The sequence below is a fragment of the Coregonus lavaretus genome, assembly GCF_964263955.1.
Source record: "Coregonus lavaretus genome assembly, chromosome: 19".
NCBI lineage: Eukaryota > Metazoa > Chordata > Actinopteri > Salmoniformes > Salmonidae > Coregonus > Coregonus lavaretus.
This window is the reverse complement of record NC_140006.1, coordinates 19,621,190-19,765,368: the sequence shown is the minus strand read 5'-3', so window position 1 is coordinate 19,765,368 and position 144,179 is coordinate 19,621,190. Positions and strand designations below refer to the sequence as shown.

The window sequence follows — 144,179 nt, the reverse complement described above, 5'->3', positions numbered from 1 at the left end:
CTCTGTGTCATACAGCCGAGACAGTGCGTCTGCCTTCACGTTCTTCGTACCCAGAATGTATGAGAGTGTGAAATCAAACCGGGTGAAGAAGAGGGCCCACCTGGCCTGATGAAGATTCAGCCTCCTCGCTGCCCGAATGTACTCCAGGTTACGGTGGTCTCTCCAGACGAGGAAAGGGTGTTTCGCCCCTTTGAGCCATTGCCTCCACACCGTCAAAGCTTGGACAACAGCCAACAGCTCCCTATCACCAACGCCGTAGTTCTGTTCCACTGAGCTGAGCTTCTTCGAAAAGAAGGCACAGGGGCGGAGCTTGGGTGGCGCGCCCGAGCATTGGGATAAGACAGCGCCTATCCCTACCTCGGACGCATCCACCTCCACTATGAACGGTAGTGATGAATCGGGGTGAGCCAGTACCGGGGCTGAGGTGAACAGACCTCGCTACTGAAGGCCAAATCATTCTCAGCAGAGCCGGGATGGCCCACCCTTCAACAAGGAGGTAATGGGAGCTGCGACCTTGCCAAAGCCCCGAATAAACCTCCGATAGTAGTTGACAAAGCCAAGGAAGCGCTGCACCTCCTTCACCGTGGTTGGAGTCGGCCAATTACGCACGGATGAAATGCGATCTCCCTCCATCTTCACACCTGTGGTAGTAATGCGGTATCCGAGGAAGGAGATTGACTGCTCGGACCAGTACCTTGCGAACCAGGGACACATGCTCGGCGCACGTAGCGGAATACACCAGGATGTCATCGATGTAGACCACCACACCGTGACCAAGCATGTCCCGAAACACCTCGTTCACAAAGGACTGGAAAACGGATGGAGCATTCATCCCCTTCCCGAATACGCACCAGGTTGTAGGCACTCCTGAGGTCTGATTTGGTGAAAAAACGGGCCCCATGCATTGACTCAATCACTGAAGGAACGAGTGGAAGAGGATAACTAAATCGTACCGTCACCTTATTCAGTAGTCGATAATCAATGCACGGGCGTAAACCGCCATCTTTCTTCTTCACAAATAAGAAACTTGAGGAAGCAGGTGAAGTGGAGGGACGTATATACCCCTGGCGCAGGGACTCGGTGACGTATGTTTCCATATCCTCCGTTTCAGCCTGCGACAGGGGATACACATGACTCCTGGGAGGTACAGCGTCTACCCGAAGGTTTATCGCACAATCCCCCTCCCGATGATGTGGTAATTTAGTTGATTGCGTCTTGGAAAACGCGAGCACCAGATCATGGTATTCGGGGGGAATGAGCACGGTGGGAGTATCGTCTGGACTTTCCACCGTGGTCGCACCTACGGAAACCTCTAGATACCTACCCGGACACTCACGCGACCACCCCGTAAGAACCCTCTGCGGCCATGAAAAATTGGGGTTGTGAAGGGCTAACCACGGAATACCTAAGACTACAGGGTAAGCAGGAGACTCAATAATAAAAAAAAGTGATCTGCTCAACATGCGTCTCCTGTGTAATCATGGTGACTGGTACAGTAACCTCCTTAACAAACCCGGACACTAATGGTCGACTATCAAGTGCTCTGAAGGGGAGTGGAATGGATAGGGGAACCAATGAAATGCCTTGACAGTGTGCAAATGCCCTGTCCATAAAGTTTCCAGCTGCGCCTGAATCGACTAGCGCCTTACACTGGGAAACTACCAGGTGATCGGGAAAGGAGATAGATTAGGTAGAGTGCGCCGCAAAGGGCTCTGAACAAGTTTGGGTGTTCGTTACCTGGATGCATGAGTACCCTGCCTACCGCCTCCAGACCCAAAGGAACGTTGATTGCGACGTGAGGTGGATTGTCCCTTCGTTCCACCAGAGTGGCACTGTCGCTGTCCTCCTGCGCTCTCTCGACCGGCGGCTCCCCCCAGCTCCATCTGCTCGGGGTCAGAGTCGTCCGGAGTGGGAACGGGCAGATTCCTACCAGGACGTCATCTGGCTGCTAGCAGATTGTCCAGCCGGGTGGCCATGTCCACCAGTTGGGAGAACGATAGCATGGTATCACGGCAGGCTAGCTCCCGTCGGACATCCTCCCTTAGGTGGCACTGGAAATGGTTGATCAGGGCCCGCTTGTTCCACCCGGACCCCGCTGCCAGCGTCCGGAACTCCAGCGCGTAGTCCTGTGCAGTCATCGTCCCCTGCCTCAGATGGACCAGTCGTTCGCCCGCCTCTTGACCCTCAGGTGGGTGATCGAAAACGGCCCGAAAGAGACGAACAAACTCCCCGTAGTCCTCCAACGCGGCACCTCCCTCGTTCCACACCGCGTTGGCCCACTCCAGGGCTCTCCCAGAAAGGCAGGAAACGAGGACGGATACCTTCTCCTGCTCCAGTGGCGCCGGCCTGATGCTGGAGAAATACAGCTCTAGTTGGAGCAGAAATCCCTTACATCGCGCTGCCGTCCCATCAAGCGCCGGTGGCCGGGATATCTGGATCCCTCCAGGGGCTGGGGTGTAGGTGGCTGGATCCAGTTGACCAGCTGGTCTCGATAGATCGGGTCCTCTCCTCTCCAGGCGTTGTACTACCTGAAGAATCCGATCCATCGCTTCCCCCAAGCTGGCCAGCATCGAGGAATGCTCCTGGACCCTTGCCACAACTCCAGGCATGCGGTCTTCTCCTGCTGACTCCATTCAGCAGGTGAGTGATTCTGTGATGAGGTATGAATGAAGGAGTCAGGCGCAGGAGGTAAAACACCGAAGTCCAGAGTTTATTCCGTTTACATAAATAAAACTCACCAGGCATCAAAACGAAACTATCACAAGGGAAATATTCCACCTTGGCAATAACAAATGGAAGAGTAGCTCATGGTAACATGACACAGCAAGCAAGTAAGTTAGCAGCTCGCCATACTTGTAAATAATTACCTTGAAATGTGCTAATTTTCCTCTTATGGTGGATAACATTTGGCTACAGTTAAACTCAAAACGTTGTCAGATATGTTCTGGTAATTACATGAGCTGGCTAGCCAACTAGATAGCTGTAAAAGGGTGGACTGGGAGACAAGGGGTTAATTTGAGTCAAGTAATTTGTGATGTTTCTATTTAATAGTTTGAACTGTGATTGCTGTTGCTAAATGCCTGTTTCTCTGATTGGTTTCAGGTGTGCCTCTACCTGCCCTTGTGAAAAAAGATTGCAATCAGAGTGCAGTATAATTGCAGTATGCTGCAAATACTGCGTCAAAAATAACACTGTTTTTTTACTGCAGTAACTTTGCACTGTTACTGCAGTTAGAGTGCAGTATAACTTCAGTTCATCTGCGGAACACTGCATTTATTCTGCAATTACTACGTCCAAAATACGACAGTCGACTGCAGTTACCGCACATTTACTGCAGTTTCAAAACTGCTATCTTTTTTTGTAAGGGTGGGGTTTAAAAGGGTTGTGTATTTCCCGTTCTGGAGAATTGAGGGAAAGACAGGGACAGCAGTTGTTTTCTCCAAATCTACATGCTGCACTTAAAGAAGCAAAGTTTAGTATCTATTGTTTGAACTAATGAAGTGTAGTGTATATTGAGTATTTATTGGAAAGGTATGTAGATTTGGTGACAGCAAAGGTACATTTTTAAAATCTATTTCTCTGTATTCAGGTCCAGGCTGTTCTGCCATCCTAGGCCCGTGCTTACTGAGGTATAGCCTACAGTGTCGCCTGAAATTGAATTTTAAGAATGCCCATCCATGTGGTAGGCCCACCGTTTGTAAAACAGGCCGTTTGTGAAGAGGTGTGAATGAAGGAGTCAGGCGCAGGAGGTAAAACACAGAGCTACTCGCTCTCACAATGAAACAATCACTCACAAAGACAAGGGGAACAGAGGGAACACTTATACACATACTAATTAGGGGAATGAGCACCAGGTGTGTGTGATTGACAAGACAAGACATGACAAGTGGAGTGATGAGAATGGGATCGGCAGTAGCTAGTAAGCCGGTGACGACGAACGCCGAAACCTGCCCGAACAAGGAGGGGAGGCAGCCTCGGCGGAAGTCGTGACACCGTTACATTGGCTTTATTAGTCATGATTCCTGTGACTAATCAATTTGGTTATTTAAGCTCTGAATATCAGCTACCCAACTTTATCAGGAGTTATCCTTAGACTATCCACCCTGCTCAACACCATGCAGTCCTTCACGGCGTAGGAGGAGGTCGTCGGGTAAGCTTGGCGTCGGGTAAGCTTGGCTTTATACATAGCTTGGGCTTTGTCGAGTAAGGCTTAAACTATGTATTTAGATTGTAGTTAGGTATTGTAGGTAGTTATCGTGGGTTGTTGTATGTAATTATTGTAGGTTAGTATTGTATTCGGCTGTGCCCGGTGTAGCACGAAGCTAGCTAGCTAACCCACCACCTGGACTAGCTGGCGAGTAGCTATTAGCAACGGTATAGTTGTTTCATGCCTGAGAGTGCCTGTAATTACGCCAGCCGGCTGCCTACAATAATTACATACAATAATTGCCTACCATTCAGCTGTTTTCTAACCTCATTGTCTGAACCGTTAACGTTAGGTAGCAAGTGGCTACTGTGCTTGAAATTTAGCTAGCTTGTTGCTACCTGGATAGCTACTAGTAAACAATAGCTGGAACGACCTAGCGAACAGACGCGAACTGGCTGAGTCAATTCAGTGGCTAGCTTTGCACTTGGCTAGCTAACAGTAGCTGCTAGGGGTAAGTCATAACCTACATTTGTGTTTTGTTTTTTACATATTGGTAGCCCGAGTCGTTCAAGGAATTCGGGACATGGGTGACTAGTTAACGTTAGTTTGGCTCTCTCTGTGTGTTCGTGCCGTGAAAGGAGGGGTTTCTTCTTTGTCTGAAAGCAATGGCTAGCTAGTTTGTTAACTATTCTAGCTAACTAACTGGCTGAATAAGTTGACGACGGACTCGCTCAAGCTGTCGGGACTAACCCACAACGTTAGACACGGACACGAACGATCTGCTTGCGTGTTGACACACTGGTGGTTTGTTGTGGCCGAGTATTGGCGCCAAACCGTGTTGTTGGAGTCCGGCATGCTAGCTGGCTGTGGCGTCTTATGACTAGGTGCCCGGACGATTTTCACGGAATAATACTGTACCTAGTTAGCTAGCTGAATAAACTAAGTTAGTCTATTCCTAGAAAACATTGAACCGCTGTAGTTTACAACAATTATAGTTTCTGAGGTGGAAGTTGGGAGAGTTATATTTGGGAGTTGTGGTGAGGGAGGCCCCGCTCTCTCCTTTCCCAGATGTTTAGTTCATTTCATTCCGAGCTCCTCTGCATTATTGTAGCCATTTGCTGCAGCCTGTCAACTATGCCTCTGCCTATCCCTGTTCTCTCCTCTCCGCACAGGCTATACAAATGCCTCACACCGCGTGGCTGCTGCCTCTCTAACCTGGTGGTCCCTGCACGCACCACCCACGTGGAGTTCCAGGTCTCAGGCAGCCTCTGGAACTGCCGTTCTGCTGCCAACAAGGCAGAGTTCATCTCAGCCTATGCTACCCTCCAGTCCCTCGACTTCTTGCCGCTGACGGAAACATGGATTACCACTGAAAACACTGCTACTCCTACTGCTCTCTCCTCGTCTGACCATGTGTTCTCGCATACCCCGAGAGCATCTGGTCAGCGGGGTGGTGGCACAGGAATCCTCATCTCTCCCAAGTGGACATTCAACATTTTTCCCCTGACCCATCTGTCTATCTCCTCATTTGAATTCCATGCTGTCACAGTCACTAGCCCATTTTAGCTTAATATCCTTGTCATCTATCGCCCTCCAGGTTCCCTTGGAGAGTTCATCAATGAGCTTGACGCCTTGATAAGTTCCTTTCCTGAGGATGGCTCACCCCTCACAGTTCTGGGGGATTTCAACCTCCCTACGTCTACATTTGACTAATTTCTCTCTGCCTCCTTCTTTCCACTCCTCTCCTCTTTTGACCTCACCCTCTCACCGTCCCCCCCTACTCACAAGGCAGGCAATACGCTTGACCTCATCTTTACTAGATGCTGTTGTTCTACTAATCTCACTGCAACTCCCCTCCATGTCTCCGACCACTACTTTGTATCCTTTTCTCTCTCGCTCTCCTCCAACACTACTCACTCTGCCCCTACACAGATGGTAATGCGCCGTCGCAACCTTCGCTCTCTCTCTCCCGCTACTCTCTCCTATTCCATCCTATCATCTCTTCCCTCTGCTCAATCCTTCTCCCTCCAATCTCCTGATTCTGCCTCCTCAACCCTCCTCTCCTCCCTTTCTGCATCCTTTGACTCTCTATGTCCCCTATCCTCCCGGCCGGCTCGGTACTCCCCTCCAGCTCCGTGGCTTGATGACTCATTGCGAGCTCACAGAACAGAGCTCCGGGCAGCTGAGCGGAAATGGAAGAAAACTAGACTCCCTGCGGACCTGGCATCTTTTCACTCCCTCCTCTCTACATTTTCTTCATCTGTTTCTGATGCTAAGGCCACTTTCTACCACTCTAAATTCCAAGCATCTGCCTCTAACCCTAGGAAGCTCTTTGCCACATTCTCCTCCCTGCTGAATCCCCCCCCCCCCCCCCCCCCTCTGTGGATGACTTCGTCAACCATTTTGAAAAGAAGGTTGACGACATCCGATCCTCGTTTGTTAAGTCAAATGACACTGCTGGTCCTGCTCACACTGCCCTACCCTATGCTTTGACTTATTTCTCCCCTCTCTCTCTAGATAAAATCTTGCGACTTGTGACGGCCGGCCGCCCAACAACCTGCCCGCTTGACCCTATCCCCTCCTCTCTTCTCCAGACCATCTCCAGTGACCTTCTCCCTTACCTCACCTCGCTGATCAACTCATCCTTGACCGCTGGCTATGTCCCTTCCATCTTCAAGAGAGCGAGAGTTGCACCCCTTCTCAAAAAACCAACACTCGATCCCTCTGATGTCAACAACTACAGACCAGTATCCCTTCTTTCTTTTCTCTCCAAAACTATTGAGCGTGCCGTCTTTAGCCAACTCTCTTGCTATCTCTCTCAGAATGACCTTCTTGATCCAAACCAGTCAGGTTTCAAGACTGGTCATTCAACTGAGACTGCTCTTCTCTGTGTCACGGAGGCTCTCCGCACTGCTAAAGCTAACTCTCTCTCCTCTGCTCTTGTCCTTCTAGACCTGTCTGCTGCCTTTGATACTGTGAACCATCAGATCCTCCTCTCCACCCTCTCCGAGCTGGGCATCTCCGGCGCGGCTCACTCTTGGATTGCGTCCTACCTGACCGGTCGCTCCTACCAAGTGGCGTGGCGAGAAGCTGTCTCCGCACCACGTGCTCTCACCACTGGTGTCCCCCAGGGCTCAATTCTAGGCCCTCTCCTATTCTCGCTATACACCAAGTCACTTGGCTCTGTCATATCCTCACATGGCCTCTCCTATCATTGCTACGCAGACGACACACAACTAATCTTCTCCTTTCCCCCTTCTGATAACCAGGTGGCGAATCGCATCTCTGCATGTCTGGCAGACATATCAGTATGGATGACGGATCACCACCTCAAGCTGAACCTTGGTAAGACGGAGCTGCTCTTCCTCCCGGGGAAGGACTGCCTGTTCCATGATCTCGCCATCACGGTTGACAACTCCGTTGTGTCCTCCTCCCAGAGTGCGAAGAGCCTTGGCGTGACCCTGGACAACACCCTGTCGTTCTCCGCTAACATCAAGGCGGTGACCCGATCCTGTAGGTTCATGCTCTACAACATTCGGAGAGTACGACCCTGCCTTACACAGGAAGCGGCACAGGTCCTAATCCAGGCACTTGTCATCTCCCGTCTGGATTACTGCAACTCGCTGTTGGCTGGGCTCCCTGCCTGTGCCATTAAACCCCTACAACTCATCCAGAATGCCGCAGCCCGTCTGGTGTTCAACCTTCCCAAGTTCTCTCACGTCACCCCGCTCCTCCGCACACTCCACTGGCTTCCAGTTGAAGCTCGCATCTGCTACAAAACCATGGTGCTTGCCTACGGAGCTGTGAGGGGAACGGCACCTCCTTACCTTCAGGCTCTGATCAGACCCTACACCCAAACGAGGGCACTACGTTCATCCACCTCTGGCCTGCTAGCTCCCCTACCTCTACAGAAGCATAGTTCCCGCTCAGCCCAGTCAAAACTGTTCGCTGCTCTGGCACCCCAATGGTGGCACAAGCTCCCTCACGACGCCAGGACAGCGGAGTCACTCACCACCTTCTGGAGACATTTGAAACCCCACCTCTTTAAGGAATACCTGGGATAGGATAAAGTAATCCTTCTATCCCCCCCTTACCCCCCCCAAAAAAAAAAAAAAAATAAATAAAAATAAAAACATTGTAAAGTGGTTATCCCACTGGCTATAAGGTGAATGCACCAATTTGTGAGTCGCTCTGGATAAGAGCGTCTGCTAAATGACGTAAATGTAATGTTTTAACAGTGGGAAATGCAGAAGTATTTTATTTTTCGCTATGATCAGCTCGTCAAAAATGTAAGGATAAACCATTGAAACCACTGATCATGACAATTTAGCCCAAGTGATGAAACTATTGGACAGCAGTTGTGAGTAGCCTGGTTGTCCATTTTACTTTGACCTGTCCTGTTTTTAGGATAGGCTATGTTTGTTAACACGTCAGCACATTTTTCATTTGATTGGGCACCATTTAGGTTAGGCTTTTTGATCAGAGAAAACTGCATGATGTAAAACGTTTCAGTGTCATTACATTGTCATACATTTTCTCTCCAGCCTGTAGGCTACAGAAAAGGCTACATACTCTTTCTAACATATGCTAAATCTGCTACATGATTTATGTTTTTTTTTTTTACTAAACATTGGTGGAGCGTTGCAGCGATGGTAACTCTCCAACAGCACCTAGGAGAGGCGCGCTGGAAATGGACAAGATACATTGTTTGCGTCCCTGCCTTTGACAAAGTGGGCACTGCTTATTACAGGATGGCATCAGCGCTCACCTAAAAAGTCCATATGCAACTGGTTGAGAGAAATTGTCATTGTTTCTGGGCAGAATTATGTGATGTTTTTTTTTTTTTTTTTTTGTCATTTAGCAGACGCTCTTATCCAGAGCGACTTACAGGAGCAATTAGGGTTAAGTGCCTTGCTCAAGGGCACATCGACAGATTTTTCACCTAGTCGGCTCGGGGATTAGAACCAGCGACCTTTCGGTTAGTGGCACAACGCTCTTACCCACTAAGCTACCTGCCGCCCTGTTGGAGGTGTGTCTTGGTCAGATCAGTTTAGAAAATGCTGTCCTCATCAATCCGCCGCCATAGTCGGCCACCTAATCCTGCCTAATGAGCGGGCTGGCACGGTCTGTATTTCTTTAAAGGTCTTTATTGGCTTTTAGTTAGCCACCAAGCTAGCAACAAACTAAAACATTGTCTAGAAAGTTTATTTTATTTTTGGTGCAACAAATAGCGGGCAATGTTGCTACTGGACCAGACTGATGCATGCAGAATAGACTTGGTTGTACTTTTTCATAATGACAAGGACAAGTTTGATGTCGGCCAACAATAGAATTTTCATGATGAGTGCCAAGGCCTGTAAGATGAAAGGGGACATTTATACTGACAAGTTGGCAGGACTTTTAAACATACTGCAATCATGACTAGGTCAGTTGGCGGAAATAAAAGTAGGGGAGAGTGGGGTAAGTTGATCCAACCTTGTTTCTAGGAAACACACACAAAATGTATAATTTGACCAATATTTAGGAAGGGTCATTTAATGGAGTCTGAAGGAAGAAACCACATGAGTGGTAAGACAAGTTGGGTCCAAATGACCAAGTCAAATGAACTTGTTAGATGTTTCCTGATTCTTGTCTCTAAACCAAAGTTTATCATTTTAAGATTGTTCTATACATCAGTTGGGGTCTCTATAAGCTTAAATAGAAGGTCCTAAACCTAGCATTGAAGTGCATCCTTGTAGCTGTGGGCTAATATAGTCAATGTTTGCCTTTGGTTAAGTTGAGCCAATGGCAATTTGAGCAAATTTAAGCATTTTCTTCCCAGGCGTAATGCAAGTCATTATTGCTGGGATATGCAGTAACCAGGCCTGGCCTATGTTAAAAGTGTTTAAAAAAATACTAGGTGTTATTGATTAAAATACAAAAGTGATTGTGTTGAATTGTTTGGGAAATAAAGAGAAGGTGGGGTAATATTTCATTCAGTAAAGAAATGTTGGGTAAGGGTAAGTTGTGCCAAGATACTTTTTTTTGGGACAAGCTATTTCTTCTAAACTGTTTACATGAATTCTGATTATTTCCAGGGATACACAGCATCCTGAAATATATAGATACCTTTGTTAGAAAGAATACAATTTCCCTTAATAAAAAGCTACATTTACCCCACTGTCCCCTACGGGCTTTGTTGTCGGCAATACATTTCAGATAAAGAAGTCTACAAAAACATCTTGGTTTGAAAGGTGTATGTGTGTAAGCTTCTCTCCTATCTAGGCCTACAAAGTTTAACTTCTGCATGTAGAAGTTTGTCCCTTTCAATATCACATGATGTCTGCAATTTGAACACAGACTTAGAAAGCCTCCCGCTGTGCACTGGTTTTAATTACTGATATTAAATGATTAAGTATGTTTGTTATTTCTACATAGGAGACGAAGTGGTGTTAGTCAGCTGGAAGAGAGTAAATATGAAAGCCTGGTCCCACATAAGGAGTCCTTCAGGCAAAATAGGAGACAAATTACTCTTCTGCAAGGCAAGAAGTGATATAATTCTTGGCTGGGAAATGTTATGAAGAGAGCTTACAATAGAGTTGGGCCCTCAAATGCAACTCAGGACCTCGAAGCCAGTTTCACTGCTTTTCTTTCATTGTTTCCCTTTAATCATGGGATGATTTAGACCTGGGACACCTGGTGGGTGCAATTAAGTATCAGGTAAAACCGAAAACCAGCAGGCTCTGGACTTCCCAGGGTAAGTGTTGAATACCCCTGTACTAGAGCATACCTCACATATGTAGACCACATACATTAGTATAAAGACTGGGGTTTCGTGTACGTACGTGTGTACATCAAAGAGCATAGGCCTGCATTTGTTAAGTTCTCCCTGTGGTATTAACAATGCTTTAACAGCCATTTTGATTTGGAAAGAAAATATGTAGAAATGCTTACGTAGAGTATTTATTGGAAACGTATTATAGTCTTTATTTGTGTGGAATTCCTCTTATTGCTATTGTGACACCTGGTGGCCACCTTTTGGGTTTACCTGCGGGGTAGCATACGGGGGTTATGGGTGAAGATGGCGGTAGAGGTGACTCAGCGCATCTGTCACTCGCAGCAGGAACCGCAAGGAAAGATGGCAGAAGCGGATGTTCTGTTTGAAACTGATGGCGCGCTGAGTGGAGATGAGTGAGAAGGAATGGATTACAGTGGTGAACAGAAAAGGAAACAATAAGTAAAGTGGTGGTGAAATCGAGTAAATCCTAGCATACAGTGGGGAAAAAAAGTATTTAGTCAGCCACCAATTGTGCAAGTTCTCCCACTTAAAAAGATGAGAGAGGCCTGTAATTTTCATCATAGGTACTCGTCAACTATGACAGACAAAATTAGAAAAAAAATCCAGAAAATCACATTGTAGGATTTTTTATGAATTTATTTGCAAATTGTGGTGGAAAATAAGTATTTGGTCAATAACAAAAGTTTCTCAATACTTTGTTATATACCCTTTGTTGGCAATGACACAGGTCAAACGTTTTCTGTAAGTCTTCACAAGGTTTTCACACACTGTTGCTGGTATTTTGGCCCATTCCTCCATGCAGATCTCCTCTAGAGCAGTGATGTTTTGGGGCTGTCGCTGGGCAACACAGACTTTCAACTCCCTCCAAAGATTTTCTATGGGGTTGAGATCTGGAGACTGGCTAGGCCACTCCAGGACCTTGAAATGCTTCTTACGAAGCCACTCCTTCGTTGCCCGGGCGGTGTGTTTGGGATCATTGTCATGCTGAAAGACCCAGCCACGTTTCATCTTCAATGCCCTTGCTGATGGAAGGAGGTTTTCACTCAAAATCTCACGATACATGGCCCCATTCATTCTTTCCTTTACACGGATCAGTCGTCCTGGTCCCTTTGCAGAAAAACAGCCCCAAAGCATGATGTTTCCACCCCAATGCTTCACAGTAGGTATGGCGTTCTTTGTATGCAACTCAGCATTCTTTGTCCTCCAAACACGACGAGTTGAGTTTTTACCAAAAAGTTATATTTTGGTTTCATCTGACCATATGACATTCTCCCAATCCTCTTCTGGATCATCCAAATGCACTCTAGCAAACTTCAGACGGGCCTGGACATGTACTGGCTTAAGCAGGGGGACACGTCTGGCACTGCAGGATTTGAGTCCCTGGCGGCGTAGTGTGTTACTGATGGTAGGCTTTGTTACTTTGGTCCCAGCTCTCTGCAGGTCATTCACTAGGTCCCCCTGTGTGGTTCTGGGATTTTTGCTCACCGTTCTTGTGATCATTTTGACCCCACGGGGTGAGATCTTGCGTGGAGCCCCAGATTGAGGGAGATTATCAGTGGTCTTGTATGTCTTCCATTTCCTAATAATTGCTCCCACAGTTGATTTCTTCAAACCAAGCTGCTTACCTATTGCAGATTCAGTCTTCCCAGCCTGATGTAGGTCTACAATTTTGTTTCTGGTGTCCTTTGACAGCTCTTTGGGCTTGGCCATAGTGGAGTTTGGAGTGTGACTGTTTGAGGTTGTGGACAGGTGTCTTTTATACTGATAACAAGTTCAAACAGGTGCCATTAATACAGGTAACGAGTGGAGGACAGAGGAGCCTCTTAAAGAAGAAGTTACAGGTCTGTGAGAGCCAGAAATCTTGCTTGTTTGTAGGTGACCAAATACTTATTTTCCACCATAATTTGCAAATCAATTCATAAAAAATCCTACAATGTGATTTTCAGGATTTTTTTTCTCAATTTGTCTGTCATAGTTGACGTGTACCTATGATGAAAATTAGAGGCCTCTCTCATCTTTTTAAGTGGGAGAACTTGCACAATTGGTGGCTGACTAAATACTTTTTTCCCCCACTGTAGTTCTGACAGTTTTTGACGTTTCTTTGAAAATCATAGATGCATTGGATGAGGTGGTGTCAGTGGGAATAACAAGTGGTCTTATTTCGGATTTACGTGTGTCCGTAGAGCAGAAGGAGTTTGTTTTGCACCTCAAAAAGATATTGGATTGTAATGTGTGTGGATCTTCGAAGCAGGGCGCCTATGAAGGGGGTAATCCCTGGGGTGGCGCTAGAAGTGAATTCAAAGGATATAACTGAAGAAATAGATGGAGTGGTTGGTGCACGCCTGTTACAGGAGGGGGTCGCAGTTCCGGAGCGATCCACTAGGTGTCCTCCTCCGACAACCTTAGGCACCTCCTCACTCACAGTCTGGATTAATCATGGTCCTATTGGTGTCACCTGTGTTTACCTGTTCACCTGTGTATTTATGCCCTCACTTCCCTGTGTTCCCTTGCTCAGTTTTCTCTGCTAGTATCTCTATGCTCAGCAGTACTAATCAGTGTCTGATCAGAGAAGTATGTACAGGTACTCGAGAAGTGTTCTCCCTGTTTCTTTATTATTTCAGTCGTAGTTACTATTTAGTATTTTGGCTGTCAGCCTGTTTTTGGAGACTTTTATCATGTTAAGTCCGTTATTTTGTATCCTGGCTTCGGGACAACCAGTAAAGATCCTTGTTTCACCATCTCTGCCTACTGTCTATCCTGCACCGCACCTGGGTCACACCTCACACCAACCCTTACACACGCCGACTGACCTGAATGGTGGATGGAGTGAGGAAGCCCACTCCATCCATTCTATTGTTCTTTGAAGAAGAGTCTCTCCCTTCTCACATATTTTTGAGTGATGTGAGATACCCTGTAAGAGCCAGCTGAGGTTAAATGCTGCAACTGTGGTGGCGAACATGCGCCCGAATTCTTAAAGTGCCCTTTTGGGGTGAAGGAGACATTGGCAAGAATAAGGGCTGTCCAGTGTGTCTCCTATCTGGAGGCGGTGAGAAGAGTGGAAGAAGGAAGTAATGTTGAAGAAACAATGGTGGTGGGATTAGAGGCACCAGTGAATGTTCCATGCCAACAGAGTGATCCTGACATGTTGCATGTTAAAGGGGCTACATCCATTTTTGGACTTATAAAATTAATGATATATACCCATTGATTCTTGAAGAATATAACTTAGAAATGCCTCATGAGCTTAGTTCAACTGTGGTAGCCCAACCCAAAATTTAAACATGTTTTACTCCAATGTTTGTAAACAAAGTAAATTAAAACAAACACTCTATAGCAGGACTGCCCAACCCTATTCCTGGAGAGCTACCGTCCTGTAGGTTTTTGCTCCAACCCTAATCTAGCACACCTGATTCTAATAATTATCAGGTTGATAAGATGAATCAGGTTAGTGACACCTGGGGTTGGAGCGAAAACCTACAGGAGGGTAGCTCTCCAGGAACAGGGTTGGGCAACCCTGCTCTATTGCCTAAAAACATGGTTAAAACTATCATGGTCAGTCCTTGCATCCATAGCGCTGCCTTTGAATTTGAGAGTGGTTACTTTTCTTCAGGACCAACCAGTGGTGTAAAGTACTTAAGTAAAAATACTTAACTACTTAAGTAGTTTTTTGGGGTATCTGTACTTTACTTTACTATTTATATTTTGGACAACTTTTACTTCACTACATTCCTAAAGAAAATTATGTACTTTTTACTCCATACGTTTTCCCTGATTCCCCAAATACTCGTTACATTTTGAATGCTTAGCAGGACAGGAAAATTGTCTAATTCACACACAAATGAAGAGAACATCCCTGGTCATCCCTACTGTGTCTGATCTGGCAGACTCACTAAACACAAATGCTTCGTTTTTAAATGATGTCTGAGTGTTGGAGCGTGCCCCTGGCTATCTGTAAATGTACAAATAAAACCAGAAAATGGTGCCATCTGGTTAATTTAATGCTTTGCTTAATATAAGGAATTTGTACTTTTGATACTTAAGTATATTTTAGCAATTACATTTACTTTTGAAATGTAAGTATATTTAAAACCAAATACTTTTAGACTTTTACTCAAGTTTCACTTTTACTTGAGTCATTTTCTATTAGGGTATCTTTACTTTTACTCAAGTATGACAATTGGGTACTTTTCCCACAACCACTCCCTCCCTTCCTCCCTTTCGGGTACATGGAGCTCATATTGTTTGGCATATGGAAATCATGTCAAGTTCTGCTGCGGTGAACGAGGGGCATTATCAACTGCAACTGCCGTTCAATAACAATTATTTCCATTTCCCAAACAACCGCCAACTTGCTGAGCAGCATGTCATGTCACTCAAAAGAAAGTTCCATGAGGAATACAAAATGTTCTTAGAAGCTGTTATATAAAATGGACATGCGGAAGTTGTGCCAAAGGAGCAGCTTAACGTGAACGATGGAAAGGTGTGTTACATGCTACACCATGGTACCACCCCAAGAAAGGGAAAATCTGAGTGGTCTTTGTTCTGCATCCTTTAAGGGAACATCACTCAATGACCAAGAAGGTCCTTATCTCAGAAACACACTGCTGGGTGTCATGATCCGCTTCCGGCAAGAACCAGTGGCTATGATGGCAGCCATAGAAGGCATGTTTCATCAAGGTAACACCAACAGACACAGACTTTCTCCGCTTTCTATGGTGGCCAGGAGATTATGTCAGTCAGAGCCTTTCTGAGTACAGGATGACCGTGCATCTGTTTGGGGCTACATCCTCATCCAGTTGTGCTAGTTATGCCCTGAAGAAGACTGCAGAGGACAACAAGAGCAGCTTCTCAGCTGAGGTAAAAAAAAAAGAGGACTAAGCACGCCCCCATTCTCATCGACGGGGCTGTAGTGGAACAGGTTGAGAGCTTCAAGTTCCTTGGTGTCCACATCACCAACAAACTATCATGGTCCAAACACACCAAGACAGTCGTGAAGAGGGCACAACAAAGCCTATTCCCCCTCAGGAGACTGAAAAGATTTGGCATGGGTCCCCAGATTCTCAAAATGTTCTACAGCTGCACCATCGAGAGCATCCTGACCGGTTGCATCACCGCCTGGTATGGCAAATGCTCGGCATCTGACCGTAAGGCGCTATAGAGGGTAGTGCGTACGACCCAGTACATCACTGGGGCCAAGCTTCCTGCCATCCAGGACCTATATACTAGGCGATGTCAGAGGAAAGCCAAAAAAAGTGTCAAAGATTCCATTCACCCAAGTCATAGACTGTTCTCTCTAAAACATTAACCTGTACCCGATCGCCAAGTCTAGGACTAAAAGGCTCCTTAACAGCTTCTACCCCCAATCCATAAGACTGCTGAACAATTAATCAAATGGCCACCCGGACTATTTACATTGACCCCCCCCCCCCCACACACACACACACACACACCACTACACGCTGTCTATTATCTATGTATAGTCACTTTACCCCTACGTACAGTACCAGTCAAAAGTTTGGCATGATGATCAGATTTGCACAACATGTCCAGAATGGCATTCATGTCTGTCCCAATAACCAGTTTGAATTCAGTTAATTCTAACAATATGCTGTTCAGAGAATCAAAATGTTTTAGGATCATATGAATTTGGAGCATACACATTAATAAAGCCCATTTTCTTTCCATTATGGATACATTTAAGGAAATGGATTCTGCCTTCTGGGTGTTCGCCTTTACCAAAGATGGTGATGTTGAGTTTCTTATTTATCATTGTTCCATTTAAGAAAATTGAATAACACTATTAAACCAAGATGGAGTCAGAACACATCAAATCAAATCAAACTTTATTTGTCACATACGCCAAATACAACAGGTGTAGACCTTACTGTGAAATGCCTACTTACAAGCCCTTAACCAACAATGCAGTTTAAGAAAATAGTTACCAAATAAACTAAAGTAAAAAATAATAAAAAGTAACACAATAAAATAACAATAACGAGGCAATATACAGAGGGTACCGGTACCGAGTCAATGTGCGGGTGTACAGGTTAGTCAAGGTAATTTGTACATGACCACTACCAGTCAAAAGTTTGGATACACCTACTCATTCAAGAGTTTTTCTTTATTTTTACTATTTTTTACATTGTAGAATAATAGTGAAGATATCAAAACTGTGAAATAACACATATGGAATCATGTAGCAACCAAAACAGTGTTAAACAAATCAAAATATATTTTATATTTGAGATTCTTCAAATAGCCACCCTTTGCCTTCATGACAGCGTTGCACACTCTTGGCAATCTCTCAACCAGCTTCATGAGCTAGTCATCTGGAATACATTTCAATTAACAGGTGTGCCATCTTAAAAGTTAATTTGTGGAATTTCTTTCCTTCTTAATGTGTTTGAGCCAATCAGTTGGGTTGTGACAAGGTAGCTCAACACCAATAATTTAAAATAGGCTACTAAAATCATTCCAATCCCAATTAAAAGACAAATACATTTTAGCGGTATTAAAGGGATGACTTTAGGTGATGCAGATGCCTGGGAGCAGGAGGGAAGGCTGTTTGTATGGCTGGCTGGCTTTATGGAGAGTAGAGATCTGTATATAATGACGACGAGATGGGAGTCTATGTCCCAAAGGCGCGAAGGCAGGTGACAAGTTTAGGTCCAAAATAAGACCATTGAAACGCATTGGTCTTATTTTGGACAGATTTTGGCGAGAGTGAAACTTCTCACGTCACCATTTCCTCTCTGTGGCGAACGCATTGACGCAGCTGCAGGGAACAGCGGGACATTTTCCAACACATTGCAGGGGTAAAGATGGCTGTAGTTGATGGTTTTGGCTGAGTAACTGCTGTTTGATTTGGCATGAAACTAGAGTTTTAATCCCGGTGCTGAGCTAGTGCGTATCAGGCAGCAAATTTTGGTATGGTTTTTTGATTTTGATTAGGTCTACTATGTCTATTTTGTTGCTATTGCACTGTGTGAGAAGCCTGTAAATAAATAAAATAAAAAATTATTCAACTGGATTTATTTGTCACATCCAGGGAACCAGGACCTCATTATGATATATTTTGCACACATAATCATTTACAGTTCTTGTAAATAATTACTGGAAGTCACAAACCATTTTTCAAATGGACATGGCATCTAATGCCATTTTTCAAATGGACATGGCATCCAATATATAAAGATAAATGTTGAAAGGGAGTAGGCACGCCGCTGGCTTGACCCTGAAAAAGCGCCTTGCCTCCGACTGGCAGCTGCAGTGTCAACGGTTGGGAGACGGGCACGTGAGCTGTGTAGGAAAACGGTACGTGACAAAGCGGCCTATCACTGGTGCCCCGTGAATGAGGCGATAGGCAAGAAAGCTGTCGCTCGACCACTCTGGAGGGTCGCTGGTCTCCCGAGTGCTCATTGCTAACTGGGTGTGTTTGTAGAATGTCTGCCATTGACTGAGGTGAATGACGCTACAGCAACAAGGTGATAATGGCTGGAGTAAATTCTGTTTGTTCTTGCTGTCCACCGAATTGCATTTTAGAGTTTTAAATTATTATTATTAATTTTTTTCGCCAGTGGATACAGTTTCTATTAGAAGTTAGAACATTTGAGAATTATTGACAGCAAGAATGGATGGAGGTTGCATGATTGGATGGAGACATGTGGTCTGGGTGGGGTTGGGGGATTGGGATGGGAGGTTGGGGATGGCCTACTTTTTAAGTTTTATTTTCCTGATTATACTACATTTATTATCACTTAAACTATCTTCCTTTTTTTTGAGTGGCAGCTTACGGGTACATGTTTTATAAACGTATAATTTGAAATTGATAAAATATATAATGAACATGTATAATTCAGAGGTGTGGCTAACCCACATTGATATTTCAGAGCCATAAACCCCCCAATTTTTTAAATAAATGTCTCAGGATTTTGATACTCTGTACTTTAGTCACCTTTAAGGTGATGACCTTAATGAGTTATGAAAGAAGAATTCACTACAAAACAGTTCTGAGATCTGGGATGTGAAAACTTTGATGCTCAATATCTCAGAACTATGCTTTGCGCAGATATAACCTTATAGTCCTAAGGTCATGAGCTGATGCCTTCCTGAAGTGTGATATTTGGAGCAGTGGCCCAGTCTTTCTCCAAACAGCAGAGCAGGAGTGGCACAATCCACTCATCCACTCTCCCCAATATGCCCAGATGATTCTGAGGTCAAGATGAGCAAAGTGACCGTGAACACAATCTTTCCCTTGACTTCACTCCCCTCTGACCTTCTCCTCCAATGGGTTTTGAGAAGGAGGCAAGGAGAGAGGACACGAGGAGTATGCAATTTAGATTCTCCCAGGAAGTGTTATGATTGCAGACAGTCTGTGTTTACCTATCTAGAGGTGAGAGCGTGCCATGCGAGTGCACAGCCGGGTAATCAATATTTGAATTAGATTGGAGGGGGTGGGCCATGGAGGTAGCATAAAATAATCAGATGTAATACTTACTTGGGCATTGCTAGGTGATGCAAACAACGTTTCCATCAGAACAGTCTACCGATTACGATTACCATGCAACACGGGACACGTGCTGCTAAAACAGGTACAGTCATTGGCCAAGTATTAATCTTGCACGCTTCTCCTATGCAATGGCCTAAGACAGAACTTTACTGTTAAAATAACTGTACTTACTGTTATAACTGTATACGTGACTGCAAGCTTTGTAGGGCTAACACCTGCAAGACTTTGGTTAGTATGCATGCACCGTGTGCATGTACTTCTGTCTTGTGGATGTGCCTTAGGTCATGAGCAAACCAATCTTGATTGCCAAACACAGCCCAATGGGCACACCACGTCATTTCAATGTGAAGAATTGGGTCATATTTGGTAGATACGTTGATCAATGAGATTTCAACCTATTTTCACCCACTCAAAAAGACAGCCAAAAGTTGTGTTATCAGTATGCTTTCAACCATCTAAAAGCACAATCAAATTCCAATGTAAAATCTATGTCTGATTTTTGGTTTAGTTGTCACCTAAATGTGCTATTACTGCACTTTCAATCAATTAAAGCACAACAAAGTTTGAATGGGAATACAATGTAAGATACTTTATTTATTTATTTTAACAACAACTTAATGTGTTAGCACTGTGCTTCATCTAATAGTGCAACCAAATGATCTCGATTGCAGTTGAGGTTACATTCAAGTACAAGTGATCAATGCCGTTTGAAATTCTGTGCAGATTATCATAGTAATTGTGAAGATTTCCACAGAACTGCGACCCTGAACATAGACGCTTTCTATGATTACATAGGAAGACATTTGTTAAAGTAACCTCTAAATGTGGCCATGGATGTGTTACTCATTTTAAGGTTGAATAAATACTGTTACATTAGTTTGTAAGATAGCCATACCATTAGCCTATTTACTGTCTTACAAAAGTAATATTGAATTGTGTTTGGTTGACAACGCAACCAAATATCAACATTTAAAAGGACTCAGGAGATGTATCTACTGCTTGATTAGTTAGATCTGAGCCACTGGCTTAATCCTATTATTTTATTTATTTAACTTTTAGGCTATTTACCATCTGGGTTTAAGGATCTCTTTTCCAAGCTTAGAAGGATAAACATTCACACGCAACACGAGTTCCGCCGAGGCTGCCCCTCCTGCTGGTTCGGGCAGGCTTCGGCGTTCGTCGTCACCGGAGTACTAGCTACTGCCGATCCCATTCTCATCACTCCACTTGTCATGTCTTGTCAATCACACACACCTGGTGCTCATTCCCCTAATTAGTATGTGTATAAGTGTTCCCTCTGTTCCCCTTGTCTTTGTGAGTGATTGTTTTGTTGTGAGAGTGTGTAGCTCGGTTGAGCTTCATTTCACTGTGTTATTGCCAAGGTGGATGTTTTCCCTTGTACAGTTTCATTTGACACTTGGGGCGTTTGATTTATGCAAACGGATTAAACTCTGGACTTCAGTATTTTACCTCCTGCGCCTGACTCCTTCTTTCACACCTCGTAACAGCCAGAAAAGGTTGAATACATTGGCCATGCTGTCAATCCAGCATGACTTCTGCCATGTTCAAAAGAACTGGAAACTCGGAACTGGGAAATCTCAGACTTCCGTGAGTTCAAGACAACCGAGAACTCTGAAAAAAGAAACGAGCTCCGACTGGGAAAATAAGTTTTGAGCGGTCATCCAACTCGAAATTCCAAGTCGGAAACCCGGGCCTCTTTCTAGAGCTCCGACCTGAAGATCACTGATGTCATGATTCAACCTTGTTTTTTCTGAGTTCCCAGTTGTCTTGAAAGCACCATATATCCAGAGAATGCCAGACTTTGATGACAACATTTACCCACAAGAAGGACCGCCGTGCCACCTTCCTGTTCAAGTGAACACAGCACAACGGTGGGTCCAAAAATGTATTGTATGCTGCTGCATAAATTATATAATATGCCAGGTTCTGACTTGGTGTACAGGGAGAATACTGTAAGAACGGCCCATGTTCTGAATTCTGTCGCTGTACATTTCAAAAGTGCTGAACAAATAGTTATATTGACTACGTCCGTCTTAACTCGCTCATTGTCTTAATCAAAATTATGGATTGCCTCTTATCCGCTTATCATTCCCTTATGCCATAGTTGGTACATCAGTAGAAACCACATTTGTTTAAGCAAGTCAACCACATCAGCTATGTTTTTTAAAAAGGCAGTAAATGAGGCTGAATGAACTGTTTCGCTGCCAGACAAGGCTCTGCTGAAAGCCAGCTGTAGCGGTGGTAAGGATTCACTACATGGTGCTGAAAAGAAAGCTCTGCTGTTGGGACAGCTTTATGTAGGCCCTAACAGTTTGTGGGCACCGTTTGTCACCATTATAGCGCAATTAATGTATTGTTTAATGTTGTGTTGTGTAGTGGCTTTGCTGGCATGCATCAACATTTTTTGGGGGGGACTTTGCCCCACCAAACTCATGCTAAAATCACCACTGCTTTAAAATACAATCAGTTTCCTAGTCACAAACATTTCTGATGACCACATGCAGTCAAGATTCCCCACATTTCCTGACACACCCACTCCATTTATCAACTCAAACCAGGAAGTGACTATGGGAGTGGCTAGACAGTGACCGGGCTGGAGCGAGCCTACAATAGAGGCACAGATAGAACAATGAGACAGATATTTCACCGGATGTAGAAATGTGTAAATGTGAAGCATCCGGTTGGCGTTTCTACTCACTACCAAATATGGTAGTGAAAGGAAGCCCAGTGGCCGGCAGTGGGAGAAGATGGAACGAGATGGATTTTGGCCGACATTCTGTTAATTTACTAATCGATTAAACATTTGATCTCAATACAGTTTTCTGTTCCCAAAACTACAATCTGTTGCAAACAGAGTGGACTAAGTTTTGTAGACTTTACCTTTTGCCAAAGTTTTAAAAAAAAGCGTTGTTTAGAAGGAGTGCAAAGGCGAATTGAGTTATTGCACACGCGGACTTCACAGAGTAGGTGTTCCCCAACAGAAATATACCTCCTTGCTTGTTCTTCCCACTATGGCTCCTTTGTTCCCATTTGAAACGACAGGCTGTGGGGTATCTTGGTTTAGTGATAAATGATCAAAATCTTTGGTAGAGATCTTCTCAAATGGACCCAGGGCTTTCCTCCCCAGACACTACCCAAATAAATCCAATTTTTAAATATGGAGACCCGGTCTCAATTGAACCCGAGAACAACCCTACCCGGTCTGATCCGTTCCGAGTGAGGTAAGCAGTAGAAAAGCTATTTTTTAGCTACATTAACTGAGGCTGTTAATGCACAGGCAGAGGGAGAGATGACAAAATGTTTCACTGAAATAGTGAAGGTGTAAACTTGCCAGTAGAAAACCTAAACAGTATATTTGACCTCTCAGCTTCCCTATCAAATCAAAAAATTTCAAGCAGAAAACCTAAGAAAATTCACAACAATGACAAATGGTTTGATGAAGAATGCAAGCACCTAAGAAAGAAATTGAGAAACATATCCAACCAAAAACATAGAGACCCAGAAAACCTGAGCCTACGCCTTCACTATGGTGAATCACTAAAACAATACAGAAATACACTACGGAAAAAGAAGGAACAGCACATCAGAAATCAGCTCAATGTAATTGAAGAATCGATAGACTCTAACCCCTTCTGGGAAAATTGGAAAACACTAAACAAACAACAACACGAAGAGTTACCTATCCAAAACGGAGATGTATGGATAAACCACTTCTCCAATCTTTTTGGCCCTATAACAAAGAACAAACATCAAAAACATATACAGTTGAAGTCGGAAGTTTACATACACCTTAGCCATACATTTAAACTCAGTTTTTCACAATTCCTGACATTTAATCCTAGTAATAATTCCTTGTCTTAGGTCAGTTAGGATCACCACTTTATTTTAAGAATGTGAAATGTCAGAATAATAGTAGAGAGAATTATTTATTTTAGCTTTTATTTATTTCATCACATTCCCAGTGGGTCAGAAGTTTACATACACTCAATTAGTATTTGGTAGCATTGCATTTCAATTGTTTAACTTGGGTCAAACGTTTTGGGTAGCCTTCCACAAGCTTCCCACAATAAGTTGGGTGAATTTTGGCCTATTCTTCCTGACAGAGCTGGTGTAACGGAGTCAGGTTTGTAGGCCTCGTTGCTCGCACACGCTTTTTCAGTTCTGCCCACAAATGTTCTATAGGATTGAGGTCAGGGCTTTGTGATGGCCACTCCAATACCTTGACTTTGTTGTCCTTAAGCCATTTTGCCACAACTTTGGAAGTATGCTTGGGGTCATTGTCCATTTGGAAGACCCATTTGCGACCAAGCTTTAACTTCCTGACTGATGTCTTGAGATGTTGCTTCAATATATCCACATAATTTTCCTTCCTCATGATGCCATCTATTTTGTGAAGTGCACCAGTCCCTCCTGCAGCAAAGCACCCCCACAGCATGATGCTGCCACCCCCGTGCTTCACGGTTGGGTTGGTGTTCTTCAGCTTGCAAGCCTTACCTTTTTTCCTCCAAACATAACGATGGTCATTATGGCCAAACAGTTCTATTTTTGTTTCATCAGACCAGAGGACATTTCTCCAAAAAGTACGATCTTTGTCCCCATGTGCAGTTGCAAACCGTAGTCTGGCTTTTTAATTGCGGTTTTTGAGCAGTGGCTTCTTCCTTGCTGAGCGGCCTTTCAGGTTATGTCAATATAGGACTCGTTTTACTGTGGATATAGATACTTTTGTACCTGTTTCCTCCAGCATCTTCACAAGGTCCTTTGCTGTTGTTCTGGGATTGATTTGCACTTTTCGCACCAAAGTACGTTCATCTCTAGGAGACAGAACGCGTCTCCTTTCTGAGCGGTATGACGGCTGCGTAGTCCCATGGTGTTTATACTTGCGTACTATTGTTTGTACAGATGAACGTGGTACCTTCAGGCGTTTGGAAATTGCTCCCAAGGATGAACCAGACTTGTGGAGGTCCACAATTGTTTTCTGAGGTCTTGGCTGATTTATTTTGATTTTCCCATGATGTCAAGCAAAGAGGCACCGAGTTTGAATGTAGTCCTTGAAATACATCCACAGGTACACCTCCAATTGACTCAAATTATGTCAATTAGCCTATCAGAAGCTTCTAAAGCCATGACATCATTTTCTGGAATTTTCCAAGCTGTTTAAAGGCACAGTCAGCTTAGTGTATGTAAACTTCTGACCCACTGGAATTGTGCTACAGTGAATTATAAGTGAAATAATCTGTCTGTAAACAATTGTTGGAAAAATTACTTGTGTCATGCACAAAGTAGATGTCCTAACCGACTTGCCAAAACTATAGTTTGTTAACAAGACATTTGTGGAGTGGCTGAAAAACGAGTTTTAATGACTCCAACCTAAGTGTATGTAAAAATCCGTCTTCAACTGTATATGATCAAATACAATCTTAGAATCAACTATTAAAGACTACCAGAACCCACTGGATTCTCCAATTACATTGAATGAACTACAGGACAAAATACAAACCCTCCAAACCCCAAAAGGCCTGTGGTGTTGATGGTATCCTAAATGAAATGATCAAATAGACCACAAATTCCAATTGGCTATACTTAAACTCTTTAACATCATCCTCAGCTCTGGCATCTTCCCCAATATTTGGAACCAAGGACTGATCACCCCAATCCACAAAAGTGGAGACAAATTTGACCCCAATAACTACCGTGGGATATGCGTCAACAGCAACCTTAGGAAAATCCTCTGCATTAACAGCAGACTTGTACATTTCCTCAGTAAAAACAATGTATTGAGCAAATGTCAAATTGGCTTTTTATCAAATTACTGTACGACAGACCACATATTCACCCTGCACACCCTAATTGACAAAGAAACAAACCAAAACATAGGCAAAGTCTTCTCATGCAAAAAGCTTCTAACTCAATTTGGCATGAGGGTCTACTATACAAATTGATGGAAAAATGGTGTTGGGGGAAAAACATACAACATTATAAAATCCATGTACACAAACTATCACGTTTCAGGAGAAGACCCAGATGCAGACAGTGTTGAAGTAACAGGAGACAAAGGGCTGTGAGACATGGGTTTGATCCTAGACACATGAAAAGTGGGATGTATACGGAGGGTACGGGGCAACAGAAGACGAACAGCAGAGGGGCTATTGATCTTGGAGATGTGGAAAGGGCCGATAAACCGAGAGGAAAGTTTGCGGGACTCCACTCGGAGGGGCAGATCTCGGGTGGACAGCCATACCTTCTGCCCGAGACAATACCACGGAGCCGGGGTCCGGTGGCGGAACGCTTGTCGGAACGCCTACTACCTGTATCCGCACCAGGTGTTAGGCGTTCCGTAGGTCCAGCTTGGAGAACATGTTGGACCCCTGGAGCGGCTCGAAGGCTGAGGAGATGAGTGGTAGCGGGTAGCGGTTCTTCACCGTGATGTCGTTGAGGCCCCGGTAGTTAATGCATGGGCGCAGGGTTTTGTCCTTCTTCTCCACAAAGAAGAACCCTTTGCCGGCGGGGGAGGCAGAAGGACGGATGAACCCGGCAGCAAGGGAGTCCTCAATGTAGGTCTCCATAGCCTTGGTCTCTGGACCCGACAGCGAGTACAGTCGTCCCCGGGGCGGAGTGATGCCTGGGAGAAGGTCGATTCCGCAGTCGGAGGGTCGGTGCGGCGGAAGCAAAGTGGCCCGGGCCTTACTGAATACCTCCCGGAGGACCTGGTACTCTGCAGGAATGGCGGAGAGGTCTGAGGCAACTTCCGAGCCCCCAGGAAGACATCCCGGGGCAGGCTGTGCTGACTTCAGGCAATGAGCGTGGCAGAACGGACTCCAGCCCATGATGGCACCAGTAGACCAGTAAATAAAGGGGTTGTGTCGCTGGAGCCAAGAGAAACCCAATACCACGGGAACCTGAGGAGACTTAATTAGCAGGAATTGGATCGTCTCGCTGTGGTTCCCTAATACTTGTAGGTTGATGGGGTGGTATTGTGGGTAATCCGGCCTATAGAGTGCCCGTCCAGCGCTCTAACGTCCATGGGAATGAAGAGGGGCTGAGTGGGGATGCCCAGCTCGGACGCCAGGGTAGCGTTCATAAAGCTCTCATCGGCCCCAGAGTCGATAAGTACCTGGAGAAATTTTGACTGGTTCCCCCACAGCAAGATGGCATGAAAGGGGGTGCGAGTAAGGGGAGAGGAAAAGTTATCTGTATGGCCCACCAGAGTACTCGCTCCTACCGGTGAGCCTGGTCTTTTAGTGGACAGGTGCATGATGAGGTACGCTATCTTAGAGCGGTCCGAGGGGAAGGAGGAGGGCTGCAGCTCGATGATGAGCGAACACTGAGTGAGAAATGCCCGACAGGTTCTCCACTCTCCAGCGAAGCATTCCGGGGGAGGTAAGCGGGGTTCTCGGAAAACCGGGGTGGCCGGGGAGGCCGTGCTGCAGCCGGGTTACTGAGGGGCTGGGAGGTTACCGTCATGGTAGGCTACCTAACAGACAACCCACGGAATTGCTCCAGCAATGTGTTAAACACTCGGTCATGGCGTTCGGCAAAGGTCTGGAACCCTTCCATGAGACCCGAAGCAACTCCTCGTGCCTTTCAATGGTGGCTGCTTGGGAGGAGATGGCGTTGCGGAGCTGGTCCAAGGCTGCTGGGTCAGTCATGGCCAGTTTGTACTATCACGTTTCAGGAGAAGACCCAGATGCAGACAGTGTTGAAGTAACAAAAGTTTATTACAAAAACAAGGGGCAGGCAAACGACAGGTCAAGGGCAGGCAGAGGTCAGTAATCCAGATCAGAGTCCAAAAGGTACAGAACGGCAGACAGTCTCAGGGTCAGGGCAGGCAGAGGTCAATACCGGGAAAACTACTCGAAAACAGGAACTTGAGAAAGAGAGGAGCAAGGAGAAAAACGCTGGTAGGCTTGACGAAACAAAACGAACTGGCAACAGACAAACAGAGAACATTGGGGATAATGGGGAAGATGGGCGACACCTGGAGGGGGGTAGAGACAATCACAAAGACAGGTGAAACAGATCAGTGTGCAGTTAAAATTGGAAAAAGACACACACACATTTCTTTCCACATGGCCGTGGGGTGAGACAGGGATGCAGCTTAAGCCCCACCCTCTTCAACATATATATCAACGAATTGGCGAGGGTACTAGAACAGTCTGCAGCACCCGGCCTCACCCTACTAGAATCTGAAGACAAATGTCTACTGTTTGCTGATGATCTGGTGCTTATGTCCCCAACCAAGGAAGGCCTACAGCAGCACCTAGATCTTCTGCACAGAACAGTAAATCTCAGTAAGACAAAAATAATGGTGTTCCAAAGGTCCAGTTGCCAGGACCACAAATACAAATTCCATCTAGACACCGTTGCCCTAGAGCACACAAAAAACTATACATACCTCGGCATAAACATCAGCGCCACAGGTAACTTCCACAAAGCTGGGAACGTTCAAGAGACAAGGCAAGAAGGGCCTTCTATGCCATCAAAAGGAACATAAAATTCGACATACCAATTAGGATCTAGCTAAAAAATACTTTAATCAGTTATAGAACCCATTGCCCTTTATGGTTGTGAGGTCTGGGATCCGCTCACCAACCAAGAATTCACAAAATGGGACAAACACCAAATTGAGACTCTGCATGTAAAACACCAAATAATGCATGCAGAGCAGAATTAGGCCAATACCCGCTAATTATCAAAATCCAGAAAAGAGCCATTAAATTCTACAGCCACATAAAAGGAAGCGATACCCAAACCTTCCATAACAAAGCCATCACCAACAGGGAGATGAACCTGGAGAAGAGTCCCCTAAGCAAGCTGGTCCTGGGGCTCTGTTCACAAACACAAACAGACCCCACAGAGCCCCAGGACAGCAACACAATTAGACCCAACCAAATCATGAGAAAACAAAAAGCTAATTACTTGACACATTGGAAAGAATCAACAAAAAAACAGAGCAAACTAGAATGCTATTTGGCCTTAAACAGAGAGTACACAGTGGCAGAATACCTGACCACTGTGACTGACCCAAACTTAAGGAAAGATTTGACTATGTACAGACTCAGTGATCATAGCCCTGCTATTGCGAAAGGCAGACCTGGCTCTCAAGAGAAGACAGGCTATGTGCACACTGCCCACAAAATGAGGTGGAAACTGAGCTGCACTTCCTAAGCTGCCAAATGTATGACAATATTACCCTCAGATTACACAGACCCACAAAGAATTAGAAAACAAACCCAATTTTGATAAAGTCCCATATCTATTGGGTGAAATACCACAGTGTGCCATCACAGCTGCAATATTTGTGACCTGTTGCCACAAGAAAAGGGCAACCAGTGAAGAACAAACACCATTGTAAATACAACCCATATTTATGTTTATTTATTTTCCCTTTTGTACTTTAACTATTTGCACATAATATGACATTTGAAATGTCTTTATTCTTTTGGAACTTTTGTGAGTGTTATGTTTACAGTTATTTTTGTTTTGTTTATTTCACTTTTGTTTGTTATCTATTTAACTTGCTTTTGCAATGTGAACATATGTTTCCCATGCCAATAAAGCCCTTAAATTGAATTGAAATTTAATTTAATTGAGATGAATGGAGGAGCTATAGCAGCAGGCGGGCGAGGGGGCAGTGAGCATGTGAGTGTGACACAGTGTTGCCATGTTCGTGGTTTTCCTGCAAATTGGGCTACTTTGAAAATGATGTCGCTGATGAAAATGTATTGGTCGCGGGTTGCAGTTTTTTGGGCGGCCGCCAAGGCATTTCTCTTTAAAAAAAAAATATATATATATATATCACTGTTACCTGCTCCTTACTGTCAGGCAAGTCTGTTGCTGAGTGAGTGAGTGGTGGGGAGAGCTGGAGGGTGTGTGTGTGTGTGTGTGTGTGTGTGTGTGTGTGTGTGTGTGTGTGTGTGTGTGTGTGTGTTGAGAGAACACTACAGTTATTGGCTGACTCAAGTGAGCGAGAGGAGACAACTTTTTGCCAGTTGTAGGTAAGCTATTTAGATTGTCATTATGGAGACACCTATTTTCAAACCTGTTTCCATAAAACATATTAATACTCTAGAACTGATGCACATCAAGAAATAATAGAGACAAAGCACTGGAAAACGATTTTGGGCGCACTAGAGCACATTACATAAATCCACTCGTGGGTGGTTTAAACTTCATTCTAATGTTGACTGATTAAAGAAAACAGTATGAAGCGAAGTGCTTTATGCATGCTCAGTTCTTGGGTCTCGGGGGCTGCCCGAGTGGAAATTTTTAATGGAAGTTATGGAACTCCCTCACGTGGTTCTTTTTATGGGGAAAAGTCCTCAATGAAACTGACATTAGGCTAAATGTGGAGAATTATACATTTCCCCTGTGGTGTAAAGTACTTAAGTAAAAAATACTTTAAAGTACTACTTAAGTCGTTTTTGGGGGGTATCTGTACTTTACTTTACATTTATATTACTTTTACTTTTACTTCACTACAATCCTAAAGAAAATAATGTACTTTTTACTCCAACATTTTCCCTGACACCCAAAAGTAGTCATTACATGTTGAATGCTTAGCAGGACAGGAAAATGATCCAATGCATGCGCTTATCAAGAGATCACGTGGTCATCCCTACTGCCTCTGATCTGGCAGACTCACTAAACACAAATGCATTTTTTGTAAATTATGTTTGAATGTTGGAGTGTGCCCCTGGCTATCCATACATTTAAAAAACAAGAAAATTGTGCTTTCTGCTTTGCTTCATATAAGGAATTTGAAATTATTTATACTTTTACTTTTGATACTTAAGTATATTTTAGCATTTACATTTACTTTTGATACTTAAGTATATTTACAACCAAATACTTTTAGACTTTTACTCAATTAGTGTTTTACTGGGTGACTTTCACTTTTACTTGAGTAACTTTCTATTAAGGATTCTATACTTTTAATCAAGTATGACAATTGGGTACTTTTTCCACCACTGCATTTGCCTCTGTTGGCCATCAAGTAGCCTATTAATGTACAGTGGGGAAAAAAAGTATTTAGTCAGCCACCAATTGTGCAAGTTTTCCCACTTAAAAAGATGAGAGAGGCCTGTAATTTTCATCATAGGTACACATCAACTATGACAGACAAAATTAGATTTTTTTTCTCCAGAAAATCATATTGTAGGATTTTTAATGAATTTATTTGCAAATTATGGTGGAAAATAAGTATTTGGTCAATAACTAAAGTTTCTCAATACTTTGTTATATACCCTTTGTTGGCAATGACACAGGTCAAACGTTTTCTGTAAGTCTTCACAAGGTTTTCACCCACTGTTGCTGGTATTTTAGCCCATTCCTCCATGCAGATCTCCTCTAGAGCAGTGATGTTTTGGGGCTGTCGCTGGGCAACACAGACTTTCAACTCCCTCCAAAGATTTTCTATGGGGTTGAGATCTGGAGACTGGCTAGGCCACTCCAGGACCTTGAAATGCTTCTTACGAAGCCACTCCTTCGTTGCCCGGGCGGTGTGTTTGGGATCATTGTCATGCTGAAAGACCCAGCCACGTTTCATCTTCAATGCCCTTGCTGATGGAAGGAGGTTTTCACTCAAAATCTCACGATACATGGCCCCATTCATTCTTTCCTTTACACGGATCAGTCGTCCTGGTCCCTTTGCAGAAAAACAGCCCCAAAGCATGATGTTTCCACCCCCATGCTTCACAGTAGGTATGGTGTTCTTTGGATGCAACTCAGCATTCTTTGTACTCCAAACACGACGAGTTGAGTTTTTACCAACAAGTTATATTTTGGTTTCATCTGACCATATGACATTCTCCCAATCCTCTTCTGGATCATCCAAATGCCCTCTAGCAAACTTCAGACGGGCCTGGACATGTACTGGCTTAAGCAGGGGGACACGTCTGGCACTGCAGGATTTGAGTCCCTGGCGGCGTAGTGTGTTACTGATGGTAGGCTTTGTTACTTTGGTCCCAGCTCTCTGCAGGTCATTCACTAGGTCCCCCTGTGTGGTTCTGGGATTTTTGCTCACCGTTCTTGTGATCATTTTGACCCCACGGGGTGAGATCTTGTGTGGAGCCCCAGATCGAGGGAGATTATCAGTGGTCTTGTATGTCTTCCATTTCCTAATAATTGCTCCCACAGTTGATTTCTTCAAACCAAGCTGCTTACCTATTGCAGATTCAGTCTTCCCAGCCTGGTGCAGGTCTACAATTTTGTTTCTGGTGTCCTTTGACAGCTCTTTGGGCTTGGCCATAGTGGAGTTTGGAGTATGACTGTTTGAGGTTGTGGACAGGTGTCTTTTATACTGATAACAAGTTCAAACAGGTGCCATTAATACAGGTAACGAGTGGAGGACAGAGGAGCCTCTTAAAGAAGAAGTTACAGGTCTGTGAGAGCCAGAAATCTTGCTTGTTTGTAGGTGACCAAATACTTATTTTCCACCATAATTTGCAAATCAATTCATTAAAAATCCTACAATGTGATTTTCAGGATTTTTTTTCTCAATTTGTCTGTCATAGTTGACGTGTACCTATGATGAAAATTACAGGCCTCTCTCATCTTTTTAAGTGGGAGAACTTGCACAATTGGTGGCTGACTAAATCCTTTTTTCCCCACTGTATATGCCATTGTAGGCTACCATTTGATACAATAAATATGTTGAAATTAAGATTTCACTGGAGTCATTCAAATCAATTTGTGCCACTTGTGTAGCCTACCTGGAGCTGGCAAACCAATTTGAATAAATAGCCTATAACTTCAGTTTATTGTTGTTGTAGCCTTGTGTTGTTCTGAACGCATTCGATTGACGGTAACAGTAGTCAGATTAGGCTACAGGTAAAACAAATGTAAAAAATAAACACTGGCTGTTGTTGACAAGCATATTAAGTTCATGTACATATTTTTTATATTTAATTCAGTGATTGAAATTATGACCCCATCCTCAGTAGCATATTCCAGCAGGCTATTGGCGAAACAAGAACTTCTTATTGCGAAATCGCCTCGCTATTCATGTTGAATAAATCAGTCTGTTAATTTGAACTAGGCAAGTTGCTAAATCGTTCAGTTTACATCTTGCCTACATCTTGTCTAGGCTACTGTAGACTATCTGAAATGAGATGTAGGCCTATCAGGGGCTATAGGCTACCTGCCTTTATCTAAGCAAACTATGGCAAAATGTTATCATAAACCCAGATTTTAGTCTGTAGCCTATGCCTATTGAAATGACAAGTTAATCTCGCAAATGGGCCTTTTATAACGGTTTGTAGTTTTAACATCTGGCACATAATAACAGCACAATTGCCAGAAAATAGCCTAACATTAGTTATTTTTTATGTTCATCCAAGTGTTTCTCGCGCAGAGATTTTGAGATCCTCTGTCCAACTTTCATCACTCAAACTCTCCTGTCGGATTTATCTATAGTTATGCACATGCGCAAAGGGGATTTATTTACAATTATAAACCTGGTTCGAGCCCTGAATGCTGATTGGCTGAAAGCCGTGGTATATCAGACCATATACCACGGGTATGACAAAACATGACTTTTTACTGTTCTAATTACGTTGGTAACCAGTTTATAATAGCTATAAGGCACCCCGGGGGTTTGTGGTATATGGCCAATATACCACAGCTAACGGCTATATCCAGGCACTCCGCGTTGCGTCGTGCTTAAGAACAGCCCTTAGCCGTGGTATATTGGCCATATACCATACCCCCTTGTGCCTTATTGCTTAATCATAGCAGTCAAGCGAGTTAAATCGACATCCATTGATGGACAATGATCTGGCGAGTTTAATAAGGGCAAATTATATTTTCTCTTGTCACATATTCAAATTGCTTTATTACGTCATGTCATAGCTTGCAATAATTATTATTTTGAGGACACCCATATTTAGCTTCTAAAGTCGTTACAAGTTTCTAGGATATTCCTTCTTAATTGGCTCGATAACGTTATGGAAAAAGGGCTTATTGTATAGATATGGCAACTCCTCTGGGCTAGTTTTCAGGCCTTTTGGGCGGGTTTTGAGGTCATTGGGCTAGAAATTTTAGCTTGAGCTGGCAACCCTGGTGGCACGGGTGCAGGCAGCAGGGAGGAGGGAGAGAGAGCAGCAACCACGCCAACTCACAATAGTTACTAACTTCTAGCTGCTAAAGCTAGGTTATTTATCATCCAATCCAATCACGTAGTACTTGTTTTGACTGCTTCAAACTGAGAAGAGAAGCTAATTACGCTAGCTAGATACACAATTACAAATTAAGTAGACTACCTGTTTGTGATTGGTCGTTGTAGCCAGAGTGCGAATTATACCGTGACAATCAGCGGACTCTACTTTTATTTGTCCCCTCTACGAGAAACGTATTGTTTTGGCAAACACACTTCAGTTTAGTGGGCTGCCTTAACTGTGAATCCTGAATCCAGAAACAAGCAGTAATAATTGTTGTGCTATTATGTAATTAATGGTGAGACAACATTTATTTTGGGGTCATTTAGCAGACACTCACAGGTTAAGTGCCTTGCTCACGGCACATAAACGTTTTTTTTCTTCTGCTTCACCCTAGTCGGCCAAGGGATTCGAACCAGTGACCTTTCGGTTACATGCCCAACACTCCGCTAGGCTACCTTCTAACTAGTTGACAAATTATACACTATGCAACTGCCATACCTGACCTGAAGCAAGTTCTGGCCTGGATCACCAATCATAAATGACATGTTAGGCCTACAGCGTGTTCACGACCAAGATAAATCAATATCATGTGTACTTAAGGATACAATATACGGACTTTGGTACAGATCCTAGTAGAGAACACGCTGTAGGCCTGACATCACTGTCATGTGAGGCCTACAGCGTGTTGTATGCAAAGCTATTGCCAATAACAGTTTTGAGGGTGTTGGTTCATTTCACAAAATAAATATTCTCATTAGATGACAAATTATACGGTTTTGATGGATTGATTTACATTTTGTAAGTAGTATTTTAAGTTTTGATGGTGTTAGTACATTTTGCAAGAGAAATGTGTTGTTTTGGCAAACCCACTTCAGTTTCATGGGCAGCTTTGCAGTTTTTCTCGATTCCTTGAACACTGTGAAGGAAACTGGGATCGACATAACCTTATATCCAGTTAGCATAGTCATTTCTCATTTTTTTCACACTAAATACAAATGCTAGTTTTTTGAAAAACAATAGACACAACTCTCTACATGAGACACAAATAGCATGTCAAACAAAACTAAATCATTTTTTTATTATAATAATATGCCATTTAGCAGACGCTTTTATCCAAAGCGACTTACAGTCATGCGTGCATAATTTTTTTTGTGTATGGGTGGTCCCGGGGATCGATCCCACTACCCTGCGTTACAAGCGCCGTGCTCTACCAGCTGGTAGTCAATAACAATTTACTCACATAATTGTTTATCTTTCTCACAATCAGTCCATAAATACATATGAAATATTTCACTGAGTTCTCTGGTTTTCCATGGGTTATACAGTAGATCGCATTGTTATTTTTTATATTGCTAGTTGTATTTTATTGGTTATTGGATGACGATATAATGTGTTGGCCTACGTCTTGTCTATTTAAGTTGCATTGCGCAGAATATCAGATCTCACAACGATTGCAGTAGTGTTTTATATCACCAGTGTATCACCAATACTCAAATTGTCATTATTTAGAGACCCCCCAAAGTTAGACTTTAGGGGAGCTCATGCCTCATTCAGGGGAGCTGAGCCCCCCCTGGCTCCTCCATAATTCGCACCCTGGTTGTAGCCTATCCTTCTCATTTAAAGGCTCAGGGCAGTAAAACACACAATTTTCCTGTGTTTTATATATATATTTCCACACTATGAGGTTAGAATAATACTGTGAAATTGTGAAAATTATCATAATGCCCTTTTAGTGTAAGAGCTGTTTGAAAAATGTCTGCCTGTTTTGGAGGGAGGGAGTATTGGCCTTCCATGGTGACATTACCATGCGGTAAATTAGTTAATAGACCAATAAGAAAGAGACTTCCAAACCTCTCTGCCAATAACAGCTCATTTTCATTTTTCCCCTCCCCACTCAAACATTCCCAGACAATCCTATCAAAACTCTTACTTGAGAAATTGCTCTTTGTTAAGAAGCTATTTTTGTTTCTTTTTGACCATTTTAATTTAAAACAATCACAGTAAGGTACTAAACTGTTACCTAGAAATTACATGATATTGACATAAAAACGGCTGCATTGGACCTTTAACTTTGAATTCCGTCATTTTCATTCCATCTTCCAATGATCTCCTTACTTGCTTACCACAGTACACACAGAGCCAGAGCCTAGTGCCGCTTTGATAACATGTGATTGGCCCAAGACAACAACAACAATAAGCTACAGGCGCCACACTCCTTGGTATTTGGTATTTATTAGGATCCCCATTAGCTGCTGTAAAAGCATCAGCTACTCTTCCTGGGGTCCACATGAAACATGACATAATACATAGTACAGAACATTATTAGTCAATAATACATACATTTAAAACGTCACACATAGCCTACATATCAGTACATACACACAATAGCTAGGTCTAATACATAGTACAATGCAAATTACAATACAAGATATATAAAATGGCTGTGTCTCTTCACAGTCCCCTTTGCGCAGCAGCATAAAATATACAATTTTCTCTCTCTACTGCAGCAGTCGCCTTCGGGTCTGTACGGGTCCTTAACATTTCTCAAATAATTTATAATGACACATACCTGAGACCCGTGACAATCAGATCAAATTTTTACCCGGATCCGAGGGTCAACTACAGAACTTTGGACCCGACCCGGTTCGGGTCCCAGGTCGGGCCCTGTGTAATCAGGTTTGGGTGGACCCATGAAGACCTCCAACCCACAGCCTATACACATCTCAAGGAACCATGGAACCTTGTCGGTTACAAAGATACACAATACAGTAAAATGTATACTATTGTATATAGGCTAGGAATAAAGTAATATGTATATTATTGTATAGGTTAAACCTGTTTTAAAGAATGGAAGTGCTCTAGGAGAATAAACTTTACTCCTGACATTGAGATAACATTTTTAAAAGGCCCTGGTAGATTCGTAATTTTTTGGGGAATGTTGCTGGGAATGGAAACATATCTGATATTGTCCAATAATGTTTTAAATCAACAAATATATCCATTACTAGACACTATCTGAGAGTGACCACTCTACGAAATATGTTGCCTTGGTTATCTCTTGTGGTTGGTAATATGCTGTTCAATCTGGACTGCACTGCATGCCATTTACTTAGGATAGATATATTCCCCCTATCTGATTGAAAGTTAAGGCTGGACCAGACCCTCCTGGAATTTTATTATGTCTTTAAATCCAAATTACACTGTTATCATTTTTCTGTAACATAAACAAGCAGGGAATTTGTTCACTCTATTTCAGGACTCAATTCTCAATTACATGTATCTGATTAGGTGTTGTGTTTTCTTGTCTGACTGTACAGTACAGGCCCTCTACCATTTATTATAACTTTATTTTCTCTCACCAGTCGACTCCCCACTGACTTTTTCTGGCAGACTATTTTCGTATTACTTTGGATTTAATGTACTAGGGATTATCACGTAGTTTTCTCCTCATGCTACCTACCCAGGGCCGGCGCCAGAACGAATCAGTTGGACGGGCCTCTGATATCCATAGGCGGGCACTTTTATTTCACGGGACCTCCTATGTGTGCACGGGCTTGCGTTATAGTAAAGACCATATGCAGCTCATGAGTTTCAGGTTTGGTGAAGCTTAAAATGTATCCTTCCATTTCTACCGATCTGTGTGAAAGTTATTTTTATATGCGCATTTTCGTGGAATAGTTTCAATTCAATAATAACGTTTTAGTTTCTCAAAATCATTGTCACGTGGTTAATCATAAACATCGGAAGTAAAATGATACAAATCTCAAAGTTAAAATTCAACTAAGGCGAGAGCACCAGCCTCTGCCATATGGACACATTGATACAACGTGATCCATTGCCAGCTAAAGAAATGAGCGCATGGATCTCAGAGATAGCCTATAGGCCAATGCAACAGTAGGCCTATAACTTACATCGTCAACTCGCTAAGTAAAATACATAGGCCTAAAGCCAACAAATAAAAACAGTAGGCAATATCTTGATGAAAATTCTGGTTCTTTACCACCACATTCATCTCTCTACTCAGCCTGTCAGCCTCCCTTTCTATCTGTCTTGACTTGAGCTATTGCTAGTGAAGTGCAACATTTGTATCAAACGATGAACTGGATCTGGCCTGAAGCTGTTGCTAGCAAACTTGCAACATTGTATCGACCAGCCTATTCCGGGCCCTCAGAGTTTCCCGTGCCAGTGAGCTCGGGACAGACAGCTGTTTTTTTAATGACATTTCCACTGGATATATGGGATCATCAGATCATGATATTTTGCTCATTCACACCGAGGCTTGGTGATTATCGTGGCCGGGAGTTTTGGAGAACAAAAATCAAATACAGAGGAACTATCATTTGTAATGGATGTTAAAAAAACAGATTTACAGTTGAAGTCGGAAGTTTACATACACTTAGGTTGGAGTCATTAAAACTTGTTTTTCAACCACTACACACATTTCTTGTCAACAAACTATAGTTTTGGCAAGTCGGTTAGGACATCTACTTTGTGCGTGACACAAGTAATTTTTCCAACAATTGTTTACCAACAGATTATTTCACTTATAATTCACTGTATCACAATTCCAGTGGGTCAGAAGTTTACATACACTAAGTTGACAGTGCCTTTAAACAGCTTGGAAAAGTCCAGAAAATCATGTCATGGCTTTAGAAGCTTCTGATAGGCTAATTGACATAATTTGAGTCAATTGGAGGTGTACCTGTGGATGTATTTCAAGGCCTACCTTCAAACTCGGTGCCTCTTTGCTTAACATCATGGCAAAATCAAAAGAAATCAGCCAAGACCTCAGAAAGAAAATTGTAGACCTCCACAAGTCTGGTTCATCCTTGGGAGCAATTTCCAAATGCCTGAAGGTACCACGTTCATCTGTACAAACAATAGTACGCAAGTATAAACACCATGGGACCACGCAGCCGTCATACCGCACAGGAAGGAGACGCGTTCTGTCTCCTAGAGATGAACGTACTTTGGTGCGAAAAATGCAAATCAATCCCAGAACAACAGCAAAGGACCTTGTGAAGATGCTGGAGGAAACCGGTACAAAAGCATCTATATCCACAGTAAAACGAGTCCTATATTGACATAACCTGAAAGGCCGCTCAGCAAGGAAGAAGCCACTGCTCAAAAACCGCAATTAAAAAGCCAGACTACGGTTTGCAACTGCACATGGGGACAAAGATCGTACTTTTTGGAGAAATGTCCTCTGGTCTGATGAAACAAAAATAGAACTGTTTGGCCATAATGAACATCGTTATGTTTGGAGGAAAAAAGGTAAGGCTTGCAAGGTGAAAAACACCATCCCAACCATAAAGCACGGGGGTGGCTGCATCATGCTGTGGGGGTGCTTTGCTGCATGAGGGACTGGTGCACTACACAAAATAGATGGTATCATGAGGAAGGAAAATTATGTGGATATATTGAAGCAACATCTCAAGACATCAGTCAGAAAGTTAAAGCTTGGGTCTTCCAAATGGACAATGACCCCAATAATACTTCCAAATGTTTGGCAAAATGGCTAAAGGACAACAAAGTCAAGGTATTGGAGTGGCCATCACAAAGCCCTGACCTCAATCATATAGAACATTTGTGGGCAGAACTGAAAAAGCGTGTGCGAGCAACGAGGCCTACAAACCTGACTCCGTTACACCAGCTCTGTCAGGAAGAATGGGCCAAAATTCACCCAACTTATTGTGGGAAGCTTGTGGAAGGCTACCCAAAATGTTTGACCCAAGTTAAACAATTTAAAGGCAATGCTACCAAATACTAATTCAGTGTATGTAAACTTCTGACCCACTGGGAATGTGATGAAAGAAATAAAAGCTGAAATAAATCATTCTCTCTACTATTATTCTGACATTTCACATTCTTAAAATAAAGTGGTGATCCTAACTGACCTAAGACAGGGAATTCTTACTAGGACTAAATATCAGGAATTGTGAAAAACTGAGTTTAAATGTATTTGGCTAAGGCCTATGTAAACTTCCGACTTCAACTGTATTTTACAATGTGTGAGGTGAAGAATCAATTACTGAGAAGTTAGGCTTATTAGTGGTGGACGTGGTGAGTTAAGACTATCAGAAATCAGACATTGCAAATTTGGGCACATCAAATCTAAATGTATTGGTCACATACACATATTTAGCAGATATTATTGCAGGTGTAGCAAAATGCTTGTGTTCCTAGCTCCAACAGTGCAGTAGTGTCTACAGTGCATTTGGAAAGTATTCAGACCCCTTCCCTGTCACGATCGTGAAACGGAGTAGACCAAGGCGCAGCGTGATGAACGAACATGTTTATTTATCTTTAGTGATAAATACGGACAATAAACAAAACAACAAACGATACGTGCAGTCCTACGGTTTAACACAACCGACACGGAACAAACCAAACGGAAACAAGATCCCACAAACACGATGGGAAAACAGACTGTTTAAATATGGTTCCCAATCAGAGACAACCAGCCACAGCTGACACTCGTTGCCTCTGATTGAGAACCACACTGGCCAACATAGAAATACAATACTAGAACACGACATAGAAACACAAACACAGAAACTACACACCCTGGCTCAAAATATAGAGTCCCCAGAGCCAGGGTGTGACAGTACCCCCCCCCCCCCAAAGGCGCGGACTGCGACCGCGCCTCAACAAAACCCAAACAGGGGAGGAATGGGTGGGCATTCCTCCTCGGAGGCGGTTCCGGCTCCGGGCTTGACCACCACCCTTCAATAATCCCCCCGTAGCGCCCCTGGTCCGGTCTGGCCCCGCTGGCTGGAGCTGGACTGGACATCGAAGGAGCGGAATGCTTAAGCTCCGTTGTGGAGCAGCTGACCGGTACCCGATCAGGCACCGGTGACCCAGGCACGGGTTGTGCCGGACTGACGACGCGCACCCCTGGCTTGGTGCGTGGAGCAGGAAAGGACCGGACCGGGCTGACGATGCGCACCCCTGGCTTGGTGCGTGGAGCAGCAACGGGCCGGACCGGGCTGACGATACGCACCCCTGGCTTGGTGCGTGGAGCAGGAACGGGCCTTACCAGGCTGACGACTAGCACCCCTGGCTTGGTGCGAGTAGCAGGAACAGGCCGGGCCGGGCTGGCGACGCGCACCGTAGGCTTGGTGCGAGTGGTAGGAACAGGCCGGGCCGGGCTGGCGACGCGCACCGTAGGTTTGGTGTGAGTGGCAGGAACAGGCCGGGCCGGGCTGGCGACGCGCACCGTAGGCTTGGTGCGAGTGGCAGGAACAGGCCGGGCCGGGCTGGCGATGCGCACCGTAGGTTTGGTGCGAGTGGCAGGAACAGGCCGGGCCGGGCTGGCGACGCGCACCGTAGGCTTGGTGCGAGTGGCAGGAACAGGCCGGGCCGGGCTGGCGACGCGCACCGTAGGTTTGGTGCGAGTGGCAGGAACAGGCCGGGCCGGGCTGGCGACGCGCACCGTAGGCTTGGTGCGAGTGGCAGGAACAAGCCGGGCCGGGCTGGCGACGCACACCGTAGGCTTGGTGCGGGGAGCAGGAACAGGCCGGGCTGGGCTGGCGACGCACACCGTAGGCTTGGTGCGGGGAGCAGGAACAGGCCTTACCAGGCTGACGACTCGCACCCCTGGCTTGGTGCGAGTAGCAGGAACAGGCCGGGCCGGGCTTGCGACGCGCACCGTAGGCTTGGTGCGAGTGGCAGGAACAGGCCGGGCCGGGCTGGCGACGCACACCGTAGGCCTGGTGCGGGGAGCAGGAACAGGCCGGGCCGGGCTGGCGATGCACACCGTAGGCCTGGTGCGGGGAGCAGGAACAGGCCGGGCTGGCGACGCGCACTGTAGGCTTGGTGCGAGGGGCAGGAACAGGCCGGGCCGGGCTGGCGACGCACACCGTAGGCTTGGTGCGAGGAGCAGGAACAGGCCGGGCCGGGCTGGCGACGCGCACCATCCACTTAGTGCGGGGAGCAGGAACGGGCCGGACCGGACTGGTGACGCACACCACTTGCTTGGTGTGAGGAGCGGGACTGGGTTTTGTCATAACCCTCCGCTCCCTCAGCTGCCTACCGAGTTCCTCTCGCCGTGCCTCAATTCTCACCTTCTCCCTTATCGCCTCCAATAGCTCCACCCTCTGCACCACTAACTCCTGCTCCCTCTGCGCCAATAGCCCCCTTAACCTGGTGGCCTCCTCACCTAACCTCCTACTACGCCCTGTAGCTGTCTCCTCCTGCCCCGTCGGCCATGCCGTATGCCCCCCCCTAAAAAATTTTTGGGGTTGCCTCTCATCCGTCCGACGACGACACTGTTGACGCCGTTGCTCCTCTCTCCGTCGCGCCTCTACCGTCTCACTCCATGGACGGCGATACATCCCGGCCTGGATTTCCTCCCAGGTCCAGGACCCCTGCCCGTCCAATATTTGTTCCCACGTCCAGGCTGCCTGCTCCTGGACACGCTGCTTGGTCCTGGTATGGTGGGATCTTCTGTCACGATCGTGAAACGGAGTAGACCAAGGCGCAGCGTGATGAACGAACATGTTTATTTATCTTTAGTGATAAATACGGACAATAAACAAAACAACAAACGATACGTGCAGTCCTACGGTTTAACACAACCTACACGGAACAAACCAAACGGAAACAAGATCCCACAAACACGATGGGAAAACAGACTGTTTAAATATGGTTCCCAATCAGAGACAACCAGCCACAGCTGACACTCGTTGCCTCTGATTGAGAACCACACTGGCCAACATAGAAATACAATACTAGAACACGACATAGAAACACAAACACATAGAAACTACACACCCTGGCTCAAAATATAGAGTCCCCAGAGCCAGGGTGTGACATTCCCTTTTTCCACATTTTGTTATGTTACAGCCTTATTCTAAAATTGATTAAATTATTATTTTTTCTCATCAATCTACAGACGATACCCCATAATGACAAAGAGAAAACAGGTTTTTAGAAATGTTTGCAAATGTATTAAAAATAAAAAACAGAAATACCTTATTTACATAAATATTTAGACCCTTTGCTATGAGACTCGAAATTGAGCTCAGGTGCATCCTGTTTCCATTGATCATCCTTGAGAGATGTTTCTACAACTTGATTGGAGTCCACCTGTGGTAAATTCAATTGATTGGACATGATTTGGAAAGGCACACACCTGTCTATATAAGGTCCCACAGATGACAGTGCATGTCAGAGCAAAAACCAAGCCATGAGGTTGAAGGAATTGCACAGATCTGGGGAAGGGTACCAAAAAATTTCTGCAAAATTGAAGGTCCCCAAGAACACAGTGGCTTCCCTCATTCTTAAATGGAAGAAGTTTGGAACCACCAAGATTCTTCCTAGAGCTGGCCGCCCAGCCAAACTGAGCAATCGGGGGAGAAGGGTCTTGTTCAGGGAGGTGACCAAGAACCCGATGGTCACTCTGACAGAGCTCTAGAGTTCCTTTGTGGAGATGGGAGAACCTTCCAGAAGCCAACCATCTCTTCAGCACTCCACCAATCAGGCCTTTATGGTAGAGTGGCCAGACGGAAGCCACTCCTCAGTAAAAGGCACATGACAGACAGCGAGTTTGCCAAAAGACACCTAAAGAGTCTCAGACCATGAGAAACAAGATTATCTGGTCTGATGAAACCAAGATTGAACTCTTTGGCCTGAATGCCAAGCGTCACTTCTAGTGGTCGTGGCACCATAGGGATGGTACAAGGAGGAAACCTTGCACCATCCCTATGGTGAAGCAAGGTGGTGGCAGCATTATGATGTGGGGATGAATTTCAGCGGCAAGGACTGGGAGACTAGTCAGGATCGAGGCAAAGATGAACGGAGCAAAGTACAGAGAGATCATTGATGAAAACCTGCTCGAGAGCACTCAGGACCTCAGACTGGGGTGAAGGTTCACCTTTCAACAGGACAACGACCCTGAGCACACAGCCAAGACAACGCAGGAGTGGCTTCGGGACAAGTCTCTGAATGTCCTTGAGTGGCCCAGCCAGAGCCCGGACTTGAACCCGATCGAACATCTGTGGAGAGACCTGAAAATAGCTGTGCAGCAACGCTCCCCATCCAACCTGACAGAGCTTGAGAGGATCTGCAGAGAAGAATACCCATGAAGACTCGAGGCTGTAATCACTGACAAAGGTACTTCAACAAAGTACTGAGTAAAGGGCCTGAATACTTATGTACATTTTAATATTTCCGTTTTTTATTTGTAATAAATTAACAAAATGTTCTCAAATCCTCTTTTTGCTTTGTCATTAAGGGGTATTGTGTGTAGATTGATGAGGGGAAAAATTATTTAATCCATTTTAGAATAAGGCTGTAACCTAACAAAATGTAGAAAAAGTAAACGGGTCTGAATACTTTCCGAAGGCACTGTACATAGGGAAGCAGCCTTCAAGGTACAGGGTTGAGTAACCGGGTGGTAGCCGGCTAGTGATGGCTATTTAACAGTCTGATGGCCTTGAGATAGAAACTGTTTTTCAGTCTCTCTGTCACAGCTTTGATGCACCTGTACTGACCTTGCCTTCTGGATGATAGCAGGGTGAATAGGCCGTGGCTTGGGTAGTTGATGTCCTTGATGATATTTTTGGCCTTCCTGTGTCATCGGGTGCTGTAGGTGTCATGGAGGGCAGGCAGTGTCAGTGACAGGATGCTCTCAATTGTGCATCTGTAAAAGTTTGTGAGGGTCTTAGGGGCCAAGCTAAATTTCTTCAGCCTCCTGAGGTTGAAGAGGTGCTGTTGCGCCTTCTTCACCACACTGTCTATGTGGGTGGACCATTTCAGATTGCCAATGATGTGTACGTTGAGGAACTTGAAGCTTTTTACCTTCTCCACTGCGGTCCACAATCAGCTCCTTCGTTTTGTTGATATTGAGGGAGAGGTTATTTTCCTGGCACCACTCCGCCAGGGCCCTCACCTCCTCCCTGTAGGCTGTCTCGTCATTGTTGGTAATCAGGCCTACTACTGTTGTGTCATCTGCAAACTTGATGATTGAGTTGGAGGTGTGCGTGGCCACACAGTCATGTGTGAACAGGGAGTACAGGAGGGGGCTGAGCACGCACCCTTGTGGGGCCCCTGTGTTGAGGATCAGCGTAGTGGAGGTGTTGTTTCCTACCTTCACCACCTGGGGGTGGCCCATCAGGAAGTCCAGTACCCAGTTGCACAGGGAGGGGTTCAGACCCAGGGCCCCGAGCTTAATAATGAGCTCGGAGGGTACTATGGTGTTGAAAGCTGAGCTATAGTCAATGAACAACATTCTTACATAGGTATTCCTCTTGTCCAGATGGGATAGGGCAGTGTGCATTGCGATTGCGATTGCATCACCTGTGGATCTATTGGGACGGTATGTAAATTGAAGTGGGTCTAGGGTGTCAGGTAAGGTGAAGGTGTTATGATCCTTAACTAGCCTCTCAAAGCACTTCATGATGACAGAAGTGAGTGCTACGGGGCGATAGTCATTTAATTCAGTTACCTTTGCTTTCTTGGGTGGACATCTTGAAGCAAGTGGGAACAGCAGACTGAGAGAGGGAGAGATTGAATATGTCCGTAAACACTCCAGCCAGCTGGTCTGCGCATGCTCTTAGGACACCTCTAGAGATGCCGTCTGGGCCAGCAGCCTTGCGAGGGTTAACACGCTTAAATGTCTTACTCGCATCGGCCACAGAGAACGAGCCCACAGTCTTTGGGAGCGGGCCGATTCGGTGGCACTGTGTTTTCGTCAAAGCGGGCGAAGAAGGTGTTTAGCTTGTCCAGGTGCAAGACGTTGGTGTCTGCGACGTGGCTGGTTGTCCCTTTGTAATCCGTGATTGTCTGTAGACCCTGCCACATACATCTCGTGTCTGAGCCGTTGAATTGCGACTCCACTTTGTCTCTGTACTGATGTTTTGCCTGTTTCATTGCCTTACAGAGGGAATAACTACACTGTTTGTATTCAACCATATTCCCAGTCACCTTGCCGTGGTTAAATGCGGTGGATCACGCTTTCAGTTTTGCGCGAATGCTGCCATCTATCCACGGTTTTTGGTTTCTGTAGGTTTTAGTAGTCACAGTGGGAACAACATCCCCTATACACTTCCTGATGAACTCAGTCACCGTGTCCGTGTATATGTTAATGTTATTCTCAGAGGCAACCTGGAACATATATCAGTCCACGTGATCAAAACAATCTTGAAACATGGATTTCGATTGGTCAGACCAGCGTTGAATAGACCATTGGCACAGGTACTTCCTGTTTGAGTTTCTGCCTATAGGAAGGGAGGAGTAGAATGGAGTCATGATCTGATTTGACTAAGGGAGAGCGCGGGAGGGCCTTGTAGCCATCCTGGAAGGGAGAGTAACAATGGTAGAGAGTTTTTGAAGCGGGAGTACTACAGGCAATATGTCGGTAGCGTTTTCCTCAAATTTGCTTTGCTAAAATCCCCAGCTACAATAAATGCGGCCTCAGGATATGTGGTTTCCAGTTTGCACAAAGTCCAATGTAGTTCCTTGAGGGCCGTTATGGTATCGGCTTGAGGGGGAATATACACGGCTGTTACTATAACCAAAGAGAATTCTCTTGGGAGGTAATACGGTCTGCATTTGATAGTGAGGTATTCTAGGTCGGGTGAACAAAATGACTTGATTTCCTGCATGTTATCACAATCACACCATGAGTAGTTAATCATGAAACAAACACCACTGCCTTTCTTCTTCCCGGAAAGTTATTTATTCCTGTCTGCGCGATGTACTGAGAACCCAGCTGGCTGTATGGACAGGGACAGTATATCCGGAGAGAGCCATGATTTTGTGAAACAGAGTATGTTACAGTCCCTGATGTCTCTCTTGAAGGAGATCCTCGCCCTGAGTTAATCTACTTTATTGTCCAGGGATTGAACATTAGCGAGTAATATACTCAGAAGCGGTGGATGGTGTGCACGCCTCCTGAGTCCGTAATCGTAACATGGTGTTTGTATGTTCACAGATGAAATTTCACATTTACGTTTCATGTTTCACACATGGTTTTTCTTACTATCCTAACAATTTATGTATGGATTTTCTTACGATCCTAACAATACATATGTTCAACCTTTTGGCAGGTATCTCGCTCCATAAAACTCTCTCACTGGAGAAAGCATCCAAGTGCACGAAACAGCGCCCATCTGTCTTACTATATGTAGCCCATGTATCTGATGCTGTCTGGCCAGAAATATTATGCCATGCCATACCTTTTTGGTCCAGACAGCGTCAGATACATTGGCTGTGTTCCAAAATGCATACTTGTGTTCTATCTAGAGCGTATAGCGAGTACAGAAGTCAACTGTCATTTTTCAAGTGCGATTCCAAACATAAGAACGCGAAAAGGCAAGTATGTACAAAGTTTACCGGAAGTTCTATAAGTGTACTTGGGAGGTCGGGAAAACAAAGCACGCATGGGAGCAAACCTTTTTGTTCCCTTCGCCGGGGAGGCTATCCCATAACACCTTGCGACACAGCGAAAATTCCTAAAACTTCTGAATTAATGTCAGACTGTCCCTGCTTGGGAGAACATTTTCCAAAGGAATAACTTTGTAAAATGTAAGTATTATGTTTATTTATTCACCAAATTATGTTAAAATGATCAACAAATTACTTTCATATGAATTTTGAATTCAAATGTTGATTCACTGCTGTTTATCTGCCCACTAGCCAAGCTAAGTTAGCTCATCGGACGCGATGATGGCTACCTAGCAGGCGATCTCGTCCTGCTGGTTATCAGCTGTTTAGGGATGAACAACTAAACTAACTAATTGTAAAATCAGCAGTGTCAATTGTGAAGACCCAGACAGTTTTTTAATCCTGAATTGGTGAACTTTGCTAGCCCGCAAATGACAAATGTAGCAAATCAGGGTTTTTTCAATTATTTGTTTTCAAGAACATATGGCAACTGATGCGTTCATTTCACTCCATGGCATTGGCTTGGCAGGACAAAATAGTCATGCCCAACTGGTTTGGAGGTAAGACATTTTAACAACATCTTATTAAAAACATAGGAAATGCAGCTACAGTAAGGGAAAAAAGTATTTGATCCCCTGCTGATTTTATACGTTTGCCCACTGACAAAGACATGATCAGTCTATAATTTTAATGGTAGGTTTATTTGAACAGTGAGAGACAGAATAACAACAACAAAATCCAGAAAAACGCATGTCAAACATGTTATGAATTGATTTTCATTTTAATGAGGGAAATAAGTATTTGACCCCTCTGCAAAACATGACTTAGTACTTGGTGGCAAAACCCTTGTTGGCAATCACAGAGGTCAGATGTTTCTTGTAGTTGGCCACCAGGTTTGCACACATCTCAGGAGGGATTTTGTTCCACTCCTCTTTGCAGATCTTCTCCAAGTCATTAAGGTTTCGAGGCTGACGTTTGTCAACTCGAACCTTCAGCTCCCTCCACAGATTTTCTATGGGATTAAGGTCTGGAGACTGGCTAGGCCACTCCAGGACCTTAATGTGCTTCTTCTTGAGCCACTCCTTTGTTGCCTTGGCTGTGTGTTTTGGGTCATTGTCATGCTGGAATACCCATCCACGACCCATTTTCAATGCCCTGGCTGAGGGAAGGAGGTTCTCACCCAAGACTTGACGGTACATGGCCCCGTCCATCGTCCCTTTGATGAGGTGAAGTTGTCTTGTCCCCTTAGCAGAAAAACACCCACAAAGCATAATGTTTCCACCTCCATGTTTGACGGTGGGGATGGTGTTGCATAGGCAGCATTCATCCTCCTCCAAACACGGCGAGTTGAGTTGATGCCAAAGAGCTCCATTTTGGTCTCATCTGACCACAACACTTTCACCCAGTTCTCCTCTGAATCATTCAGATGTTCATTGGCAAACTTCAGACGGCCCTGTATATGTGCTTTCTTGAGCAGGGGGACCTTGCGGGCGCTGCAGGATTTCAGTCCTTCATGGCGTAGTGTGTTACCAATTGTTTTCTTGGTGACTATGGTCCCAGCTGCCTTGAGATCATTGACAAGATCCTCCCGTGTAGTTCTGGGCTGATTCCTCACCGTTCTCATGATCATTGCAACTCCATGAGGTGAGATTTTGCATGGAGCCCCAGGCCGAGGGAGATTGACAGTTATTTTGTGTTTCTTCCATTTGCGAATAACTGTTGTCACCTTCTCACCAAGCTGCTTGGCGATGGTCTTGTAGCCCATTCCAGCCTTGTGTAGGTCTACAATCTTGTCCCTGACATCCTTGGAGAGCTCTTTGGTCTTGGCCATGGTGGAGAGTTTGAAATCTGATTGATTGATTGCTTCTGTGGACAGGTGTCTTTTATACAGGTAACAAACTCCCTTTAAGAGTGTGCTCCTAATCTCAGCTTGTTACCTGTATAAAAGACACCTGGGAGCCAGAAATCTTTCTGATTGAGAGGGGGTCAAATACTTATTTCCCTCATTAAAATGCAAATCAATTTATAACATTTTTGACATGCGTTTTTCTGGATTTTGTTGTTGTTATTCTGTCTCTCACTGTTCAAATAAACCTACCATTAAAATTATAGACTGATCATTTTTTTGTCAGTGGGCAAACGTACAAAATCAGCAGGGGATCAAATACTTTTTTCCCTCACTGTAGCTGTGTTCTGCTCAATCTGGGCTTGCTAGGCAGCCAAGTTATTTGTGCATTCTTACATGATCAGTCAATACATGCATTCAGTGTCTGTGTATCTAACGTTAGTTAACTTTCTTCTTGTCACTTTCCCCTCACCAGGGGCGGTGTGTTCAATAGGGCGATATGGGCGACGCACTGCCAAACGGGAAAAGGAAGGGATTTTTTTTCTAATCAATTATATCACGGCAACAGTAGTTATCAGTGTTCTAATCTGATCTGACTGCCACTAAATGTCAAATCAGGCTAAAGTCGTGCTTCAAATGGCCCCGCCCGTTTTTGGGGCGATTTCAGTCATGTTGAAAATCGCCCAGAAGTCTGTCATAGACTCCCATGTAAAATCTATTTTTTTCAAATTTCAAAGCTTTCAATACAATCTCTATGGGTGTCTGTGGGCTTGCACTTACGCGCTTTCGTCATACGTGACGTAACCATGAACGTAACTAAGAAAATAGCGGCTAGCAGCGTCTCTGTTGCGACCTGCAGTGTGGCGTTATCTTATGTTTTTAATTTGTACACTTAGTGGCGTTATTTTATGTTTTTAATTTGTACACTTAGTTTACAAACATTCTGCCAACCATGGATTTCCAGTGGTGGGTTTTGGACTGATCTTGTTGATCGTGTACATACCCGCTACGAACGGACTAAATAATGAAAACGCTGCTGGCAGCGGAATCCAATACAGCTGGGAGACTTGGCTGGATGACAGAGTCCCGGACAGAGAAGTGGAGCCGGCCGGCTTCACCCTGGTCAGAGCGGACCGCGATCTGACACAGTCACAGGGAAAATCGATCCTGGTAAGAGAGCGACTCTGTACCCCCGACATTGAACTGCTTTCTGTGTCACTGCGACCTTACTATCTGCCCCGTGAGTTCCCCCAATTGTTTGTTACCGTTGTGTACTGTTGATAATCACAAGTTTACTGGAGAACTGAGACCAAGTAGAGACTTTGGACAGGGTGGATATAGTATAATAAAGGCAGTTTATTCAGAGGTAAAGATATCTGGAATCGCGTGCACGGACTCGTTCGTCAAACTCTTAGGGAGCTATCTGAAGAGAGCCCCGAAAACATTGTGTGCAGACATTTTATACAATAAATGATGTAGGTTGAATCTAGTAGTTCTGATCTTCTGATTGGTCCTGATGAGTTGGGCGAGGTCCCCTCCACTGTTGCATTGGCTCTGAGTCGGGTTCTCTGTCTTCAAATGTTCAGCCTAAAGAGAGGGGATTTTTGTGTGTGTGTGTGTGTGTGTTTAACAGTGATGATGTGTGTGTGTGTGTGTGTTATCAGTGATGATGTGTGTGTGTGTGTGTGTGTGTGTGTGTGTGTGTGTGTGTGTGTCCTCAGAGCAAGAACTCGTGAGTTGGAAGAACTGAGAGACCTATGGCGTGGGTGTTGTCCTTGGCCACCTGCTGACAAGGCTGACAAGATAGGACTCTTTTGTCCATTGTTATAGGATAGGAACAGCATTGATTGAAAACAAACGCCCAACACAAAATGGGTCATGCACAAGATTTTAGTCAGACCAAGCTATAACATTATATATTTACTACGACAGTACATTCAACCAAAAGCTAATATAACAAAGGCATCAGAGATTATTTATAATCTGTCACAGAAACTGGAATCCATCTCCCCAGATCAGTCAATAAATGCTTCTGGTATTGACTTATATGCTGCCCCTGTCTTCATGTTGTTGCTGGACATATCTTTTTTTAAATGTGTGTAGGTCACCTAAATCATCAGAAAAATTGCCCCTCCTGAGAATTTTTTCAGGAGCCACCACTGCCCCTCACTTCGTGTTTCACCACTGCATATAAAGAAATGTTTTTGAATAATGAAATGACAATTAAAAGTAAATCAGTCAACTTGAAGCCTATGAATATGCAAAACTGTTTACAAAACCATTGCACGTTAACAAAGGTACTTTTTGAGCAGTGAGGTTAATTTCTCCTCCCTTGGCCTTATGTTTCGGCTCTGTTCTCCTCAGGTTGAAGCATATCCCACCCTATCAACCAGACAGATGTAAGAACCAGGAAAATCACCCTATCCCAGGAGTTTATTCAGCAGTGTGCAACATCATAATGTTAGAAGTAGATCCACACGTTATTCTCTATCATGCAGAATTGTCAGCTTATTGTAGCTCATTATAAAATAGACGTGGGTGATTTCTGCCCCAGGGTACTGCGCTGTGCAATTTTTATTTGATAGAAGATTTAAATGGTAAAAGTAGTGACTAAAGTATTCCACCCTGAAACTGTATAACGGTGTGAAATATATTAGAATTATAAGACTATAATCCAATAATGTGTGTGCGTAGGACAAGTTAAGATTATGACATTGTGTTACTATTCAGCAAAATAAGCAGGAGATAGTCAGACAACAAAGGAGAAGGAGAACTGTCGACAGACAACTTGTGACAACTGTTAAACCAATAATAGGAAATAGGCCTTCCAACTCAGGGAAGGGAGAAACTGTTAGGCTCGGAGAAGATTATGAAACATGTTGCAGAATATGATAACAATATATGTGTACAGTGGAAAAATACAGCCTGCCTAAAGTGGGGTGGGATTTTCGTCTGACGTGTGTGTATAACTTGAGAGGCCATAGCTCTCATGAATAAAGAACTGATTATTTGCAGAATGGGACTTTGTTTAATTCATTATTAACTAGAGCCTTACAACCTCTGGGAATTATTCAAAGCTTGAGAAGTAGTTGACTTCAACCATTGAGATAACAAAATTCTCGTGACATTATTCCTTCCCAGCAAACACCATGATCAAATATTAATTGTCTACAATTTAGACCACAATTAGTTGAATGAGGTGTTAGTAAAAGGCTGGAACAAAAACATGTGAGCTCCTGTCCTGTGTGTAAAAACCTGTGGCTGTCATGACAACATTTGCCCTCATGTACTGAACAAGCTTTTGAATGTTAATCTCCTTGATGTCCCTCACTTGGAGATACTAAAAGGTTTATTCTACTGACCCATTTACTTTATGTTCGTATTCTTATGTTTTATTATTTATTTTTGTTGTTGCATTGTCAAGAAGAAACCTGCAAGTAAGCATTTCGTTGGACCATGTGTATCCTGTATATACGACAAACTAAACTTGAAACTTGACTTATTTTGTACAATGGACTGTGTTAAGGATTAATGCACAGATACAGGAAAAACAATAAAAGGGTTAATATTTATAAAAAATGAGAAGTGTTGATGTCTCCCCAGGGTTCTGGTTTTGATACTTGGGCATCTCGGGGCTGCAGTTCACCTGTCTAATCCCCTGCAACGAGAGAAAAAGGCATTCATAATATTACATTGTGTATTCATTTAATTTAATATACAGTGCAAGTATTCAGACCCCTTGACATTTTCCAAATTTTGTTACGTTACGGCCTTATTCTAAAATGGATTAAATTGCTTTTTTCCCCTCATCAGTCTACATACAATACCCCATAATGACAAAGCAAAAACAGGTTGTTAGAAATGTTTGCAAATGTATTACAAATAAAAAACTGAATTATCACATTTACAGTCTTGAGTCTTCTTGGGTATGACGCTACAAGCTTGACACACCTGTACTTGGGGAGTTTCTCCCATTCTTCTCTGCAGATCCTCTCAAGCTCTGTCAGGTTGGATGGGGAGCGTTGCTGCACAGCTATTTTCAGGTCTCTCCAGAGATGTTCGATCGGGTTCAAGTCCGGTCTCTGGCCGGGCCACACAAGGACATTCAGAGAGTTGTCCCGAAGCTACTCCTACGTAGTCTTGGCTGTGTACTTAGGGTCATTGTCCTGTTGGAAGGTGAACCTTCTCCCCAGTCTGCGGTCCTGAGCACTCTGGAGCAGGTTTTTCATCAAGGATTTTTCTGTACTTTGCTCCGTTCATCTTTCCCTCGATCCTGACTAGTCTCCCAGTCCCTGCTGCTGAAAAACATCACCACAGCATGATGCTGCCGCCACCATGCTTCACCGTAGGGATGGTGCCATGTTTCCTCCAGATGTGACGCTTGGCATTCAGGCCAAAGAGTTCAATCTTGGTTTCATCAGACCAGAGAGTCTTGTTTCTCATGGTCTGAGAGTCTTTAGGTGCCTTTTGGCAAACTCCAAGCGGGCTGTCGTGCCTTTTACTGAGGAGTAGCTTCAGTCTGGCCACTCTACCATGAAGGCCTGATTGGTGGAGTGCTGCAGAGATGGTTGTCCTTCTGGAAGGTTCTCCCATCTCCACAGAGGAACTCTAGAGCTCTGTCAGAGTGACCATCGGGTTCTTGGTCACCTCCCTGACCAAGGCCCTGCTCCCCCGATTGCTCAGTTTGGCTGGGCGGCCAGCTCTAGGAAGAGTCTTGGTGGTTCCAAATTTATTCCATTTAAGAATGATGGAGGCCACTGTGTTCTCGGGGACCTTCAATGCTGCAGATATTTTTTGGTACTCTTCCCCAGATCTGTGCCTCAACACAATCCTGTCTCGGAGCTATGCAATTCCTTCGACCTCATGGCTTGGTTTTTGCTCTGACATGCACTGTCAACTGTGGGACCTTATATAGACCGGTTTGTGCCTTTATAAATCATGTCCAATCAATTGAATTTACCACAGGTGGACTCCAATCAAGTTGTAGAAACATCTCAAGGATGATCAATGGAAACAGGAAGCACTTGAGCTCAATTTCGAGTCTCATAGCAAAGGGTCTGAATACTGATTATGAAAAAAACACAATTTAATCTATTTTAGAATAAGGCTGTAACGTAACAAAATGTGGAAAAAGTGAAGGAGTCTGAATACTTTCCGAATGCACTGTATATTCCTGTTTGACATGAATGCATATAATTAAATTGGATATGTTCTCCTTTATAATATGCCAGTGTTTGTTTTGTATCCAATGCATTTAGCTTACATTAGGATGAAGTAGTCTAGGCCTTCTAATCTAGTTGCATCATATCGCCTATCAATTAGTTATCAATGCATAATGTGAATATAAAACCAAGCTATCTTGAACATCAGTGTCATTTAATAATATGCATGGGTGTTATAGTTGTATGATTTTATCACAATGCAAGCCTGCTCATTGGAAATAAAACACCAGCAGTCCTAATGCAACACAATATTAGCTTCACAGTGAAACACCACTATTCTGGCTATTTATCATTATTAAACAGTAAGCAAAATAGCTTATTTCGCTATATTTATTTTTTAGCTTCAGCTTTTGTACAATGCATGAAGGCTTACCTGTCATAAGACCACAATGATGTAGCAGCAGATGAAGCAATTTGCGAGAGGAGGACCCTACGTAAAACCATTATATTCGGTGTCAGCTTAATTCACTGACAGGTACTGAGAAAATTGATTATGTTAATTGTTATTTGTGTTAAATATTTCCATTCTGGGATAGTTGTTCACTGAATTGCTAGCACTAGTTGCTCACGCTGCTCATTGGTACCATGTAAACAGACGTAGCTAGCTAGCTAGGATAAAAGCTAACTTTGTTGATGCCGGCTGCGTGATGATGCAGTTTCCTGTTTAGGGTATAGGTAATGTCGAAGTACGTTTCAAATTTATCTGATTTTAAGCGCTCTGCATTCTCCCATACTAGACGATATACTCTCTCAGATGTTCTTAGAAGATCATCCTTGAAAGAACGGGAGAATCCAAGTGGCCATTTTGGAACACAGCCATGGTCTACACATACTGAGACAGAGTGGCACTGTTGCGCTTGCTTGGATACTTTATCGGAGATTGATGCGTCTTTCTGTCAGCGTGTGTCTCAGTCAAAATCAATATTTTATTTGGATGGGCAAGGAGGAACGGTAGGGTGGGCCAGGCCCCCTAAGGGCTGCCCATAACGCCAGCCCTGTACCTTCCTATTATGTCATATTCCCCAAGACAGCAGCTCAGTAGTTGGTCATGTTTCTAAATTCACATTGTCCTGTTGTCACAAGCAAGAACGTTGACAATGATGGTGATGGTCTGTCTATTTCTATTGGCATAGTGTATACAAATATGATTATATGATAAGTTAGTTCCATAGTATGGCTTTTTCCAGTATTTTGTGTTTCTGAATAAGTGATCCTTCAGTCAACATGGATTTGATAGAATTCCAAATTAACTATCGGAACTCCGTTAGAAGTGTTGACATAAGGACAAGCCTGGTACTGGTTGTCACGACTTCCACCGAAGCTGCCTCCTCTCCTTGTTCGGGCAGGCTTGGGCGTTCGTCGTCACCGGCCTTCTAGCCACTGCCGCTCCTCGTCTCATCATTCCATTTGTTTTGTCTTGTTTTTACACACACCTGGTTCATATCCCCTCATCAGTACCTGGATAAGTGTTCCCTCTGCCCCCTTGTCTTTGTGTGTGATTGTTTATTGTGGAGGATAGCTAAGTTCGGTGGAGCGCCGTGTATTTTGTATCGCCGGGGTATTTGCCTGTTTTGCGCACTAGAGTGTTTGACGCATTTCTGCGTGACTCTTTATTTGCGGAATAAAGCCTGTTATTCTGTGATTTACCCTCCTGCGCCTGACTCCTTCGACATCTCCTCATCACACGGGCACTGCCTGTATATCGCTCCTTTCTTGTGTATTTTATTTTATTCCTCTTGTGTATTTTATTTTATTCCTCTTGTGTTACTATTTTTTTATTTTAAGCTCTGCATTGTTGGGAAGGGCTCGTAAGCAAGCGTTTCACTGTAATTTCTATACTAGTTGTATTCGGTGCATGTGACATACAATTTGATTTGATTTGAAGCCATTTATCAATGGTCAGAGTCAGGGCACCAGTCACCCAGAGCTAGCAGCTATTATACAAATTCTGCTCTTGTGTACTGGACATGTTCTGGCACCATGTAACCATGTAAAGTAGTGTGCACTACTTGACATTTCTGTAACTGTGTGCCCAAAAGCCTTCACATACGACCTGACACTAATGTCAGTCAATTGGATATGTTGTTATGGCATCCTCCTTTCGTTTTACTGTCCAACTTCCCAGTGGCAACAGTTTCTCTCTTGGCTTGGCAAACTTGTTCTGTTTTGAGTGGTGTTGTCATTGTGTAAACTGCTGTTGTGTATGCTGAAACTGTAATTGTAGTCCATTGACAGCTGTATTTCCATGTGCCTGGCCACTCTGAATGTTTATACGAACACAGGCTGATGGATGGAGGAATCGAGGTGGAGAGTGTCTGACAAATGCGTTGTGTCGTGATGAGCATGACACAGAACATTGTGCTGGCAGAGTGTAGGGAGAATTATACACCCAAGGAATATGCTTTCTGGGACTGGCCTTAAACACAAGACAAGTGTCAAAAAGGATTTGAGTCACAATTATTGTGGTTTGGTCACTGTTGCAATAGCTCCCAGGGATCTTATTACCTTACTATGTTATGCAAATTATTGACACAATTGCATAAACATTTGGATTCCACAGAATTCCAGAATTGGGATCAACAAGATTTATAAGACAGACATCAGTGCCCCCCAGATTATAGATAATATAGGTTTGGTTTGCCCACCCAAACAGACCAAATAATTAAAAAGCATGACAAAATATGTCCTCGACTTCCCCCTGAAAAACAAATGTATCTACATTTCCCAGCTTGTTCATGAGATCATACAACTTCTTACTGGTTGTATACGTAAATCTCAGTGTGTGTTCCTTAAAATATGCACATTGTTGCCAAAATATACCTTAATTTAAAGACCTGACTCGGTCTCACAGTGACAGTTGGATCTCGTCCTCACTCCTGAAAAATCAGAGGATTAGAATAAAATATAAAAATCCATTAAGAGGGCTTAAAAATGAAGACAGGAAAAGTAGGCCATCCTGATTAGCCCCGCAGGGTATTTTAGAAAAAGTGGATCTTCCAGCAAGACAATCACCCCAAGCACACATCAAAATCCACAAAAAATTGTTCATTGGCAACAAAATCAATAATTTGAGCCCTACATTTTTAGAAGAAAAATACTTGTATTGGTATAAAATAATATAATTCCCCTTGTTTTTGTGTGCATACAACATACACTACATGACCAGAAGTATGTGGACACCTGCTCGTCGAACATCTCAATCCAATAATCATGTGCATTAATATGGAGTTGGTCCCCCCTTTGCTGCTATAACAGTCTCCACTCTTCTGGGAAGGCTTTCCACTAGATGTTGGAACATTGCTGTGGGGACTTAATTCCATTCAGCCACAAGAGCATTAGTGAAGTCGGGCACTGATGTTGGGCGATTATGCCTGGCTCGCAGTCGGCGTTCCAATTCATCCCAAAGGTGTTCGATGGGGTAGAGGTCAGGGCTCTGTGCAGGCCAGTCCAGTTCTTCCACACCGATCTCAACAAACCATTTCTGTATGGACCTCGCTTTGTGCACGGGGGCATTGTCATGCTGGAACAGGAAAGGGCCTTCCCCAAACTGTTGCCACAAAGTTAGAAGCACAGAATTGTCTAGATAGTAATTGTATGCTGTAGCGTTAAGATTTCCCTTCACTGGAACTAAGGGGCCTAGCCCGAACCATGAAAAACAGCCCCAGACCATTATACCTACAGTTGGCACTATGCATTGGGGCAGGTAGCGTTCTCCTGGTATCCGCCAAACCCAGATTCATCCGTCGGACTGCTAGACGGTGAAGTGTGATTCATCACTCCAGAGAATGCTTGGTGATCTTAGGCTTGTGTGCGGCTGCTCGGCCATGGAAACCCATTTCATGAAGCTCCCGACTAACAGTTATTGTGCTGACGTTGCTTCCAGAGGCAGTTTGGAACTCGGTAGTGAGTGTTGCAACCGAGGACAGATTATTTTTACGCACTACGTGCTTCAGCACTCGGCGGTCCCGTTCTGTGAGCTTGTGTGGCCTACCACTTCGTGGCTGAGACGCTCCTAGACGTTTCCACTTCAAAATAACAGCACTTACAGTTGACAGGGGCAGCTCTATCAGGGCAGAAATTTGACGAACTGACTTGTTGGAAAGGTGACATCCTATGACGGTATACAGTACATTATAACATAATTGCTTTATATAAATGTCATACATGACATCCTATAAAAAAGATTTTTAAGCCATGATGATATATCAAAACCATATGGTCTCACAAATAAGGGTCTTGATATTACCTGATATTCCCAATGGTGTTCTGTCAGAAAATAATTGTTTTCAATTGTCTCTAGTGTGTCACTTTCAGACAGATAGTGTGTTCCTTCCTTTGGCTGGCTTACCACGGTTGTGTTTTCTTCTTTTCTGCCTTATAAGAATTAAAATGGGCAATAAATTATTACAACCTTCAATGCTTACAGGGAATCAAAGCAGAGTGCGAAATATATCATATGTTGGCCTCTGTAGAGGAGACAACTGTATGGGAATGGGAAGGTAATGACTCCTACCATTGAGAGCATCTCCTGTGTGAAGGATACACATTTATCTACTGAGTGTATGCTGAAGCAATGTTCAGACCTTAAACCTCTCGATATGAATAGGAATTCCATATGAAATATCAATATGAAACATTCAAGCACTTCACATGGCTCTCTGACCAACTGAAACAATAACATATTTGTTGTTGATCTGAATATTTAGAAAAAATGAGGCAGAGTTCAACTATGTTGACTTATAGCTGAGTAACTGCAGATTAATAACCTTTGTAATTACTGTAACAAGCTAGTAATAACTTACAGTTGTGGCTGTACTTATCACTTTTGATCTCATATGTTTGCATTTAGTTAGAAATTAGCCAGGTATTATGCCACAGACTATTATAAGATACCTGGTGCATTGTAATTACATAAATCCTTTCCCTTATAATGCCTCTATAATTTAAACGTTTTGCCCAAATTAATCTGGACTCTTAGTGTTGGTGTTATAATTACTGAAATAATATTAATGAAGTTAGTTTTTTATTAATACTATTATTAGTGTGTGCTTCAACCATGCATAGCTATTGGACAAAAATAAATAAGAAATTACCTGTCATACTATATATACATTGTAGTTCACAGGAGGAATCACAGGATGAATCTATGGGCACCAAGGGTATTAGAGTTTGACTCCAGGACATTATCATTAAGTAGATCTGCTCTCCAAAATGGAGGGAAATTGAGAAAATGCAAACACATGTCAAATGGATGTCAGACCATGATCCCTGCTATGATTGACATGACACCTGAGAGACTGTCTTTCCATGCAGCCTTCCTACAGAGTTTTACAAAAAATCCCTTTGGGTATAGTTCAAGGATGAGAAAGTGACCTCACATCCCTTATATAAACCATGTTATGTGAGAAGGTTGGGCTCTCAATTCTAAGAGTATCAAGCTAAAGAGAATTGTCACATGACTCTAAGAATAGCTCAAAGACATTGGAAAGTAATTGACAAATTCAGAGGAATTACATTTCAGCATCAACAAACTTTTTTACATTAGGTTATGATAAATCTGGAGTCAACTTATTGTGTTGTGACTGGAATAATCAAGGACACATTAAATACATTAAAATCCATCATTAAATAATCCATCCACAGCTTTTATATTTAAAGGGAAACTTCATATTCATCATCTCCAGCACCACCCCAACATCAACATATATGAAAATAACGTGTTTCTATGTTTTGTAGTCAAAAAGATTGAGGAAGATAAGTGTTTCTAATGACATCATCAACCAATTAGTAGGCAGTGCCTACTCATAATTGCTTAAAATTACTTGATGCACACCGATGTCATTGGAAACACTTCAATCTTCCACAAAACATAGAAACGTGCCATTTTCAAATATGTTGATGTGGTGGTGCTGGAGATGATGAATATGAAGTTGAACAATTCTGAAATTTCCCTTTAAGCTAATATTCATGACACTTCTTTTATTTGAATGTAATTTAAAAACTAATCTTAATGAGCAAAACACAGTCTTCATAATTTGAAATATACACCTGTTACAGTTTTATATAACCAAAAACCAATCTGTGATGAAGGTTGAGCTACTGTGTCAAAACCGCAATACAAGTTGGATTTAATTGAGCCACTTACAGGCAAGGTTTCAATCGAACTTGTGGAGCTCAGGCAATTTTAAAATAAAACAAAACACATTTAGATGTAAATTATATGATTTTTCTGCAGTGCAAGTTTGATTGAAAATGGCCCAGTGTGGAAGTTGTTAAACGTTTTCTAGTAATTTTCCTTACAGAATGTCAAACAAAGGCGAGCTGGGATCCTGCCTGGGAAGAGAGTCTCTATTTCTGGAGGTACTATAGGAGAATTAGACACGCCACAGGCCCACTTTTCCCCCTGGAAATGACCCAAGAAGCAGTAATTTATGAAACATGTATTGGATGGCATGAGCGTTCCTCTCCCTTGGTAATCCCTCTGGGTAACTGAGGAGACTGTACATACACTGAAACCCACACACTGAAACCCACACACACTGGTAGACACTGAGGGAAACAGGGTACATCCTCCTCCTTCATCCTCATTGCCTCTGTGTCACCATGGCGATTTGTTTCATTATCCAGCCAAACAGACTGTTTAACAGGTGGTTTTGGTTAATTGAAAATGGCATATTTTATCATGAGAAGTATCTTCCTACTCACTATATACACTGTGCAGAATCACTCCGTTTCATATTTTTGCCTGATTAAATAGCTCTGACTTTATAAGTAGAAAATGAATGTGTTGAATATATTTAGCATACTTTTAACCTGGATGAGCCACTTCCCTTCACTAACAACTACCAATGAAGACGTGATTATATTACATACAGTGAAGTCCATTTATGATAATTTTGTGTAATCCAAATGGAACTGTCATGTAAGACCTGTGTTAGTAAAGAACCTGTCGCTATGTTTTGAGTGGAGTGTGTATTTCTGAATGTATTTCTGACTCTATGATGTGTTCTGTGTGGTGTTGGTGTATGAGGCCCTGCAGCATGGCTGAGCAGTAATTGGTAGGGTGGTCAACCCGATAAGCGTTTGAAGACTGCAGGAAAAACTGAAATGGTCTGATTTGATACGATTTAAGGAGCTGTTTGAGGCATGGTGAGGGAGATTTTACAATATGTTGGAACAATGATGTCACCGTTATTCCGCTGTAAAACCTCCCTACACAGAAATAATGGATTTTCAGTCATTTTATTTATTTATTTATCCACTGTACTATTTCCGGACAGCAGTACTGGCCTTGGCCAAAATCAGTAAGTGTACTTTTAATAAGTAACTGCACTTTCAATTGCCTATTTTTATAGGCAATATACAGTGTATCGTATACTATCATTATTTTCCATAAAATTGTTAATATTCGCATTGCCAATATCAATCAAGCCTATTATTACCTTGATTTAATAATAAGGATATGGTTTTACATCTCTGGACCTGTTTCAAAGTCAGCCAAAATGCTTTTCCTTCAGCATAGTAATTGCTCCAATTAGGAAAGTTGGACATCAACTTTAGATCTAAACACCTACTAGTTCAGTAGGAAGAATGTTGGGGTGCACTGTAAGTTAAACATTTATGCTCGTTTCTGGTTCATGTGTGGCATTATCTGTAACCATTATAATAACAGTGACCTTTCAAATCATACTTTTGGGGTCCAATTGGTCAAATTTAGACCAATGTTGATGCAAGTCAAAACCTTGAAATACACTGCTATTTAGTCATTTAAATTTTCAGATTCAGTTTTCTTGATATTTGAGTTGTTTTTGATCTATTTGTTATCCCATTAACTCGATTCATTTCAATTGCCATGCTGAGAAAAAATACTTGCTATCATCTCTAAACAACACATTTGGACCCCTAAACAACACATTCTGCATAGATTATGTGAGATTTCATCAGAAATATATTTTTCTGAATAATACAGACCAATGGATAGTTCCCCGAATAAAAACACAACATGGTTTTCCTTGTCAAATTTCACAGTGCTTTGAGGATTCCATCTGGTGCTAAGTTGTTTTGGTCCCATTTCCTGGTGCAGTGTAATTTAGAAACCAAAAACGATGGCCCTGGATGTTTGTTTTGATTGTGATGAATTGATAACCATCAACATCTCATGAATATGCATGAGGCTGCTGCTAGGTTTCATTGCGGCAATATCCCAGAAGGGCAACGTCTTAACTTCATCATCTCTTATTAGTGAGAGTTAAAAGAACCGTCTGAACTGCCTTGAGTGTTATTCTGTTGAACATCAAAGCCAATTGTTTTCAGAATATGGAATGGAGCATCTCATAATAAATGTTTTCCTGTGACACACAAACACAGGTTAAATAGAACACATGGTACACTTTCAGTAGTTAGCCTCCAGCAGCATAAAGACAGCCCCTCACCCTCACTACTATCATTACCATCACCCCTATCCATCAACATCACTGTCGCCATCACAACAATAGTTGACATTTTGCATGTGTTCTACAGCTTTTTGTCTTTGCCTGTCAATCACTTCCATTCTAAACAGCCCAACGTTAGACTAATCCCTTGTCCCCTGCCCTGCCATCCACAGGGCACTCCCCAGCACTCTCCACCCCCTGCCCTGCCATCCACAGGGCACTCCCCAGCACTCTCCACCCCCTGCCCTGCCATCCACAGGGCACTCCCCAGCAGGACATGCTTGTCTTAGTGGGAGGCTACATATACATCCACTCCTAATCCTCTCTTCCTCCTTTTATCCTGTAAATATGCCTTTCCCCTTTGCTCTTGATCTCATTAGCAGCATATATATTCTTCTATTTATATTGGCACTCTGCCGCAGTTTCACACTCATGTTGTTGAGAGTAACACTAGACCTTAGAGTCCTAACACACAAAATACGATGACAAAATATGGCATTTCACTTTCCCAACGTGCAGTGTGGCTGTTTTCTGTGCCTCTAGCTGTTCAGTTCACTGAGAATGCTTTGAAAAACATTGGTTATACCCACATGTGCTGGTTTCCCTCTTCTGCACCTCATCAAGGGTTCTCTCTTTCTCTTTCTTTCTTTCTTTCTTTCTTTCTTTCTTTCTTTCTTTCTTTCTTTCTTTCTTTCTTTCTTTCTTTCTTTCTTTCTTTCTTTCTTTCTTTCTTTCTTTCTTTCTTTCTTTCTCTCTCTTTGTGTCTGGCCTGTTAAGCTGTGCGGGGAGAGAAGCCTATACAAAGAGAATCCCTGATCAACCTCAGTACATGAATACAGTCAAACACAGGAAGACCCATACAGGGATGCCACTTTCTCTACCACAACAATAGAATTACAAATCACATTCAACAAGGCGTGAGCTATAAGGAAAAAATAAACCTCGCACCTAATAGCAAGTATTAATACTCCTTTTTCCTGGTTCTTTTTCTTGCAGTGGCTTGCAGATTGCATCTAAAACGTCAGAATGAATGTCAAATTTTTTTTTACCATTGCATAAGAATTCATTTATTTTCAAATGAATGTATTATTGTCAAGATTATTAACTAAATATTAATTGGTAGAAGATGTCTCACTTTATAACACCTGTATTTCTAATAACTATTTATTATCTCTATATTGATTACACATGCTCAGTGTTTGACGCTCTCTGTGTGTTTTACCTGTGGATGCTCAAGCATACCTTTGAATTAGCACCATACAAAATGACCATGGGGTTGCTTCTCAGCAGGCTCTTCGCTATGTGTATTAAATGTCTTGTATATTTAAATGTCTAACTGAGTGATGAATTAAGAGCATAATCTATGAAATTATTCACCAATAAAAGTTTAAATGCAATACATCAGGGGGCTGATAGGCTTATTAAATTATTTTATTTGCCATGAATCAAATGCCTCTCGCTCTATCTCCCTCTCCTCTTTCATTTACTAAATGTATTAATCTATTCTCTTTCAACCATCTGAGATGTTATCCAACCTTTGCTGTATCAGTGTAATTGCTGTCTACAGAAAGTGTCACCGTGCTGTGGTCACCTACTCCTAAAACTCCATCGATGGTCTTTATTATACTTTGTGAGTGATTCTCACGAACTTGATATTACTCTTGGTACATTTTGAAAAGACAAAGACAAAAATTGCATCTTTTGTCATGGATTAAATACCATCTGTTATTGTCCATGTTAAATTAATCATCTTAACTGTTCAGATTTAATGATTTTTTTTTACACATTTTCCAAGACCATGCACAAGAAAATCTCTTTACCGTAACACTTGTAAAGTTAGAAGAAAAACATAGCAAGGTGAAAATGTAGTAATCTTCTTAATTGCCTAAGATACTGGAGAGTCATTAAAACAATATTTCATTTTTTTTTAAATGACATCTTGGTTTTAAGTATATTTCCATTTTAATCAGATCTCATTACTGTAACGTGTGGCATGTTCATAACCTGGATTTTTTATTATTTTGTTTTAAACTATTATTATTATTATTATTTATTATTATTTTAAAAGTACACAAATATAAAGAGCAAATTACACATTTTATGCACAGCTCAAATATGTTGAATTATGTAATATTATTATAGGAATATTTTGTCATTGATGTTGCATTTCGGTAATGAGATCCATGTTACAGTAGATGAGAGACCACATTATGGAAATAAGCAAATGAGCAAACAGTACCTCATCAAGAGCCAAAAATATATAATTTTGAAACATATTAACCATCTGAAGCATTAAGCAATGCTTTAATCATCACAACAAATTAATCATTAACTCCCCACCACTGCCCAGCTCCACCACATCCCACCCTCCCTCCCAGTATTTCATGTTTTTTGTGTTCTTTAGGAGTCAAGTCTACCACCACAGCCTTAAGAAGTCCATTTCTCTTTCGTTTTTGATATCTGTGAAAATATGGAAATTAATCTAATTAAATGTAATGATAGCCACTCTCTTTTTTTATGAACAGTCCCTCCCTATTACTCATGTGTAATTACATAAACAGCTAAACTCCATTAGAATGCAATTACAATGCAATAACATGATTACAGTTTTACTAGTGTAGGCTTAAAGTGTTACAACCAGTGCCTAAAATAATCCTAATCGCTAACTAGCTAGCTGCACTAGCTAGGGCGAAGCAAACATTAGCTCTAATACAGTTTGCTACCAGTGGTGGTGTCGATCAGCATGTTGTTTATGCAATGGCATGTTTTGAATCAGATAGCCTATTCTAAAATCTTTGTCTAAATGCTATTCAAATGTGATTAGGGTCCCCTGGGAAACACCGGCCAACACTTTGGTTCCTACCCTATCATTACCCCTAGGTGGCTTTTTCATTTGTTGTAATGCCAAACAACACCAACCATAAAATTAGAATAATCAATATATTTCTATGATTACAACAGTTCACCCAAGTGTTCTGATCTATATCGCAAGTCAAATCGCAATCTTTGGTTGAAAAATCGCACTTAGATTTTTTGCCCATATCGTGCAGCCCTACTAACAACCTGGTAACTTTAACAGTATATGCAAACATTTGGTGGCACAGAAAGAAAGGAAAATGGCTATCTTCTTCAGGAGATGAGCTTCAAAAGTAAGTAGGATTCACATAGACCCAATGTAGGCTATATCTCAATCAATTAAAAAATCTATTTCTCTGGTGCTTCTAAATTGTATGTGGTGCTCCTAACTTTTCTACCAATGAAAAACAGTGCTACCGATGAACATTTTTAAAAGAGCCCTGGTTACAACACAGGTATAAAAGCGATGTTGTGCATTGTTACCAAACATTTCTGTAAGGACAAGTGAGTCATCAAAAACACTTGTCTGCAACTTTCCTCTCTATATACCTCTTTCCTTTCTTCTGTACTCCTCAAGCAGCTCTGGATTTCTCCACCCTAGTTTTTGATGCAGCCCTCTTTCCTTATCTGCCAGTCTTAATAACAAGAAGTTTAGATTAATCAAATTGTTCTGTTTATTAGACTCCTACATTATTACACAACCCCTAACGGGGTATTATACTCGAAACATTTTAAGTCTGTCAGATGTTTTGATATCTCAAAAGTAGTCTTATGGGGATAGTTCACCCAAATTGCATCATTGGTACATTGGTTTCCTTAGCCTGTAAGCAGTCATTGGACAAGGTAAGACCTCATTCTATGCTTTGGATTTGTTTAGCATTTCATAGCACAAAACCAATGCAAGGGGTATCCTCGATATAAGCATTTTCACGTTCCATGTCCAAATCATCCCAAAGTGTCAACAATTGATTGTATAGCTCAATAAAGTTACTTGAAGATGATTTGGAATTGAAAAGCGAAAAATGCTAATATCAGGGATATTCACTTACATTGGTTTTGTGCTATAAATGCTAAAAAGCTGGAGACAGTGACCAGGTAAACAAAACCCAATCATGGCTTGCAGTCTTATCCTGTTCATAGACTGCTTACAAGGTAAGGAAACCAATACGTAATTTTGTAATTTGTGAGAACTATCCCTTTAAGTCCACATCCCAGGCCATTAATTGTGTAGATACACCTATATGCAAAACCCCGAAATGAATAAAAAAAGAAAAGCACCCAATATGATCTGGAAATCATATGATGTTCATCTTTTCCTGTTGGTTTTGAGGCATACAGCTGGCTCTACGCAATCAATGGTATGGGGTGTGTATTTATCTTGTAAAAAGCATGAGCTGGCACACACCCAAAACAGTTAGTAGAGGTGCTGATTAACGATGAGTAAGCTGTAGGCTTTAAAAATAAAGATAGTCGCACACTCTATGTATAAGCTCCCAGTAATGTCTATGAGTAAACCACCAACGTTTCGGCATCATCTTGTATTCATCTTGACAATTCATCTTTGAATTTTTGAGTGTAATGCCCCTTTAACAGTTTATATCAAAGTTTGTTAGATGTTTTCAGACCTAAAAAGTAGTGTAATGTCAAGAGTCCACTTCACATGCAAACAATTAGAACATCATGCTATATGCCTCAACCCCAAATGACTGATTTTATTTATTTTTATTCGGATCCCCATTAGCTGTTGAAGAAGCAGCAGCTATTCTTCTTGGGTCCACACAAAACATAGAACAAGACAAAATACAGAACACTAATGGACAGGAACAGCAACATGAGAACACTACGACTAAAGAACAATACAACTATTTTAAATATTAATATTAATATTAATAAGAAAGATAAAATAAATAAAATTAAAATAAATAAATGAATAACACTAAGAAGTGTGTGTGTGTGTCAACAGTCCACATTGTTCCTTGTGGTGTTATTTTATGTTTTTTTAAACAGATTTTATTGCTTGCCTGAGGTGGAAGAGAATTCCATCTAGTCATTGCTCTATATAGTAATGTGCATCTCCCAGCCTCTGTTCTGGACTTGAGGACGGGACTGTGAAGAGACCCCTGATTGCTTGTCTTGTGGGGTATGTATACGTTTTTGACCTGTGTGTTAACTGGCTGAACAGACAATTTGGTACTTTCAGCATGTCAATACTTATTACAAAGACCAATAGTGATGCAGTCTATCTCTCCTCCACCCTGAACCAGGAGAGACTGACCTGCATGTTATTCAAATCAAATCAAATGTTATTTGTCACATACACGTGTTTAGCAGATGTTATAGCGGGTGTAGCGAAATGCTTGTGCTTCTAGCTCCGACAGTGCAGTAATATCTAACAAGTAATATCTAACAATTTCACAACATATACCCAATACACACAAAACTAGTAAGGAATGGGATTTAAGAATATATACATATATGGACAAGCAATGACAGAGTGGCATGGACTAAGATACAGTAGAATATTATATAATAGAATGCAGTATATACATATGAGATGAGTAGTGCAAGATATGTAAACATTATTAAAGTGACTAGTGTTCCATTTCTTAAAGTGGCCAGTGATTGACATTGGCCCTCCGTGTACATTTGAGGGCAAGACGTGCTGCTCTGTTCTGGGCCAGCTGCAGCTTTTCTAAGTCCTTTTTTGCCACACCTGACCATACAACTTGGCAATAGTCAAGATGCGACAAAACCAGAGCTTGCAGGACTTGTTTGGTTGCATGTGATGTTAAAAAAGCAGAGCATCTCTTTATCACAGACAAACCTCTCCCCATCTTTACAACAATAGAATCAATATGCTTTGAACATGACAGTGTACAATCTAATATAACACCAAGAAGTTTAGTCTTTAGTGAAAAAGATAAGCACCACAAGTCTGGAAATTATTTGGTGCTCATATTTTCCTTTCATTTTGGATTGTTTGCATACAGCTGGATCTACAAAACAGATGGTCTAGGATGGGGACATTTGTTAACAGAAGACCACTTTTGAGTTCTGTAAATAAACTTTAGATATTTAAGTGTAATGTGCCTTTAAAAAGCCTAATTATAAACGGTAGCTCAGTGTTTCCCCTATATATTTTTGCTAGCAGTGGTGGTACACGAAAGGGTCGGGGAATGGGTGGTGGTTGTTCAGATTTATTTTCTTCAGGTGTACACTCTGTCACACCTTTCTAAAAAAAAAAATTTTAATGCTTAAACCACATCAGGAGACAATTTTTGCGGTCTGGGACAAATACATAAAAATATATATTTTGTAGTGTAGTTACCCTTTAATTCAGGTGTGCATGCACTTAGCACTGTTCTTTGGTTAGCGGTGTGATGGAGTTACATTGTATCAGAAACAGTTTTTATCATTACCGTAACTGAACTTCTAATTACCGTGACAGACAACCATATGGCATGGTAATGAGAAATTGGCATTATGGTAATGAGAATCCCTTAGCAAATTTAGATAACAATGGCAGATGCCATTATGATTTAGCAGAAAAATAATACATAATCAGTTCATGCTCTTTCTAATCTATTATACTGTAAATAGTTAAATCAATAATTTTGCTCAAAGATCAAGTATTACACAGTTATAGTAATGATAATCTAAAATGGGTAAATGGGGTGTACAAGGACAATTATTCAATTTAAACATAATAAAAGAGAAAACACTAGCTTACCTTGTAGCCATATTTGATCTTGTTAGAAATGTGTTATGTTTTTTTTTTTTACATTATTTAAAAAAACACTGTACTTTGTACAGGAACTTGAAGAAATGCTACGGTAATGAGAAACACGTGCTACGGTAATGGTCATATTTTAGACACGTTTTTTGTCTAAAATATGACCAGTTTGTAATGTGAATACCCAGAAATGATAACTGTCTTTAAATATGCAACACTTTAAACAATATTTAATTGGTTTTAATTAAATATACTGAACAAAAATATAAACGCAACATGCAACAAATAAAAATATTTTACTGAGTTACAGTTCATATAAGGAAATCAGTCAACTGAAATAAATAAATTAGGCCCTAATCTATGGATTTCACATACTGGGAATACAGATATGCATCTGTTGGTCATGGATACCTTTAAAAAATGGGCTGTGCATTATCATGTTGAAACATGAGGTGATGGCAGCAGATGAATGACACAACAATAGGCCTAAGGATCTCGTCACGGTATTGCATTCAAATTGCCATCGATAAAATACAATTGTGTTCGTTGTCCATGGCTTTTGCGTGCCCATACCATAACCCTACCGCCACCATAGGGTACTCTGTTCACAACATTGACATTAGCAAACCGCTAGCCCACACGACACCATACACTTGGTCTGCGGTTATGAGGCCGGTTGGACATAGTGCCACATTTTCTAAAACGATGGTGGTAGAGAAATTAATATTAATTTCCCTGGCAAAAGCTCTGGTGGACATTCCTGCAGTCAGCATGCCAATTGCACACTCCCTCAAAACTTGAGCCATTTGTGGCATTGTGTTGTGTGACAAAACTGCGCATTTTAGAGTGGCCTTTTATTGTCCCCAGCACAAGGTGTACCTGTGTAATGATCATTCTGTTTAATTAGCTTGTTGATATGCCACACCTGTCAGGTGGATGGATTACCTTGGCAAAGGAGAAATGCTCACTAACAGGGATGTAAACAAATTTGTGCACAGAATTTGAGAGAAACACGTTTTTTGTGTGTATGGAACATTTCTGGGATCTTTTATTTCAGCTCATCAAACATGGGACAAACACTTTACATGTTGCGTTTATATTTTTGTTCAGTGTATGTTAGTTATTTTAATCAATTAAATGCATGTAAAGTCCTACAAAATTGATCGGGACATATTACAGTAATGAGATTGTGAGTAAAAAACACACAAATAAGATTTAAGCCCAAAACAAGTTAAATAGCCAGAAACTAAGCATAGTGATAATATGATAGTAAATTAGTCATGTTTTTTAGAGGCTATATAGCTGAATTCATCACAGACATGGTTTTAGTTGGTTTCATGAGAATCACCCATGTATGTGAATGATTATAGAATATTTTTAACTTCCAGAGACTAACTTTGCATTCTACATTATATACTTACTGTAGTAAAGATATTCCAGTCTCATGATTTAATAAAATGATATGGCCAACATTGTTTACACACAACATGGTCTTTCTGTAATTCTCTTTGTTTAGATCTATATTTTACTCTTTTACTCTCCTAACACTTTGTAAAACAAACGTATACTCATGTGTACACAAGTATGTGTGAATGTATTCACATATGTTCAAACTACAGACACACTGACAGATATGTAAATATTTGATGATCAATATGCCTGCCATTGATCATCAACAAATATGCTAATTCATTATTGATGATCACATGATTCAAATGAAATCAATATCAAACTGCCATATGATTTTGCTGACACCTCAATAACAATACTTCCATCTGCAAACTTGACCTTTTTTTGCTGGGTAGTCAACTCTGCACTGCACACTAACTCTGCCATGCTCTATATGACAGGCATGGCAGGAGTCAGTTGTATTATATGAGAACATTGCCCCCTGCTGATATACACCAGCAAATACTATTAAAAACAGAAGAGTAAATAACATTACAAAAAATGTCTGATTGGCTGATCAAATCCTAGGCCCTATCAAAGATCCTTGGACTTATGCTACGTTCACAACATCTCGTAATTTTGTAAATACCAGCATACCACTGGGAAAAATGTACTTAAATGCCCCTCCAATTGGTAATTACTTGTGGGAAACCCGTCTATAATCCCTGTGGTCCGAGTTTCCTACTTGCACCTCTCTGATGTCATTTGTCAACAAAAAGACAGCAAGCATCTTCAGCAGTTGTTGTTTATGGTAAGAACACAATACAAATTGTTGATACAAAATTGATTTTGTTCATCACAGGCCTTCGAATTACCTCCATATTGGATGGTATTTCCCAGTTCAAAACTTGAATGCACACAACTCATATTTCGCAACTGGTAATTACCACTTTCCACTTGGTTATCAACGCAGCATTATTCCACATTGTGGAACCTTAAGGAAATAATAAAAACCAGCAGTGATGTGGTCCTCCAAGGTTGTGATTGAATAGCGCCGGTATAGGACGAAATACCCATGTACTGGTTTCTAATATTCCATTTAGTAAACTCCAATTGGATGTCTCAAATGTCTCATGAGGCTAAATCTTCCTTGAACCAAACAATGTGCAGTACAAGATGAATGTCAATGAATGATCAACAGCATATACACCAGTAGCTTGAAGCATACTGTGTAGAGACCAATGATCTTAATAGATATATTTCTTATAGACCCAACATATACTGAACAAAAATATCTCCCTCAAAACTTAAGACATCTTTAGCATTGTGTTGTGTGACAAAACTGCACATTTTAGAGTGGCCTTTTATTGTCCCCAGCACAAGCTGCACCTGTGTAATGATCATGCTGTTTAATCCTTAAGGGTACTAAGCTAACATATGGAATTGTTTTAAGATGGTCATACCATGGATCATTTAGCTATTTGATTTTGAATTATAGGACCCCTTTAGGTATATAAAGAAAAATAGAAACGCATTGAATAACACATCCATAAATGGAAAAAAAGACAGTCAAAAAATGAATCATGTCCTATATCTAGGAGATATAAGAAAGCTCAGGAGATGTGTGTGTGTGTGTGTGTGTATAAAGGGAACACTTAAACAACACAATGTAACTCCAAGTCAATCACACTTCTGTGAAATCAAACTGTCCACTTAGGAAGCAACACTGATTGACAATACATTTCACATGCTGTTGTGCAAATGGAATAGACAACAGGTGGAAATTATAGGCAATTAGCAAGACACCCCCAATAAAGGACTGGTTTGCAGGTGGTGACCACAGACCACTTCTCAGTTCCTATGCTTCCTGGCTGATGTTTTGGTCACTTTTGAATGCTGGCGGTGCTTTCACTCTAGTGGTAGCATGAGACGGAGTCTACAACCCACACAAGTGGCTCAGGTAGTGCAGCTCATCCAGGATGGAACATCAATATGAGCTGTGGCAAGAAGGTTTGCTGTGTCTGTCAGCGTAGTGTCCAGAGCATGGAGGCGCTACCAGGAGACAGGCCAGTACATCAGGAGACGTGGAGGAGGCCGTAGGAGGGCAACAACCCAGCAGCAGGACTGCTACCTCCGCCTTTGTGCAAGGAGGAGCAGGAGGAGCACTGCCAGAGCCCTGCAAAATGACCTCCAGCCGGCCACAAATGTACATGTGTCTGCTCAAACGGTCAGAAACAGACTCCATGAGGGTGGTATGAGGGCCCGACGTCCACAGGTGGGGGTTGTGCTTACAGCCCAACACCATGCAGGACGTTTGGCATTTGCCAGAGAACACCAAGATTGGCAAATTCGCCACTGGCGCCCTGTGCTCTTCACAGATGAAAGCAGGTTCACACTGAGCACGTGACAGACGTGACAAAGTCTGGAGACGCCGTGGAGAACATTCTGCTGCCTGCAACATCCTCCAGCATGACCGGTTTGGCGGTGGGTCAGTCATGGTGTGGGGTGGCATTTCTTTGGGTGCCGCACAGCCCTCCATGTGCTCGCCAGAGGTAGCCTGACTGCCATTAGGTACCGAGATGAGATCCTCAGACCCCTTGTGAGACCATATGCTGGTGCGGTTGGCCCTGGGTTCCTCCTAATGTAAGACAATGCTAGACCTCATGTGGCTGGAGTGTGTCAGCAGTTCCTGCAAGAGGAAGGCATTGATGCTATGGACTGGCCCGCCCGTTCCCCAGACCTGAATCCAATTGAGCACATCTGGGACATCATGTCTCGCTCCATCCACCAACGCCACGTTGCACCACAGACTGTCCAGGAGTTGGCGGATGCTTTAGTCCAGGTCTGGGAGGAGATCCCTCAGGAGACCATCCGCCACCTCATCAGGAGCATGCCCAGGCGTTGTAGGGAGGTCATACAGGCACGTGGAGGCCACACACACTACTGAGCCTCATTTTGACTTGTTTTAAGGACATTACATCAAAGTTGGATCAGTCTGTAGTGTGGTTTTCCACTTTAATTTTGAGGGTGACTCCAAATCCAGACCTCCATGGGTTGATACATTTGATTTCCATTGATAATTGTTGTGTGATTTTGTTGTCAGCACATTCAACTATGTAAATAAAAAAGTATTTAATAAGATTATTTCATTCATTCAGATCTAGGATGTGTTATTTTATTGTTCCCTTTATTTTTTTGAGCAGCGTATATATATATATATATATATATTTTTTTTTACACATATTTAACCCCTTATTTTTGTTGGCACAAAACTAACTCCATACTTCTATTCATTTGTATGGGTTACCTTCAGATGAGTCCCGTGGCACTTGTGGAGAACACCATCGTGTTCGTGGGGTCATATTAGTTGGTAGGCCAAACCGTTGGGACGCTACAGACGTTTTTGTGAGAAGAACGATTTTCGGGATTTCTCATGGTCTGACAGACACTGCTGTAGCTCGGCCACCTTCCACCGCAGATGTGGAAGGTCGCCATAGGCGGATGCGGCAGATTGAGACACAGCCCATGCAATAAATCTAGCAATATCTCCTCCACCCCTACTATCCCCTCCACCCCTACTATCCGGTGGAGGGGATAGTAGGGGTGGAGGGGATATCTCTACCTTAAACTGACGGATTTTGATGGGGATTTTTTTATTATGTTACTTAAATTGATGCACGGGTGTGTCAATAGACTCTTAAGGATTAAACAGCATGATCGTTACACAGGTGCAGCTTGTGCTGGGGACAATAAAAGGCCACTCTAACACAATGCTAAAGATGTCTGAAGTTTTGAGGGAGTGTGCAATTGGCATGCTGACTGCATGAATGTCCACCAGAGCTGTTGCCAGATAATTTAATGTTAATTTCTCTACCATAAGCCACCTTCACTGTCGTTTTAGAGAATTTGGCAGTACGTCCAACTGGCCTCACAACCGCAGACCACGTGTAACCACGCCAGCCCAGGACCTCCACATCCGGCTTCTTCACCTGCGGGATGGTCTGAGACGAGCCACCCAGACAGCTGATGAAACTGTGGGATTGCACAACCGAAGGATTTTTGCACAAACTGTCAGAAACCGTCTCAGGGAAGCTCATCTGCGTGCTCGTCGTCCTCACTAGGATCTTGACCCAACTGCAGTTCGGCGTCGTAACCGACTTCCGTGTGCAAATGCTCACCTTCGATGGCCGTTGGCACGCTGGAGAAGTGTACTCTTCACGGATGAATCCTGGTTTCAACTGTACCGGGTAGATGGCAGACAGCGTGTATGGTGTCGTGTGTACGAGCGGTTTGCTGATGTCAACATTGTGAACAGAGTGCCCCATGGTGGTGGTGGGGTTATGGTAGAGCAGGCATAAGCTACGGACAATGAACGCAATTTGCATTTTATCGATGGCAATTTGAATGCACAGAGATACCTTGACGAGATCCTGAGGCCAATTGTCGTGCCATTCATCCGCCGCCATCACCTAATATTTCAGCATGATAATGCACGGCCCCATGTCGAAAGGATCTGTACACAATTCCTGGAAGCTGAACATTTCCCAGCTCTTCCATGGCCTGCATGCTCACCAGACATGTCACCCATTGAGCATGTTTGGGATGCTCTGGATCGACGTGTACGACAGCGTGTTCCAGTTCCCGCCAATATCCAGCAACTTCACACAGCCATTGAAGAGGAGCGGGACAACATTCCACAGGCCACAATCAATAGCCTGATCAACTCTATGTGAAGGAGATGTGTTGCGCTGCATGAGGCAAATGGTGGTCACACCAGATACTGACTGGTTTTCTGATCCATGCCCCTACTGTTTTTTAAAGTATCTGTGACCAACAGATGCATATCTGTATTCCCAGTCATGTGAAATCCATAGATTAGGGCCTAATGAATTTATTTCAATTGACTGATTTACTTATATGAACTGTAACTCAGTAAAATCTTAGAAATTGTTGCATGTTGCATTTATATTTTTGTTCAGTGTAGATCTTCTTCAACTGAGTACCACATACTGTTTTAGCCTTAGGCCTTGCATCACAGACAATAAGACAGGCTCGAATATAATTCCTGATGGAGATGTGTGAATACAGCTATTAAACATAATGGTCCGTGGACCACAATAAATGGGTAACATAGCCCCGAGTGAGCAGAATCAGTATTCCAGGAGCGGCCCTTTCACCAACCGACGCTGTTAATCTGTATTCAAACAGTCTGTCATGTCAGATGAAAGCATTCAATTAGTAGTCAATTCTATGCAGTATCTCCCATCATGCCAACAATTTACATTCTCTCTCATCGCACCAGAGAGATCAATGCCAGACAGACAGTTGCGTTGGTGGGGATCAGTCCTTGTGAGAATAGGGGGACCCCTACTGTGAACAAAGTGTGAAAACAAGTGTTTTATTGTAATCAAGAGTACGGTAGACTGGTAATACCCCCCAATCCCTGCTTCGTGGCTGTGACTAGACGATGTTAAAATGCCATCCTTTTCAGTCTTAACCCGAGATGAAAAAGTGAAAAATCTGGCGAAGAGATTAAACATTCCCAGATGCTTTGAATTGGAGCATCATGCTGGGGGTTTAGCAAAGACCCACAGCGTGACGCATGTCCCCTCACCAGGTGTTCTAAGTAGAGGTGAGCCTCTGATTAAATGTTTACTCTACCACCTACATGTCTCTACTGCTATACTGGATGTATTTGCTTGCGCACAATATTTTCTATCCTGTTCATTCCCATTGCTGCACAAAGGCACAGTATCATAGTACACTACATGACCAAGAGTATGTGGACATCTGCTTGTCGAACATCTCATTCTAAATTCATGGGCATCAATATGGAGTTGGTCCCCCCTTTGCTGCTATAACAGCCTCCACTCTTCTGGGAAGGCTTTCCACTAGATGTTGGAACATTGCTGCGGGGACTTGCTTCCATTCAGCCACAAGAGCATTAGTGAGGTCGGGCACTGATGTTGGGCGATTATGCCTGGCTCGCAGTCGGCGATCCAATTCATTCCAAAGGTGTTCGATGGGGTTGAGGTCAGGGCTCTGTGCAGGTCAGTCAAGTTCTTCCACACCAATCTCGACAAACCATTTTCTGTATGGACCTCACTTTGTGTACAGGGGCATTGTCATGCTGAAACAGGAAAGGGCCTTCCCCAAACTGTTTCCACAAAGTTGGAAGCACAGAATCGTCTAGAATGTCATTGTATGCTGTAGCATTAAGATTTCCCTTCACTGGAACTAAGCAGCCTGAACCATGAAAAACAGCCCCAGACTATTATTCCTCCTCCACCAAACTTTACAGTTGCCACTATGCATTGGGGCAGGTAGCATTCTCCTGGCATCCACCAAACCCAGATTAGTCCGTCGGACTGCCAGATGGTGAAGCATGATTCATCACTGCTCCAGAGTCCAATGGCGGCGAGATATATACTGAAAGGATGGCATTATGACCTTCCATGGCCTGAAGGTCAACTTCTAAATTGATGAAAGCAGCATTACCATACCCCTCAGTAAGATGATCCTTAACACCCATATCTGCTGAGCTCCAATAGATGTTTGATTGACCTCTTACCCCCGACCTTTGCAGGTTTGGTGTACAGAGAGAACAGTGTGGTAGCGGTATCAATCACTTAAGTTGGAATGTGAGTGATGTACCCGTATTTGCATTTCGTGCAGGCTATGCATTTTCTCTTCTCTGTTTATCTTCCCCGACATAGCATCAGTGGGGAGCCAACAGTTCTGATTCTGGGCATGTTGAACAGGGTCAGGAACTGACAGAGCTGAGCCGAAGCTGCCAAGGCCCTGTTGAGTGAACTTTGAGCTTTGCCTGTACCTATCTCCTCTAGAGTGGAACCCCACTGTGAACCTCCTGGCTGGAATTGCCCTGACCTTTTTGCACTTGACCCTTCGGCCTCTATGGACTACTGCACTATAGGCTACAGTGCACTTGTGCTAATTAGATCATATAGACCCAATGCATGTCTTCATTCTATCAACTCACTAATTTCGGAGGCAGTAGCATGAAACAGCAAAAGTGTTAAACCATTTAAGTACCAGAAGAAAAGTGAAGAAGACTTCAACCATAGATGTTCCAGTGTAATTGCTAAACGTGTGCCCAAAACCATATGATTTCAAATTCAAGAAATTGTTTAAGACATTTTTTAGTTTAAGAAATTGTTTATGTCAGAGAAAGTATTCAAAGAGATGGTAGTAAATTTACAATCTTTCGTATTCATTGAGAGGAGTGATGCTTCCTCATGCAGAGAAATTATGAACAATGTACAGATGGCCATAATTCTGTGATTTGCCAGACCTTTTGGGGGCAGTACCAACAGGGATACTTTAAGAAGTTACTTAAAGTATCCCTGGAATCAACACAGGGAAGTGACGTTTGACTCGTATGGTGGATGGAAAAGGAATGAAAGCCTATTGGTTTTAGTGATGTTTCATGATGTTCTCCCGACACGTAATGCTGGGGTATGTGAGATACGGGGTGAGAGTGTATGTGCAAAACCCACTACAATGTCGCAAGTGTAAGATGTAAGCAGTGGAAATAGTTGAAGGACCGAATGGAGATGAGGAAGACATTGCAGTGGATGTCCCTGCAGCATGCTGAGAATGTTGTTCAGCAGTTGAGGAATCCTGAAACACTGATCGTGAAGAAAGTGGACTTTTTGCATTTATTGCGCAGATGATAAATTATACTGGCCAAACTAACAAGAAGTCTAAGAAACTGGATATCATTGTGAAGGCAGCTAAAAGGGTTTTGGATCTCCAGGACTTCACGGCCGAAAAACATTGCAGGGAATACTCTCCGAAGAAGTTCCCCCTCTCTCAGGCCCCAGAGCCTTTGTAGGGATCTGAGTAGACATGAATAATTTTTTGTTGGCTCTTTGATTGAGGTTTTTAGGGAAATATTATGAGTATGTTTTCACCCTTGCGTTAAAGTTTCTCAGTTACCACCCCACCCAGTAAGTGATGGCAATACACCATTATATGATCTAGTCTGCTGTAAAACTCCACCGAAGAAGAAGCTGAACAAGAAAAAGAAGAAGAAGAAGACAGGAAAGTGAATTCATCCAATCAGGCGCCAGTCTTTAATGCTGAAACAAGACGACGGGCGACCTTGATGGTCGTCACTAGTTACCATCAAGGGGCCATGGTTCTGGTCTGGAAGTACAATTTTGACTGCTCATACAGTTTTGCTTCGGTACTGCAGTTTAACTGATGCCCGGCCCAGAAAGACAATTTCCATACATGGTCACATAGACAGGTTGATTGTTTAGCAACAAAACCGACGCGTGCACAACTATGGGGCAAAACAGACAAGGTTGGCTTAGATTGTTGACAACATGTACGCTATATACATTTGCACTATGAGCACTTGTTGTCTCTCAAATACATCGTTAGTTGTTGGTTAGCTAGCTAGCGAATTTTTGCCTCATAAGCATTGACATGAAATCAGTCAAAACTCCTCAAAAACCGTAATAATGCAATTTAGAAAGAAATATTTCATGATCAACCCTGTCAAACGCTTTGGATGAATCTAAAAGGATGCCAAGAGCATATTCATTGTTGTTAAGGTCTGTAAATATTTTCTCCACAAGTTGCAAAAAAGCCATATCTGCGGAATAGTTTTTACTATTGGTGCTCATATAGAATACAATGTTGATTTAAATGTTTCGACATTCTCTTATACACCATCTTTTCTAGGATTTTAGAAAAACATGGTAGTACAGATATAAAACATGGTAGTACAGATATAAAACATGGTAGTACAGATATAAAACATGGTAGTACAAATATAAAACATGGTAGTACAAATATAAAACATGGTAGTTGTCACGATCGTTATACGGAGTAGACCAATGCGCAGCGTTAGTTGCAAACATACTTAACTTTATTATCTTTAGTGATAATAAAACAACAAAACAATAAACGAAACGTGCAGTCCTACGGTTAACACGGAAACAAACCAAACGGAAACAAGATCCCACAAACACTAAGGAAAACAGACTGTTTAAATATGGCTCCCAATCAGAGACAACCAGCAACAGCTGACACTCGTTGCCTCTGATTGGGAGCCACTCTGGCCAACATAGAAATACACAAACTAGAACTCCCACACAGAACATAAACACATAGAATCTACACACCCTGGCTCAACATATAGAGTCCCCAGAGCCAGGGTGTGACAGTACCCCCCCCCCAAAGGCGCGGACTGCGACCGCGCCTCCACATAAATAAACCAGGGAAGGGCTGGGTGGGCATTCCTCCTCGGAGGCGGTTCCGGCTCCGGGCTTGACCACCACCCTCTAATAATCCCCCCGTAGCGCCCCTGGTCCGGACTGGCCCCGCTGGCTGGAGCTGGACTGGACATCGTAGGAGCGGATTGCTTCAGCTCCGGTGTGGAGCAGCTGACCAGGCACCTGACCAGGCACCGGTGACCCAGGCACGGGTTGTGCCGGACTGACGACGCACACCCCTGGCTTGGTGCGTGGAGCAGTAACGGGCCGGACCGGACTGACGATGCGCACCCCTGGCTTGGTGCGTGGAGCAGCAACGGGCCGGACCGGGCTGACGATGCGCACCCCTGGCTTGGTGCGTGGAGCAGGAACGGGCCGGACCGGGCTGACGATGCGCACCCCTGGCTTGGTGCGTGGAGCAGGAACGGGCCGGACCGGGCTGACGATGCGCACCCCTGGCTTGGTGCGTGGAGCAGGAACGGGCCGGACCGGGCTGACGATGCGCACCCCTGACTTGGTGCGTGGAGCAGGAACGGGCTGGACCGGGCTGACGACTCGCACCCCTGGCTTGGTGCGAGTGGCAGGAACAGGCCGGGCCGGGCTGGCGACGCGCACCGTAGCTTTGGTGCGAGTGGCAGGAACAGGCCGGGCCGGGCTGGCGACGCGCACCGTAGCTTTGGTGCGAGTGGCAGGAACAGGCCGGGCCGGGCTGGCGACGCGCACCGTAGGCTTGGTGCGAGTGGCAGGAACAGGCCAGGCCGGCGACGCGCACCGTAGACTTGGTGCGAGTGGCAGGAACAGGCCGGGCCGGGCTGGCGACGCGCACCGTAGGCTTGGTGCGAGGGGCAGGAACAGGCCGGGCCGGGCTGGCGACGCGCACCGTAGGCTTGGTGCGAGGAGCAGGAACAGGCCGGGCCGGGCTGGCGACGCGCACCGTAGGCTTGGTGCGAGGAGCAGGAACAGGCCGGGCCGGGCTGGCGACGCACACCGTAGGCTTGGTGCAGGGAGCAGGAACAGGCCGGGCTGGGCTGGCGACGCGCACCGTAGGCTTGGTGCGAGGGGCAGGAACAGGCCGGGCCGGGCTGGAGACGCGCACCATCCACTTAGTGCGGGGAGAAGGAACGGGCCGGACCGGACTGGTGACGCACACCACTTGCTTGGTGTGAGGAGCGGGACTGGGTTTCGTCATAACCCTCCGCTCCCTCAGCTGCCTACCGAGTTCCTCTCGCCGTGCCTCAATTCTCACCTTCTCCCTTATCGCCTCCAATAGCTCCACCCTCTGCACCACTAACTCCTGCTCCCTCTGCGCCAATAGCCCCCTTAACCTGGTGGCCTCCTCACCTAACCTCCTACTATGCCCTGTAGCTGCCTCCTGCTACCCCGTCGCCCATGCCGTATGCCCCCCCCTAAAAATGTTTTGGGGTTGCCTCTCGTCCGTCCGACGACGACATTGTTGACGCCGTTGCTCCTCTCTCCGTCGCGCCTCTACCGTCTCACTCCATGGACGGCGATCCATCCCGGCCTGGATTTCCTCCCAGGTCCAGGACCCCTGCCCGTCCAATATTTGCTCCCACGTCCAGGCTGCCTGCTCCTGGACACGCTGCTTGGTCCTGGTATGGTGGGATCTTCTGTCACGATCGTTATACGGAGTAGACCAATGCGCAGCGTTAGTTGCAAACATACTTAACTTTATTATCTTTAGTGATAATAAAACAACAAAACAATAAACGAAACGTGCAGTCCTACGGTTAACACGGAAACAAACCAAACGGAAACAAGATCCCACAAACACTAAGGAAAACAGACTGTTTAAATATGGCTCCCAATCAGAGACAACCAGCAACAGCTGACACTCGTTGCCTCTGATTGGGAGCCACTCTGGCCAACATAGAAATACACAAACTAGAACTCCCACACAGAACATAAACACATAGAATCTACACACCCTGGCTCAACATATAGAGTCCCCAGAGCCAGGGTGTGACAGTAGTACAGATACTGGGCGATAATTTGTAAAAGATCTTGGATCCCCAGATTTATAGAGGGCGATAACTTTGGCAATTTTCAAATCTTTAGGAACAATACCAGTTTGCATAGATTTGGTGAAGATATACGTTAGAGGCTCAGTGATCGAGGAAGACACTGATTTCACCAAAGAGGCACCAATCTCATCATTACCTCCATCACCTCCATTACATCAGGAGGATCAAACTGAAGCAGAGAAGGAAATGTCCCTTAATGTAAACCAAGGGAATTCTACCAGTTTTCTAAATTTTATTTCACATGAAATAACATCAGGATCACTATAGGTCTTATTTCCAACAATAAATTGAGATGGGATAGTTGTAGATGCATTTTTCTAATTCAACAGTTGATTGATGATTTTCCAAGTTGACTTTATATTATTTAAGGATTCTTGGAATGTGTTAGTAAAATATATTTTTTGGGATAGCCGAAGTAGGTGAGTAAATTTGTTATTATACTTTTTGTAATTTGCAGAATTCAGGGGAGAGGGATTTGTGAGAAACCTTTTATAGAACTTTTTTTTTTAATCTGAGGATTTTTCTTTGACCGGTTGTAAACCAAGGTTTCCATAACCCTTCTGCTGCTCGCTTACGTGGTTTAACTAAGGGAAAGCAGTGGTGAAATACAGAGTTGAAAGGTGAGAAAAGTCTGGTAAGCAGACTCCACATCAGCCTGATTATAAACAGTTTCCCATGATATATCATCAATCAACATCTTAAAGCGCTCACAATTACTTTTGTTAAATATTCTACATTTAATGCTACTAATCATTCCCATCTGTTCATTTCCAGCTGCCAAAGAGAAGTGGAACATTGGAAAGTGGTCAGAAATGTCAGTATAAAGTACACCTGTATTAAGCACATTATTCAAAGAATGTATAAAAATATTATCAATAAGGGTGACAGATGAACTGGTCACTCCTGTGGGCTTATAGATGAGGGGATACAGATAGCTGGAGCATATACTAATCAAAAAGTCAGATGTCAGTGAGTGTTTCTAACTTTTATATACAGTTCCTTGCAAAATTATTCATCCCCCTTGGCATTTTACTATTATGTTGCATTACAACCTGTAATTTAAATTGATTTTTATTGGGATTTCATGTAATGGACATACACAAAATTGTCCAAATTGGTCAAGTGAAATGAAAAAAATAACTTGTTTCAAAAAATTCTAAAAAATACATAACGGAAAAGTGTTGTGTGCATATGTATTCACGCCCTTTGCTATGAAGCCCCTAAATAAGATCTGCCGCAACCAAGTACCTTCAGAAGTCACATAATTAGTTTTAAATAAAGTCCACCTGTGTTCAATTTAAGTGTCATATGATCTGTCACATGATCTCAGTATATATACACCTGTTCTGAAAGGCCCCAGAGTCTGCAACACCACTAAGCAAGGGGCACCACCAAGCAAGCGGCACCATGAAGACCAAGGAGCTCTCCAAACAGGTCAGGGACAAAGTTGTGGAGAAGTACAGATCAGGGTTGGGTTATAAAACAATATCCGAAACTTGAACATCCCACGGAGCACCATTATTAAAAAATGGAAAGAATATGGCACCACAACAAACCTGCCAAGAGAAGGCCGCCCACCAAAACTCACAGACCAGGCAAGGAGGGCATTAATCAGAGGCAACAAAGAGACCAAAGATAACCCTGAAGGAGCTACAAAGCTCCACAGTGGAGATTGAAGTATCTGTCCATAGGACCACTTTAAGCCGTTCACTCCACAGAGCTGGGCTTTACGGAAGAGTGGCCAGAAAAAAGCCATTGCTTAAAGAAAAAAATAAGCAAACACGTTTGGTGTTCGCCAAAAGGCATGTGGGAGACTCCCCAAACAAATGGAAGAATGTACTCTGGTCAGATGAAACTAAAATTGAGCTTTTTGGCCATCAAGGAAAACGTTATGTCTGGCGCAAACCCAACACCTCTCATCACCCCGAGAACACCATCCCCACAGTGAAGCACTGTGGTGGCAGCATCATGCTGTGGGGATGTTTTTCATTGGCAGGGACTGAGAAACTGGACAGAATTGAAGGAATGATGGATGGCGCTAAATACAGGGAAATTCTTGAGGGAAACCTGTTTCAGTCTTCCAGAGATTTGAGACTGGGACAGAGGTTCACCTTCCAGCAGGACAATGACCCTAAGCATACTGCTAAAGCAACACTCGAGTGGTTTAAGGGGAAACATTTAAATGTCTTGGAATGGCCTAGTCAAAGCCCAGACCTCAATCCAATTGAGAATCTGTGGTATGACTTAAAGATTGCTGTACACCAGCGGAACCCATCCAACTTGAAGGAGCTGGAGCAGTTTTGCCTTGAAGAATGGGCAAAAATCCCAGTGGCTAGATGTGCCAAGCGTATAGAGACATACCCCAAGAGACTTGCAGCTGTAATTGCTGCAAAGGGTAGCTCTACAAAGTTGTCACGGAATCAGCCGAGGCTGCTCCTCCTCCTTGCTCGGGCAGGCTTCGGCGTTCGTCGTCCCCGGAGTACTAGCTGCTACCGATCTATGTTTCTGTGTTTGACTTGTTTTGTCTTGATTGTGTACACCTGTTTCCTATTACGTTGTATTGTATTCCCTATATAACCCTCTGTCGTTCATTGTGTGTTGTGTGTGATTGTTCTCGTCATTTTCGGCAGTTGCTATTGTGCGGGTATTCTCCTCCCTGTTTGGAGGTTGTTTGGTACTCTGGTTACTTTGTTAGTAAAAGTACGTTTCCAGTAGCTCGGTGTCCTGCGTTTGACTTCGCCTACCGCATTCACGTCGCACTTTGACAAAAGTATTGACTTTGAAGGGGTGAATAGTTATGCACGCTCAAGTTTTCTGTTTTTTTTGTCTTATTTCTTGTTTGTTTCACAATAAAAAATATTTTGCATCTTCAAAGTGGTAGGCATGTTGTGTAAATCAAATGATACAAACCCCCCAAAAGTCTATTTTAATTCCAGGTTGTAAGGCAACAAAACAGGAAAAATGCTAAGGGGGGTGAATATTTTCGCAAGCCACTGTAAATTAACAGTGCATTCAGAAAGTATTCAGAACCTTTTACTTTTTCCACATTTTGTTACGTTACAGCTTTATTCTAAAATTGATTCAATTGTTTTTTCCCATCATCAATCTACGCACAATACCCCATAATGACAAAGCAAAAACAGGCTTTTATCCGAAGTAGGTGAGTAAAAAAAACGGAAATATGACATTTACATAAGTATTCAGACCTTTTACTCAGTACTTTGTTGAAGCACCTATGGCAGCGATTACCGCCTCGAGTCTTCCTGGGTATGACGCTACAAGCTTGGCACACCTGTATTTGGGGAGTTTCTCCCATTCTTCTCTGCAGATCCTCTCAAGCTCTGTCAGGTTGGATGGGGAGTCGTCGCTGCACAGCTATTTTCAGGTCTCTCCTGAGATGTTCGACCGGGTTCAAGTCCAGGCTCTGGCTCAAGGACATTCAGAGACTTGTCCCGAAGCCACTCCTGCGTTGTCTTGGCTGTGTGCTTAGGGTCATTGTCCTGTTGGAAGGTGAACCTTCACCCAAGTCTGAGGTCCTGAGTGCTCTGGAGAAGGTTTTAATCAAGGATCTCTCTGTACTTTGCTCCGTTCATCTTTCCCTCGATCCTGACTAGTCTCCCAGTCCCTGCCACTGAAAAACATCCCCACAGCATGATGCTGTCACCACCATGCTTCACCGTAGGGATGCTGCCAGGTTTCCTCCAGATGTGACGTTTGGCATTCAGGCCAAATAATTAAATATTGGTTTCATCAGACCAGAGAATCTTGTTTCTCATGGTCTGAGAGACTTTAGGTGCCTTTCGGCAAACTCCAAGCGGCCTGTCATGTGCCTTTTACTGAGGAGTGGCTTCTGTCTGGCCACTCTACCATAAAGGCCTGATTGGTGGAGTGCTTCAGAGATGGTTGTCCTTCTGGAAGGTTCCCCCATCTCCAAAGAGGAACTCTGGAGCTCTGTCAGTGACCATTGGGTTCTTGGTCACCTCCCTGACCATGGCCCTTCTCCCCCGATTGCTCAGTTTGGCCAATCAAGTTGTAGAAACATTTTAAGGATGATCAATGGAAACAGGTTGCACCTGAGCTCAATTTCAAGTCTCATTGCAAAGGGTCTGAATACATATGTAAATAAAGTATTTACGTTTTTTATTTTTAATACGTTTGCAAAAAAATCTAAAAACCTGTTTTCACTTTGTCATTATGGGGTATTGATGAGAAAATGTTTTTTTTAAATTATTTTTAGAATAAGGCTGTAACGTTACAAAATGTGGAAAAAGTAAAGGGTTCTGAAAACCATGAGTTTAGGGTCCAGTTTGAGTTGATCTGCCAGGAGTTTCTTGGCCTTGACTTCTGTGTCATGCCAAGTTTCAGTCTTTACGTCCTCAATTCCATTGATTAAAATGTAATTGCACCTCGATTGATTTTCAAGCTAGTCTCCTTTGGAAGAGTGCTTGTCAAGTGATATTTGGAAAATTTCAAAATCCTCAGACATGGTTTTGAATGCAGTCTGGCTTGTGACATTCGCGCCCTTTAGCTCCCCCACCTCTGACTGCATAAATTCCAAACTGTGCTTAAATTCCATTACATCCTTAAACAGATCATCAACCCTTTTGTTGGTATAATCCATAAAGAGTTACAGGAAGGACTTAAAGTTATTTTCCTGCAGATCTATTCAATCTTTATATAACTATTTTTCTTGATCGAGTAGTTCATGGAGTGTAGTGCTTGATACGTATTCCTCTTCCGCATTGAGCTTTGCTGTGTTTTTCTGTCTAGTATTAGCCATGCTACAAGCTTAATGTGAGCTAAAATGAGTTTGCAAACACAACCCACACCCCGCCTCCCGAAAACAAGCTCCGCCAGGGAAATGGCAAACACAAGCAACACAGACTTGATCAAACATGCACCAGTACGATAAACAGAGAGAAGGCGGAGAACTTACTCACTGTATGGATCCTGGCTGCACTTTACTAAGTGAGAGGGAGATCACCAACTCGCAAGTTAGTGCTGTGGATACAAGCAGTATGCGGGGCAGTAAGCCAAAATACCGGTCGAAGATGCTTGGGAGAGACAGTGGTAGGAGCATTCGCGTGAACGAGTAGCGTTGCGAATGCCATTATAGCAGAGAAGAAGAAGAAGGTGCCAGCCGAGTGACTACCGACGATTTGAGAGCATGGAGGGGCCAGAGATAGCTAGACTAGTACATTGGGCTAAGGAACAGAAGCTGGGTATTGGAGAAAGGCCATCAGTGCATGTTCTGTAAACAATACAGCGGATGAAGGTGCGGCATGAGCGTGGTGAACGGATAGACGTGGTTATGGACAGCGAGGAAGAAGGAGAAGAGCTGAGTGCAGAGGGAAGATGTGTCTTGAGGAAGAATGGAGCCAAGTACTATAAACCGTACTCTGCTGTCTCTGATGGCTCAGAAATTGAAGCTGATCAAGAGTGAGGATGAATTACTTGCGGTGGCAGGTGTGGTGAAGACCTCAGAGTTCGAGCCTCACCCTGATGGTTATGCAAAGGATGATTCTGGCCCAGTAGGAGTGACATTTTTTGAGAAAGTGGATCCTTGCCTTTTGGCTGACCCATATGTAGTCTTAAGCTGTGTAAAAAAAACAGGGAACTGTTAAATTGGTGAAGGTAGCTCGAAGTGGACTTCTGATGATTTTCTGTGTTTCTTCCACCCAGAGGGAGCGGGCACTTCGTGTCACGCGCCTGGGGACAAGACCTGTGTCATGCTTTGCTCTTCGGAGCAGTGAGCCTTTGAAAGGAGTGATTACTGGGGTGGTGTTAAGTGATGGTGGCACAACTGAAATTGAAGATTCCCTGTGTCCGAGATGTAAGAAGTGTGCAGGAGGGCATGGGACAAAGGAATGTGTAGTATCGGTGGAAAAAACTGTGTGTGTCAATTGTGGGGATGCCCATGTTGCTGGGGATCAGAAGTGCCCGGTGCAAGAAAGACAGGTTGAGGTTGCCAGGGTCAGAGTAGAACAGAAGGTGTCGTATGCTGAGGCAGTGAAGAGAGTAGAGGATGATGGGTCAAGGGTGAGTAGTAGGCCTCGGCCAATACAGAGTGATACGAATTTGTGCTTCAGTAAGGTTAGCATTCATTGCCATGTTTATCAACTGCACCGCAGATATGGAACGTAAATCAAAGAAAATAGATGTTGTGGTGGCAGCTGCAGGGAAGTAGATGTTGTGGTGGCAGCTGCAGAGAAGCACTTTGGTGTACAACTCTTTCGTTCAACACACCTTCTAACTCTTCTGCAGTAAAACCTAGTACACCCATGTACTTCTCTGCCAGCTGCCACCATCTATTTTCTGTGATTTACATTCCATATCTGCGGTACAATTGATAACCATGGCAATCAGAAAAGGCTCAAAGTAGTGGTATGGGGTAGTGTTTGCTCTTAGAAAAAAAATATATTAGTGGTGTATAGGTGTAGGGTTAGTTGGTGGTGCAATTTATTCCTTTCCCCGTTACTTACTTTTTTTTTTAGCACAAAATGTAACGTGATCGACCACACACTCCTGCACAGTAGGTGGCGACATGCACAAACAAATGTGCGAACGCCATCATGATACCAAAGAAAATCTAAGCAGGTGCTTATCTGGGACGCCTTGTCAGATGTTCACCATCAGAACAAAATTATTAGCGCGTCAGATGCATTTACGACTGCACAGACGTTTAAACCATTTTGGTTAGATTTATACTATCTTGATCGTGATACTAAAAGTAACCTGATCTATAGCTTACACTGTACACCGTCTTTCGCTCAGTAGCTATCTCGAAATCGCCATTTTAACTTCTGGTTGTGCCTGGGGCGGTTGGTGCGAGACCAGTGTCAAGTAGCTGCTAACTATTAGCTAACCTCTGGGTAGCTCACTATTTTAGACGTTGACCCAGTACAACAAGCTTTCAAAATAGCATGCTAGCTGTCTAACAAGCATAGCTACATGCTTCGTAGTTCATGGTAGCTAGCCTGTTTCAAATTGCGAAGTTAGCTCGTTAAGTTTAGCCAGGTAGCTAGATAGCCAGGCTACTAGCTAGTTGGCTAACAACAAGCCAATCAGATAATCAACTGTAGCTATTAGTAGTACTGGCTAGCTACCTAGAATACTTTATTTACAACAACCAAACTGGACAAAACGTTGGATTTGGTTGGGTTTAAGTCGGGCTCAGCGGGTTCGCTGACCCCACAAAAGAAGATGAAAAAGAGGAAGGAACTCAATGCATTGATCGGACTTGGGGACAGTAAAAGGAAGAAAACCAAAAAGGGGTCCGGTCACAGGCTCCTCCGAACCGAACCTCCACTAGACTCCGAATCCGAATCAAGCTCAGATGATGATGATGAATTCAGCACAGTCGCTGCTTTTGGAAAGTAAGTGATCGATCTAGCTACTTAGCCTCAGTAAACCTGTACTGTATTCCCTGCTGACACAATGTCTATTCCAAATATGTGACTGACTGCCTCGATTCGGTCTTATGTAGCAACATTTGTTTATATGTTTACATAGCATAAAAGTAGCGACTCGGAGCTACAACGTGGTATATCATACACTGCAGTTGGGGAACAATGGGAAAGTAATTCCGCTTTGAAAGTTGATAAACTTGTAACCCCACTTATGAGAAAATGGCCCTTGAATGTTTTGGTACACCTACTAGAGAGCTCTGCTTTGACTACACCTATTCAGCATGTTCACACCCTCTTAAGCCTTAGCCCCACCCATCTCTTTAACATTAACATTTACATCATTTAGCAGACGCTCTTATCCAGAGCGACTTACAAATTGGTGCATTCAACCTATGATAGCAAGTGGGACAACCACTTTTTTTTTTGTGGGGGAGGGGGGGTAGAAGGATTGCTTTATACTATTCCAGGTATTCCTTAAAGAGGTAGGGTTTCAAGTGTCTCCGGAAGGTGGTCAGTGACTCCGCTGTCCTGGCGTCGTGGGGGAGCTTGTTCCACCATTGGGGTGCCAGAGCAGCAAATAGCTTTGAGCGGGAACTGTGCTTCTGTAGAGGTAGGGGAGCTAGCAGGCCAGAGGTGGATGAACGTAGTGCCCTCGTTTGGGTGTAGGGTCTGATCAGAGCCTGAAGATAAGGAGGTGCCGTTCCCCTCACAGCTCCGTAGGCAAGCACCATGGTCTTGTAGTAGATGCGAGCCTCAACTGGAAGCCAGTGGAGTGTGCGGAGGAGCGGGGTGACATGAGAGAACTTGGGAAGGTCGAACACCAGACGAACACTAGACGGGCTGCGGCGTTCTGGATAAGTTGTAGGGGTTTAATGGCACAGGCAGGGAGCCCAGCCAACAGCGAGTTGCAGTAATCCAGACGGGAGATGACAAGTGCCTGGATTAGGACCTGTGCCGCTTTCTGTGTAAGGTAGGGTCGTACTCTGCGAATGTTGTAGAGCATGAACCTGCAGGATCGGGTCACCGCTTTGATGTTAGCAGAGAACGACAGGGTGTTGTCCAGGGTCACGCCAAGGCTCTTTGCACTCTGGGAGGAGGACACAATGGAGTTGTCAACCGTGATGGCGAGATCATGGAGCGGGCAGTCCTTCCCAGGGAGGAAGAGCAGCTCCGTCTTGCCGAGGTTCAGCTTGAGGTGGTGATCTGACATCCACACTGACATGTCTGCCAGACATGCAGAGATGCGATTCGCCACCTGGTTATCAGAAAATGAATTGTGTGTCGTCTGCGTAGCAATGATAGGAGAGACCATGTGAGGATATGACAGAGCCAAGTGACTTGGTGTATAGAGAGAATAGGAGAGGGCCTAGAACTGAGCCCTGGGGGACACCAGTGGTGAGAGCACGTGGTGCGGAGACAGATTCTCGCCACGCCACCTGGTAGGAGCGACCTGTCAGGTAGGACGCAATCCAAGAGTGAGCAGCGCCGGAGATGCCCAACTCGGAGAGGGTGGAGAGGAGGATCTGATGGTTCACAGTATCAAAGGCAGCGGATAGGTCTAGAAGGATAAGAGCAGAGGAGAGAGAGTTAGCTTTAGCAGTGCGGAGAGCCTCCGTGACACAGAGAAGAGCAGTCTCAGTTGAATGACCAGTCTTGAAACCTGATTGGTTTGGATCAAGAAGGTCATTCTGAGAGAGATAGCAGGAGAGTTGGCTAGAGACGGCACGCTCGAGTTTTGGAGAGAAATGATAGAAGGGATACTGGTCTGTAGCTGTTGACATCGGAGGGATCGAGTGTAGGTTTTTTGAGAAGGGGTGCAACTCTCGCTCTCTTGAAGACGGAAGGGACATGGCCAGCGGTCAAGGATGAGTTGATGAGCGAGGTGAGGTAAGGGAGGTCTCCGGAAATGGTCTGGAGAAGAGAGGAGGGGATAGGGTCAAGCGGGTCGAGTCGGAAGATTTCATCTGGAGAGAGAGGGGAGAAAGAAGTCAAAGCATAGGGTAGGGCAGTGTGAGCAGGACCACCGGTGTCATTTGACTTAATAAATGAGGATCGGATGTCGTCAACCTTCATTGATGAAGTCCTCCACGAGGAGGGAGGAGGAGGAGGATTCAGCAGGGAGGAGAAGGTGGCAAAGAGCTTCCTAGGGTTAGAGGCAGAGGCTTGAAATTTAGAGTGGTATAAAGTGGCTTTAGCAGCGGAAACAGAGGAAGAGAATGTAGAGAGGAGGGAGTGAAAATACGACAGGTCTAGTTTTCCTCCATTTCCGCTCGGCTGCCTGGAGCCCTCTTCTGTGAGCTCGCAATGAGTCGTCAAGCCACGGAGCAGGAGGGGAGGACCGAGCCGGCCGGGAGGATAGGGGACATAGAGAGTCAAAAGATGCAGAAAGGGAGGAGAGGAGGGTTGAGGAGGCAGAATCAGGAGATCGGAGGGAGAAGGATTTAGCAGAGGGAAGAGATGATAGGATGGAAGAGGAGAGAGTAGCGGGAGAGAGAGAGCGAAGGTTGCGACGGCACATTACCATCTGAGTAGGGGCAGAGTGAGTAGTGTTGGAGGAGAGCGAGAGAGAAAAGGATACAAAGTAGTGGTCGGAGACTTGGAGGGGAGTTGCAGTGAGATTAGTAGAAGAACAGCATCTAGTAAAGATGAGGTCAAGCGTATTGCCTGCATTGTGAGTAGGGGTGGACGGTGAGAGGGTGAGGTCAAAAGAGGAAAGGAGTGGAAAGGAGGAGGCAGAGAGAAATGAGTCAAAGGCAGACGTAGGGAGGTTAAAGTCACCCAGAACTGTGAGGGGTGAGCCATCCTCAGGAAAGGAACTTATCAAGGCGTCAAGATCATTGATGAACTCTAACTTTAAGGATTCACATGTGAGGCCATGTGCTAAATAGATGGAGTAAGGTAGTGTAAACAACCGAAGATTTCAAGACTAAAAGTGGTGAAAGTAGTAGCCTACAATAAGGAACAACTCCTGGTAAAAATACACTATCTAGTCCAATATCCTAATCTGACTTTGGTGCAGGTCATGTTGTTCTTCACATTAACGCCATAAACACACTATCAAATAAAATCTAAGTTTATTTGTCACATGCACAGGATACAGAAGTTAAGGTGTAAACAGTACAGTGAAATTGTTATTTGCATAGTAGCAATATCAAAAATAGAAATTGTCCAGATAAAAATATTGTATCATTATTAGATTATGCTTACCCAGACACTAGGGGTGTGCCGAGTAGTCGGACAAAACTAGTATCGTAACGAATGTGGGCAATTTTCTGGATACGATTATGATCAGAGTATTTTTTGTAATTATCTATGATCGGGGAAAAACATTAAAATGGGTGCCAGCAAGCATGTTTCTCGTGTCAGTCCAGTAAACCATACTGTACTGTCTGAGTCAGTCATGTGCGTGGTCGAAATAACTCAACTGGTTAGTTTGCCTGTCTGTAAAGAGAAGGGGTGGCTGTACGTTGATCCTGCTGCTCCGATTGGATAGAGTGTAGCTGTATTTGTCCTGGCCACTCGCTTCATAATTTCACCCAATCACTTTTCCTCGCTTGTTTTCGGTCTTATCATTTAGATTGCTGCTGCCTGTTACTATGATAAATCACATTGCGAGAACATTTGCTATCAAGCTGTCAATGTGCATAATATCTAACAAGTGTGGCAAGGGTAGGGAAAAAAGATAACTCTAATGCGCATTCTGACTGAGTGACAGTAAACCTGGCTGCCCGCTGCAAATTGAGGACACACACACCCATCCACGCGCTGCTCCTAATCTGTAACCTTTTTGCAGTGAGCATGCAGGGAGGTATTTTGCCAACATCTATTTACGCATATTAAAACACTTCAGTTTTTTCCAATCACGACTACCATCTTATCCGACTATCAACTGTCAATTTACGGACATGATTATGAAAATGGCCATGTCGGCACACCCCTACCAGACACACTTGTCTAAATTGATGGGTAATGTGAAGGAAATTCTATAACCAACCCCCAGCCACATCTAGCTAAGTGGATGGTTCACTTTTGTCTAGACATGTACACATGTTCATGAAATACAATAATGGCCGTAATCACCCCCAGACACACCTGGTTAACTTGATGGGTCATGTAATCATCTGGCGAAGTGGAGTCTTTTGTTTAGACATGTAGCTAGCTAGCTAAACAATTAACCATAATCACAACCCATACTGCTAGCAATACAAACTGATTTTCATAGCTAGCCACATGAAATGCTGTAGTATGAATCTGCAGGTTGCTAAAGCTAACCAACTAGGTTTAATGTTAGCTAGCTAGCTAACATTAGGCTATAACTAGCAATGCAAATGGATTTCTGAGATACAAATAATATTACTACACAGACCATACATGTAACATTAGCTAGCGAGCAAGGAGGCTACCTAACATTCCCTAGTTAGCTAACTGTACATTTTAACTTGCAATGAAAAAAATGTTCTGATAAAATTAGAAACGTATAATATCTGAAAATGTAACTAAACTCTTAACCGTATACAAGGATGAACGCTCCACGGCAGTGTGTCTTTCAGTTTTCAGTTAGCTACAGCTTGTTTGGCCTGTTGTGTCAAGTCACTCCGGTTCACACTGACCATGTGCAGAAAGTAGTCCATCACAACTTTTCCCCGCTGATCTTTGTCGATAGCGCCTGCTAAATTCTGGGCAGCAATGTTGTTTAGCAGTAGCAACACTTTTGCAGTTCTCCATGGCTAACGTTATATCTTTCAAAAGAGCCACAGTGGCAACGATTATCTACACATACTGAGCAGCTCATGTTATAGACAGAAGCGTGCTACGTGGCAGACCAATCTGAACTAATCGCTCGGCAAGTCCAGCCCATCCATTATCTCAGCTAATCATGGCTAGCGGGAAGGTTCCCGTCTTTTTCCGTGGCTAAACCAACTAGGCTCATAATTGTCATGTTTTATTCGTATTAACAGATGGCATACAAGTTTGTTATTAAAACACATGAAAGTTAACATGTTCCTTAAGGCATTTTTGCCTAAAAACACATTTAGTTCAAATGCCTCTCCTGAAGTAGTGACGTGCGACATACGCCTTGCTTCTTGAAACGGGTCACATATCTCTATCAATGATGCATGAAGCACTCCTTGATCATGACTCTTAGTTACATTTACATTACACAAGTCATTGGACGTAGGCTTCTTCTGTACGGGGAAGTTTTGTTAAGAGCCCTGATGCTCGGTCTGAACATTAACACGTATTGCTTGCGGAACTTATTTTTCATATCAGTGAGAAATAATCAAACAAATGTTTAAAAAGGCTAAATTGATACACACCTTTTTATAGGGCTATGGTTCCCACATGCACATGTTACAGCGCTTGTTTACGGAAAACAGACGGAGGGCAGAGTGGACTATGCTCGATGTCCACCATATGCGTTTTCTTTTGGCGGTTGTGCGTTGCATTACCATGCGGTGGTACAAACGGAAGTTCGTAAAAGTTCCCATGGGGTGGCACCATACAGAGGCCAAATGTATGATGACTATTGTGTAGTTAGAGACGAGAAGATACCGGCTGAACGACTGGAAATGTGTCTCCGGTAAGAATGACACTAGGACAATTCATCATTACTACACAGTTTTCACGAAACCAGCCAACAGAATGGCGTGCAAAATTAATACGCACAAAACTGTTCTGTGTGTAATTTAGCAAGCTAGTGATTTGAAATCCGTACTCTATATGGGAATAACCAGTTCAATGTATTGATGTTGCTTGAGATGGGTGACAGAAGAATAGAAACAAACTAGATGAATTGTTGTAATGCGCCCTTGTGCGCACCAGTCTGTTGGTAGTTCTGCCGGTCTATGAAACCAATAGGTCAATAGGAGAATAACTTTAATCTGTTCTAATTATTAGCTTTGGTCGAAGAGGGTGAAAATGATCTTCTCCATGCGGCAAACCGTTCTGCAGTCTTGCGAAGCAAAAATGCAGGCTAGACATCTGGCAAAAACAGCATACGGAAAAACGCATGCGCATCTGGTAGACATGGCATAGTGCGGCACCCCCAATGTAGCGTTGGCGGATTGCTCCATTGACAATGCATGACTTCCGTCGGAATTCAAAGAGTTTGATTTATCTGGTGGACATGAGGCATATACTGTGCTAATTAGCTATCTGCGTCTTCGAGTGGAAGACAGACACCACAAACATGTTGTCACTGCAAAATACTGTCGGCTGCAACTGTGTTAAAACAGTGTACAGTAAGTGTGTATTTTGCATTTGTGAAATTATTTAATGTGATATGAAATTAGAGGGATTTATGTTTCTAGAACCGTATCAGAATTGAGAATCCATTCACGTTTAGATGGAGTATTTGGCTGTTTTGGCTGATGGAGCCAATTCACCTCTGAACAGAACGTGTAAGGTCCTTGGACTATAAGGAGTAACGTTAGGCCCCTTTGGTTCATTATTGGCCTATGATGCATAAAGCTTGTGAATATAAAATATTAATACAAACTCTGTTTCTCATTCATCATAGAAGAAGTTATGTGCGGTGCTGCAATGTCTGCTATCCCTTGTTCCTGTTCATCATACTGGCTGCCTGTGTTATGGCTTGTGCCGGACTGATATGGATGCAGATTGCCCTGAAAGAAGATCTAGACTCCCTCAAAGAAAAGCTGCATACAAGTAAGCCATCAGACAAACCGCAACCTGTCATCTATCCCCTGTCAACCTTTAGAAAAGGCCTTCAGGTTCAAGCATACATTCAGCCACAAGAGTACACACTATCCCACTTTACTTTGCAATAAATAGTAGGCTAATCTTTGCACATCCATTGCTTATGGCTGAGTTGTACAATCATACAGCCCAGTGACTACAGTTTTAGTACGTTGTATGCTTATTCATGTATCTTATCTCTACAGTGGAATCCGGCCAGAAGGTGTCATCACATGAAATACCAAAACTAAGTGAAGATCTGAAGACAAAGCAGAGAAAGCTGGAGGATATTGAAAGTGGAGACAAGGGTCTGAACAAACTGTGGTCCAACCTTACAGAGATTAACAGAAAGGTAAAGTGTTAAAGGGAAAGTGATGTTATCTGTGGAACTATCTTGTTTTGTCATCTGTCCAGTTGTTATGAAACCTCACCATGGCAGGTTAAATCAAGGTTATGATTGTAGAGTGAAAGGGAAGTATGTTTGCCAAGTGTAATTGAATGTTCTGTGTTCTGGAATGCTTCTCTCCCATTAGATCAGTTTTCTGGACACTGTAGTGAACCATCTAAAGGCCAACATCAAATCAGCCTCAGACTTAATCAACTTTCCAACTACAGTTGAAGAGCTCCAAAAAGTAGGTCTAAACTTTAATCACTTCTGTGAGATATACAGAATGCAAGCATTTGAAGCATTTGAAGCATAATTGAGACACAAAAGAGAGACAAGTAAGGTTTCTCAAATGTATATTCAGAAGTATTTGCCATGTTTGTTTGCAATTATTGCCATCAATATTGCCCAGTATTCACCCACAGTCTCTATTGGGTTGTCAAATTGCCATAAAAAAAAATGTATGCATCTGGAAAGTAAGGCTTCAATGTTTTCATTTGCAGAGTGTGGCTACAATCGGCAGCACTTTAACCAGTGTGCAGCATGATGTCAAGACAATGCAGACAGCCCTTGAGGACCAGAAGAAAGAAACAGACAATCTAAAGAAGATCATGGTAAAAAACATAGAAATACTAGCTTTACATTTACATTTACATTTTAGTCATTTAGCAGACGCTCTTATCCAGAGCGACTTACAAATTGGTGCATTCACCTTATGATAGCCAGTGGGACAACCACTTTACAATATTTGTTTTTGTTTTTTTGGGGGGTGGGGTAAGGGGGGTAGAAGGATTACTTTATCCTATCCCAGGTATTCCTTAAAGAGGTGGGGTTAAGTGTCTCCGGAAGGTGGTGAGTGACTCCGCTGTCCTGGCTTGTTCCACCATTGGGGTGCCAGAGCAGCGAACAGTTTTGACTGGGCTGAGCGGGAACTGTGCTTCCGCAGAGGTAGGGGGGCCAGCAGGCCAGAGGTGGATGAACGCAATGCCCTCGTTTGGGTGTAGGGACTGATCAGAGCCTGAAGGTACGGAGGTGCCGTTCCCCTCACAGCTCTGTAGGCAAGCACCATGGTCTTGTAGCAGATGCGAGCTTCAACTGGAAGCAAGTGGAGTGTGCGGAGGAGCGGGGTGACGTGAGAGAACTTGGGAAGGTTGAACACCAGACTGGCTGCGGCATTCTGGATGAGTTGTAGGGCTTTAATGGCACAGGCAGGGAGCCCAGCCAACAGCGAGTTGCAGTAATCCAGACGGGAGATGACAAGTGCCTGGATTAGGACCTGTGCCGCTTCCTGTGTAAGGCAGGGTTGTACTCTGCGAATGTTGTAGAGCATGAACCTACAGGATCGGGTCACCGCCTTGATGTTAGCGGAGAACGACAGGGTGTTGTCCAGGGTCACGCCAAGGCTCTTTGCACTCTGGGAGGAGGACACTTTCTTTACACTCAACTCTTTTCAGCTTGATCCTATGCCTGCCTTTAATTAATCTGAGCCAGTTAGCAGTACCTGTGTCCAAATGCATGAGCTGCAGAATGATCTAGATGACAGATTATACAACATCTAGACCAATAGAAAGAAGTAACTGAGGTCAGTACACTAATCTATCATTGAACTAGCTACAGTTTTTTTTTTTTTTTTTTTTGCTTCCAGAACTAGCAATTCTGCCCACAGATTTATTGTGCACCTTTTGAATGTTTTAGCAGATTATAGGTGAAATAAACATGGGTCCCTATGTATAATATGTAACATGGATGGGATTATGTGTGCGTGCGTCATCCACATTACATGAAACAATCTAACAGTATCCGCACAAGTGCTGATCCCTTTTTTGGCATATAAAACAGGCCAGCCTGCAAAGTGAATCTGGGTCAGTTTCTGTCAGATCAACTAAAGACTTGCTGTTTTATTCTCTTTGGGCAAAATAGAATGCTGAGGCTAAAGAATCAAATGTGAAATCGACAGCCTCATTTGAAAAAGAAACAAGCAACTGCTCATCAACATTAGCTCAAAACCAGGTACTGGTACACTACTCTTACTGTTGATAAATTCCATTCTCATACCCTTTCAAAGCATTCCATTTATGAAGGATGGAATACTGAATATTTGATATGGAATCTTTATATGGATTTATTTTCTCACACAAAAGTACTTTGTTGGGTTTAAATAGAGGGTGGTTCATTTCATGTGATTTAAATTTTTCGATAAATCAGGAATTCATAAAGTCAGTTTCTTACATCTGTATCTAATCAAAATGGACTGGTGGTAGCCTCTCACCCATTATGATATATATATATATATATATATATATATGCTGTGCTGATCAATTCCTTGATCAAATATTCCTTTTTCACACATGTCCATCAATCAGATGAAGAAATAATATATATTTGTTTATTCGTGTTGTATTCTTACAGGACGTAACTCACCTGAGAGAGGTTGTGAGCGAGGTTAACAAGACGCAAGAGCTGTACCACTCCTGGACCGGTGACCAGATCCAGAGTCTCCAAAACGCTGTGTCCAACCTCACTCAGAGGGTGTTTCCTATGGAGCAGGGCTCTCCCCAGACAACACCACACAGAGTGAGTAATCAGATGGATGGTGTAATGGGAATAGTTACGATTAATAAAGTTCATATTCAGTCATTAACACTTCAAAAATGTATTCAACATGAAAAATATTTATATGAATATCTCAAAAGTACCCTTTTTGGTTTAGCTTATTTTTTTTAAATGTATTGTTTGGAACAATATACTCTTCGAATATGTCACGTTTTCAGAGTGGGTGCTCTGCAACTTTTGAAGATGTGGCCCATTTGATACATGACGAGTTTATTTCTAAAACGCTATATCCACACATTTTTCACATTTGTGTTTTTTGACCAGAAATGATTGCTTATGTTTACCTTCATGTAGGTGTAAAATATTACTGTTTTCTGATATTTCATTCATAGATTTTAGGTGTGTATTACAATATTATTTTGCAAAACGCTATATATCCATTGTTTAGCTGGAATATAAATTTTGTATATTTGATTGATATGTGGTTGTCTCACCTAGCTATCTTAAGATGAATGCACAAACTAAGTCGCTTTGGATAAGAGCATCTGCTAAATGACTAAAATTCCTCATATTACTGTATTGATGATAATAATAAAACATTTCTAATAATATTGATGTCAAATGTATCATTTGTACAGTTCTTTATTAAAGGTGTAGTTATTTGTTACATTTGACTGTAAAACCTAGCAGTACTACTTATTTATCTGAAAATGAGGTGGATATATATAGTGTTTTGCAAAAAATAAAAATGAATATTTGTCTCTGAAATGAAACTATGAAGTGATAGATTTCAAACAAATACATGTCTGTCATTGAGCAACCCCATGCCATGATTAGATAGTAAAAACATTTCTGAACATGGATATATAGCGTTTTGGAAAGAAACTCTTCACATAGAAATTGACATTATAGGTCATTAAACATTCAACAAATCACCAGCAGAGGGAGTTCTCTTTGAATCCATTTTCCCATTCACTGTGGTGGTGCTCATAAATGTATCATAACTTCAGAAGTACTGTAACAGAGCACCCACTCTGGAAATGTGATGTACTTGTGGAGTATTTTTTACTACAATATGTCAAAAAATTTACAAAATCATAAAGGGTAATTTTGAGATATTAATATACATTTTTATTTCAGAATCTAGACATACTCTATATTTTAATGACACCAAGATGTCTGTATCATGTACGGTTCACGGATCATAGGGTCTTATAGGAGGCATGTATAGGTATTAAAAGGGGCCTAAAATGGCCACTTTCATCATGGTTCTCTCAAATAGTTTGTGATACAAATGTAAAAAGCATATCAAACCGCCTTCCTCCCAATGTGAGACTTGCCACAACACTCTGAGATGGCTAAAATATTTTTGGGCCTTCCTGCTGTGGAATCGCCCCAAATCGTTTGATATTTATTGACAGAGTTACTGAAGGTACAATGGACCGAGGACACACTGATTATTATTGTATTGATGACATTATGAACACTGATTCTGTAGCAGCTGGCAAAGTCATTGTCTTTTGTTTTGACTTTGTACATGGTACAAGCCTCTCAGGCTGAGGTTTAGAGGACATTTGTCACTTTCTGATTAGAATATAAAGGCCCGTTAGACATTTTCTCTGGTTCTGTTCTCGAGGTGTCTCCCTGTTGCAACTTGTAATAAACCTGATTTTATTTCTGATTGAGTTTATCAATGATTACTCTCCTTTTGGTTCACCTGGAAATTCCCGTTACAGATGGTTCAGATTATATAGTCACGTAATGGCACACAGACCGATGAGATGTAGCAAGAGCTGCTTGACGCTCAGTGGCTTTTTGCCCAGATGATAAGTACTGTTCTTACTGCACTGGAGTTGAGATGCATTTCAAATTGGGCCGTTCATGATTTATAGTTGTGCTCGCATGTATTACAATACCGTCAATTATGCTATGATCACTTAATTGTAAAAAAATATATACAGTGCATTTGGAAAGTATTCAGACCCCTTTACTTTTTCCACATTTTGTTACGTTACAGCCTTATTCTAAAATGGATTCAATTGTTTTTCACCCTCAATCTACACACAATACCCCATAATGACAAAGCAAAAATAGTTATTTAGACATTTTAGCGAATGTATAAAATAAAAATTAAACGGAAATATCACATTTACATAAGTATTCAGACCCTTTACTGAGTACTTTGTTGAAGCACCTTTGGCAGCGATTACAGCTTCGAGTCTTCTTGGGTATGACGCTACATGCTTGGCACACCTGTATTTGGGGAGTTTCTCAAATTCTTCTCTGCAGATCCTTTCAAGCTCTGTCAGGTTGGATGGGGAGCGTCGCTGCACAGCTATTTTCAGGTCTCTCCAGAGATATTCGATCGGGTTCAAGTCCGGGCTCTGGCTGGGCCACTCAAGGACATTCAGTGACGTGTCCCAAAGCCACTCCTGCGATGTCTTGGCTGTGTGCTTAGGGTCGTTGTCCTGTTGGAAGGTGAACCTTCGCCCCAGTCTGAGGTCCTGAGCACTCTGAAGCATCTCTCTGTATTTGCTCCGTTCATCTTTCCCTCGATCCTGACTAGTCTCCCAGTCCCTGCCGCTGAAAAACATCCCCACAGCATGATGCTGCCGCCACCATGCTTCACGGTAAGGATTGTGCCAGGTTTCCTCCAGACGTGACGCTTGGCATTCAGGTCAACGAGTTCAATCTTGGTTTCATCAGACCAGAGAATCTTGTTTCTCGTGGTCTGAGAGTCCTTTAGGTGCCTTTTGGCAAACTCCAAGCGGGCTGTCATGTGCCTTTTACTGAGGAGTGGCTTCCGTCTGGCCACTCTCACATAAAGGCCTGATTGGTGGAGTCCTGCAGAGATGGTTGTCCTTCTAGAAGATTCTCCCATCTCCACAGAGGAACTCTGGAGCTCTGTCAGAGTGACCATTGGGTTCTTGGTCACCTACCTGACCAAGGCCCTTCTCCCCCGATTGCTTCGTTTGGCCAGGCGGCTAGCTCTAGGAAGTGTCTTGGTGGTTCCAAACTTCTTCCATTTAAGAATGATGGACGCCACTGTGTTCTTGGGGACCTTCAATGCTGCAGAAATGTTTTGGTACCCTTCCCCAGATCAATGGAAACAGGATGCACCGGAGCTCAATTTCGAGTCTCATAGCAAAGGGTCTGAATACTAATGTAAATAAGGTATTTCAGTTTTTAATTTTTAATAAATTTGCAACAATTTCTAAAAACCTGTTTTCACTTTGTCATTATGGGGTATTGTGTGTAGATTGATGAGGAAAAACATTTATTTAATCAATTTTAGAATAAGTCTATAACGTAACAAAATGTGGAAAAGGGCAATGCACTGTATATAAAAAATTAAGTTAAATTTCAACCTCTTTAAGGACCTTGTGGAGGTAGTTGAACCAGTGCCTGTCAGTGGAGATGTACCAGTAAAGGACCCGGTCACAGAGAGTGACACCAATTCAGATGGACTTAAAGCAACAACTTCAGAAGCTACACATGGTATAAATAAGACAAGAAAACTTAATTGTCTATTACATTTTCATAAAAAATAAGTACAGTGATGTACAATGTTACCTTTGGATGACTTTTTCCTGTTCTTTCTCCAGAAAAATCCACAGGTTCAAAGCCAACGAGACGTCCACGGTTTTTGACTCCAAACCGAACCAAGAGAGAGTCTGGAACAGAAAGCCCAAAGACTGTGTCATTCCCTGGAGTCAGCTCTCTGAAAGGTATTGGATACATTTTTTTAGTTATGAAGTTTCACATCTGTGATCATACATAAAAAATCTTAGTCATAAGTAGTGGTGGAAAAAGTACCCAATTGTCATACTTGAGCAGGGGTGATAGTAAGGCGGTCCGGTATGGCGTCCGGGCAAAATAAATAGTGGGGGTACGCCGTACCAGTAAAACATGAGCCTATCACAATTAATACAACATGCCCAAAAAACTATAGGCTATTACACCATTATTTAACATTACTGCATGTCAGCTGCATGGAAAAATTCGTGAATTGACTGGAAACCGGGTGGTATACGCTCCAAATTGTGTTGTGGTTCGAGGAGAACACTTACATTTTGTTAAGGCGGAGATGAGTGGCCAAGACCGAGGCGCGCGTGGACAACAGTGGATGCATCGATTGAGGTTACAAATGTAGGCCTAATGACAATCGCAGAATGTAGCCAACAGGAGTAGCCTACATGAGTACCTTTAAGTGATTGTTTGACAATCAGATGAAAACATAATGACTGGTTGTGTTTATGCCACATTAAAAGGCATAGGCGGCGTGTCCATAAGGCTAGGGGAAGCTTTCCCTGAAGTAAATTAAATTAACAAAATTATATAGCCTAATTAGCTTACTCCTGTCTATACAGAAATAAATCATTCAAAATAGGCTACTACACCAGAAAGCATGATTTGACCACAAAGGATCATTAGCTTAAAAAAAAAAGCTGTGGATTGTTTTAAATCACATAGCCTACAGTCGGAAGGGCCCGCAATTTGGGCAGCGCTGCAAATACCAATTAGATTGTTGAGTTGGAACCATCAGTGAAAAGCAGAGACCCAGCCAGGCATATAGCAATATTTAAAAATACAATCGCCGAGAAACTGTTTGGAAAGCAAATGGCTATTGCTGAGAAGAGATGACAATGAAAACACTCCAATCTGTCTTTTAGTTATCCAAATTCTTAACTTAATTGAGCGAACAGTAGCCTATCTTATTAGCACCAGCGGAGAACATTTGCCATATCCTTGGTGAGTGTGCACATTCACTGTCTTTATCAGTGGGTCAGTGCAACTTTTGTTTTTGGACAATCATTTCCTCCTCCAGGTTAGATGGAAGTCATATTGTATTTGTGTCTCCCATTTTCATAGGCCGATTATATGGATCAGACATCGTTTTTATTGATCTGTTTGTCAGTCAGCAGAGTAAGCTACCCTGTAATTTTTGCAGTATAAAAAGAAAGTGTGCGCGCACTTGGGTGTCCCGTACCGCTAAGAAGTTAAATCTACTTTCACCACTGTACTTGAATAAAAGTAAACATACCTTAACCCCCTAGAGTCAATGTCCTGTGAAAGTTGAATTAGCATAATACAACAATCCAGATAAATATGTTTAAGCTAGAGATATCTGGGGTCTTTCACTGGATGCGTCTAAATCCACTGCATCCGCCAATGTCGCTCTTCCTTATCTGGGGTGAAAGGTGACAGAACTAGAGCGGTGTTTGTCAGACCATGACACATCACAAATAGGTCTTCTCACAAAATCGTCTGTAGTGTCCGAACGGTTTAGCTACAAACTAAACTCAGCACAAAAAGAAACGTCATCTCACTGTCAACTGCGTTTATTTTCAGCAAACTTAACATGTGTAAATATTTGTATGAACATAACAAGATTCAACAACTGAGACATAAACTGAAGAAGTTCCACAGACATGTGACTAACAGAAATGTTATGTGTGCCTGAACAAAGGGTGGGTCAAAATCAAAAGTTACAGTCAGTATCTGGTGTTAAGTACAGCAGTGCATCTCCTCATGGACTGCACCAGATTTGCCAGTTCTTGCTGTGAGATGTTACCCCACTCTTCCACCAAGGCACCTGCAAGTTCCCGGACATTTCTGGGGGGAATGGCCCTAGCCCTCACCCTCCGATCCAACAGGTCCCAGACGTGCTCAATGGGATTGAGATCCGGGCTCTTCGCTGGCCATGGCAGAACACTGACATTCCTGTCTTGCAGGAAATCACGCACAGAACGAGCAGTATGTCTGGTGGCATTGTCATGCTGGAGGGTCATGTCAGGATGAGCCTGCAGGAAGGGTACCACATGAGGGAGGAGGATGTCTTCCCTGTAAAGCACAGCGTTGAGATTGCCTGCAATGACAACAAGCTCAGTCCGATGATGCTGGGTCACACCGCCCCAGACCATGAGGGACCCTCCACCTCCAAATCGATCCCGCTCCAGAGTACAGGCCTCGGTGTAACGCTCATTCCTTCGACGATAAACGCGAATCCGACCATCACCCCTGGTGAGACAAAACCGCGACTCGTCTGTGAAGTGCACTTTTTGCCAGTCCTGTCTGGTCCAGCGACAGTGGGTTTGTGCACATAGGCGACGTTGTTGCCGGTGATGTCTGGTGAGGACTTGCCTTACAACAGGCCTACAAGCCATCAGTCCAGCCTCTCTCAGCCTATTGCGGACAGTCTGAGTACTGATGGAGGGTTTGTGCATTCCTGGTGTAACTCGGGCAGTTGTCGTTGCCATCCTGTACCTGTCCCGCAGGTGTGATGTTCGGATGTACTGATCCTTTGCAGGTGTTGTTACACGTAGTGTGCCACTGCGAGGACGATCAGCTGTCCTATTATATAATAATTTAAATTGAAAAATTCTAATTTTTGAATCCGGTGTCGTTTTGCGTGTCAGTTCATAAACACTATGCCATGGGATCGGTACGTCAAAAATCTCTTCCCAACTATTTTGCAATTTATATGGGACGGCTGTCAATCCTTTGGTCCTGAAGTGAAACTGATATACTTTTTTATTTATCACAGTTTTCCTTAACCAATTATGTTCTTTAATGCAAGGCCGACAGACAAGTTCCTTACTTTCTCCCCCTTCCACTTTCCTCTTCCACTTTTGCGGTAAGGCTGCAATTATTTGGTTGTAATTTTGGGTAGAGCAGACATCTCCATATGTTTTTGTTAGCTGCATGTGCGACATACATACATAAGTTTCTACAACTTGATTAGAGTCCACCTGTGGTAAATTCAATTGATTGGTGGACATGATTTGGAAAGGCACACACCTGTCTATATAAGGTCCCACAGTTGACAGTGCATGTCAGAGCATAAACCAAGCCATTAGGTCGAAGGAATTGTCCGTAGAGCTCCGAGACAGGATTGTGTCGAGGCACAGATCTGGTGAAGGTCCCCAAGAACACAGTGGCCTCCATCATTCTTAAATGCAAGAAGTTTGTAACCACCAAGACTCTTCCTAGAGCTGGCCGCCCCGCCAAACTGAGCAATCAGGGGAGAAGGGCCTTGGTCAAGGAGGTGACCAAGAACCTGATGGTCACTCTGACAGAGCTCCAGAGTTCCTCTGTGGAGATGGAAGAACCTTCTAGAAGGACAGTCATCTCTGCAGCACTCCACCAATCAGGCATTTATGGTAGAGTGGCCAGATGGGAGCCACTCCTCAGTAAAAGGCACATGACAGCCCTCTGAGTTTGCCAAGAGGCACCTAAAGACTCTCAGACCATGAAAAACAAGATTCTCTGGTCTGATGAAACCAAGATTGAACTCTTTGGCCTGAACGCCAAGCTTCACGTCTGGAGGAAACCTGGCACCATCCCTACAGTGAAGCATGGTGGTGGCAGCATCATTCTGTGGGGATGTTTTTCAGCGGCAGGGACTGGGAGACTAGTCAGGATCGAGGGGTAAGATGAACAGAGCAAAGTACAGAGAAATCATTGATGAAAACCTGCTCCAGAGCGCTCAGGACCTCAGACTGGGGCAAAGGTTCACCTTCCAACAGGACAACAACCGTACGCACACAGCCAGAGCCCAGACTTGGCTTCGGGACAAGTCTCTGAATGTCATTGAGTGGCCCAGCCAGAGCCCAGACTTGAACCCGATCGAACATCTCTGGAGAGACCTGAAAATAGCTGTGCAGTGACGCTCCCCATCCAACCTGACAGAGCTTGAGAGGATCTGCAGAGAAGAATGGGAGAAACTCCCCAAATACATGTGCCAAGCTTGTAGCGTCATACCCAAGAAGACTTGAGGCTGTAATCGCTGCCAAAGGTGCTTCAACAAAGTACTGAGTAAAGGGTCTGAATACTTATGTAAATCTGTTTTTGCTTTGTCATTATGGGGTATCGTGTGTTGATTGATGAGGGGGGGGAAACTATTTAATCTATTTTAGAATAAGGCTGTAACGTCACAAAGTGGAAAAAGTCAAGGGGTCTGAATACTTTCCTAATGCACTGTATATAGTGGATCTCTCAGATATAGGACAGACACTTCAGAAAAAGTACTCGTTTCATTTTGAATGCTTAGCAGGTTAGGAAAATGCAACTTACACACTTATCTAGAGAACATCCCTGGTCATGCCTCTGATCTGGCAGACTTACTAAACACATACTTTGTTTGTAAATTATGTCTGAGTGTTGGAGTGTGCCCTGGCTAAAAAACAACAACATTGTGCCATCTGGTTTGCTTAATATAAGGAATTTGAAATGATTTATACTTTTACTTTTGACACTTAAGTATATTTCAAACCAAATACTTTGACTTTTACTCAAGTAGTATTTTACTGGGTGACTTCCACTTGAAGTAATTTTTTCTTGGGGGGGGACTATCTGTTCCATGTAGTGGATCTGTTATTCAATGCGTTTGTATGGGCTACTGCAAAAAAATATTTTAAATAAAATAGCAAAATGGTCCTTGTTATGACTTTCTTAAAATAATTATATGTAGCTTATTAGTAGGCTTAGACTGCTATGGGTTTTTAATAAATGATTCAAGTGGAAGTCACCCAGTAAAATACTACTTGAGTAAAAGTCAAAGTATTTGGTTTGAAATATACTTAAGTGTCAAAAGTAAAAGTATAAATCATTTCAAATTCCTTATATTAAGCAAACCAGATGGCACAATGTTGTTGTTTTTTAGCCAGGGCACACTCCAACACTCAGACATAATTTACAAACAAAGTATGTGTTTAGTAAGTCTGCCAGATCAGAGGCATGACCAGGGATGTTCTCTAGATAAGTGTGTAAGTTGCATTTTCCTAACCTGCTAAGCATTCAAAATGAAACGAGTACTTTTGGGTGTTGAAGGAAAATGTATGGCGTGAAAAGTACAAGATAATTCACCTGACCGGTGTGGCATATTAAGAAGTTGATTAAACAGCATTATCATTACACAGGTGCACCTTGTGCTGGGGAGAATTAAAGGCCACTCTAACATGTGCAGTTTTGTCACACAATACAATGCCACAGATGTCTCAAGTTTTGAGGGAGAGTGCAGTTGGCATGCTGACTGCAAGAATGTCCACCAGAAATGTTGCCAGAGAATTTAATGTTAATTTCTCTACTATAAGCCGCCTCCGTCATTTTAGAGAATTTGGCAGTACGTCCAACCTGGCCTCACAACCACAGACCACGTGTAACTACGCTAGCCCAGGACCTACCTCCACATCCGGCTTCTTCACCAGCGGCATCATCTGAGACCAGCCACCAGACAGCTGATGAAACCTTGTGGGTTTGAACAACCGAAGAACTTCTGCACAAACTGTCAGAATCCGTCTCAGGGAAGCTCATCTGCGTGCTCGTCGTCCTCACCAAGGTCTTGACCTGACTGCAGTTCGGGGTCGTAACTGACTTCAGTGGGCAAATGCTCGCCTTCGATGGCCACTGGCACACTGGAGAAGTGTGCTCTTCACAGATTAATCCTGGTTTCAACTGTACCGGGCAGATGGCAGACTGCGTGTATGGCATCGTGTGGGCGAGTGGTTTGCCGATGTCAATGTTGTGAACAGTGTGTCCCATGGTGGCGATGGGTTTATGGTATGGGCAAGCAGGCATAAGCTACGGACAACGAACACAATTGTATTTTATCTATGGCAATTTAAATGCACAGAGATACAGTGATGAGATCCTGAGGCCCATTGCTGTGCCATTCATCCGCTGCCATCACCTCATGTTTCAGCATGATAATGCACGGCCCCATGTGTTGCAATGATCTGTACACAATTCCTAGAAGCTGAAAATGTCCCAGTTCTTCCATAGCCTGCATACTCTCCAGACATGTCACCCACCTATTGAGCATGTTTGGGATGTTCTGGATCGACGTGTTCAAGTTCCTGCCAATATCCAGCAACTTTGCACAGCCATTGAAGAGTGGGACAGCATTCCACAGGCCACAATCAACAGCTTGATCAACTATATGCGAAGGAGATGTCGCGCTACATGAGGCAAATGGTGGTCACACTAAATACTAACTGGTTTTCTGATCCACACCCCTACCTTTTTTTTAAAGGTATCTGCGACCAACAGATCCATATCTGTATTCCCAGTCACGTGAAATCCATAGATTAGGGCCTAATGAATTTATTTCAATTGACTGATTTCCTTATATGAACTGTAACTCAGTAAAATCTTTGAAATTGTTGCATGTTGCGCTTATATTTTTGTTCAGTGTAAGTAGTACTTTTACTTAAGTATTTTACACCACTGGTCATAAGATTGGCAACACATTTTCATGCGAATATCCTAAAATCTGCATTAACAGAATGCACATTTTCCCAATGTATGTTTCCATCAAACTGACTAATTGTGGATAAAATGCTGTGCGTAATGATAAAGTGAACATAAAAAGCATTTTTGGGCTTAAGTTTCATGTACCGAATAAAAAGCAGGTTCAATGTGTTTCCATCGCATTTTCAACTCTACCGATGTTTTTTTCACAAAAACTGTTGTGATAACTTGCCCAATCTGGTTTTGGCGCATGCTCTCTAGACAACAGTTCGCTGATAAAGTGGACAGGGTAGGTTATATGAGATATGGACAAGAGCAATATCATTTTTATTTGATCATTGGCAGCCAAACATTGATCATGTCACCAGCATTAAAAACAAAAGTTCATCGCCGTCCATCACTTAACCACCATGAAGTTCATCAAAACGTATTTAATCTGTCTATAAACTCTTAATGCGTTTCACGTCTTAGTGGTAGTACAACATAGTATTTCATCCTGTGACTCCCAAGTTTACTTCAACATGATGGTTTATTATATCAATATTTGCACCTAAAGGAGTTTCCACGACAATTGATGCATAATGATTTTACAGACACAAAAAGATCCCACCATGTTGAACGAACAAATTGTCTCGACATTTGACATCGTACCAACACTTCCTGTTTCCATCACACCTGTTGTGATTTTGTTTTATACTGCATGACTTTACTCACATAAAAACTGTGTATGGAAATGTACTTCTTTACAGAGTATCCTGCATATACAAGGAGAAATGCAGACGTAAAAGTCAGATTGCATTTTATTCTGTGGCCAATTAACAATTACTTGAAACCTCTTCTACTTCCAATAGATCTCAAAGAGCTCTTTGAGCGCTCAGGGACCGACCCCGCCTCTCAGGGAATGTCTTACCAAGTCTTGAGGAAACTCTTTGACACAGCAACACCAGACCCCCGTAGCCTGGAATGCTACGACAAAGATGGGGACCAGAGGTTCTCACTGGCTGAAATGAAAGCTGCTGCAGGTCTGTGAGAAGAGGAGTGGCAGAGGCAGCAGTGGAAGGAGAGGAAGTCTCTGGTGTGTGTGGAGTGCCTCACAGTAATGATGGTTGCACTTTTATTGAACTGAATATTTAATAAGCTGAATGTGGAACCGTGGCACTGGCATGCCCCCCCTGCACACCTCACTGGTCCTACACGCCTAAGCTACAGTAAGCAACACAGATCCAAGCTTTGATATTTCTTATAAGTTGACAAATTGTACTTTTCAGAAATATTTTTATTTATGACCAGTTGATGTCAAATGAATCATTGAATAGGGACATCATGACTTCACCCAAATATCACTTATCATAATGTAGTACCTACCACACACTTCAGTTTGTCTTTGCTTATTTTCTGTCTTTTCTTTATACATGTTTTGTGGTAAGTCTTGAGTTATTGTCTGCATTTTTATTTGGATTTTAATGTAACACTGTAGATTTTTGTTTTATTTTTTAAATCTGCAAGATTTGAAGGGCTATAAAGACACACTTTTGACTAGTTCAGAAAGAATCACCTTGATTGTCCTGAAGCATATGTAGCAATAATACAATGTAAATGAGCTTATACTAGCGGAGTATAGTGTTAACTTCAATTTGCAGTATATAAGTGTTGTGTGTAGTACAGATGAAAAAATACATAAGTAGGCACACCTGGCTGTGATGATGTAACAGGTAGTGAGAGAAGCACTGATTCCTCTTTACTTGATTCTGTCATTTTGTGTGGGCCTTTACATTAAATGCAAATGTACAAATCAGGACATGTCAAATCACTCAACACTGTTGTATGATGTAAATATGGTACAATTGTTTTATATGGCATCCTGTAAGATTGACTTGTTTGGGGGGGGCTGTTTTATATAGCTAGAGGACTGTAGAAAATCCTCAGCATTGTACATGGTAATGGAAATGATTTTATGAAGTTGTGCTTTGCATGTTTCTCTTAATGTAACATGAATAAATGTGTAATTTAACAAAGGACTGTTTGAGAGTAATTTAGTTTTGCAGGGTAATGGTGTGGAATTCTGGAACTCAATTAGGTCAAACTGATTTTGAATTGTCATTTAGATTTCCGACAGGAATATTGTCCCTATAAAGATGTGTGCTTTGGGAATTTTATGTTTTGTGTGAGCACTAATGAATAAATGAAAATGTGGATTAACAGGATTTGACAATCTGTAGTTTCCATACTTTTTCAAACGTTAGATGGTATTTAAGTCAAGGTTCTCATAAAGGAGGACTCTGTAGTTTTTGTTTTGGAATGCAGTGTATCAAGTACCAGTATGCACCAGGTTCCGATAAGGAGGAACAGATGGGTGTAAATCGAATACGTTATTTTTTTTGGAATTAGCTGTGATTGTATATTCGTTGTGCAACCATGGCGGAAACTAAATGAGTGTGCATTTAATTATGGGGTTGATTTGTGTTGAGCTGTGTGTAAGGGCTCCAGGAATGAGAATTGAGGATTTGGCTCCCAATTATTTTTTTAATGAGTGCTGATAGTACAGTATTTCACATACAGATTAAGATTTCTGCAAATGTGCGACAGTCTGACAGTAGAAAAATACCATTTACCACAAAAGCAAGTTATATACATAAAAACTGTATTAGACAACACTTTTAGACATTCAATATCCTCAACAAAGGTGTATCATTGACATGGAGGGAGGAAAGAAGTGGCTTCCTTTGCAACTTCACTTTTTTATTTATAATCTGAAGAAACCTTTTGACCAAGTTAGGGTCGAAAGGCCCCAGGGATTTTAAGCAAGGGCCCCTTTGGCCCGCCAGTCCCTTGACAACAAGTGGAGAAGTTTTTCTTCGTCCTCATCGCTTCCGCTGGAGTCTTCCTGGTTTTCTGTTTTCTCCTTCACAACCTTCTTCACCATATCTTGCTTATCTCTCAATACCTCAACCCTCCGGTAACATTCGATTTGCTCATCAATTTCATCAATCTGACGCTCAAGACGACCCTCCTCGTCATCCTCAGCTACAATGGCCTCTGATTTGGTGTTCACCTGCCGCATTTCCTTTTGGAACTCTTCCCACTCCTTATCCATTTGATCTTTGGGGGCATCCACATTACGGACTTTGGCATCTCTCACTGGGTCGTCAAAGAAGCCTTCTGGTAGTGCTTCAGGTGTATTTCCCTTCTTCTCCACACTCTTCTCAGTTTCATCTGGTTTGAGGATAGACCCCGAATGAGAAGCAGCTGGGACTGCTGGAATGGTGCTGTTGTCAAAGAAATCAGGTGGGAGTCCTGGGGCAGGTGCCCCCTTCTGCACAACCAAGCTAGAGGCTGCCCCCTGGTCACCAGCCTCATCTTCATCATTGTCGTCCTCATCATAGACTCCGGCCAGCAGACTCAATCCAGCAGATGTCGTTTTTTTCAAAATTCCAGTTAGTTTCTTCGGCCCTGGCGGGGCAGGTTTCGCAAAGAAATCATCAGGCAGCCTTGACGTAGATGACTTCTCTGTACCTGCCACTGGTTTAGACTTCTTCCCATTCGTGTCTTCAGAATCCAATGCTTTCCTTTTCAGCGGGGGCTGGGGTCCTTGACTTGTAGAACTTTGTTTAGACCCCTTGAGCTCGGCAACTTTCTCCTTGTGCTGTTTTCCAAGAATGTGAGTCTGCCACAATAGTTCATTCTTTACCCGCTCGTTGCAGAGTACGCAGCTAAGGTGATCGAGACTGTTGTACTTGGCGTATGGGGATTCGACACGATTCTTATCTATCGTTTGCCTTTGTTTCGCTCTCATTAACCGTCGCAGTTCATCTTGATGTATCACTTTCCTCTGCTTATTTTTTGGAGGCATTCTTTAATTGAGTTTCAAAACAAAATTACTGGAAGCTTGGGAAAGAAGTAAAACACGGAACATGTAGATGTGTTTTTTCAAGACCCCTAGTAGGCGTCGAAAATATTGCCAGATTAAAATGTGAGAACAAATACTGTAAATTATACCCAACGCTGGTCCTTTCACATTGCATGTATCATGAGTTTACAACAATATATTTTGTGTGCCTTAAATATGTATTTCGCTTTTCTAAATAGATGATGCACAACTAATTATCGCAATAGCGAGGGGAATGTGGTTTGATGTTTGTCATTCTCGCGAGATACTAAGCGGAAAATGGCAGATGGTCTTTTCACTCGGTCATCTTGCTTTTTAGCAAGCAAACAACCGCAGTGCAAGCTGCAACGGGAACATTTTTGAAAGGAGTATTTTCAAGGATGTAGCCGAAATATTTGGTATTTCCATTCTTAATCGATTGTTACAATCGTGAGAGTATATTTTTCATCTGCTTTGTTTTTACGTCTGTGTTGTTTCTGTTGTTGTTAACACCGCACCTCTACCCACATCCATTCTATGCTAGCAAAACTGCTAACTAGGTTAGCTAAATAGTAACTGTTAGTAAGGTAGCAATTGCAGGTGTCGTTGACAATCAGAACACATCATTAATACAACATTTATTTTAGGTAGTCTGTTTGCTGGTTAGTTACGTTAAATCATGACCGGGGAAAAGATTCGCACGTTGCGGAAAGACCATAACAAGCCTAGTATTAAGGATGGGGATATAATGGAAACCTATGATGAATCTACAAATGTGACAATGTCATCTCCAACCCCCAACGGTACCATCATCATGTACAAATCAAACAAGAACCATAACAAGACGGTGAAACCTTTGGTACTGCAGCAGCTGTCGAATATCAATGCAAACAACATCAATGGCAATCAATCAGTTGTCGCCATCATCGATGACAATAACAAGAACCCCATCATTCTGACCAATGGCAATGAGGACTTGAATTTGGAATTCCCTGTTCACGAATGCGTGTTCAAAGGAGATGTGCGTCGCTTGTCCTCACTCATTCGGACCCAGAACATCTCCCAGAAAGATGTACATGGTGAGTGTGCATGGTAACCCTTACCCATTCATAGACGCTAACTACCTTTAGCGCCTATTGATGATAGAAAGTATCTTCTGTCCAGGGGAGTTTTGTTAAGAGGCCCGAACGCTCGTTGTGATCGTTAAAATGCATCGCTTGCTGTGTGGTTTTGGAAACATAAGTAACTTATCTTTCATGTCAGCAATAAATGATTGTCAAAAAACAAAAGGATCAATTACTACACACCTTTTTAATAAGGTTAGTGTTCCCACACAGCCATATCTCCATGTTACAGCACTTGTTTATGGAAGACCATAGGCAGCCACCTGGGCTTCAGCTATCTTGCATGCTCTGAAGTGTTGCCAACTCCTCAGTAAGGAAAGTAACTATTGGCTGTCCTAAAAGTCGCTAGAAGTTTAATAACTTGCATAATTGCCAATGTGCATGTAAGTGTGATGGACGCTGTAGGAGAGAGGAATAACGTCGTGGGTGAGACAAAACGTGAGTAAAAAGCTGCGCGATGACTGGGCCGCCTTTGAGTGCTTTGGGAGGGGGTGGGACCCGCTGCTCGTTGAGAAGAGTAAGAACGATACGTGCTTTCACGTCAGTCTCAAATAACACCAGAAAAAGTCGCTAGTCGCTTTTTTGAAAATGTGTAGCTAGAGGGGTCTGAATACTCGCTAAATATAGCGACAAAGTCGCTAAATTGGCAACACTGCTGAACACCTGTGTGTAAGCTAATGATGGGAAGTTCGGCTCTTTTCTGAGAGCCGGCTCTTTTGACTCGGCTCCCAAAGAAGAGCCGGCTCTTTCGACTCCCGAACGGCTCTTTATTTAGGATCTTTTGTAGCCTATATTTTACCTTAACTTTGAAAAAAAATCATGGTTTATGTGTTGAAAACCCTTTTGCTTTCAGTGTTTTTATGAGAGACCTTATAATGCCTAATTCTGTGCATTTATTCTGTGACAAAACCACTCTTACATTTGTTTATTTCAATTAAACTTTTTTATTGCACAAATTAACAATAAACTTCAAACAAATCCACAGAACAGAATCAAAACCAGAACCAAACTCCAGCAAACAGCATTAGTCCTCAGGGCAGGTTGGCATTCAGGAAGATCAGATGCCTCAGCTTGGATGGGCTGATAGGCCTGATACGATTTCGCCTCTCCGTGAGTATCTGCCCTGTTTTGGAGAAGATTCTCTCAGAAGGAACTGATGTGGCAACAATACATAGTCTCCCCTCCATCACCTTCACCAGGAGTGGAAAGACTGAGGCCTTGGCCTGCCACCAGCTCAGTGGGTCTTCTGCTCTCTGGATGAGGGGCTCCTCAAGGTAGCTCCTCACCTCCATTATAGCATCAGCTGTCGGATTTCTCCTTGAAGCATCTCCTGTAGCTCTGTCATCAAAAAGCCTCCAAACAGCAGAGGTTTGCTGCTCCTCCTCCACTTGGCCCTGTAATGGTGGAGCTGGCTGGCTGCTGGGGGTGCATTTTGCTGCTGCTGCTGCACTAATCCTCTGAAGAGCTTCATCAACAGCTCTACGATCACTGAAGGCAAGTTTTTTAAACCTTGGATCCAATAAGGTAGTTTCTGAAAGGACAGTGTTGTACTCCATCCGCAGAAATTTGCGGTCCATGGCTGAACAAAGAGCTGCAACTAATTCCTTCACTTTCTGCACAGTTACTGTCCATTGGTTCTCGGCTGTCACCAGCTGCAGACCTTTGCAAAGCAGGAGCATTTTCGAGGCTGTGACATAGCTGAAGGAGAGAAAACAGCAACTTTTAGAATTTAGTTTTTTAAAAGTATGTGGCATATTATACGTGATGCATTATACTGTATGTGTTGTGTTTGCAATGTATAATAGTGACTGAATAGTAGTAGAGAAAACAATGCTTCAATGGTTCTAGGTACCTGTCTGCACTTATCTCCACAGTCACCTCCTGGAATGGTTGCAGGACGGCGCAGACCTCTTTCACCAGCTCCCATTCCTCTTGGCTTAATGGCTCAATAGATGCGTTGATGAGGGCCAGGGTGGAGATGATGGCATCTTTTATTTCAAGCATTCGTTTCAACATATCAAATGTTGAGTTCCACCTGGTGGCACACTCTTGTTTGGGCCTCAGTTCAGGAATCCCCATTTGGCGCTGTGTGGACTTTAGCTTCTGTGCTGCTACTGTGCTTTTGTGGAAAAACTCCACAACAGCCTTCACCTTATCCACGGTTGTTTTGATCACCTTCAGAGCATCTCTAACCACCAGGTTTAGTGTATGCGCCAGACATGGGTGATGGGTCCACTTCAAAACTTTTATGGCTTTGGTGATGTTTGCAGCATTATCACTCACACAGCACACCACTTTGTCCTCTACTTGCCACTCTTTTGCCACTCTTAGTAGCTCCACTGCCAAGTTTTCTGCAGTGTGTCTGTCGGTGAACTCGAAGCAGTCCAGAAGGCAAGATGTCATCTTGTAATCTTCAATAAAGTGGCAAGTGACAGACATGAAAGAGCAGGTTGTTCTGGAGGTCCAGCAGTCAGTTGTCAGGCAAACTGATGGAGCTTTTGTCACCCTTTCTTGCCATAATGCACGTTCTGTGTCATATAGTTTTGGGATCATTGTTTGGGAAAGTGTTTTTCTACTGGGTAGAGTGTATGTGGGATTTAGGGCTTTGACAAAGTTTTTCATTCCTTTGTCCTCCACAATGGAAAAGGGTTGAAAATCAGAAGCTACCATTTTAGCCAACTCATCATCAATACTGTGCTGTTTGGCTGGGGTCATCAGTTTAGGTAAAAACTGACTTATTTTGCTTTGAGTTGCAGTAGGAGAGGTTATACTTGCACGCATGGGGATGGCAGTAGACGTTACAGCAGCTGTTGTTCTGGTATGAGACACACCAGGATCAGTAGATGGTGAGCTGGCTTGCCCTCTCTCCTCTAACTGCACTGTAGGATGGACAGTTCTTGTATGTCTATGCAGGTTTGTGGTGGAACCTGCTCTTATAGTGACCTTCGTTTTGCAGTGAAGGCACTCTGCTTTCTTGTTCCCAATATCTTTAAACTGCAGCCAGATGCTGCTTCGCTTTCTAGTGTCACTCATAGTTAAACGACACGACAATGCAAGACGCACACACGCTCCTCAGTCCGCTCTGTCTCTCTCTTCACTTGCAGTGGAGTCAAGTGGTGTGTCTGCCCCGCCCCCTCTCTGTTTACACATCCTTAATTCTCACGTGAATGCCGCATGCTGGTCGCCATGCTGGCCAATCATAACAGACCTCTGTGAAAGTGAAACCTAAGCAGCGAATGGGCAAAAAACTGGGAGCCGGCTCTCACTCGATGCGAGCCGGCTCTTCTGATTCACTACAAAGAGCCGGCTCTCAGAGCCGATGCTTGTGCGCATGACCCATCACTAGTGTAAGCATAACTGGGGAGGAAGTGTAGCTTGTCAGCTGGAGGCACACAGGGTATGGATCTGTGCAACACTGCTACAGTAAATGATTATTTCTAGCTGATATGAAAGATAAAGGGCATATGTTTTGAAAACCGTTTTGCAAGCAATGATTGATGTTTCTAAACGTTAAAACACAGCCTCAGAATTGTAGTTTACATGCAGCCAACCGTGGGCGATGAGAACTACTGAAACTGCTACGGATAATAAGGGTTTTCAAGAGCTAGGGAACCCAAACGTAGTACATGTAATTGAGCTAGAAAATCACATAACTAGGCTATCACTTCTACTTCTGGATCCATTAAATATTAGCTGACAATCATGTGACCAACCTGTGCTTGCTCACAAAACGTATGTTGAATTAAACAAACATTGTCCATGTGCACCTGCACCAGCTGTGACATCAATTATCTCATAACAGTTCTCTGTCTATCTTTCCAGGAAACACACCTCTTCACTTAGCTGTGATGATGGGCCACAAAGGTAAGGGCTTTGACTTTTGTAATCAAGAATATCTGATATGGAGAATAACAGATACATAGGCCTACTTGAACGGGACAGAGACATGCAAACAGCGTTGTTTCCCATTGGGAGCAGAATGACCAGTACATCTGTACTACTTTTCTCTAAACATCACATAGCACCAGAGTTTGACAGGATGGTTTGCCTCATATTCTCATCTCTGGCCTAAACCTAAGCCCAGCCAGGGGTTTTGCCATTCACATAACATAATCACCATGTTTTCTAGCTCTCCTCTAATAAGTCCTCCATGTGGCTTTTTTTCTGGGATAAGTCCCCTTTCTGTCCTGCTGTACTGAGCTTATCCTGGCTGACCTCTGCAGACTGCAGTGTGTTACATAGTCTAGTAGTCTCATGGCAGTGGCTGTCCCATGGGTGGGACAGGTCCACATGATCCCCTAATCCCATTGATTAGTCTGACTCAAATGCAAAGCAGCATCTCTCTTATGTGAAGGTCATACACAGTAAATTAACTGTCAAAATGTAATATACTGGTAACATGGATGGATGGTAATGAGAATTCACTGTCCAAGTACAAAGACCATGGAGACAGGTAGTAGGCTTGAAAACAAAAACAATTCATCTAAAAGCAGCTTGATGTTTGTTAAATTCTGTTTGTGTGTTTTTTGTTGTTGTGCTATAGAGTGTGCCCTCCTGCTCCTGGCCCATAATGCCCCTGTGAAGGTGAAGAATGCACAGGGCTGGAGCCCCCTGGCAGAGGCCATCAGCTATGGAGACCGACAGATGAGTAAGGATATGGGGTATTTTATATCCTTTTTTATACACGGTACCGGAAGGCTATTATTTTATATTATATATAATGTATCATTGAACAGTCATGTTCCGTCCCTGAGTTTTCTTTACATAGATTTGAGTTTATCCTGTATTTGAGTACACATTTACACTCAGGTTCTCTCATGTCATGGTCCTCCCTCTATTTGTACTGTATTTGTTTGTCTCTGTCCTAATTGGATCCTTCCTGGGCTGTCCGGCTGTAGACTAACTCTGATTGCTCTCTGATGCTGATGAGAGGTTGGGTTGTAGGTTGTCCCAGCCAGCCAAAGCCATGCAGGGGATTTTCTCTGAGCGCTCTATCCACATTCATACGGAACCCAGCCTGGCCCAGGGCTTAGTATGACTGCGAGGGCACTGAGCAGCTTTACAGCTGGCTGGCTTCCTCTCTCTGTTCACATTTAATGCCCCATCCTAATGCTTTTAACACTGAACACTAGAGGCCTCAATATATGTTTTATGTGTATTGATTATTTGAATGTTTGTTAGGAATGCCAGTTGTGGAGTGTCCTTTTTGAAATGGTGGGAATAGTGTAGAGGATTGAATCAAATGCCATGTTTTCCCCATGGGCTTTACTAGCTTGCTCTGTTTTTTTTTCTGTTTTAATGCCTTGTTAGCAAAGAAATCATAAGCTGCATAAATTAAAATAATATTATAAATAGGCTAGTTCATAAAAAATTCCATGCAAGTAATTGTTACGTTAGGCAAATCAATTTACTCAAAAAATACCCAAAGATACTGATAATGTATACTGAACAAAAATATAAACGCAATATGCAACAATTTCAAAGATTTTACGGAATTACAGTTCATGTAAGGAAATCGGTAAATTTAAATAAATAAATTATGCCCTAATCTATGGATTTCACATGACAGGGCAGGGGCGCAGCCATGGGAGGGCATAGACACTGGGGAGCCAGGCCCAGCCAATCAGAATGAGTTTTTCCCCACAAAAGGGCTTTATTACAGACATATACTCCTCAGTTTTATCAGCTGTCCAGGTGGCTGTTCTCACACGATCCCGCAGGTGAAGAAGCCGGATGTGGTGGTCCTGGGCTGGCGTGGTTACACGTGGTCTGCGCGTATTGCCATATTCTCTAAAACAACATTGGAGGCGGCTTATGGTAGAGAAATTAACATTCAATTCTCTGGCATCAGCGCAATCCAGCAGTCAGCATGCCAATTGCACGCTCCCTCAACTTGAGACATCTGTGGCATTGTGTTGTGTGAGAAACTGCACATTTTAGAGTGGCATTTTATTGTCCCCAGCACAAGGTGTACCTGTGTAATGATCATGCTGTTTAATCAGCTTCTTGATATACCACACCTGTCAGGTGGATGGATGGATTATCTTGGCAAAGGAGAAATGCTCATTAACATGGATGTAAACTAATTTGTGCACACAATTTGAGAGAAATACTTTTTTTTGCATATGGAACATTTCTGGGATCTTGTATTTCAGCTCACGAAACATGGGACCAACACTTTACATGTTTTATATTTTTGTTCAGTATACAAATCTTTATTTCCCGCCTATTAAATTCCCTGTTATATGTTGAGCGGGTTAGCGCTATGACCCTGTCACCCCAGCATGTATTAGTATGCGGCTCCAGTCCAGCAGTAGGGATGATTTGGCAGACTGGGAACACAGAGGTCAGGCATGGGAAGGTCAGATCGCGGTGTGGGGGCAGGGATCGGAGGAAAGGACAGCATGGCTCCAGCCACACAGTACAGCAAGGACACGCAAAGGCAGCCAAACTCTGGCCAGTGACTGGGGCAGTACTAGTAGTGGTAAAATAAAAATAATGCAGCGTATACTAGGGCAGTGGTTCCCAACTCCAGTCCTAGAGTGCCCCCAACAGTACACATTTTTATTGTAGCCCCGGACAAGCACACCTGATTCTAGTTGTCAACTAATCACCAAGCCCTCAACCAGTTGAATCTGGTGTTTTTTGTCTGGGGCTACAACAAAAATGTGTGCTGTTGGGGGTACTGGAGGACTGGAGTTGGGAACCACTGTACTAGGGCTTATTATTGAGAGAGGGAGAGAAAGAAAGTAATCTTGTATAGATGGAGCCTATTGATTTTTCCTATTTCAATTGCATAAGATCAAATAATGTCATAGTAACTAGGCTTTCATCTCTCTCACACACACGCCCTGCGACAGCAGCTCACTCTAGATGTCAATATCCACCGTGCAACACTGCTCTGCCCCTGCAGCGAGCGCTTGCTTTGTCAGCACTTCCTCACACTCAAAATCCCCATTCTAATGTTTCTCACTGGTCAAGATTACTGGATAGAAGATAGAGCTATCACCCCAATTATAATTCATTGCAAGATAGCACACATTTAGCAATCCATCCAAAAACTCATAAGGCCTGAGTGGGGTTATATAACTGAGGTTCAGCCTGTATTAAATTGCATATTAGAACGAGTATGCGCAGCCTCCCCTGAATACTCTGCTGCACCAAGAATCCACGGCCCGGATTGCTGGCTGCATCAGTGTTGAGCATTCATGTCATGTAACAGTCACACACGGGTGTTTCATGATGACATGCAGTGACGTGACACGCTTTAGAGTGAAGATCTGAGGTCACCTTAACTCTCACTTACACTGTCAGAGTAGTATCAGCCTAAACCCCATCGGATTACTGTTACAGTATATCACTTGGTTGACTGATTTATCGCTCATTGACTGGCTGGGTATCTCTCCTCTCCCTTTTCTTCTCTGGCTCATGACTTTCACTGTTATTGAAGTGTGGGTTTGCAAAGCTCGTTTTTCACTTTTAGGTTTACTGCATATTGCTTTTTTACAAGATCATCTGCCCTTGGAATCCCTTCTGCTGTGTATGGAGAAACGTACACACGTAGAATATCTAGGGCTATAGAATATATTCGCTGTTTTGTGTGGTGTAGTGCCTTGCTAAGGCTTTGTTTTAAACTCCCTCCTCTCCCCTCCTCAGTTACGGCTCTACTGCGGAAGTTGAAACAGCAGTCCAGAGAGAGTGTGGAGGACAAGAGGCCCAAGCTGCTGAGAGCACTGAAAGAGGTGAGGTTCTGACAGCCAACTAGACTAGGGACTACTACAGTGTCTGGTTAGAAATAGGATCTGTGCACTCTATACATATGTCAAATACTTGAGCTGCGCTTGATTTAGTTTGCCTGGTACAGTGGAATAAATTGAATAGTCCCAAATGTATTTGGACGGATTTGATATGCATTTGACCCAGGTCTGGTCCACTCCATAACAAGTTTCAGTTTACAACCACTATCTTGCTATACCTTTACCCCTTCTCTCAAACATCAGCATCTGTCCAATGTAACAGCCCCTACCTCTCACCAAAACACACTCTTTCCCTAATTAAAATGGTCTAACAAGTTATGCCTCCAGCTATAAAGAAAAAGTATTGATGGATTTAGTTTGGTGTTATGTGGCTTGCATGACAAGATAATAATGTGTCACGTTTTGTTTCTTCATAGCTTGGTGACTTCTACTTGGAGCTTCACTGGGACTTTCAAAGTTGGGGTGAGTCGACTCTACATCATATGCAATACATTAAAATAACAAGCTACAACGATGAGCCAACATCTCCTTTCACACGCTCTGTCTCCATTCATTGTTATTCTTAGTGGAGGACACCTTAGCCAAGTAGTTTCATTCTCCAATATAATTAGTGTTCTGTTCCCATTCTATCCTGGCTGTGAGTGTGATGTGTTAATTGCTTAGTGGGTTTGGGGCTCTCTGTCTCTCAGCTCAGGGATTCAGGGCCTAGCCACGGCCGTGTTCATTTATATACCACATAATGATACCACGTATTATCTCTGCAGTTTCTTAGTTCATCTTATTCATCAACTGTGGATCATTACATTGTTATATTTTCCTGTCTCATAGTGCCCTTGCTCTCCCGGATTCTGCCATCTGATAACTGCAAGATCTACAAGCAGGGGATCAACATCAGGTAAGGCATCAAATACACGTCTGACACAGACACCAGCTATACTCCTCACAGGTTGTGAGGAGTATAGCTGGCGTCTGCAACCACTCACCTTCCGAGTTAACTCATTACACTCTTTCTCTCCTCTGACAGACTGGACACCACTCTGGTAGACTTCACGGATATGAAGTGTCAGAGAGGAGACCTCAACTTCATCTTCAACGGAGACGCTCCGCCCGCTAAGTCCTTTTATGTTCTGGACAATGAGCAGAAGGTGTACCAGCGTATACATCACGAGGTGAGCTATCTGGTTTACATTTAACATCATCACCATCCTCCAAGCCAACCGCTCTTACAGAAATGCTTTTATTGCAAATGCTTGTATTGACTGAAAGCTCTGCCATTGTCACAGTAAAATAAACATTTGCATAGATTCTATATTGTGCAGAAGTCATGTCACCATCCAGCATGATAATATCTGACTGACTGTTGTTGTGTCCCTGCAGGAGTCTGAGATGGAGACTGAGGAAGAGGTGGACATCCTGATGAGCAGTGACGTCTATTCTGCCACCCTGTCCACCAAGTCCATCACCTTCTCCCGCAGTCAGATCGGCTGGCTCTTCAGAGAGGACAAGACAGTAAGCACCCCACCCTGTCCTGGGTGCTGTTCAGTAGGGACAAAATGTGTTGAAATGGGGTTCTACCTGGAGTTGTCCAATAAGAGCGCAGATTTGTTTTACCGGTTGCAAAACATTTTCCCATGGTGTGTCCTACTGAACACGACCCTGTTGTCAAATTAGGCCAGTCACTGGAATATAAAGCAAATAATACAATGGGTCTCTGATCATAATCTGTGCACTGTATTGGGAATAGGGTGTCATAACTCAGCCACCAGTGTTTATTATACGTCTGGCTTGTGTCTGTCCCTGAAGGAGAGGGTTGGTAACTTCCTGGCAGACTTTTACGTTGTGAACGGCCTGGTGCTGGAGTCCAGGAAGCGCCGGGAGCACCTGAGTGAGGAGGACATCCTGAGGAACAAGGCAGTCATGGAGAGCTTGAGCAAGGGAGGCAACCTGGTGGAGCAGAACTATGAGGTGAGGAATGGAAGGGAGGGAGGGACTAGGATGGAGGGAGGCTTTGGGTCTTTAGTCTCTTCTTCAGTGGTGGGTGTGGTGCACATTATATGGATATAAAAGTAAGCCTACATGTGATCATCTCCCTCTCTGTCTTTCCCTCAGCCTCAGAGAAGGCTGTCCCTCTTGGCTCCAGATCCCAACACTATCTCCTGGGAGGAGTACATCTCTGCAGAGCACGGAAAGTAAGCCCTGCTTTATTCCTTTTAGGAAAGGTCACAGATGACACTACTATCCTGATGAATTTCAAGCCACTGTGTTTATTATTGAGTTATTGACATGTCAGTGCATTGAAGCTCATTACTAGCAGTGGCTTACTCTTAACCCTCCAAACGTATACGCCAATGATGCTGACTTAGCCCGTGTGTGTTCATCCCCAGGGCACCTCATCTTGGGAGAGAGCTTGTGTGTAAGGAGAGCAAGAAGAACTTTAAAGCGACCGTAGCCATGAGCCAGGATTTCCCTCTGGGCATTGAGTCGTGAGTAGAATCCCTCCTCTTATTGGCTAATAGTCTCTCGTCAGTCTCATCACTGACTGCAGTGCTATTGGAAACGTCCATGTATTGATCATTGTTGTGCACACAGGTTCTAATTAAATGTACATTAGGCTGTTGCAGATTCGTGTCTAGCTAATGCTTTTCAAAGGCCTCTTGATTTTTTTTTGTATTACTTATTGGTTTTATTGTTTAAATGGTACCTCATCAAATAATGTACTGTAAGAACATTTTTGATTTACCCTGACCCTAATGATTTAGCACTGACCCTTTTTTTTTTCGGTCTTCTTCCAGGTTACTGAATGTGTTGGAGGTCATAGCCCCATTTAAGCACTTCAACAAACTCCGAGAATTCGTTCAAATGAAGCTTCCTCCTGGGTTCCCAGTCAAGCTTGGTATGCATCTACTGTACATTGTGTGGCCACATGGCAATTTTATTTTTAAGTTAAAAATAAAGTGAAATATTGTGAAATAATGAAGAAACTGACAAATATTAAACGCTCTAAATAACCCCTCCTATTTCTGTGTTCCAGACATCCCTGTGTTCCCCACTATCACAGCAACGGTCACCTTCCAGGAGTTCCGCTACGAAGACTTTGACGAGTCCATCTTCTCCATCCCAGCGGAATACAAGGAGGATCCCAGCCGCTTCCCTGACCTCTGACCTGGTTGTCGTAGCAACCAGAGGTGCCCCGGCAACGCACACTCGGAAACTGACAGAGAAACGAACTCTACCTACCTACACTATTAAAAGGAAAATAACCAACTAAAGACAGTTGAGATTAAATAAGAGGATGCCATCTTATTATTTGATGTCTGTCTGTGTGTTCTGATGAAAAAAGGGAATTGTCTCTTGGCCCTGAGTTTGTTCCTTTTGTAGATATTTCCTTTATAGCCAACAAGAATCATAGTGCACCACAACAATTTTCAGATGTGTAGCAACAACAGCACAAGGTCAAACTCCAGAAGAGAAGAATTGATGAGATATAGAAAAATATTTTATGTCATCTCCGTAACAGCTTATTGTTCACCAACTACGTGATCACTGCAAACCAGCTCCTGTGAAACGTTATGGAGTTGGCTTCATCTGTGACGTCTTCAGCGTGCACTTCTCCAGGTTTAGCACTCACTGCACCCAGTTTATCTAGCGTCTGCCCTTTGGGGATTGCCCTTTTCTCAACATGTTTAAGTACCCTTGGAAGAAGTGCACTGACATTCATTGCCTGTAAATGACTATGGTATAAATGAAGTGTTAGAAATATAAAGATGTCATAACTGAACTGAGAAAATAATGTACCAAATGTACAATATATATAGTCAAAGGAGCAACACTGTGTAGCAATACATTTCCAGTACATAAGAATGTTTTTTTTAAACCTGCTGGGAGAAAGTATGGTGTAAAACTGCATTCTTACAAAGATATCAACGCCCAAGCCTTTTCTCTCTAGTGCAGGATGCAAACTCCTGTATTTTCAGGTTAGCTCATCTATCTTACCTCCTGGCTATCACTGTCTGTTTCAAGTGATAGTATGAATTTAATCTGTTTTGTGTGCGAGAGAGGACTTTAAAGGGTTGTTGGTGTGTGTGTGTGTGTGTGTGTGTGTAAGCGAACCCAAATGGGTATCAGGAAAGCTGTTCTAGTTTGATACTGCACTGACATTAAGTATATTTAATCGCATGCTATGTTGACCCAATTGGATTACTTGTGTACTCTTGAGCGTATATTTCCTACACTTGTTATACATGCTACCATCTCCCTATCCTTTCTGATTATTCAGGAAGACCAACTTCTAACGTATAAATATTGTAATCGCACTAAAACCTAAATGTACTTAGGTGCTTTAACTGCAACATTCTTTCATTGAGTATATACTTAATTTCCCCTGTCCATATTACACTACAGACTCAACTACATTACATTTCAATGAGCTTATACAGTTGGACTATCAACCTGTAAAATCCATATGGTTTTTGAAATTAGATGTGACCAGCAGTGGGTAACAGTTTGGCTCATAAGGATGTGTATCTGGCTTGGGCCTACTGGTATTTATAAATGTATTGCAGCTTTCCCATCCCTTTAAATAAAGCACCATCATGTCTCAGCTTCTTTGTCTTTTATTCAGTGGAATTTGAATTGTAGTCTCCAGCAGACTGTAGCTTGGTGTCTCTGAATCCATGGAGTCAAGCCTCCAAGATATTGGCCATAATGGGAATCCAATGGAGTATAATTTGTGACTAAGGCCAGGTTTCAATCAGATCAGCGTTAACCCACGGTAGCCGACATATGCATACCTTAATACTTGTGTCTGTGGTGTAACTACGTTGGAGCTGTCAAATTGGTGAACCGCTGCTCTTGTGGTCCTTATACCCCACCCGTGTTAGAAGTTCACAACTAGAAAATGTAGGCTATATAGAAATGACACTCAAATTGAAAATAATCATTTATATCAGCCTTATCGAGGTGTAGATTACACACATTCCAGTGTTTGAACTTGTAACACGGCTGCATGGGATTTCTACTAATGCGACCCGGCGCATCCAGTGTGCAATGTCTGTGATCGGTGTAACGCAGGGAGCTGCTTGTGAATTTGACAGCACCAATGCAGTTGCACCTCTGTGACACGGCCTAAATAAAAGCAATGATACACTATGCATATATCGGTTACCGCAGGTTACTGCTGATCTGATTGAATCCTGGGGCTCTATTCAATCTATCACTGAAGCGCGATAAAAATGTAAAGGTAATTTCTGATCAGCCAACATATGTAGTGTTCACCGTGAATGCAGTCTCCACCAACGCAGGAACATCACCTTTAAAATTAAATCACGCTGAACTTCCACAAACGGATTGAATAGAGCCCCTGGCCTAATTCTCTATTGATCAATCATACTATTCAGGCCACAGAAAGCTCAGCATTTGATACTGGGTCATACAAGGGCCCATGTTAAAACTTCGCCCTAAACCTAAATGGACAGAGCACCTGAATTTTAAACAAAATAAATCAAATATTTCCCAGGTGTTTATTGTACATAAAAAAGAACATCACTGATAAAACAATACAAACTTATAAGAATAGCAACAAGCATTAGATCTACTGGGTATTGTGAATAGGTGAGATATGGACAGGTTATTATAGCACCACAAGACTCAGTATAAGTATACATCTTCCGTATAATAACAGATGGGATATAAACACAATATACCACGTATAGGAGTAACAGAAAATAGTAGATGGTGAATTTATTGAGGCGACTTCAGTACAGACGCTCAAGAATAAAAAGCTAAGTCCACAGCAAACTGTTCTATATAGCAGCCATGTTGTCTGATGAAAATGGACATAGTGAATGTCAAGCAGTGTAACTGGCTGATTCTGCTCCTAGCAATGTGTAGAAACTAGATACGCAAATGTCATTATCATCATGTAAGCCATATGCTTAAAAAAAGAAAATCAAGTTGCAGGTTGCACACATCAAATAGTATCCACTTTCAAATTACAGCAATAAACCTTTCAACCAACCATACTTTTTTCACCAACAAAATTAGGACAAAATAATTATAATACATACAGAAAATTATGACAAAACAGAAAAATCTTAAGGTTACTCTTTCAGTTAATCTTCTAATTGATCTATTTTGTCTAGTCAATCCAAAAGAAAAACAAACAATTAAATTGAGATAAAGAGGGATGGAGTTGAGTTGATTGAAGCATGTATACAGTAAGCTCAATGGGGCATGGAGGGTTTGGTACAATGGAGGGTTGGGTACATAGAGATCTATGCATATGTCTCTATTATTGGGTGACTCAATCACTGACATCCATGTCGTCCTCTTCGCGATGATCGTCTCCATTGACTTTGGAAAACCCAGTGCCATTGCCTTCCACCGAGTGAGTAGACTGGGCTCCGGAGTCCTGGTCGGAATCCTTCTTGTCCAGCCTCTCCCTCTCCTTCTCACTGTCGTAGCCCTGCTCTTCCTCATCATAGTCTCTGGTGACCTGCAAAGACATCTAAGGAAATTTGAAATGACTAAGTTTACTATTTTGGAAACTCATTTCATATGACTTGTTATTCTTTCAAATACAGCGAGTAAACGCTAGATCTCTAACAGAGGTGAAAATACAGAAGGAAGAAAGCGGGAGTAAAAATCAACATGGACATCCTACACATCTTACATAACTTGTATAACATAAGACAAATCATTTTCAGTCATTGGTGCTGACCTTCACATCTCCTTTCTCTCCATCAGTTTTCTCCCTTTCTCTTTCCTTGTCTTTACACCTTTCTTTCTTTTCCTTCCGTTCATCCCGACTGCGGTCTTTATCGCTCCTGCGCTCACGGTCCTTCTCTCTTTCCTTGTCCCTCTTCTTCTCCTTCTTATGTCTGTAGGGAGAGGAGAGTTAAAAGCTTCTGAAACAAAGTCTCCAAATCCAAAGATAAGTGTAGTAGTAGACAGTCTAAAATGGCTTATTTCCAGGTTACTTTTTAAAAAAACTTGAAATTAAAATCTAAAAAAGTATTTATTTGATTGTTCTGAGGGCATTTACAGTTACACTTTATAAACAAAATGTCTTATCAGTTTCAGTCTCAAAATAGCAATAAAATACTACTGACATTATATTGAAAATGTGTTGACTTAGGAAATTCTCGTTCTATGAGAATCACGAGGATCGAGATCACCAAAACACCAACCTTCTAGGAGAGGGAGTCCTGGAGACTTTCCTCTTGGGGGATTTCTTAGGAGATCGGCTGGCACTGCGACTCCTTCTCCGCCTTCTATACTCAACAGCATGAAACATTTTTGTAAATATCTGACCAATCAACAACATGTTGGGACAGCATGGTGAAACAGAGCCACAAGTCAGACATGTGGCTCTGACCAATGAAAGCTGCACTAACCGATCGATACTGCGAGACCTCCTGGCAGTACTGTAGCTTTTCGGAGGTGTTTTAGAGCGCTTTTTATCCCGCTCCTCTTTCTTCCTATCCCTGTGGATCAGAGACACAAGTTAGTTACATCTGATCAATATTTGTTATTGTATATATTGGGATTAGAGTTGTGATTAGGAGGTAGACAGTAATCGCAGGGCTGTCTCGGAAGTTCTGATTGTGCAGCTTGAGGATTAAGAATGGGTCAAGTCTGTGCTCTGTGGCTCACCTGGATTTGCTTGGTGATGGTCTGCTCCTGTCTTTGGAGTGGGACCTCCCACTCCTCCTTCGGGGGCTCTTGGAGCGTCTCCTGCTCCTGGAGTGCGAGCGTCTCCTTGACCTGCTCTTTGAACGCCTGCAGATCACACAAACACAACATCAATCTCTACCCTCAATATGAAACATTTATTAAAAAATACGTACTCTATTTTTAACACAATCCAAATGATTTGTCAGAACAGAGTTTGTGTTCACCTGTGTCTGGAGCGAGAGCGGGACCTTCTGCGTCTAGACCTGGACCTGGAACGTGAGTGCTTCCTCTTGCTCTCCTTGTCTGCATAAACAAAACATTAAATTACTTTGGTACAGCAAATAATAGCTTTTAGCTAGGGCTACCAGTAATTTATCAGAGATGTAATGTGTCTTTTGGAGATGCAATGCTTTGACTACTCACTCCCAGGCTCGATGGCAGCAGAGATTAGTGACTGGGCCTCTCTGACCCTCTTCATGGCCTCTTCTATCTCTTTGTTGGAGGAGTCTGCCTTCAGGCCCGGATTCATGTTTATGTTCATGTTCATCCCTACACCCATGTGGTTCATTCTGAAGAAGAGGACATTATTTAGTGGTGATTATAAAGCGGGTAGTTTGGGTCCTAGATGCTGATAGGCATTCCAGCCGTGTGTATATCAGACCATATACTATGGGTATGACACAAAAGTACTTGTTTACTGTCATATTTATGTTGGTAACCGGTTTACAATAGCAATAAGGCACCCCGGGTTTGTGGTATATGGCCAATATACCACTGCTAAGGGCTGTATCTAGGCACTCCATGCATAAGAACAGCCCTTAGGCATGGTATATTGGCTCTATACCACACCTCATCAGGCCTTATTGCTTAATTAGAACACACGGGATGCCAGCTAGTTTGATGTCTTGTAATGGTAATTTTCTAGAGGCATGATGACTTACTTTGGATCCACCTGCGACATAAACTTCAGAAGCTGGTCAGTAGGAAAAGACTGTGGGGAAGAAGTGTGAAATATATAATATACAAGTTAGAAATCTGATATAATTTAAACATCTCCCTTCAACACCAGCATTTGTGTGTACACACAAAAATATCACCAGATTTCAAGCCAACACTCACCTGGGGGTTCATATTCATATTGGGGTTTGGAAACCCGAACGCTGCCATCGCATCCATGGAGGGACCACCGAAAGGATTGCCACCCATCTAAAAAAACAACAGCACATCATTAACCCTTTCATTGTCGATATAGTCATTAAGACAGATGTTTAATTTTATTAACTTAAGGATCACAGAATTTAAATAGAACAATTACACATTGTATCTCTGTGCTGAGGACCTACCTGTGGATAGGACATGGGGTTTGGTGTTGGGAGAAGTCCTACCTGTGGATTAGACATGGGGTTTGGTGTTGGAAGGAGACCTCCCCCGGGCAGAATCCCTGCAACAGCATTTGCTGGCGCCAGCAGTGACAAAGCTTTAGCCTCCTCCGGGATAACACCTACAGAAAAACCAAACAGGCATTAGGGGAAGAAGGGAACGTCTACGTCTAGACTCTACTAAAAAGGAGACATTTTGAAAAACAAAACAAAAAAAACAAAGATGACTTGCTCAAGTATTCTTCAAACAAACATTTGTACAGGTTTCAATACTGTTACCTTTGATAGCTGCTAGATTTGAGAAGGTTTGTTCCCTTTATTCTTTTAATCATTGTAGATAGAACAATAACTAAGATTGGGAAACTAGTATATCACAATACACACTACTCCAGTGAACACTGCCAAGATTGTATCACCTGAACGTGTTTTTTAAGTCATGAACCAAACGTTAGCTAGCACAGCGGCTTCTCCAGTGGGGTGTGCTCTCAATTTTCATATAGATTGAACAAGCGACTCACGTTGGCGGCTTCACTACTAAGGAGCACACAGAGAAAAATCGAGATACACAAAACAAAAAGAGTTTCAGAGAGTTGGAGATCAACAGTGAATACTGCACAGTCTGACAGTTTCTACTACTTACCAGCAATACAGTAATAAGTAGAAAAATAACCTAGCTAGCATTAACATTTTGGGTAGGTGATATCTACGCTCCCCAATAACCTTACCTGTCACTGTATCAAATATGCAACAAATGAACCAATGCCTTTTGATTAAGTGTAAAATCAACTTGGCAACATTAGATTAGCTTGTTTGCCTAACATAGGGCTCAGAAAAAAAAAATATATACATATATATGGTTTCAGATCTCAATGTTGCCATTGCTACCTAAAAAAGAAAACATACAATATCTTAATCAAGACACAATGGCAAAAGTAACATTTTTTACAGAAGACACACACACATACATACATACACACACACACACAAACAAACATTTAAAAAGGGCACATGGGGGAGAGAATTTAGCTGCAGGAGACAAAACGGTTGGGTGGTATTTTCAGCGGGGCCTGGTATACAGGACTGGCTGAGCCAGGAAAAATAACTGTAAAACACAACAACAAAAAAGAAAGACCACTGTTAAAGAGAGAGCACTGAACCAGTTGCCATTGCCATGTGGGGTGGATATCTTAACAACTAGATACAGTCAGGAACCTTAAAGTACAGTATCACTGGTCAACATTGAAAACACACAGACTAGCTATTTGAATATGCCAATTTCAGGGACAGCGTGGTAAGTGAGTGCATGTAATTTTTGCTCAATTTAAATTGGATACTATATTGGTCACCCAATTCCCAAAACCAGGAAGTGCCTTAACGCTAAAGGTGAAAAAAGTAGGAAATGTAGGTATACCAATAGCTGTGTTATTGAGATGTGTATACTTTACTGTTCAGTTATTCTGCTATGGTTTTCTTCTTACCACTTGGATAAAATGAGAAAACCAGATTGGACATTATACAGGTCAGATTATTAACACACCTATTTTGATAAATATGTACTTGTGAGCAGTCAAGTAAAATGTTGTGTAATACATGTGATATGCATTATAGCATTAACAGTAATATCTATGCTACCGCATTAAATGTAAACTAAAATACCCTAGAGAAGAGAAAATGAGAGAGAAAGAGAGAAGAAAAGACACAGGAAAAAAGAGAAAGAGAAGGGTCTGGGGGGGCTGCTTGAACGCTTGCTGGCCTTTTGTAAATGTCTACAATCCCCTGTTGGCAGGCAGAGGACCACTTTCAGCCATCAAGGAGGGGGCTCTGCTTTTGCCTTCTCCACTACAACAAATCACACACACAAATAACAGAGAGAAGTTTAGAGGATAGTCCAATATGGGGGAGAAAATAAAAAGCATGGTTAAGTTTTTATATACATGTAAGTTAATCTCAGCTTTCTTTTGAGGAGGTGCGTCTGTCTGCCCGTGGTCTGGGCTTGTTCAGCCCTCTCTTTCGGAGCAAGTCCCAGTCCCTAAAGCAGACCTTGGTATACTGTGCTTACTGGTGGAGGGGGTACAAAGAATTGGCTCTGGTGATTACTACAAGGATTAATAATGCATCATGGATGGCATTATGACCTTACAGTGTGGCAGAAGCTTTATACATGACATAATATGTGTATGGTTATAGGTTTGGTCTTTAGTTCCACAGTATATCAAGGGTCTGGGTTGAGAGAGCCGGTATAGACACCTCTCTCATTGCAATTAACAGAAGGATCGTACAAGATAGGACAAGGAGAGTGGCATGGCATCATTGATCACAGAATCAGATAGGCTTGTCAGATAAAAAATGGATACTATTCAATTCAATGGGCTTTATTGGCATGGGAAACATATGTTTACATTGCCAAAGCAAGTGAAATAAATATAATCTGAAATAGTTAGGATACATGCTTAATAGTGGTTAAAACCACAGGCTCATAGAACTCCATCCTGAAATCAATGGGGCGTCAGGCTTCACTCTCCCATCACTACGTCATACAATCCATACAATCAAGGATCATTCATACAGAAGCGGGAGAACAAAACACCAACCTTCGGCAAAAGGGACGACGATCAGCGCCCTGTCCACGAAGACGGTGTTGGTCAGATGTTGAGACACCCCCACCGACTCTGATTCTTGAAACTTCACAAAACACACACGCGACGTCACTGGCAGAGGCGATTCACTGCAATAAAAAACGTTTCTGTAGTTAACTAGTTAGTTCGCTAGCGACAGCATAGTCGATTGTATATAGCAAAACATCCCCGAAGTATCTAACCAACCTATTGTTAGCCAACTAACATTAGTTAATGTTTCGCCTTAGACCGCCAGAAATGGGGCCTCCTGATGCTAACGTTAGCATTGTTAATAATACTACATTGAAAAAAATCAAATCACAAACTGGTAGGAAGTGATTAACTAAATTAACAACTGTATCTAGCTAGCGACAACCGTTAAACAAATATGAAGCAGCTACTTACTCTGGTGGAAACAATTTGAGTTCTTCAATGGTTCCAAGAAACCCGAACAGCATTCGCATCTGCTCGGATGTTGTGCTTGGCGACACGTTCGTCACCTGCACTACGTTCGTTGTACAATTCATTTTTTCACAAAATAGTACAAACAAATATATATATAAACAATTACCTCTCTATTTCAGAATTATTTTCAGAAATATAGCCAATTAGTTGCTATCCTCGTCGAATGCGTTTTATAAACTCAAATAAACATCTCGATTCGTTTCGCCGCCATGTTGTCAGCGTGAATAGCCAAAAAAAAAGCGCATGCGCACTGTGAAAGTCCTGCAGCGATGTAGCTAGTACAGTCGCGGGCAAAAGTTTTGAGAATGCCACAATAATTGGTCTTCACAAAGTTTGCTGCTTCAGTGTTATATTTTTGTCAGATGTTACTATGGTATACTGAAGTATAATTACAAACATTTCATAAGTGTCAAAGGCTTTTATTGACAATTACATTAAGTTTATGCAAAGAGTCAATATTTGCAGTGTTGACCCTTCTTTTTCAAGACCTCTGCAATCTGCCCTGGCATGCTGTCAATTAACTTCTGGGCCACAACCTGACTGATGGCAGCCCATTCTTGCATAATCAATGCTTGGAGTTTGTCAGAATTTATGGGTTTTTGTTTGTCCACCTGCCTCTTGAGGATTGACCACAAGTTCTCAATGTGATTAAGGTCTGGGGAGTTTCCCGGCCATGGACCCAAAATGTCGATGTTTTGTTCCCCGAGCCACTTAGTTATCACGTTTTCCTTATGGCAAGGTGCTCCATCATGCTGGAAAAGGCATTGTTCGTCACCAAACTGGATGGTTGGGAGAAGTTGCTCTCAGAGGATGTGTTGATACCATTCTTTATTCATGGCTGTGTTCTTAGGCAAAATTGTGAGTGAGCCCACTCCCTTGGCTGAGAAGCAACCCCACACATGAATGGTCTCAGGATGCTTTACTGTTGGCATGACACAGGACTGATGGTAGCGCTCACCTTGTCTTCTCCGGACAAGCTTTTTTCCGGATGCCCCAAACAATCAGAAAGGGGATTCATCAGAGAAAATGACTTTACCCCAGTCCTCAGGAGTCCAATCCCTGTACCTTTTACAGAATATCAGTCTGTCCCTGATGTTTTTCCTGGAGAGAAGTGGCTTCCTCGCTGCCCTTCCAGGGTAGTGGGTTCGATCCCCGGGACCACCATAAAAATGTATGCACACATGACTGTAAGTCGCTTTGGATAAAAGCGTCTGCTAAATGGCATATTATATTATTATTATATATTATATTATTATTCTTGACACCAGGCCATCCTCCAAAAGTCTTCGCCTCACTGTGCGTGCAGATGCACTCACACCTGCCTGCTGCCATTCCTGAGCAAACTCTGCACTGGTGGTGCCCCGATCCCGCAGCTGAATCAACTTTAGGAGACGGTACTGGCGCTTGCTGGACCTTCTTGGGCGCCCTGAAGCCTTCTTCACAACAATTGAACCTCTCTCCTTGAAGTTCTTGATGATCCGAGAAATGGTTGATTTAGGTGCAATCTTATTAGCAGCAATATCCTTGCCTGTGAAGCCCTTTTTGTGCAAAGCAATGATGACAGCACGTGTTTCCTTGCAGGTAACCATGGTTAACAGAGGAAGAACAATGATTTCAAGCACCACCCTCCTTTTAAAGCTTCCAGTCTGTTATTCTAACTCAATCAGCATGACAGAGTGATCTCCAGCCTTGTCCTCGTCAACACTCTCACCTGTGTTAACGAGAGTCACTGACATGATGGCAGCTGGTCCTTTTGTGGCAGGGCTGAAATGCAGTGGAAATGTTTTTGGGGGTTTAAGTTCATTTTCATGGCAAAGAGGGACTTTGCAATTAATTGCAATTCATCTGATCACTCTTCATAACATTCTGGAGTATATGCAAATTGCCATCATAAAAACTGAGGCAGCAGACTTTGTGAAAATTAATATTTGTGTCATTGTCAAAACTTTTGACCACGACTGTAGAGATCTTCTTTGATTAGGTTTAACGGCGGTTGTCATCCAAGAAATGCTAGTAGAGGTCGCTCTCTCCCAGGAATCAAATGTGACATTTCTCACATTTCTGTGGCATGTAATAAACAGTGAATTTGATTTCTAGGCTCATTGAAATAGATGGTGTAACTCAGGCCAAGAGATATTTGATGTTTACCCCCCTGTTCAGATGCTAATCATAATCAATATGCTCTCACAGAAGTGAAACAAGCAAGCAAGAGCAATTGTTGCTCCGCTGTCTGGTCCTTACTGTCTTTCAGTCTGTCCTCCATGTTCCCCAGCTCCACTCTGCTCCACCAAAGTGGCTCCCATGTTGCACACCATGTCTCTCAGCTCCTTCAGCTCAGTCCAGATCTCAGGGGTGGTGGTAGTCTGGCCTCTCGTCCGTTTGTGAATCCTTTTTGGAGGTCATTTCTATCTGACGCTATAAAAGGCTGTGGGAGTACACAACCTGTTATTCAGCCGAAGGTCGCTCTTTATTTATGTCACATGACCTCAACCAAGCGATCTTATAAGACATATGTGTGTTTACAGTCTGTACTGTGTGTTATTTGTGAATACATTATGTTGCCTTCATATCTGATTCAGTCTCGCACACACAGACAGAGACGTTAGTTGTAGTCCAGTCACTAATTAACTACAAGATTGCTGAAAAACACTATGACAGGGGGAGAGTAGTTTGATAGTAAAAGTGTATGGGGGGGTATAGTAATTAAAGTCTAATAGTAACTATCAGGAGAGAGTTTGATAGTAAAAGGTTTTGGGTTCGATTCCCATGGGGGGCCAGTATGAAAAATGTATGCACTCACTCTGGATAAGAGCGTCTGCTAAATGACATAAATATAAATGTAATGTAAAAGTGCTTGTTTATTTAAAGAGAGTAAAAGTGTGGGGGGAGAGTAGTCTGAATTGGGTTCTGGAGGTATACTCCAACTCACACATCGCACTCATATGCCAGCCATGAGTGTTTCCAAGCCAGTGAGGTCACATCCACCAGTAGTGCTGGAGAGCTGCACTAGCTGGTTTCTTATGTGAAGACAACTCACAATGGCCCACATTCTCTGTGCACTCACTCACCCAGATCAGGTGATACCCTGCTAGGGCAGTGATTGGCTCTTGTCTCAGACCTTCCCCAAGGTGATTGGTTGAGTGACTAGCACTCTGCACGTGACCTCTACAATGAGCTTCCACCCACAATAGTAAAGAAGAGTGGGTGTTATTATATAGTGTGACATCAGCCCCGACAATCTCTATTACGGTTTTATAAGTACGTTTAAAATGACGTTTTATAACGAACCATGAGTATAGTATATATTTTTCATATATATTATTTCTATTAAAAATCCCACCTACGTACAGTTGTCTGTGTTTGTTTTTGTTCCTACAGCAGAATCAGACAAACTAGAGTGAAGCATCCTGGGAATATGCAAATCAGGACAGCTATGATTGGTCAGTAAAGGGATAGTTCGGGAATTTTGGCAATGAGGTCCTTTATCTACTTCCCCAAAATCAGATGAGCTCGTGGATACCACTCGTGGATGTAATTTATGCTCATCCCATTTCAATCCAGTAGATTGAAGCAGTGTATTATAAGAAAATAATGTGGTAGTCTTAGTAAAAATCATACAAAAGAGTGCTTTTTAAAATGTTCTTGCTTTTTAAAATGTTTATTTATTGGTTAAGAATAATAAAGGATAATTTGGGGCTTTAACCCCAGAACTACTCCCATCAGAAATAATATGAAGCCAACTTCATAAAATTGTTAGGTGGATAGTAGTATTGGCCAATTTAAGCAATAAGGCCCGAGGGGGTGTGACATATGGCCAATATACCCTGGCTAAGAGCTGTTCTTAAGCACGACGCAACGCGGAGTGCCTGGATACAGCCCTTAGCCGTGGTATATTGGCCATATACCACAAACCCCCGAGGTGCCTTATTGCTGTTATAAACTGGTTACCAACGTAATTAGAGCAGTAAAAATACATGTTTTGTCATACCTTGTAGAATAATAGTGAAGACATCAAACTATGAAATAACACATATGGAATCATGTAGTAACCAAAAAAGTGTTAAACAAATCAAAATATATTTTATATTTTAGATTCTTCAAATAGCCAGAGAACGCCAAGAGTGTGCAAAGCTGTAATCAAGGCAACGGGTGGCTATTTGAAGAATCTCAAATATAAAATATATTTAGATTTGTTTAACACTTTTTTGGTTACTACATGATACCATATCTGTTATTTCATAGTTTTGATGTCTTCACTATTTCTACAATGTAAAAAATAGTAAAAATAAAGAAAACCCTGGAATGAGTAGGTGTGTCCAACCTTTTGACTGGTACTGTATATATTTATAAATTGGGTGGTTCGTGCCCTGAATGCTGATTGGCTGACAGCCAATATACCGGCCGTATACCATGGGTATGACAAGACATTTATTTTTACTGCTCTAATTACGTTGGTAACCAGTTTATAACAGCAATAAGGCACCTCTGGGGTTTGTGGTATATGGCCAATATACCACGGCTAAGGGCTGTATCCAGGCACTCCACGTTGCGTCGTGCTTAAGAACAGCTCTTAGCCATGGTATATTGGCCATATGCCACACCCCCTGCTTGGTGTTCACGTCCACACTTCCAACATCTTTCATTTGTCTTGATCCAGGATTCTTTCTGTTCTTTGGAAAGGAGCTGAAAGTTGGTGCATTGATTCATGTAATGCTGCGTGGTGTTGCAGAACGGACAATACTTCTTTGGTTTCTCCCGTGAGCTTTCCTCCGGAGACTGGTTCTGTGCAGAGAGTTCGGCTTCGTCCTTTCTCTGCTCAACTCCATGGAGGATGGTGATGGTCTTGGGGAAGGATTTGTCTTTACGCTGATCTCGGCGTGAGCTAGGGTGGTCCCTGCTTTGGTCGCTACTGAACTGCGTGCCTTCTACTTGCACTCTCACCTCTTACTCGAGCCACTCTGCCAGGTGAAGGAGGGTTGGAATGGGTGTCTTGATGGAGTTCACACATCTCTTGAAGCTGGTTCTTAGGTCTTGTGGTAACTTAGCTAAGTGGCGGAAGAAGTATGAGCCACACCTCAGTTCTGTCTGTCCATTACTCCAGTGACTATTTGCAACGGTCAGGTGAGTAGTCGCGGCCGGGACAGTCAGGTGCGAGCTGACGACGGCGATCAGATGTAGGCTGACCGTAACGGTCAGGTGAGTAGTCGTGGCGGCGACGGTCAGGTGCAGGCTGACGACGGCGATCAGGTGTAGGCTGACCGCAGCAGTTAGGTGAGGAATGACGTTGGCGATCCTGTGAAGTCAGCCCTCTAGGTGGCACTGTAGGGCTACGAGTTCTGCAATGAGAAGTCGACCGGTCTCGCTGGTGCGATGGCTCAAGACATCGATGGGTTGACTGAGTAGATGATGACGGTCAGGATGACTGGTCTGAGAAGGAGAGCCCTCTGATCCCAAGGTTTTCAATGAGCTGCTCTATCTTATCACACTGCCTTTGTGACTGCAGTTTATCATCTCTGGTTGTCACCAGCTGTGCATGCTCAGGCTGACTTTGATGATGACAATCTCTAGTCGAGGTGCGCCTGCTATGGGGGGCTGGTGAGTTGGCCATTGATGAAGGTGAGGTTCCATCCTCACTGTTGCGGGTTAGCCTGGGTAGTGACTTGAACTGTTGGGGACCCATTGAAGCGGATGAATTTAGCTCTTCCGATAGCTCCAGTATCTCCGTATCAACTTCTCAGTTTCCTCTCCTATCAGCTTTAAGCACGTTACGACTGTTCTGGAAGAAGAACGGGTTTCTCTCTCATCTTGTACAGGAGGGTAGCTGCTGCTGGTCTTGTTGTGAGAGTAATTCCTTCGTGGTCCCTCGTTGGAGTGCTGTGTTGTTGTGTGTTGTGTCTGCCTTGACTCGTAGCTTACCTCATAGTCCACCAGACGATGTGGGGGGGCAAGTCTGACGGCGGGGACGAACCACAACTTGTGGAGGATCTTCTCTGGAGACTGGCAGCCTTGAACTCTGGAAGTTACTGAATCCGGCTCAAAGGACCATGAAAAATACGGGTTGTTCATGAATTCGAAGGACCAATAAAAAAGGGATAAAAAACGTAGGCGCTGGATTTTAGGCCGGTAGCAACCACCACAGGGTGTCCATTCAGAACACGAGGAAGCAGTAGTTCCAGTTCAAGGTTGAATGAAGATCCACACACACACATACAACACCACTCTCTCTGATACTAATTGTGGTTGTTTAGCTGCACGCACAATAAACATCAGAAAAAAAAGCAATTTCATCTAAGGAGGTAGAATAAGCAGGAGAGAAAAACAGGTTGGTCATCAGAATGGAAACTACACACTGCCTGAGGCCTGGTCTGGTATTATGTTAAGTCCCGGGGAAAAAAGTCTGCTGATTGGCTAATAAAATTATGATGATTGGCGTGACCTTATTCCAATAGGAAAACCAAAAGAAAGTTGGGGTCTTGGAAAGGAGATGAGTTGGCCGTTTTTACATCTACCATAAAACTTTTTAACAAATTGAAAATGTATCTCTTAGGTTTATGTACTTTTGTTTGTATATTTCTGTTTTGTATTTGTTTTATTGTTCATAATAAAAAAAACAAAAAAACAATTATAATTTAAAAAAAGTTATACATCCGGTGAAATATCTGTCTCATTGTTCTGTCTGTGGTCATAATACGGGGGGGGGGGGGAGACAGCGTAAGCGGATACTGATGTGGATTGTGAATCTAATGGCGGTGGAATCAAGGCGAATTGGAATAAATAAAATAAAATACAATTTTATTTGTCACATACACGTGTTTAGCAGATGTTATTGCGGGTGAAGCGAAATGCTTGCGCTTCTAGCTCCGACAGTGCAGTAATATCTAACAAGTAATATCTAACAATTTCACAACATATACTCAATACACACAAATCTAAGTAAGGAATGGAATTTAAGAATATATACATATATGGACAAGCAATGACAGAGCGGCATGGACTAAGGTACAGTAGAATATTATAGAATACAGTATATAAGTGACTAGTGTTCCATTTCTTAAAGTGGCCAGTGATTTCAATAGGCAGCAGCAGCCTCTAGTGTGCTAGTGATGGCTATTTAACAGTCTGATGGCCTTGAGATAGAAGCTGTTTTTCATTCTCTCGGTCCCAGCTTTGATTCACCTGTACTGACCTCGCCTTCTGGATGATAGCAGGGTGAACAGGCAGTGGCTCGGGTCATTGATGTCCTTGATGATCTTTTTGGCCTTCCTGTGACATCGGGTGCTGTAGGTGTCCTGGAGGGCGGGTAGTTTGCCCCCGGTAATGCGTTCAGCAGACCGCACCACCCTCTGGAGAGCCCTGCGGTTACGGGCGGTGCAGTTGCCGTACCAAGCGGTGATACAGCCCGACAGAATGCTCTCAATTGTGCATCTGTAAATGTTTGTGAGGGTTTTAGTTGCCAAGCCAAATTTCTTCAGCCTCCTGAGGTGGACCATTTAAGTTTATTAGTGATGTGTACGCCAAGGAACTTGAAGCTTTCCACCTTCTCCATTACAGTCCCGTCAATGTGGATAGGGGGGTGCACCCTCTGCTTTCCTGAAGTCCACAATCATCTCCTTTGTTTTGTTGACGTTGAGTGAGAGGTTATTTTCCTGGCACCACACTCCCAGAGCCCTCACCTTCTCCCTGTAGGATGTCTCGTCATTGTTGGTAATCAAGCCTACTACTGTTGTGTCATCTGCAAACTTGATGATTGAGTTGGAGGCGTGCTTGGCCACGCAGTCATGGGTGAACAGGGAGTACAGGAGGGGGCTGATCACGCACCCTTGTGGGGCCCCAGTGTTGAGGATCAGGGAAGTGGAGATGTTGTTTCCTACCTTCACTACCTGGGGGCAGCCCGTCAGGAAGTCCAGGACCCAGTTGCACAGGACCCAGGGCCTCGAGCTTAATGATGAGCATGGAGGGACTATGGTGTTGAATGCTGAGCTATAGTCAATGAACAGCATTCTTACATAGGTATTCCTCTTGTCCAGATGGGATAGGGCAGTGTGCAGTGTAATGGCGATTGCATTGTCTGTGGATCTATTGGGGCAGTAAGCCCCAATAGAATATTGTCCAAAAGAATGAAAAACAGAGCAAAGTAGCGTGCAGTACTGAGAATGTCCCTTTGTATCTTGTAGGAGTATGGTTTGTTAATAAGGAGCAGCTGATCGGATTACCAATCTTGAAGAATCCATTTGAGATATCCAAACTGGTGGAGAGAGTGCTGGGTAAAGTAAAGGCTGTGAGGATCACGAGAGGCGAGCTTGTATTAGATTGTTTGTACTTCTGAGGATCAAAAGGAACGTGTGTTGCGTCTCACCCGATTTGAAAAGTATGACGTGTCGTGTTTGTCTCTTCGGAACAGGGCACCCCTCAAGGGGTTAATATCTGGCGTCTCGTGGGAAGTCGATATTGAAGAGATGAAAAATATTCCTGGAGTGATTGATGCACGTCAGATGAATCGTGTGGTGAATGAAGAAAAAGTTGTCTATCTGTTCTTTTGTTTTTTGATATGGAGTCTCTCCCTACTCAAGTGCAGTTGGGGTATATAAACTACAGAGTCAGATAATTTATTCCAAGACCAATGCAGTGTAATCACTGTAAAGCTTTTGGAAATGTTTCAAGCGTTTGCAGAAGGGAGAAGCCGAGATGTCGAAGTTGTGGAAAATATCATATTGTGTATTAAAAGTGATGAAAATGTGACATGTTGCAATTGTGGTGGGAACCATGCAGCCGCTTCTTTGGAATGCCAGACAAGGGTGAAAGAGAATAAGGTGGCCAAAGGCAGGGCTGTCCAGAACATTTCATGTGCAGTGGCTGTTAAAAGGGTTGAGGGTTCGAATGGTGCTCCGGAAGAGTCCATGGTGGTGGATTGGCCTTCACTGCAGGCTGCAGGGGTTGCCTTTCACCAGCAGGACCCAGATATTAAGAAGGTTGATTTTGTGGCGTTTATAGCTATGGTGATTAATGGCACTGCCAAGGTGGAGAGGAAGTCCAGGAAAATAGATATAATTGTGGATGCGGAGACTGAAAGACTTCTCGGCGGAGGAGTTGCATGGAGTTTTGTTACAAGCCGTACCACCCTCTCAGGCCCTAGAGCCTGAGAAGGGAGATATGGAGATTTGAAGGACGGAATAAATTGAAGTTTCGTTTTTTGTCAATGTACTATTTTTATTTGGGTGGGAGGATTATCTTTCCCTATCACGTATGGAATTTCTTTTTACCTTGTTTTTTCAACCCTGTCCAGTTGGGTTTTTGGGTTGTAGTCCGCCATATAACCCACAGAAGAAGAAGAAGAAGAAGAAGAAGAAGAAGAAGAAGAAGAAGAAGAAGAAGAAGAAGAAGAGTCATAATACCCATAAAACCTAGCGGTAAAACCCGGAAATGGTTCCAATCGTTTTCTCACCATTAATTTTTCCATTGGGGATTTTAGAACTACTTCATATAAGGTCTGTGTTTCGTGTAGGCTTACCCTGGCGTGACGTTTTGATAACCGCGCAAATCTCTCTCGGACAAGGTAACTTTTATCAATTCGCCTGTAATTACCCCCCAAAATTGAAATGATAATTAGCCGTTAATGTGGCTATCATACAGAACTACACATCCTGTCGCAAGCTTTGATGTCATCCCTCAAGGCACATTTCTAAGTAACCTAGCAAGTATTATATACTTTTTTTAGTTTCTACCTTTTAGCATTTTTAAATTACTCTAATTATTTTGAATTACCCTCTGGCCTTTGTAGCGAACTAGCTAACCATAGGTCTCTCCATCGATCAGAAGCAAGGATGGTTCTGTGGTATGTACCGGACTGTAACCACTACTCCGATAAGCACACGTGCATTTTTTTTTCTTTTTTCGACCTCTTTAATTGAGAGGCATCGCTGGAGCCGTGTGATAAGGTAAGCCCTGTTCGCTAACTGCTAAGAAGCTATTTTGGTTAGGTCAAACATCTGTGGTTATCTAGGTGCTTATGACAATTGGATAGATAACCACCGACTGTAGTTACATGTACAATGCAAAATAAAACCAGCATAGGCCAGTATAATGACTGTTGTGACCTCTTGTTAGTTAGCTAGCTAGTTAACGTTAGCTCACGGTTTGTGTAGTCATACTTTTTCACATGGTGACATGCTAGCTAGCGTTAGCCCACCAGGGAAGGGATATTTAGCTAGCTAGTTAACGTTAACTCACTGTTTGTGTAG

At 43.0% G+C, this 144,179-nt stretch overlaps 5 protein-coding genes across 9 annotated transcripts; 2 read left to right on the top strand and 3 right to left on the bottom strand.

Moving 5' to 3' along the window:
* The first annotated feature begins 88,337 nt into the window (after positions 1-88,337).
* LOC311147240 (EF-hand calcium-binding domain-containing protein 14-like) lies at positions 88,338-111,266 on the top strand. 2 transcript variants are annotated; one of them, XM_084183905.1, is made up of 10 exons: positions 88,338-89,141; positions 95,695-95,843; positions 96,080-96,225; positions 96,407-96,505; positions 96,762-96,872; positions 98,179-98,268; positions 98,668-98,832; positions 102,189-102,309; positions 102,417-102,539; positions 109,914-111,266. In XM_084183905.1, the coding sequence occupies exons 1-10, from the start codon at positions 88,969-88,971 to the stop codon at positions 110,090-110,092; spliced, it is 1,356 nt and encodes a 451-aa protein (XP_084040031.1). In that variant the 5' UTR covers positions 88,338-88,968; the 3' UTR covers positions 110,093-111,266. The 2 variants fall into 2 exon arrangements, with proteins under 2 accessions (XP_084040031.1, XP_084040032.1); XM_084183906.1 differs by lacking the exon at positions 98,179-98,268.
* Positions 111,267-111,574: 308 nt separating this feature from the next.
* Positions 111,575-113,005, bottom strand: LOC311147242 (zinc finger protein 830-like). The gene has a single exon (XM_084183908.1). It carries the CDS (start codon positions 112,910-112,912, stop codon positions 111,860-111,862), a length of 1,053 nt encoding a protein of 350 aa, XP_084040034.1. The 5' UTR covers positions 112,913-113,005; the 3' UTR covers positions 111,575-111,859.
* A 205-nt stretch (positions 113,006-113,210) lies between these two features.
* Positions 113,211-126,408, top strand: LOC311147238 (ankyrin repeat domain-containing protein 13C-like). The gene is made up of 13 exons (XM_084183900.1): positions 113,211-114,006; positions 117,874-117,915; positions 118,595-118,699; positions 121,708-121,793; positions 122,225-122,270; positions 122,637-122,703; positions 122,833-122,977; positions 123,186-123,317; positions 123,612-123,773; positions 123,918-123,997; positions 124,193-124,291; positions 124,601-124,701; positions 124,840-126,408. The coding sequence occupies exons 1-13, from the start codon at positions 113,607-113,609 to the stop codon at positions 124,968-124,970; spliced, it is 1,596 nt and encodes a 531-aa protein (XP_084040026.1). The 5' UTR covers positions 113,211-113,606; the 3' UTR covers positions 124,971-126,408.
* Positions 114,983-117,130, bottom strand: LOC311147241 (E3 SUMO-protein ligase ZBED1-like). Its single transcript, XM_084183907.1, has 2 exons — positions 115,904-117,130; positions 114,983-115,749 (listed from the first exon to the last, which is right to left on the bottom strand). Exons 1-2 carry the CDS (start codon positions 117,082-117,084, stop codon positions 115,083-115,085), a joined length of 1,848 nt encoding a protein of 615 aa, XP_084040033.1. The 5' UTR covers positions 117,085-117,130; the 3' UTR covers positions 114,983-115,082.
* A 900-nt stretch (positions 126,409-127,308) lies between the features above and the next one.
* Positions 127,309-134,175, bottom strand: LOC311147239 (uncharacterized protein). Of its 4 annotated transcripts, none has more exons than XM_084183901.1 (12): positions 133,882-134,175; positions 133,453-133,586; positions 130,826-130,983; positions 130,602-130,688; positions 130,424-130,473; positions 129,906-130,051; positions 129,707-129,785; positions 129,462-129,587; positions 129,203-129,292; positions 128,996-129,079; positions 128,527-128,686; positions 127,309-128,313 (listed from the first exon to the last, which is right to left on the bottom strand). In XM_084183901.1, exons 1-12 carry the CDS (start codon positions 134,001-134,003, stop codon positions 128,110-128,112), a joined length of 1,440 nt encoding a protein of 479 aa, XP_084040027.1. In that variant the 5' UTR covers positions 134,004-134,175; the 3' UTR covers positions 127,309-128,109. The 4 variants fall into 4 exon arrangements, with proteins under 4 accessions (XP_084040027.1, XP_084040028.1, XP_084040029.1 ...); XM_084183902.1 differs by having other exon boundaries at positions 130,868-130,983; XM_084183903.1 differs by lacking the exons at positions 133,453-133,586; positions 133,882-134,175 and adding an exon at positions 131,278-133,404.
* Between the last annotated feature and the right edge of the window lie 10,004 nt (positions 134,176-144,179).

Bases quoted from the DNA above. Each gene is read 5' to 3' on its own strand.
- LOC311147238 (XM_084183900.1), top strand. From the start codon at position 113,607: ATGACCGGGGAAAAGATTCGCACGTTGCGGAAAGACCATAACAAGCCT. The intron at 121,794-122,224 runs GTGAGGTTCTGA...GTTTCTTCATAG, and splicing joins TGCTGAGAGCACTGAAAGAG to CTTGGTGACTTCTACTTGGA. The intron at 123,998-124,192 runs GTAAGCCCTGCT...GTTCATCCCCAG, and splicing joins ATCTCTGCAGAGCACGGAAA to GGCACCTCATCTTGGGAGAG.
- LOC311147242 (XM_084183908.1), bottom strand. From the start codon at position 112,912: ATGCCTCCAAAAAATAAGCAGAGGAAAGTGATACATCAAGATGAACTG.
- LOC311147239 (XM_084183901.1), bottom strand. From the start codon at position 134,003: ATGAATTGTACAACGAACGTAGTGCAGGTGACGAACGTGTCGCCAAGC. The intron at 130,052-130,423 runs GTAAGTCATCAT...CCTCTTCTTCAG, and splicing joins ATGTCGCAGGTGGATCCAAA to AATGAACCACATGGGTGTAG. The intron at 129,588-129,706 runs GTGAACACAAAC...TGTGATCTGCAG, and splicing joins CGCTCTCGCTCCAGACACAG to GCGTTCAAAGAGCAGGTCAA.
- LOC311147240 (XM_084183905.1), top strand. From the start codon at position 88,969: ATGAAAAAGAGGAAGGAACTCAATGCATTGATCGGACTTGGGGACAGT. The intron at 96,506-96,761 runs GTAGGTCTAAAC...TTTCATTTGCAG, and splicing joins CAGTTGAAGAGCTCCAAAAA to AGTGTGGCTACAATCGGCAG. The intron at 102,310-102,416 runs GTATAAATAAGA...TTCTTTCTCCAG, and splicing joins AACTTCAGAAGCTACACATG to AAAAATCCACAGGTTCAAAG.
- LOC311147241 (XM_084183907.1), bottom strand. From the start codon at position 117,084: ATGAGTGACACTAGAAAGCGAAGCAGCATCTGGCTGCAGTTTAAAGAT. The intron at 115,750-115,903 runs GTACCTAGAACC...TCTCTCCTTCAG, and splicing joins GTGGAGATAAGTGCAGACAG to CTATGTCACAGCCTCGAAAA.